The sequence below is a fragment of the Emys orbicularis genome, chromosome 15, assembly GCF_028017835.1.
Source record: "Emys orbicularis isolate rEmyOrb1 chromosome 15, rEmyOrb1.hap1, whole genome shotgun sequence".
NCBI classification, from domain to species: Eukaryota; Metazoa; Chordata; order Testudines; family Emydidae; genus Emys; species Emys orbicularis.
In genome coordinates this window covers 26,834,526-26,973,214 of record NC_088697.1, presented here as the reverse complement: position 1 = coordinate 26,973,214, position 138,689 = coordinate 26,834,526, and the positions used below count along the sequence as shown (strand labels likewise).

Genomic DNA, 138,689 nt, shown 5'->3' with positions numbered 1-138,689 from the left:
CTGCCCCAGCCTCATCCCCCTCCTGCCCTCTGAACCCCATGGTCCCAGCCCGGAGCACCCTCCTGCACCCCAAGCCCTCATTCCCAGCCCCAACCCAGAACCCACACGCCCAGCCAGAGCCCTCCCCCCCTGCACCCCAACCCCCTGCCCCAGCCCGGAGCCCCCTCCTGCACACTGAACTCCTCATTTCTGGACCCACCACAGAGCCCGCACCCCCTCCCACACCCCAGCCCCCAATTTCATGAGCATTCATGGCCCGCCATACAATTTCCATACCCAGATGTGGCCCTTGAGCCAAAAAGTTTGTCCACCCGGGTCTATGATATCCAGGTGGTCAGGTTAGAGTATCTAATGATCCCTTCTGGCTTTAAACTGTATAACACTATGAAATATCAGGTAGCTGATGGCAAGTTAGACCCTGCAGTGTGCCTGGAAGCTCAACTGTTTATTCACTGTCTGGGTGCCAAGGTGGACGAGGTAATATATTTTATTGGATCAACTTTGTGTGGCTTGAAAGCTTGTCTCTCTCTGCAACAGAAGTTGGTCCAATAAAAATATCTCACCCACCTTGTCTCTCTAATATCCTGGAACCAACATGGCTACAGCTACACTGGATATTTGCTGGGTAAAATTCATCCGCAGTGCAAATAGACAGCACAAGATTTTTGCATGTTTCAGAGAATTACCTGAAAAGCTCTCCCTTTTAGCTGTTAATGGTTAGCCAGGAAAGCAGGAAAAATCTTAAACAAAACAGTTAAAGTCCATTTTGTCCCATGATCATCTCAAGGTGAGCTCAGAAACCAACCAAAAATTAGCAGAAATGTGCTGGTATTTATTGATTTGGTTTTTTTTATTTTGAAATCTGATTTTGTTAAATCAAAAGTGAATCAAGTGATATCTGCGGGCTAGTGATATATTTAAATGCTTATAGTCTAGTGATGCCTATTTGAAAAGTAGCGTGAGAGTGCATTAGGCCTGGATAATGTACAGAAACCCACAAAATGATTCATGAAGCTCTTATGTGAAATCTGAGGTCATAGTGAATGGTTATTTAAATTAATGGTTTAGTGAGAAGCTGCTTTGAGCTGATCGGTTGGGGATAGCGGTGAGTGAAGTTGGATTTTAAAGTTATTAGATAAATATCTGAGAGCTGCCACTACTGTGCATTTATATTATAGTATCACATTTTAAAAGGCTCAATACTGCAAGGTGCTCAGAGCCCTCAAAATCTCCATGTATGTCTACACTGCATCTGACAGTGAGTCTCCCAGCCTGGGTCCACAGATCAGTGCTAGCTGGACTCATGCTAGCATGCTAAAAATAATTGTGTAGATGGTGCTCTGAACCGCCTCCTCCCAGCCCCAAAGTTATAGAACCCAGGCTCCAGCGTGAGCTGCATCATCTATACTGCTGTTTTTAGTGTGCTAGCACAAGCCCCACTACCACAAGTCAGTGGCGTTGGGCTGGGAGATTCATTCTCAGATGCAGAATAGACATGCCCACACGGATGTCGATGGAAGTGGAGGGCCTTCAGTATCAATCAGGATCGAGCCCCTCTGCTGCTCTGGAGCTCAAATTCGGATGATACGTCTAACAGGATTTTCACCTTTAACTCCCCTCGTAATCCCCAGCCGAAATGAAAGTTCTTCTCTCAACACTTATTAAAGCTCCACATCTATTTCTCATTATTAAATCATGAAATTGGCCAAAAATGTTTAAATTAAGTGAAAGGAAGAGAGATTTGTGAGAAAATTGAAGTCTCTCTGAGGAATTGAAGAATAATCCCCAAGGGTAAAGGAAGATGTGATTGTCAAACCAATAAGCAAATGGATATAAAAGCTACAAAAAAGAAGTAAAGAGCCACAGAAGTTTACATTTTTGCCAAACAACACTAAAAATGAATCATTTCAATATTTAGATGACAATTTGGAGGCAGCATCATCCAGTGGATATTAAACTCGTACTGGCTCTGCCACTGACTCCCTGTGTGACCTTGAGCAACTCACCTCACCTCTCTGTACCTCAGTTTCCCCATCTGTAAATTTGGGATAATGAGACTTACCAACTTTTCTGAAATGCGTTTGGATCCATAGATTTAAAGGTGTTAACTATTATTTTTATTGGCTGGGAATGTGGATAAGGCACCCAAATACTACTGAAAATCAATGGGGCTTGGGTGCCTCATTCCCATCGGTCCCAACCATTCTTATTAAGTGAAATTAAATACGGTACAGTAGAGTTGGGCATAAGCCATGGGATATGAATCTTGAGCCAAACTTTCTCTGGGTTTGGGGATGTTTGCATCCAGAGTACTGGTTCATCTTTAAAATGTGTCAGAATAATGAAATAAGGATTAAACTGGTCTTTCACCCAGCATGAATTTATTACTGATGAATGGTGCAGGACTAATGCCCTATTGAGTGAAGCCTACTTTCCATTCACAGAATAGCTATATTACAGGTAAACAGCAGTGCAACCTTCCCCCATATTTACCCACCAACAGGGTCCTCAACCATTAAAGGAAATGTGAAGAGGTGAATTTAGTTCCCATAACCTATTTGGTCCTTGAGTTCTCTGCTGAGACTGTCAGCGAAGGGGTGCACTTAGTGCCGGGTGTGGTTTTGTGATGTGGATACCTGTCTACTAGGGATTGGATTGAAACCCACCAAACTCTTTTCACATGGACCACGAGACAGCCAACAGATAAGCACTTTCAATCACTAACAGGTTGGGCTGAATTCAAACTGGCAGATAGAGGTGAAAGACTATATCCCATTAACAATTCTCCGAGTTATGTAGTCCCCATTAAAGCAGACTTGTATTTAGCCCAGGGAATGCATTGGTCATAATCTCACACTCACAGTCTTGACCCAGTAGAGGTCAACAAGGAAATCTATTATGTCCAGTTGAATCTGTAACTCTAGAATGCAGCAATTAAAATGAATTTGGTATTGAAATGCCATCTGATGGCACAAGTTATGAGCTAAGGTACATTCTTACTCTTTGTGTACTAGTGATTGAATAGCTTAGGTAACCTGTGCAAAAACCTGGGGGTTGTTAGAAGAAGACTGCATATTCTGAATGCATCTGGGTTCTTTATCTTACTAAAACAGATGAGGAGGTGGGAAGCAAAGCAAACAGAGTCAAAGCACTCTCAGGAATGTATAAAAGGAAGCAAATAAGCCATTCAGAGGAATGTAGAGAAGTGTTTCTTCTCTATTAAAGAGAAAACCAGCCCTGTGAAAGCTGTGTGTATATTTTGGAGTATTGATAGCAAGGCTTCTAACACTGCACATTGCCATGGTAACAAATCCACGGCTCTGACTTCATGGGTATGACACACACCTAAACTTCAGGGTGACACTGGGGATACAACTCAGACCATGTGAAAGCACAGGCCCATACTGACAGCAACCAGGGCCATAGCAACAAAGAACGTGGCCCCCTCCGAACATATGTCCGGGCGGGGCCCCTTACAATGCAGAAACTGGAATGAGGTATTTATTTTATACAATATACAGGGTTCATATTATGTATACATAGGCCTACAGTGTACATGTATTCCGTATTTACGCAAAGCGCTTCTTTCGAGCCTTGTTCTCCGCAAATTGGTTAATCAATGCGTCATAGTCCAGAGATCTGGCAATCTTGTTTTCGATTGAGATAACTGCAAGCGCAGAAAGCCTGTCATCTGTCATGGTTGAGCGCAGGATATTCTTGATCAGTTTCATTCTGCTGAAGCTCCTTTCAGCACCAGCGACAGTAACTGGTGTGGTCAGAAGAATTCTGATGCAAATGCAAAGATTCAGATATATCTCCTGAAGGCTGTTCTTGTATATGTACATTAAAAAATTGTTTGCCGTGACAAGTCCTCTCTCTTTCTCGATGACATAAATAAAACGATTCAATTCCATTATGAGTTCGTTGGCATCAATGTCTCCCATTTTTCTTTCAAAATTTTTGCTGTGATTCTCCAGTTCATTTTCTCTGTGACACTGCTTCAGGCTGTTAGCGTTGTACAGAAATCCAAACAACTTATACCACTCCACGAGTTGGTCAAATCGCGACGAAACAGAAGATATGGCCTGATCAGTGAGAACAAGAAAGAACTGCGATTTGAATTTTTCTTCGGCAGAAAGACGACTCGAATCATCAGCACATTCGTAATCAAACATTCTCTTCTTACGTCACACCCTGGTTTCTGGAAACACCTGCTCAATACCCATATGCTCTGCTATTTCACATGCATTTGTGACCACAGAGATATATCCTGTATTTCGATAGTCTTCCAAAAACTTCTTTGTAGCACCGACTTCTGCCTGCAGTACGTCAATTGACACATCTGGTGACTGAATTAATTTGCTGGTTTTATTGACGTGAAATAGTATATCGTACCACGTGTACACAGTCAGAACAAAAGGCCACTTAGTAACATGGTCTAAAAGCGCACCGGCTTCTGTTGCTGTATTGCCATCTTTCTTTTCGAGCGCATATTCTCGCAAAGATGACAAAGCATTGCACAATTCTTCAAGGTGATAACGCAATGGCTTCACAGCATCAATTCTCGACTCCCAACGAGTGTCCGATAACCCTTTAACAGATATTGGCATATGTTCTTGAAGTATATCCCAATGTGAAGGTGAAGAAGAAAAGATAACGTATATTCTGTTAATCAGACTGAAAAAGTCAACGGCATATTTCGATGACTTTGCCGCATCTGAGATCACAAGATTCCAAGTGTGAGCTCCACATGGTACATACAAGGCACGGTCATTTATTTCTAGCATGTGGGCTTGAACTCCTTTATTCTTTCCTCTCATATTTGCGCCGTTATCATAAGCTTGGCCTCTCATGTCAGCAATGTCTATTCCTAAGTTGTTTGCCTTTTCAAGAAACGCTTCCAATAAGCCCTCGCCAGTTGTATCATGAACATTAAGAAAACCAACAAACGCTTCACGAATATTGACACCATCTTCACCGTTGCATTCAACAAAGCGTAACACCACAGACATCTGTTCTTCATGTGACACGTCGGGAGTACAGTAATAACTGAATAATATTTTGCTTTTTTAAGCTGCACTATGTTGGCCTCTTGAATGTTACTGGCAACAAGTTGAATCAGCTCGTTTTGGATCTGTGGACTGAGGTACTGAACATGTGTCTCTGCCTTCTTAATCCTCTGTAAAAGTTCGCTGAGGACAGTATCATACTTTGCAAGCAATTCAAACAGTCCCAAAAAGTTGCCATTCGAAGGATTGCCAAGCTTTTCATTACTTCCTCGAAATGCCAAGTTTCTTTCGGACAAGAAAATAACTACATCAACCATGCGTTGGACAACATTTCTCCAGAAATCTCTTTCTTTCAGAAAAGCCTGCAATTCGAGTTGGTCATTAGATGTACGGTTTACTATGCCTGACCGAAGGTCAAACCATTTCACCATACAGTCTTGATGACCTTTGCCTGTTTCATGCTGCTGAAGTCTTTTTGACAGTGCTTTCCAAGCAGATGTTCCACGACGTAGCAGTATGTCGCCAGTGCCAAATAATTTACAACAAAAACAAAAAATGGCATCTTTCTGAACTGAGTACATTAACCATGAATGTCTTATTTTCTCGCCATTTGCCATGGTTCGATAGAAATGAGTACTTGTGAACCTCCGTCTTTCCTCGTTAAATGGAAATTCGTAACTTTCATTCTGCTGCGGTGGGCCACGTGCAACAATGTCACACGCTTGCCTGTCCGATATTATAGACGGCCAATCTCCTGGATCATCAGTCAGTGGTTCAGATTCAGATACTTCTTTCCCGGCAGCAGCTGGAATATCTGTCACAGTTTGTTTGGTAGAACAACTGGCTTCACCTTCGACCTCACTTGAAGCACTTCTGGATACTTCTGGATACGATTCGTCGCTGCTAGCGCTGTCCGTTTCATGTGCTGGACCTGTACGTTGGATTGCAGCGCAAAATACGTTGACAACTTTGGAATTTTCTCAAGTTCCTTCTCGGCATCTTTTGCTGCCTTTCGTTTACTAGCTCCGCTCTTATACGTTCTCTTAGACATCACAAAGCACGCTTCTGCGTTGGAAACGAATCGTTTCAAACGATAAAAAATTAAACAACTAAATTAATAACATTTATCCGCCGACCGCCATTATGAACGCAAATACACATTCTTTGAATGGGTCCAACTAAATTTCGAAACTGACCGACAGACAACTGATGTAGCCAATAGCATTATGATGTATCGTAATGACTTCACGGTTTTGTCAGTAAAACCGACATGGATTGTGCAATAGCGTCAATAAATGTCACTTACCTAGTTATACCTTACATTTTTTTTGCCACTTTTAGGGGCCCCCTTCCTTGCGGGGCCCCCTCCGGTCAGAGGGTACGGAGGGCACTCGCTACGCCTCTGACAGCAACTGTGGTAACTGACAGGACACTGACAGGATAGTAACCTTTTGTAACCCTGAATGAGGACAGGTGACTGGGACCAGGAAATCGATATACTTCTTACCAGCCTTTTTTTATTACAGTTGCAAACCGAATATTTTATTTTAAAAGCCTTCCTGCATGAATGAAGGCCCAGCAACGAGCAGAGGTGGGGAATCAGAGAAAGAGGCTGAACCAAAGGGTGGCAATAGGCAGGACCAGTTCTGAACTAGCTTAATGCAGCTCTTAACCTTGTAACAGGTACCTAGATGCTGTGTTGACAGCTACTGTTACAGCAGAGTGCTCTGAAAATGGTCAGGCTTGGGCTCGTTGTGATCTCTGCTGTGGAGTTTCACTGCTGTCCCAAGAGTTTTGCCCTCAGATCAATCAGTTGTATTATTACTTGTATTATACCAACAGCGTGGTATGTGCTTTAGATAGGTAGGACGACAAAGCTACTATCCCAAAGAGATCACAATAGATCTGATATAATTAGCAGGCCCCCATCACTGCAATGTCTAAATGCTGTGCATCTTTAATGTATTTGCCCTCACAATGACCCTGTGGAGAAGGGAAGTGGTATTATCCCCATTTCAATAATAGAGAAACAGGCACAGAGAAACTAAGTGACTTCCTCAAAGTCACACAGGAAGTCTGTGGTAGAGATGTGGGTTTCTCGCAGCCCAGGTTAGCGCTGTACACGCTAGACTGGCCTTCTTTCCATCCATCTAGATAGCATCCATAATGATACTATTGTGTTCAATTGTCTTGGTGGGCTATGGATGGGTGCCTCTTTGTAACAGTAATATTGTGCTGGTGATGCTGGAGAGGTGCAGAGCTGCTGATGCCTCGTGGAAAGATTTTGACCCATTTAATTTCACCATCCTTGATGTAACTCTACTGACAAATTTCCTCCACTGATGACTTGTAGCAGAGGTGAAATCCCTCATTTTAGACAGTTTCTATTTCTTATCGTCTAGTATCACTGAGGATGTTTGTGGGAAATCAGGAAGATTTGTTGCCAACAAGTTTATCCAGTGCTGCTGCTTTATCCTCTACGTGTCTTATCATACTCTCTTGTGACATCATGGCCAGTCACATGCAGAGAGGAGCCATGACCGAGGTATTAAGCAGCAGAAGCAGACAAACTTGTAAATGATGGCTGGGCTTTCCTGCAAGCCTCTGTAAGTATTAGGTGAAAGGTGGGGTGGAAAGGCAGTGCAGTATTTAAAACACCTTTATCCAAACTGCCTGTGGATTAGGTTTCAGATTTGTGGAACAAAAATCCACCCCTGTAGCTCTTGTTTCCCCTTTTATATAGTCCCTCGTTTGTATTTTTTTCTAAATTTGGAATACAATATCAGTGAGCTAGCAATAACTTTTTCTCCATAGAATACTTTTTTCTGTTTCCCTGGGGCAACAGCAGCAGTGTATTGTACGATTGTATTTACAGCAGGACATATCTGTATTGGTTACAGACGGGTGTGAGTGCACAATTTGGGTCTGGAGCTAATTGTCCCTCCAGCTTAAGGGGGTTCAGATCCCAGACTCTATTTTGGCCCTGTCTCTAGCATGTCCACAGAGCTTTTTCAAATAATTTTCCAAAGAAGGAGTGTGATGATGCAAAGCCACAGCCTCATGCTACTGTGTCCCGGCCTGACGAGGCAACATGAGTGTGGGCATTATGCCATGCTAATGGGATGCCCCCTGTCTGTTACCATGGTGTAGCGTGAGGATGTGATGTCAGTGTGAGGATTAGGGTTACCAACATTGTATTTCAAAAATAAAGGACTCCTTTCTTAGCACCCCTCCTCCAAATATCATCATCATCAATAACAACAGTAATAATGAATAATAAGCAGGACTCAGTCACCTACCTGCGCCAGGGGTATTTCTTGCTGTTTATTGCAGGGCTCAGCTTGTTGTACAGCGATGATGCAACACAGCAGCTTGGGTCACAGCTCCCTGTCATTCTATGATGTCACCCCCGTGGGACTGTGATGTCATGAAGTGTGACGTCACTGCAGCACTGTGATGCTGCCCCATTCACTGGGGGGGTCTGGGCCGGCGGGAGGGGGGCCGAGGATGCCCCAAATAGGACATCCGGGCCAGGCGAGCGCAATGCATGCCGGACTAGGCAGACTGGCTCCAGCTAGGCCCCGAAGCCTCACCGTCTCCATGGTAACCTCCCTTTTATCCCCCCTCCCCACCCGCACGTTGCTCACGTGACCCGCGCAGCTGGTGCTCACGTGATGTTTGGTTGCCGAGAAGCTGTTTCCGGGTCAGGTCTCAGTGCAGGACGCGGCGTCAGGGCGGGGGAAGAGCGGGGCCGGGTGAGAGCCGGGGCCGAGATTGGGAAGCCGGGGCCTGCGCGCCCCAACCCCCCCCGGGGGGGCGGCGGGGTGTGGGGGCCCCCAGTGTCCCGCAGGGCGCCCCATGGCGCGGGGGCTCTGAGTGGCCGAGCCGTCATGGCCCTCCTCGCAGCGGGCGGGGGCTGCGCTGCCCTGGCCCAGGGCACTGCGCCCCGGGTATCCCCTGGGCTGTGCCCAGGGCTCCTGAGAGGTGGGGGGGAAGGGCACTGGCTGCACAACCCTGCGGGAGAGGGGTCGCTGCCCCCCCCCCCCGCGGGTCCTCAGGCGGGCTGAGGGTGCTGTGGCCCTGATGGGCGCGGGGGGGATGCGGAGTGACTCTGGATCCGGTGATTCCTGACTCTGGCGAAGGCCGGGGCCGGGGGGCCTGGGCGGGTTGTGAGAGAAACAGGGAAGGCTTTTCTTCGGACCTTCTGTGAAACGCCTTTAATCCCTGGTTGCACCTTGAGAGTTCAAATATAAGCCAGTTTCATTTAGATGCATCTTTGGTTTTCTCCCCCCCCCCCCCCCCCCCACTGAGGCTGAGCACCACTAATCAAGTGCATGACTGTCCTAGATATTGGCTTATTTTCACTACATCATGGAGAAGAAAAAGTGATGCATGTGATTTAAAAAAAAAAAAAAAGGTATGAGGTTCAGTTAAACTCAGCTGTGTAATAACTTCTTACCGGTTTTGGCTGTACCTAATATGTGCTATAATAATCTGCACTTCTCCCACCTTAGAATCAGAAATGTGGGACAGGAAGGAACCTCGAAAGGTCATCTAGTTCATTTCCTGCACCCCCCTCGCTGAGGCAGGGTTAAGTATATCTGGACCATCCCTGACAGGTGTTTGTCTAACTAGTTCTTAAAACCCCCAAAAGGATATGAATTCCACCACCTCCCTTGGTAACCTGTTTCAGCAACAAGCTTTTTAATTATAAGAATAGTTCATCTTAATATCCAACCTACATCTCCCTTGCTGCAAACTAAGGTGACAACTTGTTCTAGCCTTGGTGGACACAGAGAAAAATTGATCACCATTCTCTTTATAATAACCTTTTATGTATTTGAAAACTCAGCCTTCAGTTAAACTAAACATGCCCATTTCTTTCAACTTTTCCTCATGGATCGTGTTTTCTAAACCTCTTATCACTTTTGTTGCTCTCTTCTGCACTCTCCCCAATTTGTCCACATCTTTCTTAAAGTGTAGTGCACCAAACTGGGACATGGTACTCCAGCTGGGGCCTCACCAGTGCTGAGTAGAGTGGATAGAACAGTTACCTGCTGTGTCTTATATATGATATTCTTGCTAATACATCCCAGAATGACATTTGCCTTTTTTTCCCACAACAGCATCACATTGTAGACTCTTACTCAATTTGTGATCCTATATAACCACCGGATCCTCTTCTGTAGTACTGCTGCCTAGCCAGTTATTTTCTATGCTATTTTATCTTTGTGCATTTGAGTTTTCCACCTGAAGTGCAGTACTTTGCACTTGTCATTCCTGAATATCATCTTATTGATTTCAGGCCAGTTCTCCAGTTTATCAAGATAAATTTGAATTTTAATCTTGTCTTTGAAAGTGCTTGCAAATCCTCCCACTTTGGTGTCATCTGCAAGCTTTATAACCATACTCTCCACTCCTTCATCCAAATTGCTAATGAAAGTATTGAATAGTGCCAGACAGGACAGATCTCTGAAGGGCCCCACTTAATATGACTTGCCAGTTGTACAGTGAACTATGATAGCTACTTGGTCTTTCAACCATTTATCACCCACCTTATAGTAATTTCATCTAGACCATTTTTCCCAAGGTTACTTCTGAGAATTTCATGTGGGACTGCACCAAGAACCTTACTGAAGTCCATATAATCACCTCTACTGCTTTCCCCCTATCCACTAGGCTGGTTACACAGGCAAAGAAGGAAATTACATTGGTTTGACATGATTTGTTCTTGACAAATCCAGTTGGCTATTATTATCATGTTTTTGTTCTCTAGGTTTGAACAACTTGCTTGTTGCTCCTTCCCTCCAAAGATTTCAGTATACTTTATAACATTTAACTAAAGAAACCTGTGTGCCTTAGATCACTGGAAATGAAAGCATAAAAGTCTAATATACATTTTGCTTCCCTTGGTTTGTCCTTTTTTTGTATTTCATTGGCTGGGATGAGACAGTTTCACTCTGGTTATTAGTCAGTTTCGCTTTCTGGGTCTCTTACACTTAGCATATAGTTATTGGTTGAGTTCACAACACTTTAGAGCAGGGGTAGGCAACCTATGGCACGCATGCCAAAGGCGGCATGGGAGCTGATTTTCAGTGGCACTCTCAGTGTCTGGGTCCAGGCCACTGGTCTGGGGGGCTCTGCATTTTAATTTAATTTTAAATGAAGCTTCTTAAACATTTAAAAAACCTTATTTACTTCACATACAACAATAGTTTAGTTATATATTATAGACTTATAGAAAGAGACCTTCTAAAAACGTTAAAATGTATTACTGACATGCGAAACCTTAAATTAGAGTGAATAAATGAAGTCTCAGCACACTACTTCTGAAAGTTTGCCGATCTCTGCTTTAGAGGAAGGTTTAAATCCAGAAAAACACTGTTCACTGACATTTTTAAAATATCATGGGTACCTTTTCAGAGTAGGTTTTGTAGTTATTTCCACATTAACACACACAAAAAAAAATCTGAATTTTGGATCTAAAACTAGATGTTCTTTTAATCAGGTGTGTAAAAATGCTCACAGTGCAAATTATCATGTCATGCCATTGTATGTGTGAGACATGCTTTGAAAATACCATATGTTGTCCTTGCATTTTCTGTGAACCCTTTATTATTAACCCTGACTATTTTGCCATATTGATGCTTACTTGCATGGTAGAACAGTGGTGCAGCTTTGGAAAATGCATCTAGAATGATTATGACTAGTGTTAACTGTTCAGGAATGGAATCGAATGGAATTGGGATTGGAATTGGGAAAGATGCATTTTGAATTGGGAAAGTTACTCAGACCCTAAGCTTGCTGTCCTCTGGAGACAAAATGGGTTTACTAAGCAAAAAATTCAGTATGAAATGTGTGTGAAATATTTCTGATGTTTTCTTTTCCAGTGTTGTATTGAGGTGACTTTCTCATGTGGAATTTACCAACCGATGTTAGCTCAGTGCATGAACAGAGGTGGAGTTGACTAAAAAGCAAAGTAAAGGAGAGAGCGCTTTATGGGTGAGTGAATTTCTTTTGTTTAAAAACTTAGAATTTTAAAAGGTCCAACACAGAAGGTCTGAATGCATGTTTGGAAGCAAATATCTGTCTCTTCTGAGTGACTGAGCTACAAGTGTATGTTAAGATCAGGGCATTTCAGCCCAAAGCCTTGATTGTTAGCAGGTATCATCCCTGCAGCATATTGTGCATTTCAACATGAAATGTATTTTTTGAGAGAGAGGGACCCTTCCTTGAGTGTTGCCATTCACAAACACTACACATTGTACCACTCAGATGAAGCTGCCTCGGGGGAAGGAGTGTGCGCCAAATGGGTGATCAGCCTTATGTGGCGAGAGTACTTAAAAAGAAAAAGTGGAGGAGGACAAAGTGGCAAACTCTTACACAAATGCCATGGGGGCTTTAATGTCCCCACAAATGGAATTGTAGCAAAAGATACTTTTATTCCCATTATATGTTGTGTTGTACTATGTACGAAAATCATTCCCAGAGAGTAGTTACCAGTGGTTCATAGTCCTGCTGGAAGGGCATAACGAGTGGGGTCCTGCAGGGATCAGTTCTGTTCAATATCTTCATCAATGGTTTAGATAATGGCATAGAGCAGAGGTAGGCAAACTACGGCCCGCGGGCCACAGCCCGTGGGACCATCCTGTCTGGCCCTTGAGCTCCTGGCCAGGAAAGCTAGCTCCCAGCCCCACCCCTGTCAGGGGGCGGGGGATGTGGTTAGGGGTTGGGGCAGTCAGGGGACAGGGAGCGGGGGTGGGGAGGATGGATGGGGGTGTGTCCCTCACGGGGGGCAGTTAGGGGCAGGGGGTTCCGGGAGGGGGCGGTCAGGGGACAAGGAGCAGGGGGGGTTGGATGGGTCAGAGGTTCAGAGGGGGGCAGTCAGGGATGGGAGGGGGCGGGGCCAGGCTGTTTGGGGAGACACAGCCTTCCCTTCCCTACCCGGCCCTCCATACAGTTTTGGAACCACGATGTGGCCCTCAGGCCAAAAAGTTTGCTCACCCCAGCATAGAGAGTACACTTATAAAGTTTGCGTATGATTCCAAGCTGTGAGGGGTTGCAAATGATTTGGAAGATAGGATTAAACTTCAAAATGATCTGGACAAACTGGAGAAATGGTCTGAAGTAAATAGGATGAAATTCAATAAGGACAAATGCAAAGTACTCCACTTAGGAAGGAACAATCAGTTGCACACATACAAAATGGGAAATGACTGCCTAGGAAGCAGTACTGTGGAAAGGGATCTGGGGGTCATAGTGGATCACAAGCTAAATATGAGTCAACAGTGTAATGCTGTTACAAAAAAAGCAAACATCATTCTGGGATGTATTAGTAGGAGTATTGTAAGCAAGACACGAGAAGTAATTCTTCCGCTCTACTCCGCGCTGATTAGGCCTCAACTGGAGTATTGTGTCCAATTCTGGGCACCACATTTCAGGAAAGATGTGAACAAATTGGGGAAAGTCCAGAGAAGAGCAACAAAAATGATTAAAGGTCTAGAAAACATGGCCTATGAGGGAAGATTGAAAAAATTGGGTTGTTTAGTCTGGAGAAGAGAAGACTGAGAGGGGATAGAACAGTTTTCAAGTATATAAAAGGTTGTTACAAGGAGGAGGGAGAAAAATTGTTCTTAACCTCTGAGAATAGGACAAGAAGCAATGGGCTTAAATTGCAGCAAGGGTGGTTTAGGTTGGACATTAGGAAAATCTTCCTAACTGTCAGAGTGGTTAAGCACTGGAATAAATTGCCTAGGGAAGTGGTGGAATCTCCATCATTGGCAATTTTTAAGAGCAGATTGGACAAATGCCTTTTAGGGATGGTCTAGATAATACTTAGTCCTACCTTGAGTGCAGGGGACTGGACTAGATGACCTCTCGAGGTCCATTCCAGTTCTATGATTCTGTAGCACAAGGCTTCTGAATCCCTACCGAGCATAACTTAACTTTTATAGAATGGTGGTGGTAGGTTTGGGTCGTCTCACTGTTAGAGTACCTCTATCACAAAGGAATTAAATATCAAACAGTTTGTGACCAGAGATTAATCATCCAAGGAAAAGCAAAGTCATGGTCTCCAAGCAGATCATTCACAGCAGAGGGGAAATCTATGCAGCAGATATTTTCCTTTCATAATCTGCCATTCATCTCCACCTATAGTGGAACTAAGGAAGAGTTAATTGCAGTGGGGATGGGACATAGACACAGTCTTCTGGTTAGGTAGAGGGAAGGCAGATTCTTGGAGCTGCCAGATTGATGAAGAGAAATGTACAAGCTTGAGTTGACCTTTCTGTCGGTAATAGAAAATAGTTAATTATTTATACCTTACTTGGAAAACTCAGACACCAGTGGCCCAATTTTGACCTCATTTATGCTTGTTCGACTGCATTTCAGGGAATTTAGGAGAATAATTTTAGGCAGCTTTTGTATGATAGGATTTCTTTTTGGGGGGAACTTTATAGCCCTGGTCCTGAAAACATCATAATAATACCTAGTCCTTATTGTTTTTCATTAATAGATCTCAAATTGCTTTAAAATGGAGTTCAGTATCATTTCTCCATTTTTTACAATTAGGGAAACTGAGGCACGGGAAGGTGAAGTGACTTGCCCAAGTTCTTCGAGAGGCAGAGCCAGGAATAGAACCCAGATCTCCTGAGTTCCCGTCCAGTGCTCTAAATGCTAGACCACAGTGTCTTGACGTGGTTTATCAGGTTGACTTTAGGCAGTGCCATATTCTTTGTTTGATTTGCCTTGTTTAGCAATCAAAACAGCTGGCTACTTGTTTTTTGGTTAAGTTTAGCCACAATGAAAACTTGCCGTTGCTCAGCTTGTTCCTCACCCTACATGCAGTTATGAGAAGCATTTGCAGACTCTTTGAAAGGATGAGACGGCAGTGTTTCTTTTAAAAAGACAAAGTCCTGAAACAAACAGGATGTCCTCAGAGACTTTAGAGAGGAAAATAATCCTTAGCACTTCTGTATTGTTCAACATCTTCAAAGCGCTAAGTCACTGTAGACCTGTGCCCTGGGCTGTTAAAATCACTAGTCTTTCTGGATTTCTCCTCATCCAAGATGCCTTGCAGGCTACATTTTAGGATGCGGAGGCTGTATTAAGACCTTATGCTGTGCAGTTCCCTTGACTTAATGAAACACAATTTCTTTTTATCATAAATATTATGAAATGTTCAGAGCCCTGGGTAAGAAATTAGGACAGATGAGCTAACTTCTATCTGGGGTACGTGTAGAATGCCAGTCACCATAGTATCTAGGCACTGAGTAACTGCCAGCCGACATTTGATACTATTCTGTAAAGGTCAGCAAACCACAATACACAAAGCCCTTTGATTTGGCATATAAAGAGCCTCTGCTTTGTAATTTCCATGTTACCTTGCTTCATGTGGTGCATAAATATCCCAGTGACATGCATCTTCGATATACCTTAGGGAGTTGCAAAATTGAACTAGCGAGATTTTTTTTTTTTATGGCTGGCCAAGCAATTTCTTCATGTGTTTGTGCTATTGATTCATGGCACAGTCTTAACATCCTAATCAAAAGCCTGTATCTTTCCATCCTTTCTCCATGCCTGGGTAGCAGTCTCAGTTTAACACCTTTGGAAATGGTCAGCTGAAAAAGGCTGACGTTCTTTTTCACGCTAAAACTTGCTGTGAATGAGGCACTGTTGTCTATGATGATGGGTGCCCTCGACATACCTAAAATAAATAGTTTGAGTTAGAGCCTGTACTCTATGGTTCTGGTCTAAGCTATGCCACAGTCCTGTGACTGTGAGCAAGTCACACACCTCTCTGCCTTAGCTTCCCCATCTGTAAAATGGAGATAACACTTACCTGCCTTACAAGAGCATTATGAGGATTCATTAATGTTTGTGAAGTACTCTGCAATCCTTGTGGGGGGAAAAGAGCTGTTTTGTCATGGGCATGATTGTATTAATCTCTTTGGAATTCTAACTACTGTGGTTTGTGGGCTTAAATAATAGCTATGCGTTGTTTCTCTGGGTGTGTAATAACTATCTTATGCGGACTAATGATTATAATATTTACATAGCGTCATTCATTCTGACACGTCCCAATGCATTTTAAGAACTGTATGCATGTGGCATCACTGAAATGCAGCCACTTCTGGGGTGGAGCATGTCAGCCAGGCAGACAGCATGCTGCATAACTTTGGGGTTGGGGATTTTAGCCAATGACCCCGAGACAGAGCTTTAAATTAAGTTCCATGGGATCGTAAATGTCCATACAGAGCAGGCAGGATTTTAATTTTTATGGTCTTGTTTAAAACATCCCTGCACAGTAAACTTCATGGAAGTCGGTGTTATCCCCTTTGAAGTGATGAAGGTCTGAGTTGACTCTGTCAGGATTCAAACTTGTTGATCCAGGGAATCTAGGAAGTGTTCACGGTTACTGATAAGATCAATTAGCAGCCCTTTTCTGCTGTGGGTCACTGTCTTGAGGAAGTGCCTGGTAGTATTTCAGGGTGCTTGTGCTTGGAAGAGTAAAATATATGGTGGTATACTCTGTTTACAGCCAAGCTGTCCTTAGCTTTTTAAAAAATTGTCCGTTACTTAAGGAAGTGTAGCATAAGATTCACTGCTGCCTTCTGGAGATGAGCTGATTAGCAGTGGATTGTGTATATTATCTGTTGTTTTCTGCATTAACTGTAGAATTCCAAGAAGGGAACATGGACCAGCCCAGCGGAAGGAGTTTCATGCAAGTTCTTTGTGAGAAATACAGCCCCGAGAACTTCCCATATCGTCGAGGTCCTGGAATGGGGGTGCATGTCCCAGCAACGCCACAGGGATCACCTATGAAAGGTAGGGTTCCTACTGGATCTGTGCATACAGGGGCTTGAGGGCAGGATCATTTCATCCCATAGCTCAGGGGTTCTCGACCTTTTTCTTTCTGAACCTCCCGCCCCATACCACATGCTATAAAAACTCCCCGGCCCAGCTGTACCATGACAACTGTTTTTCTGTATATAAAAGCCAGGGCCAGCATTAGGGAGAAGCAAGCAGGGCAGTTGCCTGGGGCCCCACACCAAAGGGGGCGTCGCAAAGCTAAGTTGCTCAGGCTTTGTCTTCAGTGCCAGGGGGTCGGTGCCCTGGGCTGCAGTCCCACGTGGCAGGGCTTCAGCTTCCTGCCCTGAGCTCTAGCGAGTCTAACGCTGGCCATGCTTGGCGGACCCCCCAGAAACCTGCTTACGGCCCCCCCCAGACTCCTGGTTGAGAACCAAGCTTTTACTCATCCAGGAGGAAAAATCCTACTGAATTACCAAACCAAATAATCACACTTGTGTTGCTGTATGGCTTGTATCACTATTGTATTGCTTCTCGGCTCTTTGAGCTCTGGTCAAGTGTTGTATACTGCAGTAGGGCCCATAGTCCCCGGGTAGGATTGGGACACGGTATAGACACATGCTGCTAGCCTGGCATTGTCCACAGCAGCAACTTGAAATTGAACAGGCTACCAGGATTGGATCAAAGGTGCTGGGGCAGGTTTCTAGGCATGAACCTGGGAGCCAAGAACTCTTGAGATGTAGTCCCAGCCCTGCCCATCCTCTCTGGCTTTGGGAATATTACTTCACCTCCATTTCCTCATCTGTGAAATGCGAATTCCTGCTCATTTCAATTGCCCAGAGGTTAATTAAAGCTCTTAATTACTGGCAGGAGGATAGTTGCTGAAAAATTAGTTTGACTCTCCCCACCCCACTCTACTGCCAGTTGGAAAGAATCGTGGCCCAAGGTTCTCCTGCCAATAAAGTAAAGCCCTGTACAGTGCTGAGATCCAGGGAGGAAAACTCTGCCCAGCTTGTCCCCATTTCAGTCATTCTTCAGTGGCTGCAGCAATGTGTATTTGGCACAGGTGTCTTAAACATTTTAAATTACTCTGGATTCCACCCAGCACAGCTGTTATGTATTTTCTGGGCCCAATCCAGTAACATGCAGAGTGCCTTCAGCTCTGATTTGAAGTCTATAGCAGTTAAGGGGGTTGAGCACATCACAGGTTTGGGCCCTTGGTCAAGCAGAATCACAATGACTTCAGTCTTTTATGCCATGTGAGGTTGCTTTCCTATTTACTTTGGGATGCCTGTTGGATGCAAACACTAGGTCTACTAAGAGACATTGCACCAACACCCTAAAGAAATGCCCCTTTCTCCTTGCCCAATATCCTAACTGCCTTGGGGCTGATCCAGAGATGCATGTCCTCTGGTATAGGCATTCTATTACCCCCCCCACACACACACACCTACCTACACACGCCTCCCAGGATCCATAAGATAAAAATCCCTATATCCAAAGTCTTTAGCTAGAACTGGGTCAACTTTACCACCTTTTATCTAATCTTTCCCCACACTCTGAGAGATTTGGATTTGGTTCAGTTTTTATTCAAACAACTTATGGTTTGGGATTTAGCAAACCAGAGCCACCACTTATTTGTTAACCTCTTGCCCATCTCTAGTTGAGACTATAGTTTAAATTCCCATCAGGTTGGTTTGTATCATAAGCAGCCCCAAAGGGGGGGAAAACGAGGAAATTCACTGGGCGAAAATGACAATAAGTGGGTTTGACAGAAGAGAACAAAAGTGAGAGAATTCAGTCAAGGACAGAATGTACCATATGTCACTCAAAGTTAACCTCAGTAGAGAATCACCTAATTTTCAGTGTGCCCTCTTTTATTTATATTATAGATATATAGATAGCTACAGAAGCTAACAAGAGGGTCCCTGTCCATATGTTCTAGGCACCCCTGACATAACTTAAAAATAGATTACAAATAATACCATAATTACAGCAGTATAATTTAATATAACTTCCCATCAATGAGCTAGGTAATGTCAAATCGCCTTCCAATAATCCCCTACTCTTACAGTTCTTCTCTTGTCCAATAACTGTCAAATACCAGGAGGGAGAAGGGGGTAGGGGAAAGAGATTTTTATGAAGATAATCTCTTATTTTGTGTGTATGATCAGTAGATCTCAAAGTGCTTTATCAGAGTGGGTAAGAAAAAAAGTACATTGCGTTTGACACTTGTAAGATATGGTACGTTTCATCCACATGCTGAATTTCCCTGTTGAAATAGCTTATTATTATAAACCAAACATTTTTAGAGAGAATTCTTGGCAGTGGAAATTGCACCATGAGAGGCAGCATAATGTAGTAGTCACAACACAGAACTGGAAGCCAGTTTCTATTTCTGGCTCTGCTTCTGACCTTTGTGTCTTAGGGCAAGTCACTCATGGCCTAATTTTTCTGAAGTGCTAGGAACCTACAATTACAATTAACTACAATAGGATGTTTGGGTAGTCATCACCTAAGAAAATGAGGCTGTGAACTTTTTTTATGTCTGTTGATAAAATAGGCATAACAGCTGCATCACAGTGAAGTTCTATTAAGCAAAAGGACTCTCTCAGGTCAAATTTAAGCCCAGGTTTAATTTTGTAATGTTATACAACAACCAAGCTTTTACAAAACCTAAGAGCAATACAAGTGCTACCTTGATTTTTTTTTTTTTTTTGTGTGTGTGTGTGTGTGTGTGTGTGTGTGTGTGTGTGTGTGTGTGTGTGTGTGTGTGTGTGTGTGTGTGTGTGTGTGTGTGTGTGTGTGTGTAAAAAATTCAGTGGAGGCAGTTTTTAAGGAAACCTTCTTTTGCTATATTTGCCACTGACATTTTGCAGCCTTGTGCTAAAAGTAAAATTGATTAGAAACTGACTATAAACTAAAATGGAACTGACCACTGTGTTTTCATTGAGATAGGTGAGAGAAAATGCAAACAGCATAAATAGTGAAATTACTTCACATTTAGTTATCTGTTTTAAAATGTATGATTTTAATCTGACTTGCTTGACAAATGTAAATCATTATACAACTACTAAATTATTGATTAATCCCTTCCTTTTGCTGGATTTCATACTTGTGTTTGTTCTTTGATGAGACTAAGGGATGATCTTCTATAGCTGGGGAAATATGAGACTGACGGGAAGGCATCTTGTTCCTCCCCCATTTCAGATCGCCTCAACCTTCCAAGTGTGTTGGTGTTGAACAGCTGTGGAATAACCTGTGCAGGAGAGGAGAATGAAATTGCTGCCTTCTGTGCTCATGTGTCTGAGCTGGATCTCTCTGACAACAAACTTGACAGCTGGCATGAGGTAAAGCGATCACGCCTGTGCCTTGCTAAATCGCAGCAATAACTGCTGCTATCACTGTATTTATAGTGCTAGATCTGAGATCTTCTCAGTCATTTCAAAGTAGTTAAATGTGTCCATTTTAGTGTTGTAGTTCACATTTGAAGATCATGTTTATTGCTCTGTAGCTGTCAAAGTAAATAAACTTGATCGCTATGCTACATTCAGGGTATGTCTACGTTAAAAACGCTACAGCGGCACAGCAGTAGTGTAGACACATACTACAGCAATAGGAGGGGTTCTTCTGTCGATATAGTAAATCCACCTCTCTGAGAGGCAGTAGCTAGGTTAACAGAAAAATTCTTCCATCGGCCTAGTGGTGTCTATGCTGGGGCTTAGGTCAGCATAATTACATCCCACAGGGCATGACGTTTTTCTGTAGCCCTGAGTGATGTAGTTAAATCAACCTGACTTCATAGCATAGACCAACCCTCAGGCATTTAACTCACTTTCCGTAGTAATTTCTGAACTCATCTTGCAGGTGAAAAATATACTTTCCTTCAGTGCAAAGCATTGGAACAATCATTCCATGCACCAAGAGGTTAATGAGCAATATAGATCATTAACAGAAGGAGTGCAATCAAAAGAGTTTGAGCAGGGGACTGGCAGCTGAGACTCCTGAGTCCTATTCCCAGTTCTGCCACTGATTCTGTATGATTTGGGAAAGTTAGAAATCTTCTCTGTGCTTCAGATTTCTCCTCTTCAAAACAGGATTAATAATGCTCGTCTACCTCCCAGGCGACTTGTGAAGTTTCATTAATTAATTAATTAATGCTTGTAAAGGGCTTCGAGGTGCTTGGATGAAATGCACTATATAAATGCAATATAGTAGTAGTAGAATAATTAGAGTACATTAAACTGTCTTGTGTCTTCCCCTGCTCATGCTCTGCTTTTATCCCACTGTTAATTACTGGAAATTGAGATGAAAAAGATGAACTGAAGCCTAACCTTATTTTAAAAAAAAATATTTTAAATTATTTCCTAATCACTAAACAAGAAGTGGATATAGTATTGATGTAAGTCTTCTGATCACAGAACAGATCTGCTAGGCCAGGGACAGCATAAGCTTTCCCGTGCTGCTTTTCGCTCAGCACTTATCTGGAGGGGCCCTTTCTGTGGGTTAAGATAGGAGTTCAGTTTCCAAGGGGCTTGTTCAGATTCTATGGCAACTGCCAACTTAAGAGTCCATTTGTGCTAGCTGTGATGATGATCTTGTGGTGGTGGCACGTGGTCACTAGGAACAGGAGTGAGAGCACCAGCAGCTCATTTTATGTTGGCCCCTGAAAGTCCACCAGTTGGTAACTTAGTTTCTATCAATCTGGTCTGTTTTAGTGCTTATTTGTGGTTGTGCTCATTTTAGTTGTGAAACATGTTCTAACAGCCTTAATCAGTTGAAAGGCATGTACATCCATTCACCACCTCCCCCAGATGGTGCTCCCTATACCTGTGTCTTCCCATTTATACAGCCTGCTCCTCTGCTACAGTTCCCCCAAGTCATTTGCATCACCCACTTCTTCACACCCAGTCACATGCCCCTTAATCTATTCTGCACCCTTGATACATATATCCTGGCTGTCCCCTTTTTCTAATCCTTCACCCTAACTCCAAGCTACGCACATACGCACCTGATACATGCCAATAGAATAGCTAGCCCCAAGCACTGTTACATGTATGTTTGGATTGAATTCATAACCTTTCAACTCCAGCACCACGTGCGTAAGAAAGCTGGTGCTTTCATAGATTAATGGAATCTAATAAGGAATCCATTGTGCATGTACAATGAAATTCTATCAGCCTTTTATTTTAGGCAAAATTGTGTGGTCTCTTCCTAGTGGGGAACAGTGGAAAAACTGAGCAACTGATCTGTGCAACAATCAGACACTCGAGGGACATGCTCTTGCTTCTCTCTGCCTAGAGAAGGGTCCAATAGCCTTCTAAGATGCTGGCTTCTGTGACTTGCTATTTCTTAGGCTGGTATTCAGGTGGACTTTCTGATCTCTCCCAAGGGATCTGCTTTCCCTTATCAAGCTGCCTTCAGAGTGTAATTAAATGAACTGTTGAGGTGAATGTGCAATTAGCCAATCAATTGAGATCAGTGAATAGTTTGAGTATGTATTACAGATAGCTATCTAAAAGCCTTATATTTTTTTTTTATCCATATAATTTCTTTGGCTCACAGTCCTGCTGGAGGATCCCTTTCTACAAGATGGAATATTATTGAATGAGGTCTGATTACCTCCTGATATGCTTCTTTCTCTTTTCTTTTTTTTTTTTTTTCTCCCCCACTAGGTCAGTAAAATTGTGTCAAATGTTCCTCACTTGGAGTTTCTAAACCTGAGTTCCAACCCTCTGAATTTGTCAGTTTTAGAGAGAACATGTGCTGGATCTTTCGCTGGTGTTCGCAAACTGGTGCTAAACAACAGCAAAGCTTCCTGGGAAACAGTCCATACAATACTGCAGGAATTACCAGAGTAAGCATGAGGCGCATGGTGTGAAAGGAGGAGTGCCCACTGCATGCAGACAAAGCTCATAACAGGAAAGGCTGCTGGGTGTGGGTGAGTGGGCTGAGCAGAGGAAGGGGATTTAGTTTCTTTGGGACTTGGAAGGGTTTAACTCTTGCCATTGGGCCAACTGAATGTTTTATTGCATTTCTAGATCTGAACTTGCCTAGAGCTTTGCATAGGTGCATACACACATTGAATACATCTAAATACTAGCATGAATTAATGGATTATGGCCTTCATGATTCAGCATGTGACACTCTTTTCCACTGAGCTACGACTGAATGAACGGCAATGCACCGTGCTAATGGCTTTTGGATGGGACATAAATCTGAGGTCCTGGTCAATTGTCATTAAAGATCTCATCACACTTTTCATGTGTTAATCTCAGGGTCCTGTCCAGTTTCCACCTTGGCAGTGGCATTCTGCCTTCCTGAAATGCCTTTGCAATTTCAATTGGATACCAGATTCCTCTTCATGCAAATTTGTAAAGAAATCTATTATTACAGTATTCTGCTTAACCAGTACACCCTTAATGGAGACAGCCACTTTGTTCCCAGGGAACCAATTTAGCCTACTGATAGCTAATAGTAATGATTGCTGCTTAAATGGGACAATGGTAGCATAAATTGTGTTTAATAGAGACATGTTCGGCCATTGCCAACGTAGTCTGAGAGAGATTTAATCAGATGTGAAATTCTAAGTTCCAGTCTTAATACAGAAAGGTGCTAAATATTAAAATAAAAAAAACCACTGAGCATTATTTTTATTCCCATTTCTTTATTCAGTACAATATTTCATTTTAAATATCTTCAGTCTGTTTCTTTTTTGTTGGCCTCTTTTTTTGGGATGCGAGGCTGCTTATCAGAGTCTTTTCCCAGTTAAAAGGATTCACCATTATTATTATTTTATTTTTGTCATGCCTTATTTAAAGCAGTTAGGTAGCATCGCTGTCATCTGATAAATGCACACTACCTTTCACCTTAAAAGTGGTCACATGAGTGGTGAATGACTTTTGGCCAGGAGCTGGGGTTTATAGTGTGGTAATAGTCTTTAATGTTCCTGGTGTTCATTTTAAATCTCTTGTACAACCTCCATGACTTTGGTGATGGGAACATCCATAAATACGTGAATGGGTTTTCAGCCTCCACTTGTGCAGTGATGAGCCCATCCACGCCCAAATTGGTGCAAGGTGCAAACATTGCTAAAAACCAGCATGCTTGGTCAAGCCCTTTAGCTAGTGGTGTTTTCACCTGCAACACCTATTAGTTGGCCTTGGGCCTTGGCCAATGGATTTTGTTGGGTATAAACTCTTAACATTTCTTTTTGTGCATGTGTTAACTATTTAAAGGTTACTTGTGAAACTATTCCAAGGAGTTGTCAGAACTTTTAGTGGGTACTGGCACCAGTGAAGTACATAGACACCATTTGTGAGCGTGCAGATTTGTGCAAGTGGAGGCCTGACTGAAAATATACAAAATATAATTTGAAGCGCTCTGACAGTCATCTAGCTGAAAGATGGTGTAGGAAGTCCTATCTACACTGAGGTTTCAGAGAGTGCTGGGGCCTTTCATGTTTAAGTAATTCTTGAAAACTGTGTGTACAGGGGCCTCTAGGTAAGACCGTTTACAATTTAACAAGAAGCCTTCAAGTAAGAGCATATTTCTTTCTGTGTGCAGCTTGGAGGAGCTCTTCCTGTGCCTTAACGACTATGAAACAGTGTCTTGTTCTCCAGTTTGCTGTCAGTCTCTCAAATTACTCCACATAACTGACAATAATCTTCAAGACTGGACTGAAATTCGAAAGCTCGGAATTATGTTTCCATCGCTGGACACGCTTGTCCTGGCCAACAATCACCTGACAACCATTGAAGAATCAAATGATTCTTTGGCAAGGCTGTTCCCTAACCTGCGATCCGTCAGCTTGCACAGATCAGGTGAGGTACTGAAAGCAGCATGTTCTTTATATTCCTTGTGTAAACGATAATGCCTGATCTAAACTTTTGGTTTGGGAGAGGGGAGGAGGAATATTCTCATTTTGGTGCAAATTGAAACCTGTGCTTTAACAGGGTGGGGAGAAGAATGTTATTTAGCTAGTGACATCCTACATCTTTGCTAGGAATGAGCAGTCTGCAATCAGTATTGCTTCCTGCTGGCTACTTGTGTGTTAAGCAGATCAGAGAAGGTGGAGAAAGCACAAGCTTGTACAGTAGAATATCCTTGTTAGACTCCTGGGTAGCGTATACTAGTGCCAGAGGCTACAGTCGTTTTCAGTCTTGTCTGCCCCAGCTTTTAAACGAAGTCTGAACGTTATTCAGAAGTGCAGCCCAAGCAGGACTGTAATAAAAGCTGCCTGGCTAGTGTGGTAGGTCACTAACTGGGCTAGAGAAAGGTCTAACACAAGTCATATTCCCTCTACACCCAAACCACGTTAGAACCCTATTACTCTATAACAAGAGAGATGTCCAAGCCGTGGAAGTTAGATCTGGATCTAAACTTTTCCAAAATGTGGATCCCGCTCCCAGTGCACACATCAGGAATGGGATCCACCTGGACAAAGCATCTTGAACAGCCATGGTTACTGTAAGTCGCTTTTCTTTCCTTGGTTTGGGTTAGGTAAGTAAATACCATTTAAAAAGTTAACCGTTTAAACGATTAAAAATTTGTTTAAACGGTTAATTGGCTGGGGCTAGGGCGGCTCCAGCTGGGCTGCACAGCACCAGCAGCTATGGCTGGCGCTTAACGGTTAAGGCAGTTAACTGGTAAGACTAATTCTTACCAGTTAACCTTTTTCATCCCTAGTTTGGGTCATGGCCCATCTCTAGCTATAACTGTTTGAGAATGGGTTTTAAACGCTGTCGTCAGGTCAGTGAAGATGGACCTTAGATGATTTCATCATCGTCCAGAGAGGAATTGATCTCAAAAGTGGGAATGTGGTGGAGCATACAAAAGAGCTTCCTGCAGTATTTTTTGTCAAGAGGATGCAACTTTTGCAGTTAAATAGCTGGGTGTGTTGTGCATCAACTTGACGATGACTGATGGATGGGCATCACGATGAACTCCCTCCTCGCTACATGTGACCCTGATTTAAGATGTAGGAATAACATTGAAGCCCCATTTCCTAATGGTTCTGATCTGAGAACACGCAAACAGATGCCACTCTGATAACTTGAGAAACATGTGAGGAGAAGATGATAAACAAGACCTCTGCCTACCCTTTTCTGTTGCTTTTGGCTTCTCCTGCCACTTCTGGCACTCTCGCTCTCTAAACAATGGTTCAGACTACAGTGTCGACCTGTTGCTGTCATTCAAACCCAGGTGCACAAGATTCACAACAGTTGAGCTACCATCCTGATGAGGACAAACCACTGATAGCCATAATGAAAAATACAGCTTTGCTGTGTACTCCAAAGGCTGGCAGGCATTCTGTGCTCTCCAGCCACCATGTTTTCAGGAAGAATAAATAAGAGTAGTTTGGAATGTCAGTGACTGAGGAGCCAGTTTGCATTCTGAGGGTAGGTTACGGTTTAATCAAGCTCTAGACCCAGTGTCCACTTACAGGCACACACATTTGTATGTGCATTACTGGAGCACACACAGGGGATCAAGTAGAGCAAAACCCATCACCTGTGTTTAGATGTTAGATTCTTTAACTGTATGTATGGAAGAGGCTGCGCCAGAAGCTTTGGCTGAGGCCTCCCTACGAATAAGCCCCAGAGACTTTTCTCATCCGAAAGCTGAGGCTGGAGAATCAACTGGCATAGCAGTGAACACACTTTGTACCTCCAAGCCCCAATGATAGGTAGCTATGGGACAGATCACAGGTGCTAAATGACATTCGACTTCCATCTTCCAGATGTGCATGCTTCATTAGCTGAATTTGGAAAACCTAGGAATAAAGTGCTGTGTAAAAAAAAATCTGTTCAATTACAGCTGTTTTCCTAGTGTTTGTTTGATCCTCTCATTCTCAAGAACTCTGCCATGAATTTCCTGGAGAGTTTTTGTTCCAGTTTGGCTGCCTGATAATTACCAGCAGTCATGGGCCCCTTTCCTCTCCCTAACTTATAAGAGTCAATACACAGACTCTAGTATAGATTCACCTAATGCATTATTGTAGTTGTTGGTTTATTATACAGAGCCATAGAGGGATTAAAGTAGGGGTGTCCAACCTGAGCCAGAGAAGGGGCCAGAATTTACCAGTGTACATTGCCAAAGAGCCACAGTAATACGTCAGCAGCCCCCCCATCAGCTCCCCCTCGCCCCACTCCCAGTGCCTCCCGCCCACCAGCAGTCCCACTAATCAACGCCTTCCCCTCCCTCCCTGCACCTCCCGATCAGCTGTTTCGTGGCGTGCAGGAGGCTCTGGGGGGGAGGAGTGAGGGCATGGCAGGCTCAGGGGAGGGAGTGGGAAGCGGTGGAGTGGGGGCAGAGCCAGGGGTTGAGCAGTGAGCACCCCCTGGCACATTGGAAAGTTGGCACCTGTAACTCCAGCCCTGGAGTCGGTGCCTATACAAGGAGCCGCATATTAACTTCTGAAGAGCTGCATGTGGCTCCGGAGCCACAGGTTGGCCACCCCTGGCTTAAAGTATTAATAAAACCCCTTTCACATGTATCAACATGCTATACAATGTAAGCACCAAGCGGTGCTTTACACCATTTAGTAAAACTGCAGCTAACTACAGGAAAATAAACCTTTTAAATCAGACTTGAAAAATGCTGAGTCATTGAGAGGACCATCCTGTGGGAGGCAGTTTTGCTCGGGTGGAACCAAGCGTTCAACCCCGTTGGATACTATGCAGCACATGGATGATCTGAGGAGCCCCCAGTTGAACAGGAAGTCCAATGAGGACATAACCGTGAATTAAATCACACGTGTTGGGGGGGGGGGAACTTGGGGTATGGAGAGTTCTTGAAAACTGATGATTTTAAATCCTCTCCACAGCGGCTGGACTTGCCAAAGTAACTATCTAAATAAAGGCATGACATGGAGTGAAAAGGTGTCAAATAGATGAAATGCACCACTGTATTTTGGATAGCTTGGGTAATTCGTTAGTTGAATTGAGATTGCTGTTTGAAAGAATGTCACCACGGTTCACTGGTGAAATAACAATTATGGCGGCTGCTGCAAGATCCCATATCTTTCAATTTTCTGGAGGATGAATAGTTGATAGTGATGTGGTCTTATTCACACCCTAATGTAAGTGAATTAAAGCATTAGACCATACACTTCTGGGTTTATTACTCATTCCTCTGCCTACATTAAATCATTTTGTTAAGCCTTGTTTCTGCATGTCCCAGTCTAATACCTGCAGTTCCTGCCCCCGCAACAGCTGTTGTCAGTTGATATTACTGAGGCTTTTGCATATTAAATATTGAAGAACTTGGTCCTGCTTAAACCTGCTTCTTGTCTTGCTGGCTGCTGTGGTTTAGCAGAGATCTCCAGTGATTTGAAGGTGATTGGTTTTCACAGGAGTTGTGATGGAACATCTCAATGTGGGATGATGGGAGTTCAACCAGGTTTTCTTCTCAGAGTGGACACCTCCAGCAGTATAAATAAGCTGTTCCCTTTTCAAATGCAATTGCCTCTGTTAGCTTTCTCCCAGGCACAGTAGCATTTTGACCTGCAAAGGCCAGGTTCTTGGCAATAGTTTAATTAGAGGATGAATATGACCCAGTCACCTATCAGTCATTCTCTACTATCCCCACCAGCTGAGTGATCCACAGGTAGAAGCGGGAAGGGTTTTGAGCCAGTATCACAAGATGTTACTTATATCCCAGTGCGTGTGGTATGCACGCATGGCTGAGTTCATTGCCCAGGGAATGTATTTTAATCGCAAGTTGACTTGCACAGGATATTACACTTGACATGGAAGAAGGGGACAAATATCTCTCTACAATATGCCCCGCTACACAAAGGAATTGCAATTCTGGTCTGAATGATCACTTACCTTCTGAGACTGCTGCAGTCCCTGGAACAACAGAAGTGTCTGACCTTTACTTGATTACGTGACTTGGGTTTGCTTAAATCAGACCTTTAATTTTTTAGAGATGCTGATTTCCTTTTATCTATTATAGTGAAAACCTCCCACCAATTTCTAGTAGAAGCGTGTAATACTTGGTACGTTAGACTTAACGGCTAGACCGTGCATGTAAGAAGTATCCTATGTAAGCATCTATCTTCTGCCACAGCAAAAGGAAGCAAAGATAAGCATCGGAGTTAATCTTGAACACACAATCAAATAGATTGTCACCTGATCCCCAGCTTTCCTCACAACTTTGCTTCAATTCTGAGAAACCAGTACAGATCTGCAGAAAGCTGGAATTGGGTGAAAATATTTTCATTAAAAGGCTGGATGGCTCATGGGAATAGGATACCTGCAGGTCACGAGTTCAAATCCAGACCTAGCTTGGTAGTCCCTGAAAATTACCATTTGATGGCTGCTTGGTGGTCCCTGAAGTGACACAAGTCTGGCTTCAGCAGTACTAACCAGAGTCCTTTTTATCAAAACAGCCATAACAAGTTATGCTAATTGTCATTCAGCAGAGATGCCAAGGACTGAATAGGCCATGGAGATTGAACTCCCCTCTGAGATTGTCCCTCCGGACTGATAGGACAGCATGGGTGAGCTAATGCTGCTCCTTCATGTGCATGAATAAGGGAATTCAGTCTCTAGCATTTCACCAGAAATGCACTGACTTGTCAAACACACTTAGATTGTCGTTCTCCTGTGTTGAGTCCATGAAATAGTGTTACGGTCAACTCGTATGCTAAATAACACAACGATAAATGGATGATAAAATGAACGAATTGGCTACACCTGTCTTGTGTGCCCTTTAGCTATATCTGGTATTCTTTGATATATTGTGTATATCCCCTGTGTGTTTAAACAACTCATTTCTTAAAGCAGGTCTGCATTGCTGGGAAGACATTGACAAACTAAACTCTTTCCCCAAGCTCGAGGAAGTGAGATTGCTAGGAATCCCTCTTCTGCAGTCCTACACCACCGAAGAGCGGAGGAAGCTGTTAATAGCCAGGTCTGGTGTTTCAGTTTACTCTGCTCAGTAAAACATACTACACAATCACATGATCTGAGATGATCAACTTCTGGGGGGGTGGGAAATGAGATGAAGAGTGTGTTGGGGCACTGCAGATTCATGTGGTATGGATGCACTTGATGATTACATGTTCTGCTCATTCCCTCTGGGGCACCTGGCATTGGCCACTGTCGGAGGACAGGATACTGGGCTAGATGGACCTTTGGTTTGACCCAGTATGGCCACTCTTATATAATGTTAGCTGCGGAAGGACTTGGAACTTCTGCAGAACTAGAAGGGAACATGGAAGTGGAAACAGTCTAAACAGAAGGCTCCCGTCATAACAGCCATGCGTTAGTCTGTCAGGAACTATGGGTACTGGTCCAAAGACTATTGACTTTAAAATGGGCCTTGAAGCAGGCCCTCAAAACAATTGGGCTATTTAGGATGATCTTAAACCTCTGAATAATATAGTCGTATTTGTCCATTAGAAATTCTAAATACTTGTTTCAATGGGTACAGAATCAGCATCACTGGCTATTTCCTAGTTAGACACTGGGGAAATATTTGTTGGATTGCTTTTCTATTTGTACAATAAATATTGCTTTCAGAATGTTTCCACATTTCCAATCTCTCGTGTTTTAAGTAGAACATTTAGTATGTGATAAAAGGGTAGCATCAAGGTCATGAGACCTGGGATTATGCCTCCTGGGGTCCCTCGTTTCCAGTGGGTGGGATATGTCGCTGTTCAGGAAGCTGGGTAAGATTCTTGGTTGGGTGTGCCCTAAAGGATTAAAATGTGTAGCTACCCCTTTTGGTGTGAGTGAGCTGAGTGCAATAATTATATATGCTGTACTATACAGCCATTATGTACTGTAGAATAGTACGTATTACTGTGTACCTGTTAGAGCTGGTAGGAAAACCCTAGGTAAATATCCATGGAATATTTTGGAGGAAACAAAGTTTTCAGTTTGTTTGGTTTTTATTTTTTGGAATTTTTTGTTTTTCGACAATCACCCCCTCATCTTCCCCCCCACTGGGGAAAAAGGTGGGAAAGGGAAATAGAAAATTGTGATTTTATTTATTTATTTATTTATTTATTTATTTATTTATAACTGATTTTTTTTTTTAAATTGTATGGAACATTTTTGAGTAAAATAAAACTTTTTTGCAAAAATTATTTAAAAAAAAAAAAAGGTTTCCACAAAAGTGTTGATCAGCTCTAATTAATACCTGCAGTACACTGACCCATATTAATATACTGTATTATTTTATTAAAAGGGAATGTATATCCTGATTAGACCACAAAATGAACCTTAATTGAAGGAACTGTTTCTCCATAGGATGTAGGAGGCAATGGCTTAAATTTTGAGAAGTAACTTACACTTTTGGGGGACCAATTTGAGATGCCTTAAAGGGGCCCTATTTTCAAAGGGTGGTTGGTAGGCTGCTTTCACGTGTCTCAAGTGAGCCACCCAAAAATCATTAGTCACTTTTGAAAATCTAATGCTTAATCCTGGGAGTCAGGACTCCTGGATTGCATTCCTGGCTCTAAGAACAGGAGTACTTGTGGCACCTTAGAGACTAACAAATTTATTTCAGCATAAGCTTTCGTGGGCTACAGCCCACTTCATCGGTTGCATAGAGTGGAACACACAGACAGAAGATATTTATACATACAGAGAACATGAAAAGGTGGAAGTACGCATACCAATTGTAAGAGGCCAATCAATTGAGATGAGCTAAAGTTTTTTCTTCTGCTGCTACTGATAGCTCATCTCAATTGACTGGCCTCTTACAATTGGTATGCGTACTTCCACTCTATGCATCTGAAGAAGTGGGCTGTAGCCCACGAAAGCTTATGCTGTAATAAATTGGTTAGTCTCTAAGGTGCCACAAGTACTCCTGTTCTTTTTGCAGATACAGACTAACACGGCTGCTACTTTGATTCCTGGCTCTGCCGCTGAGTCATGGTGCTTGGGTAAGCCACTTAAGTTCTCCATGCCTCAGTTTAACCATCAGTACAATGGGTATAGTAAGAATGTACTTATCTTTGAGGTAAGTAACGAATGTTTGTAAGGTGATTTGAAATCCTCTGATGGGCAGGCACTAGAGAAGTGCTAAATATTTATTATACATGCACAGAAATAAAAATGTAGTCAAATAATGCATAATTCTAATTACTGCCCGAGACACTGCATAGTACTTTGAGAGCGAGGTCTTGGGATCGAAGCTATGCGGCCCTGAGGATAAAATCACATTCTGCTGTTGGCTCTGGAGTCTTGCTGATCATCACAGCTAGATTTTCGTATCCTCATTAACAGTGTTCTTCGGTGTATTCATGCAGATTGCCGTCTATCATCAAGCTTAATGGGAGTGTCATTACCGATGGGGAGCGAGAGGACTCTGAGCGATTCTTCATTCGGTATTACCTGGACTTCCCGCCAGAGGAAGTCCCATTCAGGTACGAGCTTCGGAGCTGGAATTCAGAGAAAGCACAGTGCATAGGAAAGGAGAATGATGTTCATTAGACAGTTTGAAAGTGTTCAGCTGAAAGTGTGTCTTACAGCTGAGAAATGACACTGGAAATCAGGGCTGGGCCTTGTAACACCAAAAAATTCCTTGCCCTCCTACCATCCTTTCCTCCCTCGGTCCATATTCATTGATCATCTCCCCCACACTCCTACGTGGGGTGTGTCTGATAGCTTACTGATTCACTAGTGTGTCAGATCCAGCCTTAAGCTATCCCTTCCAAGAGCTGTTAGACAGTTCTGTCCATGATCCTCATTGCCTCTCCTAGGCAACCCCCACTGCCATCTCACTAATCCCCCTGCCTCCTGGAGTCTCTTGAAGCCCATACTAATACTTCTTTCTGGTGCCAAAACAAAATGGCTAATCCTCGTGCCATCTGGTGGGTAGAATGTACATAGGGATAAAAGCTTTCCCTCTTCTAAAAACTCTGATCACAAGTTTGTGTGTTTTTTTTGCCAAAAACAATATGCTCTGTTATCTGATGATTTCAGTAAACAAATGAACTTCGATAGCAGCTATGCGGTCAGTAGCCTTTGGTACCTACATGTGATTACTGCTTCTTAATGGAATGAGGAAGGCTCGATCAAGCATCAAGTCATTGCGCCTAGTACTTTGCATTTATTTAGCATTGTATCCAGAGACCCAGTGCATTTTACAAACTGTGAAGCCTCACAAACCCCTTTCCTGAGGTAAGGAAGTAGATGAGTAAACCGAGGTACAGAGAACTCAAGTGACACAATGGGTCACCCAGGGAGTCGGTTGCAGAGCTGAGAACAGAATCCAGGCGTCAGGACAGTCGGTCCCTTACTTAACTATGAGGCAAAACTGCCTCAAAACAGCTCTGCAGTTTTAACCTACCTATGCAATCACTACGTCAGAAGGCTCGATTCACAAATGACCCCAAGGGTGATTTGGGAGGGGCAGGAGATGGTACTAAAAGAACTAAACAGTTTCTTGCATGCAGCCTCTGAATGACTTCAGTGAAAGGGATCTCTGCTTAAATACTACAGTGATGGATGCCCTGTATATAATTAAATGATAAATTACTGAGAGAAGGAGAATTGGGTTTAGACTCAATTACACATCAAGCTTCTATGAAGATTGTAAGCTTTGCGGTAGGGATTGTGTCTTCCTATGTGTTTGTGCGCATCTAGCACAGTGGAACTGATTCTAATTGGGTCCTCTGGATGCTGTCACAGTCTGAAATAGTAATAATCATCTAACTCCTGTAAAGAGGATTTAGATTTAGGGTGAAAGCTTTACTGAGCAACTTGCTATCTCTCTACACTATCTGTGTAAGACTAACGGGAAGATGAAAGAAATGTGTGTCCCCTCCAGCTCCTGGCCTTTAAAGACCATTGCATCCATCTTCCTGATCAATGGGCTCTTTGTCTGAATGCCTTCATCCCTACAGCTTCTCTGAGAGACTTGTGCAGCCTTAAAGGCTGTTTTTCCACTCCAGAGAGCTTGTGCCCCTTTTCAGACCATGCTACAGATGGCTGAGGCGTCTCCAATGCTGAGTTCAGGTTTCACTTCCTGGACCATTGTACCCCCTATCCCCTCCCCCCCCCCACACCGGGTGTCCCTTGTTTCTGAAGTGAATTTTCTTACCTCTATCACCCCCACACACACCTCCAAGTCTGGCATCTGCTCTCAAACCTATCTTTAAAGTCTGTTCCTAGTTAGATCAAGAGCAAGTGTAGCTGATTAATTGGCAGGGATGCAGTCAGCATTGCTCATACAGGGATCCTGGCAATTCTGCCAAAAACAGCTGAGCTGGACATGTCTGTACATGAAAAGCTTGCAAACAGAAATGACTCTCTTGGCTAGAGAGGTGTATCCTATTATCTATAAAGAAAATAGTATTCTATCTCTTTAAATCAGCCTGGTTGCATTGTAAGTATTCACAGCCTACATGTTGCATGAATTGGAGAAGGAGTGAAATGTATAGCATAACTTTCCATCCTTCAGTGGCTTGTGTTTAAAACTAAGGCCCGCTTCTTGAGTGACACCTCTTGTCGGTGGATTTCTAATGAGTTACGTGCTTGTCTGGGCCACTGTTCATACATAGAACATCAAACGGTTTTAGCCAGGTTCACTTCTTCAGGATCTTCTTCTCTGGCAGTCAGTGTCTATCAGGCTGTGGAAGGTGATTATGTAAGTCTCAGAGGTGCCTATTACCTTGGTATCGAAGTACCAAATGAGTACTGTGTGTTTAGTCTTTATGGATTTGGGGGAATACAGTTGTTTTACTGCAGAATTTGATTATGGTACAAGAAACAGGCTGAGAGATTTTTCTGCCTTTCCCCAAGAGGGGAAATTGGGCTAATGTTTCACAACACACAGCATGTTTACAGTGTGTGTTTTCACTTCCCCTCATTCTCCTCCTCCACTGTACTGGTCCCCCTATTCATCCCCACTTTTCGCCTGCAGCCCTGTTGCAGCAGAAGCTCAGGTACACTCAGACCACCTGAGTCTGCTGCGCTCTCTGTTCGCTTTTCTGCAAATATTAGGGTTGCCAACCCTCCAGGATTGTCCTGGCGTCTCCAGGAATTAAAGATTAATCTTTAATGAAAGGTTACGTCCTGGGACGAAACCTCCAGGAATACGTCCGACCAAAATTGGAGAAGTGGGTTCTCTCTCTTACTCTGTCTCCTGCTGGAGGTATAAGGAAGTGCACTGGGGAAATCCTCATTCCTGGTGTCAAGGTGATTAATGCTAATTTAACTGTTTGTAAAATATGGGGAATATGTTTCCTCCTCTCCGAGCTAATGGTTTTCTAAATAGGCCTGATTGTATCTCCCTGTATATTGTGAGAACAGGGCAGTGGCCTGTATTTGGGCACTCCTCCCCATTGAAGGCTCGTTTTGCCTGAGATGATAGGGAAATCCTAGTGCGCTGTGGCCATTACCTCACGCTCTGTGCAGACAGAGGGCCTGCTGTTGTGAAGGAACATTCCTACATTTAACATGAGTCCCCGGGGGCTCCCATATTGCCAGGCTCCATCATCCCCTGACTGGGGCCATGACACAGCACTGATCACGTTAAGCTCTGAGTCAGATGGGAAACAAAAAGAGCTTTCTGTGCAGCCCACTGTGGAGAGACTCTGAAATGTTACCTCCTGTCCGCAGCTCTCTAGCTTTGTCATTTCAATTCCCTTGTACTTTGTGTTGAGTTTTTGCCACTTTCCCAGCCCGTCAGTAGAGATGCTACCTTTCTTTCCTGATGGGAGAGATACCAGCTGCGGCGGGGAGTAGAGAAGAGACTTGCCTCTTCCAGGGAACGTCTCTGTGTGGCTGGACCTTTTCAAGACAATTCTTGGGGCTTGTCTACGTGGGGAAATTGGCCGGCAGAACTGTAGCAGTACAGTTCTTGGTAGATGTAATCCTGGAATAAAAATTACCTTATTCTGGTATCATTTTTCACTTTTTATTCTGGGGAATGATACCAGCATAGCAACAGGGGTATAATTAGATGGCTGTAGTTCTACTGGTCAGTTTCCTCATGCGGATAAGCCTTTAGTTGTTTTCTCAACTCCATCGAACCCATGTGGCCACCAAGCCACTACTTCTCTCCGCACCCTCCTCCAGCCAGGGAAAGTTCTGTGATCCATCCTGCAGCTTGTTGGATTCAGAGAAAGTCTAACGTTGTATCAGATCAAAGTGGCCTTCTGATGGGTGTGCAGCACTTACTTTAAAGGGACCTGATTTTCAGGGTCTGAAGTACCTTAAAATTGAGGCAACTAAACTCATAGTTTTTGAAAATTTTGACCAAAGTACTTTGTATTATTATTATGATTATTTAGTATTATTTAATTCTGATACTTTTTAGTCATGTATTTGGGCAAGAGATGTAAGCTATTGTTAGAATAATTTCCAGTTATTGAATAACTTTTCTCAGTTTCCTTAACTGATTAAATGAATATTTTCAGAGCAGTTCACAGGTATTCCATACATATCTTGAGTTGCTGATAATGCCTTCTTCTAAAACACTATATTCTGCCTTCCACTCAGTCTAATATCTTTGCTCGTTTGCAGCTTTGGCCATAGTCTGAGACAAGGTTACTATAGTAGATGGCCCTTCTGCTTTTGTTCCTAGTATGGCAATTCGTGTCAAAACGTGTACCTCTTCCCAAGCATTGTATGGAAAATAAGAGTACAAACATCCCGGTCTAGATTCATCCTTTGTGGAAGTCCATTTATGTCTATTGATTTCATCTGGAATGAATATTGCCCCATGTAGTTAGTGAGTTATAATGAGTACCTCCCTTAAATCTCCAAGATTTAGTGGCAAATGTGAAACCAGGTATTTGGTGCATTTTTTGCTGTTCATGCAAATTATTGAATTCTTAAACCGTGTTCTTCATGCAACAGAGGATTGTCTTCTCTAGAGATTTCACCTCAAGTTAATTGATTAGCTCTTAACTTGATTGCAGATTAACTGGCGAATGCCATGTGGTCTAGTTGTTAAAATGAGATGCAGGGTGACTTGTAGTTAAAATGCCTGGGTTCTCTTTTTGGCTCTTGCTGAATCACTGTGTGTCTTGGCCAAATCTCTCGACCCCTCTGAGTCTCAGTTTACCAATCTCTAAAATGGTTACAATGCTTAACTCACAGGTATTAATTAAGCCTTGCAACTTATTTGCAGAGACCCCCTTGGAGATCTGTAGGTGGAAGATATCAGTATTATAGTTACAGAGCGCAAGTAATTTGTGAGCAGTGTGACAATTGTATGAGCAGTTATGACGTAGCTTTCTGTTTCTTACTTTCTAGGTATCATGAGCTAGTAACAAAATACGGAAAGCTGGAACCCTTAGCAGTAGTGGATCTTCGGCCCCGGAGCAGCGCGAAGGTTGAAGTTCACTTCAATGATAAGGTGGAGGAAATATCCATCCGTCTAGATCAGACGGTGGCAGAATTAAAGAAACAATTAAAAACTGTAGTGCATTTGTCAACAAGCAACATGTTGCTCTACTACTTTGACCATGAAGCTCCCTTTGGTCCCGAGGAGATGAAATACAACTCACGGGCATTACATTCTTATGGCATTCAGGATGGAGACAAATTTTTTGTGGAGCCCAAATCTAAATAACCTCTTCTGGCTTTGTGCATTCACACCAACACACACACACACACACACACACACACACACACGAGTTAAAGACTTTTTGCAGGGTTTTTAGGTTGGTTGTTGGGTTGAGGTTTGGTTTGGTTTGGTTTTGTTTTTATACCAGTTGACTTCTTAGCCCAGGTAGTGTGCCCAAATCTGCAAGAGACATGCCACCATCTGATGCGAGTGAACTTAAGAGGAGATAACTGACTTCTGTGTGTGTGTGTGTGTGTGTTTCAGGATGTCTGATACCTTGATGTTCTCGTTACTCTTCCGGTATACTTGTGAATTTAGCATGAATGGTCAGCTCTTCAAGCTAAGAGGGGTATTACGGTCCATCAGTAAGGGAGTCAGAGCTCAGTGCAGAATTTGGTCAGTACTTCTGTTAGATTAAAGATTTGACTCAGCACTTGTCCACCCAGTTATTTGACTCTGGCTATAAATAGCTGAATTGCTGTTTATCCAGCCAAGTGATGTCTCTAAATTTTTGTTGTTGTTGAGGTTAGTGAAAGGATTTTAAGCAGTATTCAGCCTGATTTAGAACTCAGGTATTCAGAGCATCCTAAACTACACTTCGTTTGCAAGAGTAAATAAAATGGGAGTGAGAAAATGTACAAATATAAAATAATCTCTTACTCCCAAAACTCACTATCTAGAGATCTCGTGCAAACTGTTCAACTTCACTAGACTTCTGGCATTGTGTGTAGTCGATTGACACGTCTGATGTTACTAAAGGTTGGAATTAACAGTATTTTGGCCAAATAGGTTTATATGCTAATTTGCAGAAAACTCTGGCTGTTCTTGGATGGGTTTTGTGTCAACTGGGAATCCAAATTAACAGCACAACAGTATGCTGAACAGCATAGTGGAGTTGCTTTGAATGTCCTTTCCCTATTGCCTGCAAGATCCACTAATAAGCACTTACCCTTTGGCCAGTTTGTGTTGAGAGTAGAAAGGACTTTGTCAGGAGAATGATTTTAGTCTATTCCTTAGTATAAAGTCCTATTTCTTACTCTTGCTCCAGGAACCTATCCTAATCTAGCACTTTTCCCCCTACCATTTGAATGTGGACCCTCTGTTTAAGATAGGTATCAGTTTTGCTTACATCAGTTTGTAGAAGGTGAGTAGATGAGAAACCACTCGCATTTATCATAAAGCAGATGTTCATGATCCAGATTCACTCCCCCGTGTCCTCCACCAAACTCTCCGTGGGCATAGTGTGCTGATTTTAAATAGGCCCTTTTTTTTCCTTTAGAGCTGGGTCACTTTCTTATGATCCTGCTGTGAAATCCTCAGCCCTTTTCTGTATCTCTTGTAAATCACACAGCTGTTTCCCTTCACAGTGCCCTCCCTTGTTCCTCTGTCACCTTGACAAGTTGAAGACTTTACACAGACTTAAGCAACTACATTTTTTAAAAATGTTTTTCAAGCAGTGGAGTCAGGGCTCTAGTTACGTATGAACTTCTGACCTTAGTTCTTTAACATCCTCTCCCTTCCCGTGCACTTTCTTTCTTGTGATGCTTTTGTCTGAGTTACTGAACTCCTTTATATTCTTGGAGTTGTGTATTCTCTTCATATTTTACCTGGATTGTCCAGGGAGGAATATAATCTCATACTCTTCAGATTCAGTATCTAGGAACTATTCAGCTGAGAGTGGTTCCACATCTAGGGTAAACGTAGAAATAAGAGGATTCGAGAGAGGTTAATTATTTGTGCCTGGTCTTCTGTTGTAAGAATTGATCTCCTGGGAACATCAAGAAGAGCAATATAAAACAGACCAAGGCTTGCATGTATAACATGGAATCCACATGACCTGACTTGATCCAATAAGAATAAAGAACCATGAAATGGTGACAGTGTAATATGAAGTTTTACTTTTAAGGACTCTTGTTGCAGAATGTGCTTTATAAGCTGTAGCATAACGGAGGATGTATTTGCTGCCCATTTGGGCAGAAAATGCATTTGCTGCCCTGCAATGGAACGCCAAGCCAACACATGTATGATATATACATACGTACACATAGAGGAAGTTGTGTTTAATAAGATATTTTATTATAAAACAAAGTTTTATGAAGATATGGTTGTTTAATATTAGAAGCTTATTTCTCCTGTTGACCTACTGTATGAGTATGTTGCCCATCAGTCATAAGCTTGTGCAGGTTATGTGACTGATGCAGATGTAAAGGAATATCTGATCTAATTCTATAGAACGGTAATCACCTGTCTTGGGTATATTTATGGCATTGTAACTGGTATTAACGAAACACTGTAATTATTGACCAACTGTTTTAGCACAATTAAATATCTTGGTTTTAGAGAAGGAAATAAAGTCAATTAAAGCATTTGATGGGATCTTACCAAAGGCCAAGTATGTGCTTGTAAGTTTGTTTGCCTGTGGAAAAGTTTTGATTATATCCAGAAACAAAATTGGTGCTGTCGCCATGTTGGCTCTGAACAACAGTTAAATGTTATTTTTATGATGTACCTGGTAGGAATGGGAAAACTGAGTAGAAAAACAAGGGTTTTTAATGAACAAGGATAACGCCCTCTTCACAGCTATCTGAGATTTAGCACTATCGTATAAACCAGATCAATGATCCACCCAGGTTTGCGAAAGCCACAGCACAGACACTGCAGTTTCTCCACTCTAGGGAACAGGCTGTCTCTAGCCAGTATTATAGAACCATTCACAATCTGTCCAACCGGCAGAATATGCATTTTGTAGAAAAACTTCAGTAGACTTCAGCTGTGTAAGAAAAAAGGCCATGCCAAAAAAGGGAATGTTTTACACATCCAGATGCTCAGCCCTGGAATGTGGGGGGGCGGGAATTGCACAAAATTCAAAATGCTCAAAATTGGATCATCTTCCAATTATATTGCCCATTGGAAATTGGGTCCTATTTTTGCACAATATTCCCATTTAAAGTCGGGCTGCTTTTGAGCAATTTCATAGAATTTTGGAAGCCTAAAATTGTAAGGGAATAAAATTGCAGAAATTTTCACCTAATTCTAGTTAATGCCTAATAGTCCAGAATGCCAAAATGCTCTGTATTTGTAGACATTCCCAGTTCAATATATGGTCCAGAGTTGTGTTTATTTAAAAAAAAAAAAAAAAATAACCAACCTTAATAGCTACTGCTCCTCCTGTGTCCTTTAACCAAGTGCTATTCTTGCCAGCTATTGTTTTGTTATTGATGTTACTTCATACACATAAGCCTCCCCTGGGTACTTTACATAGAGTGGATTTTCTAACTACCTAGTTTACAGGGAACTAGGTGAGAATTACAAATCAGAACATTACACAGCTTTGTATAATGAGGTTAAATGCTGTGACATTTTGCTTTCTGATTTGTCTCTCTTGATTATCCACGATGTGACCAGATGGTACAGCTAGACTGCTTAAAACAGCAAATTTATGGGATGTACAGTTGTAACAAAGGATGCGTCCATGTGTGTATGTTAGAAACTGCTGTTAACCCTCATGGTAGTTAAGTATGTACTCTGGGTGGACAGTTAAGCCTAGTATACAGCACGATCTTGGGAAACCACTAACAAATGTAATCATAGGCCTGGTCTACACTTAAAAATTAGATTGACCTAGCTACATTGCTCAGGGCTGTGAACAATTTCCCACCCTGAGTGCCTTTTTGCCTAACCGCCAGTGTAGATGCAGCTGGGTCGACAGACAAGTTCTTCCGTCAACCTAACACGGCCTCTCGGGTGTCTTAACTACATTGATGGAAAAACCCCTTCCTTCAACGTATGTAGTATAGACATACCCATAGTCTTTGCTCTACAGTGTGACCGGTTTCTTTGCCTGCAGTCGATTGGACCCTAAAGATTCCAAGCATAGATCCCAAGTACAAAATTGTTCCTCCATCAGTTGCCATTTATGCTTGTAAATTACATGCTTTTAGTTTTGTCCATGTACAGATTTGAAAATGCAAAGCATCCCAGAAGCTGTAGTGTGTATTCTCAGCACACGCGCCATCATAATTTGACTGTTGTGTTTTTTTGTAGATGTTCAAGCAGACTCCCTCTCCATTATATGGGGGAGGTAGTCAGCCATTTCTCAACCTTCTGCCTCACTGATTTGTCTCCTGAAAAACAAAAGAATTTCCAGTAACTTCCTTTTTTGAATATAATTTAAACGTGAAGGTCTATTCTTTGCACTGTTTATAAATCTGTGTAATCTTTAGCAAGAAAAAATATGCTCCAAGCCTCCCTTTTCTCCTGTGTTCTGGTTTCTCTCCTGGGTACTGGAGTCAGGGGGAATATGCTTCCTGCTCCAAAATCTGCTTTTGGTTCAATGGCAGAGTTTGCTGAGGAACTCACATCAATTAGGTAATTGGTTTGATCATTTATCTTATCTGAACTTTTGCGCACACAAAAAAAGTGTCCAGGGGGTTTCTTGACCACTTTCTCATTTGTTTCTAATAGCAAAACTTCTGCACCCCTACCCCATGCATACTTTCCCCTCTGCCTTTGGGACAGTTAGAACATCAATTCCTTGGTGCAATAAATATCTGTTAAGGCAGCTTGTGTCTCGAAAAGCTAATGCACATTGTCTTGCTCCTGAAAGATTCCTATTGTTGAGACTGGTTGAAAGTGATTTTGAAGTGTCAGTGCTCAGTGTTCCCATGCCATTATCTTAAGCATAGGTATAAAGTCAGCAGGAGTCCACAGTTTAGCATTGGATTTTGAAAAGCTTTTAGTGTTGACCTAATTCTGCTCCCATTAAAGTCAATGGTAACGCTCCCATAGACGTCAGTGAGAGCAGAGTTGGGCCAATGCGAAGTGCTTTGGAAAAACTACCCTTAAGCTCTTCATCCCTTTTTCCTCCCTGCCTCCACCAAGCTCCAAGCACCTATGCAAAATAATTTATTACTTTAATATAAAACCTGATCCCATATAGCTAGGTTAACTTAAACGCTAGTGATAATACCTTTAATACAATTGTGGATATCACAGTAATAGGTACTATAGTGGTGGCTTAATAGAGCACTTTCTATTTGAGGATTCTTACTGTGCTTTACAAATTCTCAAAGCTTCTGTACTTATTTCTCCACTGAACAACATTGCCTTAGGGTGTTACGGTTGTGGCACAAGTGGGAATAAAGCCCATGAGCCGTGAGTCAGCCCCTTCCTCAACCACTCACCACACTGCCATTCAAGTTAAATGAGTTTTATCCGCAGAGAGAGAAGCACTAAAATTAAGGTCAGGTTATTGGATTTCATATTTTTTTTGGCTATTTGTAAATAGCTTGGAGCTAATACTTTAAATAAAAATGGTACATGAAATTGATTTTAAAAGTATGCAGTTGTTTCTTTGGCTTCTGACTTGATTTGGAACATCACGCTGTTTGCGTTTGCGTTGATGGAACCCGTGGAGGTGAAGAAAGACTTAACCCCATAGTGTTTCTTTAACATGTAACGCAACAGCCGGAGATTCACGTGGGCTAACCAGTGTTATGGCAGATAAACACCCAGTCTAATGTTCTGGCTGTTAACAGTCTTTCTCAAGGACGTATTGGTTTGCCTGCTGACCTTGAATTGTTCCATTGTTTCAGACAAAGCAACTTCCTCCCGTGCTACGTCCGACAAGAACTTCTCGTGTAGAATGTGACGGCTCATACCATATACAGGTTGTTTGGGTTTTTTTCTTTTCTAAAGTGGATGCCAGTCTTTCAGAGACAGGCCCAAGACCCACCAACTCATTTTAGTCACTGGGGAGCAGTGGGGACTAGGCCATAGAGCACTGGACTGGGACTCCGGAGACTTGGGGTTCTATTCCTGGCTCCTCCTCTGGTTTGCTAGATGGCCTTGGGCAAGTCACTTTGCCTCCCTGTGCCTTAGTTTCCCCATCTGTAAAATTGGAGTAAATCACCTTTTTAAGTGCTTTGAGATCTGCAGATACAAATGGCATAAAAGAGCTAAATTTTATTACTACACGTGCTACCAACGATCAGCTAACAACTTTAGATCAAGGCTGACCTATCCCTAGGTGTCCACAAGTGACCTAGAGGTTAAGGTTTAATCATCACCAGTTCCCATGCATCTCCCAAGTCCCCTTTGTGTATTGTGGTCAACATGCAGCACACTGTATCTCACCTGTACTGAAGAATCTGAGCATATTAAATCACATAATCCAGATTATTCTATGGTTTAACATGCCTTCCCTAGGAGTGATGAAAAATTACTCTCATTGTCTGTCTTCCTTGTAAAGAGTACTTGACTAAATTCTTATGTCTGGTACCAAAATTAGTAAATCGTCCTCTCCAGCGTTGGCAGCCAGATTGAGGGTATGTCTATACCGCAATCGTGGGGGGTGATTGCAGCTCAAGTAGACGTACCCGAACTAGCATTAAGCAAGCTAGTTTGGGTACCAGAGCAATGAAGCCGTAGCAACATGGATTTTGGGGCTGCTATACAAGCCCACCTGGGAAATCACTCCGGTAGCCATCCTGCGCTGGAGCCCACTCTGCCATAACTTCACTGTTGCATTTTCAGAGCTGGCTAGATTCAAGCTAGCTCCGGTATATCGATATGCGTTGTGACCACAGCCCATGACTGCAGTGTAGACATACCCTTTAGGTCCACACCAACCTTTGGGAAGAAACCCCCATACAGCAACCTGAAGTGTCTACCACTATTCAAAGGGAGTGATAGAGATAAATAGGATAATGGGATGAAATTTAAAGGGAAAATTTCATCTGAATAGTAGCAAATGTTCCCTGACAGGGAGATCTATTCTCCTTCAGAGTAGTCTCCCGCAGCCCCATTGTATGACATTTACAATTAGAATAGATTGCGCACTCTTCACAGTGGGGAGGGAGCAATCCTGCACGGGCAAAGCTGAAGGAAACGATCTGCTGGGTATTTTTCATTCTTGAATTTCTCTGAGTCCTGGATCTAAGTCTAGGTTTAATTGTCAGGCAGATTTGAAATCGAATCAGGAACCTCTCATGAAACACAGAAAAAGTTAAAGCTCCCGGTAGAGGAATGATTACAGGTGCAGGCAGCAATTGTAAGGTTGATTTAGTTGGGGATTGGTCGTGCTTTGAGCAGGGGGTTGGATTAGATGACCTCCTGAGGTCCCTTCCAACCCTGATATTCTATGATTCTATGAAGGTAGCAGGGCTGGGCCAGGCCAACAGTCCTGCATTAAGCAATAAAGGGAGGTATAATAGGGAGATGGGTGCTATCTTCCCTGGAGGAAATTACTATCTGGAAAAATCCGCTTTCCACCAGACTCCAACATCAGCTTCAGAAAACCTTACTTGGGGAAATTATTTGACCCAGTTCCCATCTATGTGGTTATTTTGACCTTCACTTTCTTGAGTTAGGACAAGCCTCTGGAAATTCTAGCCCACCTTTTTTGAATGATTTGCTTGTCTTGAGCCTCAGTGGGGAAAGTAAAATATTGTTACTTATTTGGTTAGCCATAATGTGCTCAGCACTGTATAATGCAGAACAAAACGATAGGCCCAGACCCAAAAGAAAAAGCAAAATCTGGAAGCTAGAAAGTTCAGTCCAAATTGTCAGGCAAGCTGTAAAATCAAAGCAGCTCTAGTCATCATAGAACTTCGTGAGTCGGACAGAAGCTGAATTTTAAACATAAAATAATCACAGGAGAAAAGGATACGTTCAGATTTTCGGTATTCATCATAAAGCAGCACACAGGAGTACAAGCCCAGTTTATTTTCCCTTTGCAGGTAATCTGTGAAGAGCCTTCTGAAGAGAGAGAGAGGTTTGTTTTGTTTTGTTTTTGCCTTTGGAATGAATCCAAATGCACTGAATGGCTGGTAGTATTAGAAGAATCTAGCCCTAGATTCCCCCTTGAGGGCTTTCTTCCCTTCAATAGACCGGGAATCAGGTTCACAAGTAGGGGGTTTGTCTCGGTAACCTGCTGTAAGGCCCAGACCCTGCAAACCTTTCTTCCCGTGTTTGGCTTTACACACCAGTAGCCCCATAAAATCAATGGGGCTATGCACAAGCATGAAATTAAGCGCATGGGGAAGTATTTGTGGAACAGAAACCTAAATCTTCCTTTAAAAAAAATAAAACAAAAATTTCCCCTTTTACTTCTCCTACTCAGCCAGCTTGTTTGCTTTATTGGCCCCAATCCTGCACTACACTTACACATGTGCTGATTTTTTTTTATTTTTATTTTTTTACTACTACTTAGTCCCATTGATTTCAACTGGGGACAAGGATCAGGGTCTTTGATTATAAGCAGTTTGGGCCAGAGACCTTCACTTATGGTGCACATACTGCACCTAGCACGATGAAGTGCTGAAATACTTGGTTTCTAGATGCTGCTGCAATGTAAATATTAACAAATTTTTGCCAAAATCCTTTGATTTTAAAACCAGCTCAATCCCACTCCCTCTTAGGGGTGGTGGGATCAGAGTAGAAATAAAATCTGAAGAAGATTTGGAAAAAACTTTTCTTTAAATAGTTTTTATTTTCCTCTCTGCCAAAGCTGAACTAAGCTGATTTATGAAAACTCAAACAAGACTTTGATGGAAAATTAACTTCATGGACATTTGAAGGGCTCTGACTTTGTTTAGTGTTTTAATCTCTATGCTGTTTAATGCTAATTCTGTAACACTATATAGAAGCTTTTTTTCCACTTGCACAAAGGAGGAAGGGGCTTGTTTCTTTTGTGGTTTTTTTTTTTTTTTTCTTTCTTCCCCAGTGAAAAGTGATTCTGATCAGAACAGCCACAAATCCAGCTCCAATTTACTGACATTTCCATCTAACTCTACCTGAAGGATTAGTTTTTTTTCTGCCACAAAGAAACCTCTCCACTTTTACAGCCCAGAATCTGATCTGTAGATTAATTTACCATTAATTAATAGAGCAAAAAGTTTTGATTGCAACTCAACACTATTCTGGCCCTAAAACAACACAGAGAAAAACTGAATTTTCAATTGAAAGAGCAAAAGGGATTGAGACATCATTTCAGACATCAGCAATAATTGGTAAAAGAGCACTGAAATGTATTCTTCATTGACATAAGTTTCCCCGCCCCGGTTTATCAAGATTCAATTTAAAATTTCGGACTTAATTTCTTCCCTTCTCTGCAAAACAGGTTGGTATTTTTTTTATACTTTAAAAAAAATTGCTTTTTTTTTTTTGGAACAAATTAAGCATTGTTTCTTTTATTTTCTGTCATGGTTCCCCAGAGGTACATCTTCTAGGTTTTAATGTAATACATTTATATTCTCCACTAGTCATTGTGTGTGTTCTCAATTAATGAATCCACAGCGACTTAGATTTAAGATCTATATAAAATTCTAGCATGATACTTGCTTCTTTTCTACAGTAAGGAATACAGCGGAACCCTTTCATAGTTAAATTAATTTTTCTCACCCCAGAACAACTTTGCTGTAAGCAAGATTATTTTTTCAATCTAATTGCAATTGACACGTTGAGAAGCATTGGAGAAGTGTGGAACTGTCATTCGACTTGATTATACATGGTGTTTCACTATTTCAAACATCATTATAATTGGATTCAAGTGTAAGTAATATGTAGATATATAGACAATGTATCTAGCTATATGCCTACGTTATATATGTTACATCTATATATATATTTAGAAATAGACATAGCTATATATGTGTACTCCTTCATTATATAAATAGGTGTGTAGATGTATTTAGTTATATAGAGATGTAATGTCTATAATGTTGGAGTATAGACATAGATGTAATATAATGCATGAATAGATATATATTTAATATAGAAGTGTGATTATTATGTCTCTGTATAAATAGATCACTATATAATTTATACTTGAATCTGATCATACATATTTCATACACCCACAGTGTGTATTGTGTATACACTGTAGCTTTATATAAGTGGTATATAAAAAACCTTTCCCTCTGTTTAATGAATAGAAATGATAAAGTAATGAAATCAAAGCAGCTACTGTAGTCATACTTCCTCTTTGATTAATAATGTAAAACAAATTATAGTAGGCATAAAAGAAATTAAAATACCACATAAAATTTCTCTTTAATTTGCCCAGATACATTTCCCCATTTCTGTATATAGTTGATTTCTGTATAGCAAGGAAGTTGTCAAGCTGTGTACATGTTTGTGCTTCCTTCACACCAATCAAAAATATTAAGTGATCATTGTATTACCACCCAGTACAAAAGATTAGTTAAACCAACATTTGAAGTCTTCTGACTATATGAACACACTACCGTTTATAATTCGCTCTCATTTTCTTACAATGACAAGCTATTCATCTTAAAGCCTGCAGTAATATCCTCACATGAAGCAGATCAGCAAAGACTTGTGTTGGATTAATAAGGGGATTGAATACACATTGGGAGCTGGGTGCTATTCATTAATTCCAACATACTGGTTCATTTCTGATTTCTGAAATCATGTTGTACATATACCCTGAGAATACCTGGAGGGCAAGTTGTTTTATCATCAGTGATTTCATTATACTACCTAACTAGCTCGTCATTTTTGGTCTAGTTCATGGGTAAGGACCTACATTTCCCAATTTTCTGCATCTCTGGAGCAATCACACAATTACAAGGCACCATTAGCCTGAGATTTGCTTAGCAGATCTGGTTTTGGATTGATGATTAGTTGCTCTTTTTTCCCCCCTCCTTTAGGATGAATTATCCGTCACTCATTAGAACCTGGGTGGCCTTTGTGTTCATGATTGTACGGCAGCAAGGTTAGTATTTCTGACTTTTGGTCCTCGGATACTGATACTCTACATTTACAATAGGAAAGTGCTTGCCTCAGAAATTTGCTACATGCGAACTTCATGTGCCTAGAAAACCTTGCAAAATTCTGCTCAGACACTTGTCTGAGAGCAAATACAATAGCAGGGTAATTTATTTTTAAATCATAATACCGAAGGGCAAACAAGTAGATTTTTGTGCCTTGGCTGGTAAATATGCATGATAATTTTTTGCAAGGCTGACATTTATTCACAGCGAGGGACAGATCCTCAACTCCTATAAATGGTCGTAGTTCCACTGAAATCAATGGAGCTAGGCCAATTTAAATCTTGCCCTTTCTGTTTCAAATATAAAGAGTTTCTACACGTTTCTGAGCTCTTCATGCACAATTCAGGAGTTTGGGAGGATATCACAATTGTCATGAAAGCAGGACGTTAAAACATTCCTAGAGTTTAGATAGTTCACCTGCCAGAATAACTTATGTAGAATGAAAGGCGGGTGGGTAGAAAGAGTCTGCAGAGATGTCAAGCTACCACAGAACTGTGTGCTCATTTACTTTTATTAGAGCTCTGGCTCGGTTTGTGGAGTCATCCATATTCCAAGTCTTAGGTGTATCCTCATTGATATTCCCTGTGGTTTATATAGCTTGAGGAAACATTTATTAAGATAATTCACTCTACAAAACTTCCATCCATGTTTTTTTTTTTTTTTCTTGTGTGGTTTTGTAAAAGGCACAGGAAAATCTCTAGAAGATTTCTTGTTGCTTTCTTTTTTTTAATTTAAACTTGATTTCAAGAGGGTCAGGAACAGTGGAATGGGACCAGTCTTGGGAGATGGGTTTGTTTTTGTTTTTGTAATACTAATGCTAACTCAGCATATTTGTATTACATGACTGATTTAATTTCTTTGGGGGAGATATCCTGGTCTTGTGGTTAAGATTTAGATCTATGTGGCTTGAGATCTTGGTACTGATGCCTGCTGTTTCACTTGTGTGGCTACGGGCAAATAACTTAACCACTGTGTTTCAGTTTCCCCACCTGCAAAATAAGGATAATATCTGCCTGCAGCTCAGGGCATTAAGGCTAGATTCCTTTGCTGGCCAAGTCTGTTGGAATATTTGGATAGGAGAGGCTATACATGCGGAGTTAGACTCCAAGGCTAGTGCTTAAAAAGTGATTGCTTAAAAGGTTGTGCTGAGTATCACACTTTTTTTAAAAAAATCTATAATTTATAGCTGTGCCCTCAGATGTAATAGCCTGCTGGATACATAACAGCTGTGAAATGACTTATTTTACTACCTGGCAACAGGATATTTGTGATAGCCCTTACAAAATATGTATATAAGTGTAGTCGTGCATTCAGGACTCTGTCACACACCACTTAAAACTCTCTCCAGCATCGAAACTAATATATATATATATATATATATATATATATATATATATATATATATATATATATATATATATATATATATATATATACACACACACTTTAAAAAAAAAAAAAAAGCCCATTTTTTGACTTTCAGTTCAGGTATTTTTCTTTTGAGCTAGAAAGCTGTATCGGTTAGAAGCTTCATAAAAGGGTCGGCTTCCCATTGTCCCTATTATAAACCAGATTCTAGCGAAGGGCATCTTAAATGTTACAACAACCAAACGGCTTATACTTGCACGGAATGGGAAGAAAACCCACTGTATCTTTAAAACCCAGGCTCAGAGCAATCACCCTTCAGCTAGCAGCCTCTGAAATTGCAGGTTAGGACCTAGAAGATAAAAGAATGTTCTGAATCAACTTAAACAGAGATGGAATTGTTTTGAGTCTAGCTCCTCGGGTCAGCATTGATTGAATATAATGAGGACAGTGCATTTCTTTTCTAGCTAAGGAAAAGTGTGCTCCCTCTGTGGTAGATAACCTCATAGGGCTAAATAAATGGAGAATTATATTATAACAGATGTCTGCGAGTGGCACAGGATTGGCTGTATAGCTCTTTCTATAGAGGCCTAATCCGCTATTGTATACCTAGCAATTAGAGCAGGTGGAAAATAGGGTTTTATTCCCTGTGGAAAAATTCACTGAGCATGCTTAGTTTTTGTCAAAATTTTCAGTGGAAAAATTCAACTTTTTTGACAAAAATCTTTGGCTGAAAACCGTTTTTTAATTTTTTCTGTCAAAAGATGTAAGGGAAAAGAAGATACTTTCTGTGCAGTGTTTAATTTAGTGGAAAACCTGATTTCGATGGGAAATTTTTGATTAAACCATCCTAGCAATAGCATCTCAGGCTTTCCCCTAGTATCCTCTCAGAAGTTAAACAAGGCCAGGCCTGGTTGTTATGTGAATGGAAGAGCTCAAAGAAAAAGGCAGAGTGCTACAGGAAGGGGTGATAAATCCATCTATCTTAGGTATGTATCCCCATTATTGTGATATCAGAGCTCCTCACAATCTTTCATGTATTTATCCTTACACACCTCTGTGAGGCTGGGCAGTGCTGTTAACCCCATCTTATACGTGAGAAATTGAGGCCTAGAGAGGCTAAATAACTTGGCCAAGATCACAAAGGAAGTCTGGGGAGAAGCAGAGAATTAACCCTGGGTCTCCTGAGTCGCAGGCTAGCATCCTAACCACTGGACCATTCTCCCTCTTCTTTATTGTTCTTCCCTCTGAGATAGTACTGAACTAATGCCCCAGCCATTGTGTTAGGAGACACTGTCCTGCTGAAGATGCTGAATAAGATGTAAAACAGAGGCTTTGACCATTTGGGATCATGAAGGATCCTGTAGCTTTTTATACAACAGAAGTGACATCAAATCTTATGCCTGGCCAAATTACAGTTTGGGTAGCGATGTTCCACCAATACAAAATCCCTCCAGCAGCTTCAGTTGTAGAGACTATTCTTTTTACCCCCTGTTCTAAACTCTTGCATAGCAGTGGAGCATATTATTAACCAGCTGCCATTCTCCACCCCAGAGGTGGCTGCATTTCAGTAGTGGGTGAAGTACAAAGTAGGTAAAGAGCATCAGGAGATGTGATGCTGTGGGCCTGATCCTGTACCATTGCAGTCAGTGGGAACAGGACCAGTCCTTATATCATTATAATAACAATACTGTCCTCTTCCAGCTCAGTCCATGGAGATTCTGTATCCATTCTGGCAGAATGATACGAAAACCCCCAAAGTAGATGATGGAAGCTCCTCTGAGATTAAGCTGTCCATCCCGTTCATCTTCTTTGGAGTCCCATACAGGAGCATTTATGTAAGTGGAGGGAGCAGCTCTGTAGCAGACACTGCTTTTTCATTCATTTCCCCCTCATTAGCAGCTGCATTTGAAGCACGCTCTCCCGGTGTTCAGGACATGGAAGATTTATTGGTACCTACCTGACAAGTTCTTAGATTTCATGAACTGATAGGTTTTATGATGAAAAAAGTCAAAGGTGTATTTAATGGGCTAATGTTCACGGGGAAGGAATATAAAAGGCAATAAATTACCTTTGCAGGTGATTAAATGCCAAAGCTAAGGCCTTGACACCATAAGCATTATTCCAGTCGCATGACAAGAAACAAGAATATACAGAGGTGCCGGGGGAAAAACAATTCCTTCCACCCTATGGTGGGTGCCTGAGAAAGTTCTGGGCTGGTGCTGCTGCTTCCCATTGGCATCACAGGAAGCCAATAATAAATAATCTCTGTTTTTATTTCAAGTGGCCTTTGCCTATTCCCACTTGTAGTAGAACCACTTGCTGCCATTGTCTGGTGCCCAGCATGGGAGACACCAATGTCCCCAGTGTAGTCCTGAAGGCTTGGCACTGCCAGGTTTATGCTTAACATGACAGATATTGAGCTCCCTGGAAGTGTTTGGGTCAAACGAGTCCAGTCCCGAGGACTCTGCAGAACTGCTTGCTAAGGACTTGATTAACCTGAACGCATCCGGTGACCTGGTGCCAGTTACGTCGGGCACAAAATCGCCCTGGTAAACAATTCTCCTATGGTCTGGATACGCAGAGGCTCATCTCAAAGAACTGTTGCAGCTGAGTAACCTTCACAGTTAGATCTATGTGGGGTTGTACCCTCTGCGGTTCCTGATCTCTGTCTTCCTAGCCCCAGCTTAAGATCTTTCATAGAGCAGGCCTTGCTCACTACAGCGATGAGAGACATATAAGTACCTAGATGGATAGGCCTATTTACATCCCATAATTGCAAAAACCAGCCTTCACCAAAAATGCCATCAGCACAGGTATAATTTTAAGATGACAGTTCTCGGCTTGCAGCCAAGGCTTTGGTTTGCTTAAATCAAACCGTTCTCCTCTTTTTCTAGGTCAACAACAATGGCGTGATTTCTTTCAATGTACTGGTCAGCCAGTTCACCCCAGAGCCTTTCCCCCTTGCAGATGGCCGGGCCTTTATTGCTCCATTTTGGGCAGACGTCCACAATGGAATCCGAGGAGAAATCTACTACAGGGAGAGCACAGACCCCGCCCTACTGAAGAAAGTCTCCAAAGACATCAGGAAGTACTTCAAAAACCTGCCCTCTTTCTCAGCCCTCTGGCTCTTTGTCGTCACCTGGGAGGAGGTCACCTTCTACGGAGGCAGCAGCACGACCCCTGTAAGGGCAAACGTTTCAATCTCTTGGCTTGTGTGATGATTTTGGAAGGGTGTTGTTTTCTGTAGCAGGAATGGCGGAGGTCAGGCCTACACGCCAGAGACTCCAGCGCAGTGATGTCGGTCAGAGTTTGAAGGGGTGTGATCCTGACCAACAGAGCAGTGCCATCAGAAACCCCTAATGGAGGTGCAGTTATACTGTATAATGTTTACCAGGATAGCTCTTTCTCTTGGCGGGAGTGGTTTTGCTACACTGATAAAAAAACCTATGTCCACACCAGGCATGCTACGCTGGGGTAGTATACAGGCATTCCTACACTGGTAAAGCACTCCTGTTCTAGACGTGGCCTAAGTTAAAGGGGGGATGGATGAGATAGGACTCAGAAGACCTGGGCTCAATTCCCAGCTCTGCCACTGTCGTCCTGGGTGACCTTGATCAAGTCACTTAATCTCTGGTCCTCAGGGCCCCATCGGTAAAATGAGGATGATAATCCTTCCTTTCTCCCACCCTTAGTCTGTCTTGTCTAGTTATATTGTGAACTCATCAAAGGAAAGATTGATTGTCTCTTATCATGTGTTTGTACAGCAGCTAGCTCAGTGGGGCTCCAGGCTCGTTTGAGGACTTTATTCATATTAGAGTAATGGCTAATTATTAATATTACATATTGATTAGATATGAGAGCGGAGTCTATTTTCTTATCCATGCCTTGCTGTGTGGCCTTGATCATGTCCCTTCAGCTTCTCTGTACCTCAGTTTCCCCATCTGTAAAATGGAGATCAGGCTTATCTGCTTTGCAAGGTGCTTTAGAGGTTGGATTCTGCACACTTTATAAAGAAGGGCCAAATATTTATTAACTGAACACTGATTCAGGGCTTTCTCTTTAAATAGGGAAAGGAGAAATTTGTTCCCTTTGAGGGTGAGTGAAACTCTGAGGTTGCAAACCTTTAATCCCCTGTCCTTTATTTTTTCCAAAGTATGATTCAGTTTAAAGACAAGTTTTTCTAGTGGTAGATGTGGGGTATTTGAAAACTGCATTGGAATTGTTGGCTGTCACTTTAATTTGTAAGTGGTTTCCTGAACTTGCTTGCAGGCTAGGGAGCTCTGTAGGGAAGCCTGCAATTGGAGTCAGTCAGCAGGCAGACAGCTTAGAGCAAGGTAGGGTAAATTGTGGTTCACTGTATAAGGGAGCAGCCTGCTTTGTCTCTTTCTGGTTTTGGGTTCTTGTGTGTTAGGGTTCTGGAGTTTAAGAAATAAAATAGCATTACCCTGCAACCTTCCAGGCACAGTATATATGTTTTTATCTTTGTGCGTGTGTGCCATGAACATAACAGTAGGGAAGCCTGTGTTCTGTATAGAATCACCTCCCAACAGCTGCCCTGGCACAAACAAAAGCCCTGGACAGCATCTTGAATGTGAGTGTTTGTGTCAGATGAACCTACAGATGTTTTTATTACAGTAGTGTCCCCGTAGTGCCAGGCACTGTACAGGCATTTAGTATAGGCCCTGCCCCAAAGAATGTACAGCCTTATATCCTGATTCTGAGATGTGATCTGCATGGGTGGGCTCCCTTTGACTTCAGTGGGGCTCTGAGTGGTAGGAGAAGTCTGTGTGCATGGAGAGTGTTGCAGGATCAGGGTTTAGGGTTGTAAATTCTTTGGTGCTAGGGACTATCTTTTACTCAATGACTGTACAGCACCTAGCACAGTGGAGTCTAGGGTAAGTAAAAGACAAAGTACAACGGGTGTGCGTGTGTGAAAGAAACAAATGGCTTGTGAGGGCAGGAAGGATGGGGGACTTTAGCTTTTCATTCTTACTTTTTCTCCCACTCACTACTCCATTGTCCATCTTATTTTTCCCCTCACTGGATTTTGTATCTCTCTCTCCTTGCTCCTCCCCCACCCACGTCCACTCTGAGTTAAATGTGAGCCCAATAATTTTTCAGCTAGAATCAAACGTCCAAGGCCCCATTGGCTTCAAACTTAGGCAAAGCAAGTTCTCTTCTCCCTAACGGGCTCCAGAAGTGAAGCTGCTTCTTAAGAAAACTCTCATATCCAGGAAGTCGCAATAAATTAAACTTTGGCTGAAATCCGTTCTCTTAAAAACCTGCGACTGGGAACAGAAAATGGGGACCTTTTGCAGGGTACAAACAACCTTATGGGTTTTTATTGTGGCTGTGGCTGGATTTATTTCTATGCCATGTTAATCTGAGCGGGCAGTCAGGACATTTCAGGAGTATGAGTTGAACAGCTGCTTTGAAATCCCAAATAGATGTAGGAAATCAAAAAGATTATTGACAGCATTATCACAATGACGATCAGTGCAGTAAAAGATTTATCATAATTGGTCATAAAGCCCTGCCAATGATTTGGCTGGATTAGCTGCTCTTTAATTCCATAAACACAAAGGAGTCTGATCTCTTAGGAAGTCAGCTATGACAAAGAGCCCTGTTCCTTTCCATTTGTTAGGGTTGTTTGAAATTTAATGCATTTTTCCAATCTCATTGGCACACAGTTTCAAAGTGTTTTGAGCCAGAAGCAGTACTGAGATCCCTGTATTGCTGGGAAAATTGCACACAATGCAGTTTATTTTGGTATATAGCATCCTTCCTGTACAATATCAGAGAATTCTTTTGATTTACATATAAAATAGAATATGCAACTTTTGAAGGTGAAATTCACCCCAATGCAGAAAACCTGTGCAAAACCTCCGTAATGCCTGCTTTGAAGAGTGACTCAGTAAAAATGGCATCAGGGATTAGAGACAGGCCAAAATTTTCAGCTGAAAACTTTTTCAGCCAAAAATGCAGATTTGGAGACACTGAAACGCTTTGAGAATTTGTCTTGATTTTGCTAAATTATTTTGGTCAACACCTGTCTTCCACACACTCCCCCACCCCCCGCCAATTGATTTGTTTCCTTTCAACATTTTCTAAATGAAACATTTTGATTTTGTGGTTCAAAATGATGTTTTGTTTTGAAATTTCATTTCATTTTGTTAAAAAAATAGTTGTTAAATATTGCAGTCAAAACAAAACATTTTGTTCCCTTTCAATGCACTGTTTTGTTCAAGCCAAAAATGATTTTTTCCCCCACTTTTTGATTCATGAAGATTTTTGAAAAATCGTGGTTTCGGATTGAACGGATATAAAAAATGGAGGGGAGGGGGGCGGCTGGAGGGAATTTTTCAGGATTGCCAGTGAATCGAAAAATCAGTTTTTTTCACCCAGCTTCATCTGGAATTCCATGGTTATTGTGACTCTGGATCAAATATGCTCTGTTGACAAGAGGTTTCTCCTGCCAGTTCGTGCTGCAAACTCTTCAGTTCTGAGATTCAAATGGGAACTTTCTGTCTGAGTGCATCATTTCCGATGATAATGGTTCTGCTGGCCACATTGGATCTCAGTGACGCCTGTGCGCCCTCATCTTCGGCGGGTTTGCACACGTTTAACTGACTGGAACTTAGTTTGATTACTTAGTACTTGGTCCTGCTAGTGAAGGCAGGGGGCTGGACTCGATGACCTTTCAAGGTCCCTTCCAGTTCTAGGAGATAGGATATCTCCATTAATAAAAAAAAATTTTAGTAATAGCATGGCAGTGCCTGGTGGTCTCGGCCAAAATCAGGGCCCCACGTGCTAGGCGCTGTACATACCCATAGTAAGAGCCAGCCTCTGCATCAGAGTTTATAATCTATATAGACAGGACAGACGAGGGGTGGGAGAAAGGAAGGATTGTTAATCTCCCCCTTGGCAGAAGCGGGAAGTTCTGCAGTGATTTGCTGAAGGTCACATAGGGAGTCTGCGACATCGCTGGGAATTGGATCCAGATCGTTTGAGTCACAGGCTGCAGGAGCAGCCTTCCTTATCTGTGTAGAATGTATGAAATGAATGGGGCCCAGCCCACGCTCTCTTAGCTCTGCTAGCTGTGCAGGGGTGGACTCCTGCAGTCCGCAGAGCCCCGTTGACATGAGTAGAGCTCCACACAGGTGCACCCTTCCCCCTCCCTGATCAGCTGTCAAGGTCAGAGCTTCATTTTTGTCTCTAAAGCCAGCAGATCTGGCTCTGAATTCTCACAGGGAGCCAAGCCTGAATCACAGAAATGTAGAGCTTGAACAGACTTCGAAGGGTCATCTAGTTCAGCCCCCCTGCAGGCAGGAGCGGCGCCAGGGTTTTTGCCGCCCTAGGTGGCAACGCTCCTCCTCAGAGCATTCGGCGGCGAGGGTCCTTCTGCTCCGCATCTTTGGGGCGCTTCGGCGGCGGGTCCCGGAGTGAGTGAAGGACCCGCCGCCGAAGCGCCCCGAAGACCCAGAGCGGAAGGACCCCCCGCCGCCAAATTGCCGCTGAGGACGGCAAAATGCCGCCCCCCAAATCCTGCCGCCCTAGGCAACTGCCTAGGTTCGCCTAGTGGAAGCGCCGGCCCTGCCTGCAGGACCAAGTAAACCTACATCACCCCTGACCAGTGTTTGTCTAACCTGTTCTTAAAATGAGGGGGATTCCACAACCTCCCTAGGGAACCTGAACCAGTGCTTAACTATCCTTATAGGTAGAATTTTTTTCCTATCTATCTAACCTAAATCTCCCTTGCTGCAGATTATGCCGATTACGTCTTGTCCTACTTCCAGTGGACATGGAGAACAATTGATCCCCCTTCAAAGCAGCCCTTGTGATATTTGAAGATTGTTATCAGGGTCCCCTCCCCCCCTCCCTCCTTCAGTCTTCTTTTCTCAAGACTCAACAGGCCCATCTTCCTTAGCCTTTCCTCATAGGTCAGGTTTTCTAAAGCTTTGATGGTTTTTGTTGCTCTCCTCTGGATTCCCTCCAATTTGTCGACATCTGTCTTAAAGGGTGACACCCACAAGAAGAGACAGTACTCCAGCAGAGGCCTCACCAAGGCCAAGTAGACTGTGACAATGACCTCTCACGAATCATTGACATCAATTGGAACATTAACATTTACTTCCCTGGAGGCACAATTGGACCCAGTGGGAGTAAACTGGTTGGGTAAAAAGGTGCTATTTTTATGTAAACCCTTTTAAGGCAGACCTACACCTTAAGGGCCTGATCTAGTGTCCTCTGGTGTCAATGGGATCTTTTCATTGACTTCAGTGGGCTTTGGATCATGCCTGATCATGATTCACTGGGGTGAATATCACTTTTATGGAGCTGGCTGCACTTAGTGGAAAATCACATCCTGAGAGGAAGATTTTTCCCCCCCATCATGTTCTGCATTCCTACAGGCACTGCAGGCTATAGATTTCATACCTTTTAAGTTTCATACCTTGCAGTATTGGATATTGAGTTGGCAAAGACCAGGAAATATACTGGCTGGGTTAAAAAAAATTGACTGTCAGTATATAAAAAAAAAATCAGTAAAAATGTCAGTTTAAGTTAGAAAAGTATTTCTTTCCCACTCTGGAGTGGGTTTTCAGATTTATTGGGCATGCTTTATCCCTGATCTAACACCATTAAAGACAGTAGCTCAACCGTCTCCATCACGTCAAACACAAAGTGCTTGTCTTCAGCGCCGTTCCAGGCATATCCCCACTCCTACCTGTCATCTCTCATTCACTATCGAAATGTCGACTCCCACTGCCGATTGGCCAATGGTGCCAGCCTCCGTCACCCACTTGTTAAATTTTCACGCAGTCTCCCATGCTGCCCCTCCCGGCTGGGAGGAGCTGCTCATTCACATCTGCAAAGCTACCTCATTATCCTTCTTCAAACTCTCCGTTGTTGTGATGCCTACAACTCTCTTGACAGTGGTTAGGCCATTGGTGTTCTGATACCACAGCCTATCGTGCTGACCAATTCTGTCTCACTGTTTCCTTGTACTCCCCCATCGGTCTGTCTGCAGCCATCTGTTGCCTATTGTCTTATAATTAGACTGCAAACTCTTTGGGGCAGAGACCATCTTTGGGTTCTCTCCTTGTACACCGCCTAGCACAGTGGGGTCCTGCTCTATTACTGGGGCTGCTGGAAGCTACCACCACACTAATAATAATAATAATTAATTAATCATGGAACAGAATGAATTTGGGCCTCTGGCTTCTTTTTAAAATGATGGTCAAAACAATGGATTCACTTTAAACAAAAATTAAAAATGGCATGAATTGACCATCAGAAGTCTATACAAAACCAATATCACTTTGACATGGCCCATTTTACAGTGAACCAGATCCTCTGCTAGTGTAAATTGGCATAGCTACCTAGATTTCAGTGGAGCTCTATCAGCTCACATCTGTTGAGGCTCTGGTTCTGGATGACTCAGTATGTTTTCATCAGTCATCTGGACTTTTTAACCTTACATGATAATACGGTGCACTACTTTAGCCACTTTTCATGCAAAGATCTCAAACCACTTTTCCAGACCTTGATTAATTAGACACACAATATCCCTGTAAAATAAGTGAGGGAACGTACGTGGTCAATTTCACCCACCACTGAAATGCAGCCACTCTTGGGAGGGAAGCATGACTATTAATTAGCATAGAGTGACCAAAATAGAATGGTTTAGGACAGGAAGTGAAGGATACCATATCCAATTGGAAATGCAGGTGGAATTTAGATGGGTAAGGTTGAATTACTTCAGGTGGAATTTGCCAGTATACTCTTATAGGCAGATCCTTCAACTGGATTCCCAGGGATGCAAGATTAGCTCATGTGGACCCAGGTAGGACAGGGCTTTATGGACAATGCTCTGGGATTCTATGGTCAAGAGCTCATTTTATGGCCTCTTTAGAAGATGACAAAGTACCTCCTCCTAGCATGGGGTGCTGGCTTGTTGCTGAATGAATTTATCTGAAATATAGATAGTTAAAAATTGAAGAATCGTTTAAAAACAATGTGAATGTTGTCAATACATTTTTGCAGATTGGTCTGGGATTCCTGCAGCTTGGGAAAGCAAGATGTCCTTGGGTACAATACACTGTTTACTGTTATAGACGCCATTGTTAATATTATTATAGCATCTGAATGGGGAAAGTAACCCAATAAGATAACACTGTGATGAATAAAGCTGAGATAGAATAACGCTAAGATAACAGGTTGCAGCAATCCAAGCCCTGCTGATTGCTTTCTCAGTGCTTGTTCTCATGCTGCCATCTATCGGTGCTAAAATAGATCACAGATTTAATCTGTCTCCCATGGTGTCCCAGATGGAATTATGCTCTGGAAAGCTATGGATGCAGTTAATTGAATCAGCTGTTGGGTGGCATCCTATACCATGCTTAGCTTTTGCTGTTTAATTATCAATCTTCCCTATTGCATTTCATATGGGATTGATGCAGAAGAAGCGAGCACAGAAAAATGGTGCAAAAGCTGCGGGTGGGTGATCTCACTTTGTGAATATGCCTGTCTCTGTTTTAAACAGGTGAACACCTTTCAAGCTCTCCTGATTTCAGATGGGGTGTCCACGTTTGCTATGTTTAATTATGAAGAAATCATGTGGACCACTGGAACAGCAAGTGGGGGAGATCCTTTAACCGGACTCGGTGGAGTGATGGCCCAGGTAAGGCTCTTACTGTGCATCTTCACTGTCATCTTTGTTTATGCTCTAACCTCCAACCTGTCCTTGTTCTGACAGTGTCAGCAGAGAAATATGATCTAGTGAAGACGTGACCCGCCTTAACGCAGCATGGCTTTTGTCCTCCTTTAGTGGCTAGACCAGGTCGTTTAGCTTAAACAGTCAAGGTTCCTGCTTGATGATCCATTCGGGGTCTGTAGACCATTTGGTTCACAGGGCACTTGCTGGTGAACGGAGGAGACCTGGCTGGTCACATGGTGCTGGTTTTCTTTCTTCTTCCCAGACTGAAGGGGGAATAGGAGAGATATGAAATAACCAGCAGAAGGAAACTGTGTGTTTTAATCCTGTTGATAAAAGCTAAACACCTAACATTGTAAAGGTAGCTAAAAATACGTGAAATTGAGAGCTGGCTGAAAAGTACCAATTTTTTTTAATTAAAAAAAAACTCTCATCCATTCATCTCCATCCTTCCACTCGCACTCCGTTTTCCTTTCCCTTTTCTCTCCTTCCTTCCTTCCAAAAATTGTTTGGCTTTTCATTGAAAATCCAAAAGAAAAAGAAAGTTTTGTTTTGTTTCTGAAAATTGAAAACAACAGGATTTTTACCGAAAATATTTGTTTTTGAAAAAGCAAAACAAAAAATAATTTTCAATTTGTTTGTCAAAAACAAGCAGACAAAGAAAACAACCACAAACGAAAGATTTCCTTTTGGCCAAATAGCCTTTTTTGTATTTAAAATATGGTAATAATAATAAAAAAAGTTTAGGTTAAAAAAAAAAATTAATCAGTACCAATTAGTTTCCCAGTTTCTATGTAGAGTTGCTGTAGCTGCCATCGGGATCTTATGGTGATCACAGTGGAGAGGGGAGGTGAACACAAGATAATCAACTGCAAAATGTACAGAAAAATCGGTTATTAACATCAGCGATGGCAAGAAATATGAGACAGAACAGACTTAAGGGAAGGATGATCTCTGTGTTTTCAGATGAATTTTGCTTTTTCTGTGTTCCAGGCAGGATTCAACGGTGGAAACAGCACCAATTATTTTAGCATTCCTGGTTCCAGAACCCCAGAGATAATCAATATCGAAGATACAACCAATGTTAATGTCCCTGGACGCTGGGTGTTCAAAATAGATGGGAGAGAAATTGACCCAGCCAATGGCTGCAGCCTGAGAGGTAAAAATTGCTTCTTTCATGTCTTTGAAGTTTACCATATAACACAAGACGATCCAGTTTGAAAGTTAATGACAGAATATGCTGCTGCTGTTGCTTTGCTATTATATTGCCCGTATTCTTTGCAACGTGTGTAAAGGCAGATTGTAAACACTCTGGGATAGAGGCTGCCTCTTTGGAAGGCAGAATGGCCTTGTGGTGAGAGTGTGGGAGTGAGAGTCAGAAGACTTCGCTTCTAGTTCTGAGTCACTGTAGGACCCTGCGCAAGTCACTACATTTTCTAATGATGGTCACCTGATGCCAGGGATGAAATCCAGACCCTGTTGTGGTCAATGGAAGTTTTGCCAGTAAGGCCAAGACTTCATCCCTGGGTAGCAAACCCTTAGTGGTGTAGATTGGGTAAACCACTATAAACTGCAATTTGCACTGGGGCAGCTTAGTCTGGTTTCAAGCAGGGCTAGTGCAAATAGCGGCTTTCCCTGTCTCCACTAGAGGTTTGCACTGCGGCAGCTAAACCAGTGGCTGCGTTTGGCACTGGTGATTGTAATTAGGACAATTTGCTAGTGTGGAGAAGGCCTAACTTCACAGCATTTTAAAAGGGGCGAATGGGCCCATAAAGAGCTGTGAGTCTGTTCTTTTGCCTCGCATATGGCTGTGTAACTCATTAATGTCAATGGGAAGCTATAATATACGCTGGCCTTGTTCCCGTCCTTCTGTGATTTTAGTATCTGACTGTAATTAAAAGCCTACATTTCCCCCACCTCAAAGTTATAAACCTGTGAAACTAGGGGTTTAAATTCTCAGTAAGGATTGAGATCCCTGTACTTTTGGCATTGCAGATAAGCTAGAGAAACAACAGCAAAAGAGACTCTCCTGGCTGGCCTGATGGAAATGCCATCGGTGTAAAAAGACAATACTCTGATTTCCTTTCCCTTGCTTCTGAATTATGAATTGCTGCTTTTGTGCATAGGATAAATTCAATGGCCCTGCACAACCTGCTGGGTATGTCTGTGTGCCACTGACCGTGCATAGGTATAAAGTGATAGACGCGCTCATTGTGATACCAGGGGGACTTGGCGGCATAGAGATTATTGCATTATGATTTTACAAAGAAAACTGTCTCGAGTGTCTCCTTCGCTCCTGAAATCTTTCTAACAAGAGAGAATTTTCACTCACTGCTGGAAGCCTGAAATGTCAAGGATTGAAAATGTATATTGGTCTGAGATCTGCAGTTGGTTTATATGCAGCCCTCGACAAGTGCTGATATAGCTCTGCTAGTCCAAAGGGCCTGTGTAGCCCCTAAAAAAGTTCAAGGTCTGATGTACAGCAGGGATGATGGCCCTAGCCTCTGTTTGCCGGAAGCTGGGAATGGGCGACAGGGGATGGATCATGTTGATGATTACTTGTTCTCTCCATTCCATCTGGGGCACCTGGCATTGGCCACTGTTGGAAGACAGGATACTGGGCTAGATGGACCTTTGGTCTGATGCAGTATGGCCGTTCTTATGTTATAAACTTGACCCACCAATGCTCAGAATGAAGGCTGAAATTTTCAAAGGGACTTAGGCCCACAGTTCCGTCTTCAGGTTAATTAAAGCAGTGCATCTAAATCCCTTAGATGAATATGGAAATCACAGCTGACAGCTCAATGCCATTTGTAAGAGAAGAATCTCAGATTTTCAGTGGTAGGAAGTGGGTCTGAGCAGGTTTGTTTTGCCTAATTTGGAACCCACTCGAATATCGTGGGCTTGGAAGGTTGGCTCCAAAGCAAGCATAATTGGGGTCTCATTATGTTTAGAAGAGATTTTTCTGTGGAAAGAAAAGGAACAGAGAGCGTGAGAGAGAGGAAAATCCAGGGGAGAGATGAGCAGAGGGTGGGCAGAGTGAAAAACAAATAGAGAGAGGATGTGAAGAGGGAGCAGATGGAGGAGAGAGAGACTCTAAAGGGGAAAAAAAAGACACTTGCTTTTGCCAGTCTAAATTCTTAGATCTTCCTCCGTCCTTTCAGGTCTCCATTCAGCTAGAAAAACATGCAATAGACTTCACAATACAGTGTAGTTACACTGCTTTTATGCTGTTTGATAATTAATCATTGCTAATTCATATAACCCAAGGCCAACTATATTATGGAATTACTTATTAATATGCCTTTGGTTTTATAGTTAGTATATGTATTTTTTTAGAATTCAGGTACATTGACGATGTTGTGTTTGTTCCATAATTACTCTGTCACCTTCCAGTTGTGTGTAATTAGTAACTACAGCTATCAAAAGGGTTAATTACAGTGTAATTACAGAATAATTACAGTGGATTCACTGTCACTATTATAAAGAGTAACCAAAACAGGTTGACTTAATATATTGCAATATATTAAGCACAAATGACTTCAAATTCCAGGGAGAAAAGGTTCATGAACCCAGACTAGTTCTGTACACTCCCCTCTCCCCAAAATAGTCTGAGCAGTTCTCAAAACTAGAAAATCTACCTGATTTTGCCCATCAATAACAGAGGTCATGATTCACCGAAGCACATGCTTAATGTTAAGCATATGAGTAGCACCACTGACTTCAATGGGACTTCTCACCTGCTTAAAGTTAAGCGCGTGTTTCCAATGCTTTGCTGAATTGGGTTGTGACGTGTTATAATGCTAGAGGGCGGTGTGATATGGGAAGTTACATCACATGGGATGCCCTGTTAGAAATGTATTGAGCTGGTGGTCCTGCTTTCAAGGCCAGTAAACTTTCCCAGTGTTGGACCCGGATCGGAAAGAACAAATGACTTGGAACGCTTGATTGTTCTTCTAAGTCGTGTCACGGGTCCTCTGTTCTGACAAGTAACGCAATGTGGGGTTCTTTTAGGGCAGTTTCTCCATCCAGGCGAGATATTCTGGGACAACACCAACTGCTCCACCAAGTGTCGTTGCCTGGACTTTAACAATGAGATCTTCTGCCAGGAGATGGCTTGCGGCCCCTACGAAGTGTGTGAGCCGAAGGACAAGTTCTACCAATGCGTGCCGGTGGAGAGCAGCACCTGCGTGGTGTTCGGAGACCCACACTACCACACCTTCGATGGCTTCCTCTTTCACTTCCAGGGTTCCTGCGCCTACCTCCTCACCCGGCAGTGCTGGCCAGAATCTAACCTACCCTTCTTCAGCGTGGAGGCCAAGAATGAGAACCGAGGTGGCTCCTCTGTCTCCTGGTTGAAGGATATCTCGGTGGAGGTTTATTCTCACAAGATTGTTATCCCCAAAGGGAGCTTTGGGAAAGTTAAGGTAAGAGCCCCAGCAAAGAAGGAAAACTCCTTGGGTCAGATCCTCAGCTGGTGCAAAGCGGTGTAGCTCTGTTGAAGTCAGTGGGTCTATGATGATTTGCACCAGCTCAGGATCTGGACCAGTGTCTTTGTCTGGAATCCAAGCCTTGTAGGACTCCTTGGGAAGGTGGGGGGGGGGGCGCGGGGAGGAGGGAAGTGTTAGTGTAGGTAGTGCTGAAAACTGGAAAGGCCCAAACCCGGCCCTTAAAATCCAACCCCTTCTCCAAAGGTTGTTGGGGCTGGATTGCAATCACTGGTTCCCAATTCACCATCTTGCTCAGATTCCAACATTGCAAGGGGCCCATTTTCCAGGATCCAGTTCAGCGGCTGAAGTGGAAATCTGGCAGAACCCCCCCCGCCCCCCGGGCTCCTAACGAGGTGGAAACCCTGCTGTTTTCCCTGATGTTACTTTTCTGCTTTGCTCCTGCAGGTGGATGATTTGGTGATGTCCTTACCCCTCTCCTTGGAACTGGGGGCGATAAAAATCTACCAGAGCGGTTTGTCAACCGCAGTGGAGACTGATTTTGGCGTCTTGGTGACCTATGATGGGCAACACTATGCCTCCATCTCTGTCCCGGGCACCTACATCAACGCCACCTGTGGGCTGTGTGGGAACTATAACAAGGATCCTCAGGACGATACCCTTCGCTCGGACGGGAGGCTGGCGGCGTCAGTGCTGGACCTGGGGGAGAGCTGGCGAGTGTACCATCCGGAGTGGAAATGCTCCCCAGGCTGCTTAGACAACTGCAGCTTCTGCGACGCTGCCATGGAGTCTCTCTACTTCACCCCCGAGTACTGCGGCTTCATCAACAAGACCGGCGGCCCCTTGTGGGAATGTGGCGCCATTGTGGACCCCATGGCCTTCGTCCACAGCTGCGTGTATGACCTGTGCAGCATCCGGGACAACGGCACCGGCCTCTGCCAGGCGATCCAGGCTTACGCCTTGGTGTGCCAAGCCCTGGGGATTCCAGTGGGAGACTGGCGAACCCAGACAGGATGTGGTAAGGCTGCCCTGAGGCGGCGGGAGGTGGTTTCGGGGGCCCACAACAGACTCCCATTGAAGTGAAAACCCTGCATGAGATAAGCCCGGAGACGAGCCGGCAGGGACTTGATTGAGGCAGCCAGAGTTACAGTGAAAGCCGAGCAGTCCCTCCTTTCAATTCTGAAATGCAACACGAGAAGGACAAGGGGACGCCTAGTAACTAAAGGGCAGTTAGAGTGTTGAACAAATAGCAGGAAATTCGAGCGCCCTATGGAACTCAATGCTGGTGTGCCAGGTATTGTGGCTGGATTCAAGACAGGGCTGGCTCATTCAATGGCCATTGCCATCAGCTGAGATGCTAAATCTAAATCTCTCCACCTGCTTTCTCTCTTGCGCCACTTTTGTGGAGAGGGAACTCAGCTGATTTCTGCAGGATTACTCCTGATTTATACCGGCGTGAGTGAGAGGAGACTGGGGCCGCGCGTCCCATAGTGCAGGGTGTAAGCTGACCCCCTCTGCGAGGTGTCAGGAAAGGACTTTTCCTTGTGTGTGTGGTGCTGTCTGACTCTCTGAGTGCAATGGGGGAGGGGGGAGAGCACCTCAGCACAAGAGGGCGATTTAGAGACAAAGGGGGTGTAATGGAGGCCGTTCGCCTACCTCCCTCTGAACCATCAGCCACCTCCAGGAGACAGGATGCTAAATCTGACGCACCCAGGGTGTAGTGGTGACACCTGTGTCCCAGTTCAGAATGGCAGAAGTGGAATAGTTGCCTCTTTCCAGGCTACCATCCGCCACCAGTGTAACTGGTTAAAGCAAATGGCTAAATTACCTCTGCCGGCCAGCGTACGTAGCGGTGTCAACCCCAGAGCAGAAAGGGGATAATGATACTTATTAATAATGGCAATCTAATCGCATCTCTCTACCTAGGGAGTCATGCCGTGCTCACTGCTGTGGCATGGGAGTGCTGAATGATAAGACAGACAAGATGGGCAAGGTCATATCGTTTTGGGGGCCAACTTCTGTTGCTGAAAGAGGCAAGCTTTCGAGCTACACAGCGCTCTTGTTCAGCCTCGACGCTCAAGAGCTTGTCTCTTTCACCTACACAAGTTGGTCCAATCAAGTTATGACCTCACCCACCTGGTCTCTCTAACAATCTGGGACCAACACGGCTACAACACTGCAAACGATACTCCCTTATGATAAATTAGAAAGCAATAAGGGGTTGATAATAACAAGAGAGAAATCCATATAGTATGTCAGCGGTAATATTGAATACTAATGTCTCTTTTTCTATTTATCATCACCATACTTACTATCTGTCTGTTGATCATTGCCATACATAGATAGGTAGACAGACAGACACATTATCTCACTTGATCATTATGGCATATGACTGCCTAATAATAATAATCCAAAGAGTAATAAGAGAATAGTAATAAGTCATAAAATCACATAACAGTCAGGGTTAGGAGGGAATCTAAATTAATATAACTACCACCACCTGAATGGCGTCTGGGTCTATGAAATTCTCTGGGAGATTTTATATCTCAGCCCATGGTTCTATGCCTGATTTCCTTTAATCTCTTTCCGTTCTCTCCCCTCTCTGATTTCTTGATTCCGCCTCCTCCCCCCCTTCATCTCTTATTCTTACAAGTTTCGCAAGTAGAAAATTCGAGGGGGAGCACAGATGAGGAGCTGTGTTGGGAACTGTGGGAGAGAAACCCACAATGCTGTGCGATTGCGATGGGACGGGGAATGCTGTGGGTGTGAACCGGAAAAAGGACAGTTAGTATGGGTGCTGAGAGGGCCCCATTCTGATCTCTCAGGTGTGTAAATTAGGAGCACTTTCTCTGAAATCAGGGTTAAGTGACAGCAGCAATTTCGGGCCAGATCCTCACTTGGTGTAAAATGGTCCATACGTTTCGGTGCAGCTCTGCTGATTTAAAGCAGCAGAGGATCTGGCCCATAGTTGAAAACAGTTCGGCCCCGAATAACACGAGTAGCCTTGTAACAGCCTCTCCTCTACCTTCCCTCTCCTAGCTACAGCTGTCCAGTGCCCAGAATTCAGCCACTACTCAGTTTGCACCAACAGCTGCCCAGCCACGTGTTCGGATCTAACAGCCCCGCTGGCCTGCAGCTCCCCTTGCACCGAGGGCTGTGAATGCAACGAAGGCCACGTCCTGAGCACGGACCAGTGCGTCCCCATCCACAAGTGCGGCTGCGATGTCGACGGCAGGTACTATGCCGTAGGGGAGTCTTTCTGGGCCGCCGCAGACTGCACAGTGCAGTGCCGGTGCGAGGACGGTGCAGAGATCAGCTGCTTGAATGCCAGCTGCCGGGAAGGAGAGGTGTGCGCGGTAGAGAACGGCTACCGGGGCTGTTACCCCAAGCGAGAGAGCTTGTGCTTGGTGAGCCAAAACCAGGTGCTGCAGTCCTTTGATGGGGTGGCGTTCATGTTCCCCCCGGAGCATTCCTACACCCTGCTCAAAACCTGCTCGGAGAGACCACACTTCCTGGAGGTTGACATCAGCAAAAAGAAACCCGAATCCAGGCCTAACTGGCTCCGACCCCTGAGGATCCAGGTAGCTGGCCAGGAGGTCAAAGTTGGAGGTTCCAGTGCATCTGAAATCAAGGTAAGAATCCTATCAAGGGACAGTCTTCAATCGGGGGAAGGGAGTGGGGAGTCTCTCTCTGCTGCTCACAGAGAGCGAGAGCATATTGTGCTTCCATGGCACGTTGCAGCTGAGAATCGCCGAACTCTTTACACATGTGCCTCAACAAAATCTTGTGATTTGTCACCACCTCCACTGCGGGGGGTAACCGTGAGTGCTGCGGTGCCCCCATCCCCTGGAGGTTTGGTAGCATGCCGGACGTACCAGAGACAAGCTCTGTAGGCGTTCCAAGCACAAGGCCCTTTAGGCTGTAGCCATTGGTTAGGTGCCCACACAAACTCCCAGGGTCTGAGGAATACCAAAGGGCTGCTTTGCTGGGGCCACTAGAAATAAACGTTGCCGTTACCCTAGGCAGAATGGCTTGACGATACAAGCGGTGAACCCACTGTTCCTCTCCCTAAGAGAGAGATGGTAATTATTCCCATTTTACAGAGGGGTAAACTGAGGCAGAGTGGCACAGCTGGGATTAGAGTCCAGCAGCCCCGACTCTTCTCACTAGACAACACTGCCAACTCCAAAACATGCTGGTGGACATTTAGGTTGGGATTTTCAAAAAAGCTGCCCCCAAATCCCATCCTTAACATTCGTCATCTCCAAAGACCCTGAGGGTTATGTCTATGCTGCAAGAAAACTCCGTGGCTGGACTGTATCAGCTCACTCAGGCTGTGCGGCTATAAAATTGCCGTGTAGATGTTTGGGCTCAAGATGGAGCCCAGGCTCTGAGACCTCAGGAGTGGGGAGGGTTCTAGAGCCCAGGCTCTAGCCCAACCTTGAACATCTACACTGTAATTCTACAGCCGCTCAGCCTGAGCCCCAGTCAGCTGACGCAGGCTAGCTGCGGGTGTATTATTTGCACCTGATTGTTTTCTCCTTCTAACTGAGAGAGGTGAAGCAGGGTGGGGGTGGAGGGGATAGAGGCTGAGCAAAGAAAACAGACATCCCGGAATGAGACAGAGCATGGAAGATGAAGGATTTAATTTGTAGATCCAGACGCTGCTTGGGAAAGCTGGTGCTGGGAGCGACTGGCCCATGGAGACTCTGAACGGATGCCAAGACAAAAGGGACGTAGGTGGAAATCAATGTACAATGCCTGTACGGCAAGTCTGTGGGTTTTATTAAAATACCATTTCCTGCAGTGCCCGGGGTTACAGTGAAGTTATAGTCAACAAAGCAGCTATTGAAAGCAAGGAGCCTTCTTGCTGAACGGTTTTGCTCCCTGTGAGGCTTTGAGGCTTTGCTTGCTTTATTGTCACCAGTGAGCTTTTGCTCGTCTTAGCCCTGCTGAGTCAGGACAGCCACAGGAGAGAAGCGAAGATGCTCTTCTGGCTCGTGCATCGTTAACTAAAGTCCCCGTTGCAATTCTCAGCGAAGCTCTGCTTGCTGAATGTTTGTTAGTGGTGAAGGATGATGCAAGAGCCCAGCTTGATTGGTCAAATCCCCGTTTGAGTCTGTATTGCTGGCGGTTAGATAAATCACTGATTTCTAGAGTGAGCAACGTTGATCAGGACACACGGACAGAAAAAAATCTAAAATCCACTACAGTGTTACTTACAAATAGTCCTTGCAACCTGGTTTTAAGCCAGAGCTGCTTACAAATGAATGTGCCCTAGGCACATGGGGTGTCAAGCTGACAGCGATCCTTATTTATTCAGACCCAGATTAGTCAGTTTTACCAGCCACCAATGCCAGCATGGAAAGGGTGTCGCTGTCATACATGAAGCTATGTGATACTCTTCTGCCATGCTTGCAGTTACACAGTTTTACCACTGCTTCGCAACATACTGGGTAGTGTGCACGTGCACTACTGCCCTCTACTGGTGGCAATCAGAACTGCTGAGCTGTGTGTCATAGGCTCCATACCGCTAATGGGGATTTTCCTATAGCTTAAGTATAAGAGACCTGTGCTCTTTCTTGAAGGAGAATTTTGGTTCTATCTCAGATTATTTATGTGTATTGTGGTAGCACGTAGGAGCCTCAGCCATGGACCAGGACCCCATTGTGCTAGGCACTGTACAAACACGGAACAAAAAGACAGTTGCTATCCCCAAAGAGTTTATAATCCAGATGTCGCTATGAAGTTCCAGATGAGCTCTGTGTGCAGTGTAATGGCAGCCGTGCGGTTCCTAGATGACCCCGGGCTTGTTATAAAACAGTCGCAACTCCCATTCAACCTGCTCAGCTTACAATGGGCCCTCCCTTACCTTCCTCTTTCTTCCGCTAACTCTTCCATTCTGATCTCACGAGGGCGATGGAAAATGTAGCATAGATCAGTGGTTCTCACACTGTGGTATTTGTCCTGCTGGTGGCTCGTGGGCTGTTTTCAAGCAGCATGCAGGCTTGGTTTGAAATACAGAATCAGAATGAGAATCCATTATAGACTCATAGGACTGGAAGGGACCTCGAGAGGTCATCTAGTCCTGTCCCCTGCACCCATGGCAGGACTAAGTCTTACCTAGGCCATCCCCGACAGGTGTTTGTCTAACCTGCTCTTAAAATAACTTAGCACCAGTTTAAATGCTCGTTGTCCACGCTGTATTTGATGCAGATGACGATGTGATGCAGAGCAATAGCACGGTCTGCTGCTAGCTGCGGGAGTAGGACACAAGGCGCTCTACTTTCAGTGGTCACCTCCATAGCGGCGAGCATTTCACATCCACCACATGCTTTCATTTGCAGGTGAATGGTTATGAAGTGGAGCTGCCATTTTTCCTCCCCTCCGGCCAGTTGGAAATTTACCGGAGCAAAAATGGCACAGTGATTGAGTCCGAAGGGCTTGTGAGTATCCAGTACTCCAACCTGGGCATGCTGCAGATACACCTCTCGACCGTCTACTTCAACTGCACTGCCGGACTGTGCGGCTTCTTTAACGGGAACAGCAGCGACGAGTTCTGCTTCCCCAACGGCAAGTGCACGGACAACCTGGTGGTTTTCCTGCAGAGCTGGACCACCTTCGACGAGATCTGCAACGGGGAGTGCGGGGACCTGCTCAAGGCCTGCAACAACGACTCAGAGCTGCTCAAGTACTACCGGAGCCGCTCCAAGTGTGGGATCATCAACGACCCCACCAACAGCTCCTTCCTGGACTGCCACGGCGTGGTCAATGCGTCGGCCTACTACAGAACGTGCCTCTTCCGCCTGTGCCAGAGCAGGGGCAATCAGTCGGAGCTCTGCGACTCGGTGGCTCGTTACGCTAGCGCCTGTAAGAACGCGGAGGTGGAGGTCGGCCAGTGGAGGAGCTTCAACTTTTGCCGTAAGTTGGGGAAAAGTCTTTGATTGACTTTGGGTGGGGTGAACTACTACTTCTTCAGAGGACAAGTATGTTCATTTTTTCCCCCGCCTCCCTTTCCATCCTTCTTTCCCCTCCACCCCCAGATCCTTTCCCTCAAAGCTGCACCTCCAGCCTGCGCATCTAAGGACTATCGACTAAAACGTTTTAGTGGTCCCATGTGCTATGCAGGAGGTCAGACTAGATGATCTTCTGGCCTTAAAATCAAGGAATCTATTCAACATTTTTGGAGCGGGGGAAATGGCTTTTTGACCAAACCAAACATTTTCATGGAAAATTGTGAGCTTTTTTGGTCAGGAACCATCTTTTGTTCTGTGTTTATACATGCCTTGCACAGTGGGGTCCTGGTGTAGGACTAGAATAAATAATAATCATTCATAATTAATCGTATCTATTATTTTCCTCTATTTAGGTTTTTATAAGGTTGCCCATCACTGTGGTGTCTGGGTGCAACATAGATTCATAGGGTAAAAATCTGGCCCTGTTGAGTTCAATGGAGCCAGAATTTCACCTATACATTTTAAGTTCAGAAGGGAACATTGTGATCATCTTATTTGATATCCTGCAGAGCACAGGCCAGAGAATTTCACTCCGTAATCCCTGCATCTAGCCTAGTCTGACCTCACTGAACAGAACTTGATGCTCTGATTCACAAAAATCTCTGTAAATGAAGGATTGGTGGTGGGTTTTTGCTATTTCGCCAGCTTCAGTCAATACAGGTTGGTTGTAACAATAGCCAATGATGCAAGAAGAAGTAGTCTCTTACCTAGCTATTTTAAGCCATGCGTTGGGGTCAACAAAAAGGAAATAGTAGGAGAGTTTCTTAACTTGTTTACCAGGTCCTTGTTCAGATGAGCACCTGCTTCAGCCCCAGTAGCATTGTAGCAAAGTACAGTCTTGTGTTGCAGAAAGAAAACATTTGTACTTGTCGGGAAGAACTGGCAAGTAAATGGGCAGCTTGTACAAATTAAGAAGGTAATCTTGTTTGGGCACAAAGACACAAAGCTTTTGCTTTTTGTGCTCAGGCTATTTTTTTAAGCACTTCCTTTCCCTTGCAGAAAGAGGTCTCCCAATTAAGTAATTTCATGATGGCATTTCAGGAACATCAGGAGTTGTATTACACTGTGTCTGAGTGTTCCAGAATTGCAGATGGATTCTAACAATAGTGTAAGCCATCATCAGAGAGTAATTTGAATGTCATGTTTTTTTGCTGTTGCTGTCAGCTTGCCATCGATGTTGTAACATTCATAAATCAAAAGCACATGTAAAAATCCCACACCGCAGAAGTACATAACAGGCAATGAACCAGCCTTCATCTCTCAAACTGAGGGCTTATGGGAGTCTGTGGAAGAGAGAGGGAAGGAGAGACCCCGTGGTCTAGTGGACAGGGCCCTCAGAGTCAGGAGACCTGAGCTTCTATTCCCGGCTCTGACACTGACCTGCTTTGTCACCTTGGACAAGTCACTGTCTCACCCCGTGCCTCAGTTTCCCCCCTACCTTTGTCCAGCTTGCCTGTTTAGACTGTAAATTATTCAAGCCAGGGACCATCCTGTATTGATACTGTAATGCAAATATCCAAGGGGTAGCCGTGTTAGTCTGGATCTGTAAAAGCAGCAAAGAGTCCTGTGGCACCTTATAGACTAACAGACGTATAGGACCATGAGCTTTTGTCCTGAAGTTTTTTTGCTGCAGGATGGCTACCTTTTGCAGCAAAAAAACTTCAGGACCAGACTTCAAAGAGAAACTGCTGAGCTTCAGTTCATCTGCAAATTTGACACCATCAGCTCAGGATTAAACAGAGACTGTGAATGGCTAGCCAACTACAAAAACAGTTTCTCCTCCCTTGGTGTTCACACCTCAACTGCTAGAAGAGGGCCTCATCCTCCCGGATTGAACTAACCTCGTTACCTCTAGCCTGACTCACTCTTGCTTGCATATTTATACCTGCCTCTGGAAATTTCCACTACATGCATCCAAAGAAGTGGGTATTCACCCACGAAAGCTCATGCTCCTATACGTCTGTTAGTCTATAAGGTGCCACAGGACTCTTTGCTGCTTGCAATGCAAATATTAGTGGTGATGATAGGAGAGAAGCAGGATGCGGACAATGAATCCAGAAAAGTCGACCATCTGCCGTTTAGAATGGACTGTCGGCGAGCTGATGTTTCTGCACAATTAATACAATAATAACATAAGAATCCCTGGCTCTTATATAGCACATTTCATCAGTAGATCTCCTAGCGCTACAGATTGCAAAGGAGGGCCAAATCAAAAGACGGATGGGCAAACTGAGGCACAGAGAGGGAAAGTGACTTAGCCAAGGTCAGTGGCAGAGTTGGGAATAGAACCCAGGACTCCCGAGTCCCAGTCTAGTGCTCTATCCACTGCCTCCCAATAGAACATAGTGGTCTCGTCATGCTGTTGAGGACACGTCACAGAGAGTCCGTGGTGGTTATTGATACGGATCACTGATATGACTCTGCAAATGGGCAGTTGTTACAGGTTTGTGCAGCAACCGTGCACATTTGCAGAGTCATATCAGTGATCTGTATCAATAACAACCACAGACTATCTGTGACAAGTAGCACCTGTTCCCTGGCACAAAGAACTTGCAGAGTAAGGGACTGTAATCCAGCAAGGTGCTGAGCCCAGTGGGGCTTGAGGAATGCTCAGCATCTCCCAGGATGTGGTCCTGAGATCCAGGAGATGAGACGTGGAAGAATAAATAAACGGGAAGGTGCAGAGAAGAAGATGGGAAGGATTCCTAAAGGAGGAGGAGAGATGGAGCAGATACGCAGAGGGGAGGTTGATCCAGGTGTAGGGGGATGCATTGGTCAAGGGTATGAAGCTGAGAGTGGGTGAAAATGATGAAGGGAGCAGTAAGGCAAGAGAACCAGGAGATGCAGAGGAAACAGGAGCCTAGAGGTGGAGGCCTGGGGCGAGGAATTCTTGAAGGCAAGAGCAAAGAGCCTGAGTGCCATGTGCTGGTGTGTATGTGGCAGCAGGGAGGGGACAGGAAGGGATTCATGGAGGAGGGCAATGCTGGGGGAGGAAGGTGAGTCTCAGACACAGTTGGAGCTGTGAGCTGAAGGCAAAAGAAAGGAGTTAAGGTGTGATTCACATGGTGAACTAGGTCAGCGTCTCTGATGGAGGCAAGTGTTTCAGACAGATGGGGCAGTCAAAGGGAAAAGGACAAGGACAAGACCAGAAAGATGGAGGGGGAGAAGCTATGAGGGAGATCAGGGGGAGAAAATCCAGAGATTATCAAAAGAGCAAGAGGGCCAGACTGAACTGGATCCTGAGACGAGACGGAGAGGAAACCTCTGCAGGAGGGTATGAATAGGAAACCAGATATGGTGGCAAGTTGGGGAGGGAGAAATCAGAGGAGATGGGAGGTATGTACAGTTGTTTTCTTTTACAGTAGCTTGTGTGGCACTGTCCCCAATACCACAACTTGCTCTTTGTCTCGCTGATCCCACATCCTCCTTCTCTCTGACCTGAATCTCCATTGCCGGTGACGGTGGAGCCTTTCTCCCCAATAAGCCATTGACGTTGTGTGTGTTTCATTGCCTCCAGCTCTCCAGTGCCCTGAAAATAGCCACTTCGAGGAGTGCATGACCTGCACCGAGACCTGCGAAACCCTGGTCATCGGCCCCGTCTGCGTGGACACCTGCATGGAGGGCTGTCAGTGCGACGAGGGCTTTGCTTTCCAAGGGTCCCAGTGTGTCCCCAGGAGCGAGTGTGGCTGTAATTTTGAGGGACATCAGCTCTTCACCAATCAGACCTTCTGGATGGACATCGACTGCCAGTTCTTCTGCTACTGCAATGGGTCTGACAACAGCGTGCACTGCGAGAACATCTCCTGCAAGGACGACGAGTACTGCCTGGAGGAGAACGGCCTCTACTACTGCCAGCCCCGCACAGATGCCTCCTGCATCGTCTCCGGCTATGGCCATTACTTGACCTTTGATGGATTCTCGTTTGACTTCCAGAGCAGCTGCCCACTGGTCCTTTGCACAACGATCTCCAGGCAGCGGGTGGAGAGGTCGGATACTTTCCCCGGATTCACCGTCACGGCCAAGAACGAGGACCGGGACCCGTCCCTGGCCTTGTGGGTGAAGCAAGTTGAGGTGGACGTCTTCAATTACAACATAGTCATCCACCGGGCCTACAAATACACGGTGCTGGTGAGTCGGCTGGTCACAACATGACCCAGAGTGTAGAGGGGTGGAGGGAGAGGCCGCAGCCTGGGGTTGTGGGACTCAGTTGAGCACAGTACACACTGCCAGCTAATCGGGGACAGGGCAGGAGTTGATGCTATTGGAAAGTGGTGAAGTTTTGGTAGATCCTGACCCATGGTCTTGTGCACCCTTGTCTGTTGTAGCTCGAGTCCTGAACACATTCTGTCTCCAGAATGCCTTATGGTTCCTATCTGAGCATTTTCTGCTGCTCCACATCTCTCATTTCATAAAGCTGCCATTGACTTGACTTTCTTAAGGGGCCTTCTGTTTTCCCCTGTGCTGCCTCCATCATTTTATAGAGATCGACAGTGACATTTGCTTTCTGGAAGGATAAAGCCCCAGCAAGCTGCATTGGAGGGTCCAAGCCTGCCTGTGCATATGAAACTCTTGTGGGAACTCCGCAGGGGAGCTGCATGAGGAGGACTTGCAGGATAACTGGGTAACCATATCAAGGCAGGAAAGGGATTGGATTTCTGAGTTCTCTTAGGAGCTGCAAGCAAAGCGGGTGAGGTTCTAACTGACTTCCAAGGTCTGATTGTTTTCGGAGCAGAACCTGGCAGCCGGTATCTAAACAAGCTGCGGCGTGGTGTTAGAGGTGGTACCTTTAAGGGCTGAACGTCCCAGATAGTGAGTCTGGGTGGGTGTTATGGAGCTCTTGTTATGCATAGCTACCTGGAACTGGACTCTGAATAAAACAGAGCTCTTGCAAAGAGCAGAAGCACTGAGTGATCACTGAACACCGCGTAGGGCATGATGCAGCCTCCTTGGGCAGCATGGAGCGCTTCTTAGCAGGAGGAAGCTCCCTGTGATGAGCTGATATTCCACTGGCGCTCGTCTGGCTGTCCATGCTGTCAGTTCCTGGAGATGCACTGTTGGGGGCTGTGAAGCAAAAGTCTGTGGAATCTGGAACCTGGTGTCCCAATAGAACCTATTTCCAGGAAGAGCCAAAGCAAAATACTGAGTCCAAACATGCCCAGGCTTTGGGGAAGTTCAGATTGAGATCCAAATCTGGGTCAGAACTTCACAGCTCTGGGCCCATTTCTAATTATTGTCACTTTGGTGGCCTCTCTGCCAAGTGGTAGCAGATGTCTGGGACCTGCAGATCGGTTTCTTGTGAGAGAAGAAATCAGTGATGTAGATTCTGGGTATTTTCTTAAGACATGTCTATGAAGACGTACCTGAGATAGTTTTAATATGGCTACATTGGGTACCAGCACAGTGAAGTCGCAGCAGCAACTGCTTCAGCATGAGCTACCTACCCGAGTAATTACCTAGGGTCCCAGGCAGTCTTGTACTACTACGGCTTCACTGCTCAGGCACTCGAGGTAACTAGATTAAAGCTAGCTCAGGTACATCTACTCGAGCTGCAGTCACACCCTGCTATTGCAGTACAGACGTACCCATTGGGTAGCTTGTTTCTTTGTACTGTCTACACCAGTCCTGGAACAGAGGTGCTCACAAACAGCACACAGTATGGAAAAGAGAACCCCAATCTGGAAAAAGCTGGGAGCCAGATCTAGCCCAACTCCTGCCCAATGCCGCATCCTCCAGTGCTTCATCCAGGCTGTTGTTGTTGTTATTATTATGGTAATCATCACTTTCTTCTTCTAAGAGCTGCATCACAGTCACAGCTTGCACAACAGAGCATCTCCCATGAGGTGCATATCCTAAAACAAATGACATCCCTTGATCCTACCTTCAAGTCCTTGCAGATTAATAATTACCCATCCGCTTCTGTGTCCTTGCAGATTAACAATGAACGTCTCTACCTGCCCTTGAAGCTGGGCCAAGGGAAGGTGAACATCTTTGCCTTTGGCTTCCACATCGTGGTGGAGACCGACTTTGGGCTGAAGGTGGTGTATGACTGGAAGACCTTCCTCTCCGTCACCGTCCCGCGAAGCCTCCAGAACAACACCTATGGCCTCTGCGGCCGCTACAACGGCAATCCTGGTGATGAACTGGAGACCTCCAACGGGCTGGTGGCCTCCAACATCAATGACTTCGGCCAGAGCTGGGTGAAGCGGGACACCTTTTGCCAGGTGGGCTGTGGTGACAGGTGCCCCACTTGCAGTAAGGTGGAAGGGTTCTGGAAACCCCAGCAGCTGTGCAGCCTAATTCCCAGCAAAAGCAGCGTCTTCGCCAAGTGCCATAGCAAAGTCAACCCCGGCTTCTTCTACAAGAACTGCCTGTTTGATACCTGCATTGACGGAGGAGCTGTCCAAACCGCCTGCAGCTGGCTGCAGAATTACGCCAGCACCTGCCAAACCCAGGGAATAGCCATCACCGGCTGGAGGAACTTCACCTCGTGCTGTGAGCAGAACCTTTTCCTTCTACCTTTGCCCCTGTAAATTACTTGGATGATCGTCTGCTTTCGGACCACGTCCTCCGCTGGTGTCGCTCCACCGACTTCAATAGCAATTGCAGCAAAGGGTCTGTCTTTGTGTGTGCAAAACCTAAAGCGTCCCTCGCCAAAGAGAGGGGGACAATAGGAGGAGAAAATGGCAATGCAGAGTAGAGGGAGCTAGATTCAAATCCAGTCCAGTGGCTGTCACTGGTGCCATCTGATGGCTCTTCTGGGTGACCGGCATGAGATGAATTTAGTGGCCTTGGCCCAGTTCCTAGTGGGCAAGTGTCTGCACCACAAAACCACCACTGCTACTGGTGCTAATTGGCCACCTGGCTGGCCACCTTGGCGACAGGCGCTGGATGGGCTATGGAGACTGAGCTAATTCTCAGTGGTCCCTGCAGAGCAGTGCCCTTACCCGTGCATAATTAGAGGAACTCGGTCTCCCAGACTGTCAGCCTGGCATTTTCCACTAGCACCCCAAGTCTGGTGACCAGGCGAGGGAATCGGAGTTCAGGTCCCAGACAAGCAGCGTAGGTAATCTCCGTAGCAGCTACATGGAGCTGCACTGCATAGTTCTGAGGGGCAGCAGCATTGTAGACACCTCTATGGAGGGATGAGCCTCGTGAGACAGTGTTGCCCAGTGGATAGGGCACAGAACTGGGAGCCAGGACACCTGAGTTCTGTTTCCAGCTCTGTCACTGACCTGCTGTGGGACCTTGGGCAGGTCATTGAACCTCCTTGTGTAGAACAGGAACTAGGGTAGCCTAGTGTTGCGGAATGTCCTGAGATGCATGGCCGGAAAGCACTATGCAAACGTTATTGTTCTTGATGAGTATGATTGCCGTGATGTCTGGCTTTCGTGGGGGGAGGTGGTGAATATGGGGGCGAGGAATCCTTGACACTCCGGGGATTTCTAAGGAGAAGAACCAAGGTTAGGCCCCATAATAATGACAAAACCAAAAATAATGGATTAAAAATGATACCGATGATAAGAGACAGGGAAGAAAAATAGCTCAACAGATAACTCAGCATGAAAGAGATGTGTACCAGAGTCACGGGAGATTATCGCTCGTGTCAACAGATTCATAAAGGAAATGGAGCTGCAGGAGGATGAATTATGGGGCAGTTACTAAATCTGAAGGTTTCCTAAGCACTTAGCAGGAAACAAGTTTGTCTCCGGGTATTTCTCCAGGCTTGTTCAAAAACCCTGGGCCTGGGAGGTGTAACGGTCAGGAGGGATATTGTTTGTATTGTATGCAAATCTACTCCGGTGCTAGGATTGGTGGCATGCCATGGTTGATGCTAGGAGGTTTCTAGCTTGGTCTCCCCAATCTGGATGAGAACAGGGATTTTATTTCTCTGAGAACTGAGTTAGCCGTGTGGTGCTACAATCCACCCGCTCAGCAGAGGAGCCGTGCGAGAGCCCAGGCACGGGCCGGCTCCCGAGCCAGCTGAAAGCATAACACATCTTTCAACCGTGTTCTGTGTGGGCGTGCGCTGTGCCAGCAGCCTGTTGTGTGATCACCACATTACAAAGCCTGCAGATGGGCCTTGTAGCGTGGTTTAACAACAGGGATCTCACACACAGGGCGTGTGCACTTCAAGGTGAGCTGCAGGGGCTCAGCTCCATTTGGAAACCAGTCCCCCCCAGGTTAGAACTGTCTAACCGGCTAAGCACAGTGATTCCAATGCATTGGGGGCAGGGCTTGAGATCCTGTCCATGTTATAAAGACAGCTGTCAGGGAACCCGTTTACAACACGGTTGCACCCCAACAAAATCAGAGCATGGCTCTAGTGGCAAAGGAACCTGGCTGAGTTTTAATGTCGTCTCTGGACCCTGCTAAAATCTTGGCTAGTCAAGTGCTTCAGCACAGCCTGGGGGTGTGTTTAGGTTCTCCTCTGCCCTGCCCAATGGATCTATGGAGTAAGTATGGCTTGGGACTCAGATGGGGGTTCAATTCCTGGCTCTGCCTCAGACTCTCTGTGTGACCCTGGGCACATCTCTTACTCTCTGTGTGCCTCAGTTTCACCAGTGTAAAAAGGGGATGATACTGTCCTCAGGAGTGCTGTGAGGATAAATACATTAATGATTGTGAGGTGCTCAGATACCATCTCAAGGGAGGGGGTGGTAAGTGCCTGTATACATAGGTGGTGCTTTTATTGCACCAGGGGCACAAGTGTGTTGTAGCTGGCTCCCTCTATACAGCTGTACTTGTAATGTAGAAGTAGCACACTGGCACAGTGTGTCATGTTCCCCTCTCTAGTGGTTGGGCCAATTGATAACAGCCTACTACTGCTGCTTGCTAATGGAGCTACTCCTTTAGCTCAAGTGGTAGAAGATCTATGCTGAAAGTCCTCGGTTTAAACCCTGTAGACAACCCACAAAGAGCATAACTGAATAGTCAGGAGCCACATAGTTTAGAGCACCTTGCACCTCGTAGCAAATCCAGGGAGGGGAAGGGTTAACTCCAAAGTTCAAAAGAGAGCAGCTATTCTTCATTTGTTAAATAAGAATTTGATTAGTTATATAGGAGGGGAAGATTATGTGTTTGTTCTAATGATGCTGCCTGCTATTGTCAATAAGATTACAATGCATTGTTCAATTAAACTCCCTCATAAATGGAGCTGCAAACCTCTGCGGCAGACAGACCATCCGGCAAATCAGACAAAAAGTAATTTTCATCACTAACAAGATTTAAAATTAAATTTGGTTTATTCTTCTTTCTAGTCGCAAAGTCATGACTTAAAACGTAATGCTCCCGAGTCAGAGGGACTTGCTCCTGGGGGCTGGAGCTAGGTACCGCGTGAGCCTGGGCTGGCTTTATCGGTGAACTGAACAGAGCAGAAGGGGTGATGCATAGCTGGGAACACTAGAGGGAGCTGAGGGAATAGGTGAAGGGAGAGAAGTAGTGTAGTCTAGTGATAAGGTGCTGGACTGGCCCTCAGGAGCCCTGGGTTCTAGTCCAGGTTCTGGGCTGTTGTGTGAGTTTGGGCTAGTCACCTTGCCTCTCTGGCCATCTGTTTCCCCTCCTCCTCTTCTGTCTTATATTTTAAGATTGTAAGGCCTTCAGGGCAGGGACTGGTTCATAGCGTATGTATCGTGCTTTGCCCAATGGAGCCCTGATCTTGGTGGTGGCTTCTGGGCACCACTAGAGTCCAGAGAAGCATAGAGAAGGAGGAGGAGGAGAAGAAGGTGGTGCATTAAGTGAGGGTGCTTTGCTGGCTGCTCGCTTGCTTGGCTGAGAATACAATGGTGTAGTAGTTCTGCTAACGGTCTTCAGTCATAGCCAGCAACAACCTTATGCATCTTTCTTGGGCAAAGACCACTGGCCATTCAAGATGGATTCTGTGCTGTGCACAGATGGGGGCTAAGGATGGGAGGCCAACCATACCCATTCTGAGATTTGAACTTGGCCCTCTAGAGGTGAAAGACTAAGGCACAGGCCGACCACACCTCCCCAACCCCAAACCCAGCAGTGAAGCCTTAGGGGATTTCGTGTTAAAATGGAAATGTTTTAAGTGTGGCTCACAATAACCCAGGACCATGCCGATCATCTTACATTAATGCAACAGCTTCCATCCCAAATGAACTAGCTAATCTAATATCGGGATGATTTCGCCCAGCAGTAAAATGCAGCCTTTTCTGGGGTGGAATATAAATTGCAGCTTAACAGAGCAGAGCAGCACAATCCCTTGGTTTTAGCAAGTGAGGATGAACCACTGTATCCAAACTCAATGCCTGAGGAATTTAGACAAAATTGGCTCAGGGCACTGGGGTACCAGTCACTGATATTCTAAAAAATACCAAGATCTTAAATGACTAGCTGTCTGGGTACTCTTCCTTGCCTAGATCAACTTCCTCCTCTGTGCCTCAATTTACCCAGCAGTAACTTTGGGATAAATGTGCCTTACCTGGTGGGATGAACCGTAATCACTGCCTGCAAGGTGCTTTGCGATCTTTGGATGTGCCCATTGGCCGACCTCTGAGGCTTGCTCCTCTTTAGCACTTGGAGTTGGGGGGGCTGGATAGCTGAGGGAATCTGTGTATCAGCCTTTCACCTCTGCAAACCTGGACTGTAGCTTTTCCTCCCCATCAAGGGGCATGCGAATACCTGCCATTTCACCGTATAGCTTAGTATTAACACTACTAGAGTTAAGCTTACTGGACTGTGCCATTGTGGGGTAGGGGTGGGGGGGCTGTTAATTCACGGGTTGACTACCCGTTTTCTCCTGCCCGCTAAGCCCTGTCCCTTGCATTCCAGCTGTCAGCTGTCCCCCCAACAGTCACTACGAGAGCTGTGTGACTGTGTGCCAGCCCCGCTGTGCTGCCATCCGGCTGAAAAGCGACTGTAACCATTACTGCGTGGAAGGGTGCCAGTGTGACCCTGGTTACGTCCTGAACGGCAAGAGCTGCATCCTTCCCCACAACTGCGGCTGCTACTTAGATGGCAAATATTATGAGGTAGGATCGTCCCCTTCTTCCCTCGTCTTCCACCTTCCCTCTTTTCTTTCCTCCTTTTTCTGTCCGTCCGGGTGTGTGCTGAGTTGTTTTTTCCCCCCCCACTGATGTAGCTACATAAGGTTAGATGTGCTGCACTGGTGTAAAAAAAGTGAATTGTATCCGTGGGGCGTACCCCTGTGCAAATCACTTTTTACACTAGTGCCGTGCATCCACACTGGGGGTTCATACCCACGCAGCTACTCTGTGCCCGTGCAGAAACAACCCACAGCCAGCTTTCCATTTACCCTACACCTTGCCTCGTAACAATAGACGTGTGAACATGCCGGTGCAGGCTTCAGGATGGGCTAGCAACCGTAGCGTACGCCAGCCAGAGAGCCTGGGTATGGACGTTGCTTGCTAGCCTGTGTTAAAGCCTGTGCTACCTTGTTTCCACTATTATTGATACCAATGCTAGCTAGGTTAAAGCCACAGTGTGGATGCAGTCACATCTTCACTTGTAGTGTAGGTATGCCCCAAATCTCTTCTGAAAGCGGCCTAAGGCACTGAGGCTACCAGACCCTGTAGTTCTAAAAAGTACCAAGATCTTAAATGACCAGATGTCTGGGTTCTCTTCTGAAAACATTACCCTCGGCCAGACCAATGTTCCCTCTAAATTTTCTGTTCTGTGTGGGCTGCAGACTCCACTAAGCACTCCATTTTTGTCCTTGGGCAAGCTCACACTTTTTTTTTTTTTTTTGGGTCTCACACTATATGGCATTCAAAAGTGTCAGGTGTTTGTAAAGTGATGTGTCAGTAATGGATATACACACAGTCACACACGCACGCGTAGCAGTGGGTTGAGAACCTACCAACTCTCCAGAGTTTTGGAAAACAAAGTTAGAAAACCAGGAAAGCAAGAGCCATGCCTTTTTCCCCCATGAGACCTACACACACCCTCCCAGGAACCTCAGCCCTTGAGGGGGAGCCCCCACCAGCCCCTCCCAGGAGCTCCTCCCACCCTGCTCCTTATACCCCCGCTGGCTCGAGGCTTCTTTGGGAGAAGGGATTTTAGGGTCTTTCCCTCTCTGTCCCTCAGCCAGCCCTGCTCTCACCTCTGACTCCGGGGTCTCCAGGAAGGAGTTGCTGTTGCAGCCCAGAGCAGGCAGGAGTGCATGAACTGAGATGGTGGCACAGGTTCTCCCTCCCCCCGTTCCTCCCACTGGACAGGGCTGCCAGGGGCTCGTTTCAGCCCTGGCAGCCTGCGAGCGGCAGGGATCGGCATCTCCACAGCTGGCTCCGTGAACCCTGGAATGGGACTGTGAAGAGCCTCTCCCCCCACCCACCTAAATGGTGCCTCTGCCCCTCCCCAGTCCACGCTCCTTACTCTTCCCTGATGGCTCAAGGCTTCCTATGGCACCTAGAGTTGCTGCCCTGGATTCCCGCAGGAAGGCCTGGCAGACTGAGCAGGACCTCTGCTGGGGTCTCCAAAGCCCCTGCCTCTTTCACTCTTCTCCTTACCTCTCCGCCCTGCTGGTCTCCGGTGCCAAGCAGAGCAGCTGCGGGTTATGGCAGGTTGAAGGCCTGGGTGCTGCCTGAGCGCCCGGCCACACGAGAGGTGCGGTAGCTACCAGATTGCTGTGCGGCTGCACCGGCGCGCAGCTTAAAGGGACCGTTGGGTCTGATGCCACTTCACGCCATGCTGCAGAAGTTAAGGGAAGTCAGTGTAATTTCCACTCACTTCAAGACCCCTTTATTGCTGCTATCGTGGTGTAAAGGGGCCACAATGCGAATGAGAATCAGTCCCACTGTGCCTATAAGTCCTGCTTTCCCCTCCTTTGTTTCTGGATAGGCGCCTTGTGTTTTTCCTATGCGTCCGCTGCTCTTAGCTAACAGCTTCTGGGAAGATGGCTGTATTGCATCTAAATGAGGGTGTCTTCAAGGAGCTCTCCTCATCTATATTCCGCCAAGCAGCAAAAAAACCCAACAACAACAAAAATTGTAAACTTTGAGGTGCGCACAGTGCAGATTATGCAGTTTTTCTTCCCTGAGCTGCCAATTGGATACTAAATGGTCCCTAAATAAGAACAAAACAGAGATGGAGAATGGAAACACTCTCCATTTGCTATGGTTTCTTCTGCCCCTTGTTGCCTTCTAATTGGATAGGCCTCCAATAAACTTTGGATGTAAAGATGGGAATTCTATTCTGCTCTCTGCTACTGGCTCTGTGGGACAGTGAAATCTTCCTGGAGGATAATTTGTGGGTCCATTTAACAGAGTTTCTCTCCTCTGTTAGCTGCACCGCTGTGAAGCAGGAATGCAGAGTATGTTTCCCTGCCGTTATCTGGAAACCGATACCAGCATAATTAATAACCTTAATGTATTTAGCCATATAGTTCGTCAGGTTATGTAATATTCATCAGCTTAATCCTTGTAATGGAACGACAAATTCTTAATAATGAGACTGAAACTTAGTCTAGCTTGCAGTAAAAATACAACACAATGAAACTTTAATTCGCCTAGCAGCATTTGCATGAATCAGTGGGGCTGACTTCTCCCTTCTGTACACCCATACAACGCCACTGGCTTCAGTGGATTTACTCCTAATTCTACCGGGTGTAAGTGAGAGGAGGGAATCAGGCTCCCCAAATCTCATAATGGATTTTACAGGGTTAAAACCATAAAGAGCAAAGGAAAGAGAAGAATCAAGAGGGAGGCGAGAGATGTGGAATGCAAAAGATGAAGTGGAGAGATCGGAGAAGGCTGTTCTAGATTGCTGGAACTGCAGAGAAGGCTCTCGTGCCAATAGTCGAGGGTTTACTGTCGTTCGATAGCAGGATGAAACAGTTCATTGACCGAAAACCTTTGGTGTTCTCATTGTAGATGCAAAAAAAAACTTTTTTGTTCTGTGTTTGTGCAGCGCCTAGCACAAAGGAGTCGTGATTCTTGACTGGGCCTTCTAGACACTACAGTAATACAAATAACAATAATAAAGTGGTGGTATTAGTGCTCTTGAAAATTAATGCTGCCATGCCTAGCAGAACCTTTGTGGCATAGGCAGGGTTCAGCTGCTGTCCTGCTACTAATCCACACTGCTTTTCAGTAGCTTATAAGTCGTTGTTGTTGTTGTTGTTATTTTAGGCTTAAATTGGGCACAGAAGTTGGTTAGCATCTCTCAAAATGCTCGGACCCAAATACTGGGCACGGAAAGCCCTCAGATGAGGGATACACAGTACTCGGAGGAGAGCTCAAATGTTGTGGGATTCCTTCCATTAATGTCAATAACTTTGTCTATCACCTCATTTCCACGATTCGGCATTTCTGCTGGAAATAATTTTCAACAGTAAGAGTTTGAGAGCCCCCCATTTACATGGAACATGCATAACTTGGGGACTAAAATGAGGGACATTTGAGATGGGTGGACATTAGCCCCAGAGTAATTTTTTTTCCCCATTGAAAATGTCAGATCAGTGAAGCTATATGTGTATGTTGTTATCTGTATGCAGTGTTGTTGTAGCCGTGTCAGTCCCAGGATATGAGAGAGACAAGGTGGCTGAGTTAATATCTTTTATTGGACCACCTTCTGTTGATGAGATAGAGAAGCTTTCAAGCTAACACCGAGCTCTGTGTAAGCTTGAAAGCTTCTCTCTCTCTCACCAAGAGAAGATGGTCCAATAAAAGATATTACCTCACCCACCTAGTTAGGGACTTATTTAGTAGTATAGAGAAGAAATGTTCAATGAGCTGAGGGAAGGGGGAACCAGGAGTCAGGACTCCTGAGTTCTATTCCTCACTGCCCCTAACTTACTGAGTTTGATGATCAGGGATCGACTGGCTCAGGGGTGTCAGATGAGCGTGTATATGCTGATCTGCGTGTCTAGAGCTGGAGCGGACTCAACTGTTCAAGGCCAGGTCTAGAAACTTCTAACAGCATAGTACTGTTGGTTAGGGGCATGATTCCCCCTGCCCCCTGAAATTTTTATACCAGCAAAAACCCTAGTGTAGACACAGCTAAACTGGTAAAGCACGTTGGTGCCTGCAGAAACTCCACTACCTCCACGAGGGGGATTCACACTATAACTGTACCAGTCGACATTATCTGCTGTAGACTAGAGTGTAGTTACAGAGCCCATGTTTGAAAACGGGATTCTTCAGTCCTGGCTTTTCAAAAGTGTCACAATTCAGTCTCAATTCTTACCTTTCTAAATGCTGTGACAAAGTTCCTCCTCTATGTTGGTGGGTCCTGCGCTTATTGGCGGATTTTCTTGCCTCAGAGATTCACCATGTGGGTTGGGGAACAGCCCAGAGACCTTCTCCTCTGGGAGAACCCACAGTCCAGGTCAATTGGGAGGTTTGGGGGGAACCCGGGCCCGCCCTCTACTCCGGGTTCCAGCCCAGGGCCCTGTGGACTGCAGCTGTCTATAGTGCCTCCTGTAACAGCTGCATGACAGCTACAACTCCCTGGGCTACTTCCCCATGGCCTCCTCCAAACACCTTCCTCCTGGTGTCTGATAACGCTTGTGCTCCTCAGTCCTCCAGCAGCACACCCTCTCCCTCTCCCTCTCAGCTCCTTGTGCCTCTTACTCCCAGCTCCTCACACTCTCACCACAAACTGAAGTGAGCTCCTTTTAAAACCCAGGTGTCCTAATTAGCCCGCCTGCCTTAACTGGTTCTAGCAGGTTCCTGATTACTCTAGTGCAGCCCCTGCTCTGGTCACTCAGGGAACAGAAAACTACTCATCCAGTGACCAGTATATTTGCCCTCTACCAGACTCCTGTACCCCACTGGTCTGGGTCTGTGACAATGCTTACTATCAGCCAATTTTGCATGCACTTTTTGCAAGCTTATCTGCAATAGATTCCATCCTCTGCATGCATGGGTGATGGAATTTAGCCCAAGGCAATAGTCCACATCTACAGATGATCATGCCCAAAAGTACGTGCGTGTGGGTGAAAGTTGTGGGCTCCTGGGAGGAATCCACCCTTTGAAAATCTGTCTCTAGAGTAGATTTAACGCGTCTCTCGTTAAAGCAAAAAACACGGCACGTCTGTTGTGCTCACATCATCCCAATGCAGGATGCTTCTCGAAAAGGCTGGCTTGTTTACTAGTTGTCTTCATCCGTACTCCCATGGGGGGGCTGTTTTTCTCCTTCGAAAACTGCGGTGCCTACATTCATATCAGAAGCAAAGCAAGCCCGTACGTCCAATTGTTCTATGAATCTGATACAGGGGCTGAAGTCAATTTGTGTTCTGCTGGAACAGTACGAAAAGTTGGTCAACAGGATATTTATAGCCCTGCGAGCTTGAGTGAAAGAGGGGAAGGTTGCTGTGGAAACGGCAACTTCAAATTTCCTCACTTTTGCAGCTTCCAAAGGTTTCAGTGCAGTTGGATTCTTTTTATCTGTTGGTCACCCTTTTGTCTATTGAATGTTGCTGCATAGCGTCCAATTCTGCAGCTGGGATTTTTCAAAGGGCTGGCTGATTTTATGATGATTAATCACTGTTTTGTGCTTCTGCAAAAGGCTAATTAAATTTCAGGCTTTAGGGCATAAACTGAACCTCCTAGGGCTCTGCAAAGACTCTTGGCCCTGTGTACAATACTGTGCTATTGGCATTATAGGGTTGTTGTTTTTTCACCTTGCTCTGAAGGATCAGGTATTGGCCACTTCTCGAGGTGGGATATTGGACTGGATAGATCAATGATCTGATCTGAGATTACCACATTACTGCTAGCATGTACGTGCTACCACTGCCCTCTACTGGTTGAAGTGTTGCCAGTTCTATCCCACAGTTCAGATTAGCTGAGCCTGAGCTGTCCAAATTGACATGCTGCCACTTAAACCTCCAGAGGAGATGGCAGCAGAGAGCTCCTCCAACCAGAATTCAACCGCTCTGGGTCTGACAGTTGCATTGTTGACCTACAGTGCAATCTGTGGCCACATCTCAGCTCTGCTACAGACTCCCCGGGTGATCATGGGCAAGTCATTTATCTCTCCGGGCCTCAGCTACCCGGGTGCAAAGTGGGGATAATAATCCTTTCTTCCTCCCACCCTTTGTCAGTCCTACCTGTTTAGACTGTCAGCTCTTCGGGGCGTTGTCCCTTACTGTGTGTATGTACAGCACCTAGCACAATCCTGCATCTTGGCAGGGGGTTAGACTAGATGACCCTGGCGGTCCCTTCTAACCCTATGGGTCTATGATTCTATAACGGGGCCCTGATCGCAGCTGGACCCTCTGGGCATTACCATATACTACTGCTAATCAGGCCTATCTCCTTCCACAAAGTTTGGTCAGGACAGTGGGTGGGCAACTGTGCTGAGAGAGTCTACAATTTTACATGAGCCCAGAGGCTCTGGTGATGGGCTCCCGAGCTGAGCCTTACGGTTGAGCACAGTAGATTTATCCACCCCCCACCACCTCCCCAGTAAAATGGCTTTTCCCTTCGCTTCATTCTTCAGCCCAAGCAGCTGTTCTGGAACAGCGACTGCACCCGGCGCTGCCGTTGCTTCCGCCGCAACCTGATCCAGTGCGACCCGCGGCAGTGCAAGTCAGACGAGGAGTGCGCCCTCCGCAACGGCGTCCGCGGCTGCTTCAGCACCAAGAGCTCCTACTGCCTGGCGGCGGGCGGCGGGGTCTTCCGCACCTTCGACGGTGCCTTCCTCCACTTCCCGGCCAACTGCGCCTTCGTCCTCTCCACCATCTGCCAGAAGCTCCCCGACTTCTCCTTCCAGCTGATCATCAACTTCGACAAGTGGTCGTCGCCCAACCTCACCGTCATCTCCCCGGTGTATTTCTACATCAACGAGGAGCAGATTCTCATCAGCGACCGGAACACCATCAAGGTAAAGCGCCGGTCGTGGGTTTCCTCTGCTCTGCCCTGAAACTCTTAGGGGCCTAGCCACTCCCCAGGGCTGGGCTACAGCTCACTGGCACAGGGAGGAGGGAAAGTATCTGGCAGGGCTGGGTTGGGATTCTCCAAAGTGGAAAAGCCAATTGCCACCCCCTCCCCGCATTAGGAACATCCCCGTCACCCCCTGGCTACACTGTCTCTGTTAGGGTGTTGTACTCAGCCCATCACCGTAGTATCTGAGCACCGGGTAACCAGCTGGCAACAGCAAAGGCTCTAGGGAAGTTCATGGCGCCTCTGGCTCATCTCCCTTTTTAGGTTCTAGGAAGCTCTGCTTGGGGGAGGAGAAGGCGGTGGCTGGGAATGTTGTTCTCCTTAGGGCAGAAGGGAGGTAAATCAAAGGGGAAGGTTTTTGCAGCGCTTCCTCGCTGGATCTGCCGCCTGTGAAGCTGTCATGAGTGATGGGTTTGAACACGGAGTTTGGCTATGGTTACTGATTATTTGAACTGTGGGAGCCCCGCGGGCCCAGGATCCCACTGTGGGCTAGGTGCCGAACAGACAGATGGTCTCTGTCTCAAAAAGCTGACGATCTCTGTCGAGCTGAGCTGAGTGGGTGTTGGTCCTGCTTTGAGCAGGGGCTTGGACTAGATGACCTCCTGAGGTCCCTTCCAACCCTAATATTCTATGATTCCCCGTGTGACGGGCTGGCACAATCTAATGCAAATCCCAGGCACTTCTCCCTCCTAGAATGCTAGAAGACTCCAAAAGGGACGGGAGTAGGCAGAATCCTGGCCTTGCCCCGCCTCCATTACGGAGCTGGCTGCTGGCAGGGAGGGAGAGGGGCAGCATGAAGGGATGTTCCCCATGCTGCCCACTGCGGGGACCTGTGTCTATCAGGTTCAGTCTGTCCCTTGGCGCGGAGTGTTGAGAGGTGAGTGGCTTCAGCATTATCTCCTCCCCTTGAGTAGGTGAACGGCACCCAGGTGACCATCCCCTTCGTCACCGGGCTGGCGACCAAAATCTACAGCATGGAGGGCTTCCTGGTGATCGACACCAGCCCGGATATCCAGATCCTCTACAACGGCTTCAACATCATCAAAATCAGCATCAGCGAGCGGCTGCAGAACAAAGTGTGTGGCCTGTGCGGCAACTTCAACGGGGACCGGACCGACGATTACGTCACCCTGAGGGGGAAGCCGGTCGTCAGCAGCGTGGTGCTGGCCCAGAGCTGGAAAACCAATGGCATGCAGAAGAGGTGAGCCTGGGGCCTCGTGTGTAGCCGCGCCCGAGGTTCCTCTTGAAGTCAGTGAGTGTTCGGCCCTTGACATCAGTGGGCGCCCATGTTGTGTATCGGGAACCCATCCACAGCTTGCTGCAGGGGAACAAGCCCAGGAGGAAAAGCGCTGTAGTATTTAATAGGGAACAATAATCTGGAGTGGTGTGAACTCTGCCGTGGAATTTAATAGCGAACTCTATCTCCCTATAGAATCCTATAGGAGGGCTCAAATCACCTACAGAAATGAGATCATTTGCTCTTCATTTCTCTTGGTTTGTAGAGTAATTTCTAGAGAACCCTGCTGGTTTCACCCTCATTAGTGGTGTTCATTTGCCTTGCCATAGCACCTGAGAGCCAGACCCCATTGTGCGAGGTGCTGTACAAATATATGACAAAAAGACAATTCCTAAACCCTATAGGATCATTTACACTAAGGCCATATCACACCACTCTGGTTGTGCAAAGGGGCCTTAACGTGGGGGTAAATTACATATACGCCCACTTTAGGTCTCCGTTACACTGCCAAAATGGGGTAAAGGAGCCTTGGTGTAAATAGAGATAAGGCTTATTGGCCCTTACCTACTTGGACGACAGCTTTGAACATATGTCCTGGGCCCTATCCTGCACTCCTAGTGGTGCACTCTAGTCGGCACGTCAACTTCTATACATGGCCCAGAACACTACACTGAGTAGGTGTGGGTTATACACTCCCCCTGGCTGGGGAAGCTTGCCCTAAGCTGCAGAGATCTCCCTAGCTCAAATCCCTGTGCGGGCCGCCACTTACTTTGCTGCCCCTCTGGAGTGGGTCATTAGTGGTGGGGATTGAACCTGAGATCTCTACTTCTCAGAGCATGTGCCGCAACTACTTGAGCTAAAAGACGCTGCTCTGTTAGCCATGGCTGAACAGGCTCATCGACCTCTCGGTCTCCCTGATAATGTTAGAGGGGGACAGAGGGCATGGGTTACACACGCAAAACTTCTACAGAAGTTAGCGGGAGTTTTAGGTGTGCCAGGAGCAGGCCAGATTTTCAAAGGTTCCCTCTGCCCAACTAATCTGCACCTGCCAAAGTTCTGCCTGTGGTACTTGCACATATGGTTCATGGCAGGCATAGAGTCTACCATTTAGATGGTGATAGCTACGTACCTGATTGTAGGTGCAAGTCAGAGAGTTAGCTGTGGAAGCAGGAGGAATTAAGCCTGGGATTTTCTAAATAGCCTAAGGGAGTTAGGCACTCCAATGCTGCTAAACTTCAATAGGATTTGGGTACCCTTAGATTCCTTTGAAACTCCTAGCCGAAGAGGGCAAGATGGGAAAAATACCTAAGTCAGTCAATGGTGCTTGGGTTCCTAGATCGCTTAAGCACATTTGCAAATCCCACCCACCAGGAATTATGGATGCAAGCACTGAAGGTGCAAATCGTGCACACGGAAAGAGAGGCTGGCCCTTTAAAAACCTGGCCTCAGATGTGAAGAGATGCTTACCAAAAATTAGGGAGGAATCTAATCTTCAAAAGGGCCAGCCCAAGAACTATGGCCCACTTGGATCTCTGGCGGACATGGGATTTAAGTGGCTCATAGCCCTTGTACTGGCCTTCTGCACAGGGGTGAATTTCACCCTGAATTCATGAGCGTCTCGTAATGAGAGGGGAAAAGAACTAGGAAATACATGGGAGGGGACAGTGGGGTAATAATGAGGAAAGAACAAGGTGACCTGAGCGGTCTATTTGTCTGTCGCTTCACCTCAGGAGAGGATTTAGGGACTGGTTGTTTCACACGATTCCAGGCTGATGTCTTTCATTTAATCCCTCGCTCCCAGCTGTAACGAGCTCCAGTACTCCCAGTACGCCGCCGCCTGCGACAACGTGCAAATCCAGAAGCTGCAAAGTGACGGCTATTGCCTCAAGCTGACGGACATGAAAGGCTTCTTCCAGCCCTGCTATGGGCTGCTGGATCCACTGCCCTTCTACGAGTCATGCTTCCTCGACGGCTGCTACAACCACAAGAAGTTCCAGCTCTGCGGCTCTCTCGCCGCCTACGGGGAGGCCTGCCGCTCCTTCGGGATCCTCAGCACCGAGTGGATAGAGAAGGAAAATTGCTGTAAGAGAGCTATTCTAACCCCGTTCTGTTCCCTGGCCTGTACCGCCTATCGCTTAGGAGCACCATCCTCTGTATCCGCCCGGACTGCAGGCTCAGTCAGCGCGAGACTAATGCAGAGAGATGGGAGCCAGAGCAATTAGCGATAGGTCCCCTAGATCGTTTGGAACTCGGCTACCTTAGAGGCGACCTCCATCCCTATGTGCTATCGTGGCTGCTGAGTCAGCGGAGGCACTTCTGTGGTAGCTCGCCCTCGACTGAGGTGTGGAGACAAGTATTGTTGGTCAAAAAAATTTCATCTAAACTGTTTTTTGTTTTTTTTCACAGAAAACTGAGTTTTGGACAAACTTGATATTTTTCACAAAGCGTGCAGGCTTTCTGTGGAGAATTTTGATGTTTTATTGAAAAACCGAACACCTGAAAACCAAAATCTTTTTATTCAGATATCCTGCTGCGGTGGCCTCATGGGAGCAGTAGCTTGGTTTCTTCATGTCCCCTTTCTCCTCTGTGGGCTGGGCTCCCCAGCTAGACTACATCTCCCATGATGCACCATGACCAGGACTCCTGTGATGCAACCTTTCACCAACATGAGGGGGAGACCATGGTGCATCATGGGAGATGTAGTCTGACCAGGGAACCTGGCCTATAAAGGAGAAAGGGAGCATGAGGTACCTGAACTACAACTTCCATGAGGCACATAGGTAACATTTTGGAATACAAATATTTTGGTTTTCAAGTTTTTGCTGAAAAGTGGAAATTTTCGGGGGTGGGGGAATTTCATTCTCTAACCAGCTCTAAAGACAAGACACTGTCTCTGGAGGCTCCTCAATTAAGCAACATGCTCCCCCTAGTAGTCCACCCCGACTGGATCATGCTCACCTCCAAAGCATACTGGCTGTGGCAAGCATTTGCCTAACCTAGGGCTAAGGACATTGGAGATGTTCTCCCGCTGGTGTTTTATGGGTAGGTGGTGAATGATCCAAACAGTCCGGGCTGATGCTTTGTTTGTAAAGTACCCAGAAACGCAGGCTGAATAAATTGTTTATTAATATTGGTCCATGCTGTGGGAACTTTCTCAGTGGGAGTCTGATGCCAGTCCAGTCCTCGCCTGAGTAAGGACTTTGAGGACAGTATTGTTAACCTCAAGTACTCATAAAATCACAATTCCAGCCCCAAGAAACCATGAGATTGGCTTAATAATCATGAGATTTTTAAAAAATATATTCATTCATTTAAAAATAATACGGGAGTACCTTAGCCTTCTCGTTCCTGAGCCTTTAGGTCAGAATCATTTCATGCTTTCAAGCTTTTCTCTGCAACCAGGAGAGCTAGAAACTTACTTTTTTTAAAAGGGAAAGCTGATATTCTCATATATTCACATGACTCCAGGAGCTGGGGCTTTAAAAAACCCATCAAATAGCATGAGATAAAATTGCTGGAGTTACCAACACTGCAGGGGTTTAGTGGGGTAATAAAGAATTGTCTGGGTATTGGTCCGAAAATAAAGTTGTTGTCTTCGTCTGCCTTTTCCTTTTTAGCAGGAGTGGTTGAAGATCCCTGTGTGGGGGCCGACTGTCCCAACAGAAGCTGTGAGCTTGACAACGGAGGGGAGTTGTGCGGTTGTATCGAACCTCCACCCTATGGAAACAGTGAGTGATCCCACATGCATCCACTCCGTGTTTCAGGAAGCTAATTGCAACATTGGCTCTGGTGTTTTTAACTAAGTTAAAAATCGGCCTTACGTATTTATATGGGACACAGATAAGCCAACTCTTTCAGCAACCACTTCCCACTCAGACCCACACAAAGTTCCAACCTCAAATCCAGTGGAGCTACAGTACACTAGGGAGGAAAGGTGTTTGTGGTTAAAGCACCAGGACTTGGTTGTCAATGCTCCTTAGTTCTATTCATGTCCCTGCCACTGACTTGCATTGTGACCCTGGGCAAGTCACTTCCCTATGCTTCAGTTTCCCAATCTGTAAAATAGGGCTAATGATACCTGCTTCAAGTGGGTGTTGTGAGCCTAAAGTCACTAATGTTTGGAAAGCGTTATGAGATCTTCAAATGGAATGTGCTGTAGAAGAGCAAGGTGGTGTTGGGTTGATTTGTAATTCCCAACATGTCAGATCGCATCTAAAATCTGGTCCCATTGGTAAAAATTGAGATTTTTGTGTGTGTGATTTGTATTGATTTTCATAAAGAAACAGACAATGAAAAGTACAAAAAGGTAAATGACTTTACAGCTCGTACATGTTTCCAAATATTGCATGCTTCATGCAATTTCCAATAAAATTATGGAATGATGCAATTTTACAACTTGTCAAAGTTGCAAGACCGGACAATACAAAACCAGACAATACTACATAGACACAACACGTTAGTGTGTGGGATAACATACCTTGTACCAAAACCAGAAATTCACTAGTAGCCATAGACAAATCACACAGCTTGTCTATGCTGAAAGATGACTCCTGCCTGGAGCAGACTTTCATGCAATCAAGGAAGTACAGGGGCAAATTCTCAGTAGATGTAAACTGGCATAATTCTTTTGATTTTGGTGACACTATGCAGATCTACACCACATGAGGATTCAGTCCTAGACATTGCAAACTGGTATTAATTCAGCTTGTCTTTCCATCAAGGGCCAATGAAGGAGCGTTTCCAAAGGCATATTTTCTGCTATTTCAGTCAGCCTTGTTTTCAACTTTCTGGGAGCCCCAGGGCCTCACTTAATTTTCCATACAAATGTGCATACATTTTTAAAAATCAAAAATCAATTTTGCCCAGTCCTCTCCTCCTCAATCAATGGATATAAATTGCTTGTCGTCTAAGTTCACTGGCAACGAAAACCTGCTCAGCTTTGTTCTTCACCTTGCAGTTATGGGGAATGGGGAGCAGCCGTCCCATTAACAGGGTTCAGAGGCATTGGATTTTGCAAGCTACTTTTGACCCTTCTTCTGAACTGTGCGTGCATTCCCCTCCCCAGCTCGAGTGACATAATGGCACAGACTGTGCAAAACGTGCTCAGTCTAAGGTAGGCGAGAACACGACAAATGCAAACTTAAAACTGGCTAATATAGGAAAGGGATTAGGTGAGAAAAGAACCCCAGCCCTCAGTACAAACCAGCCTCCCCTGAGGGAAGAGACACAGAAACAGATGTGTCAAGGGGTGGCTAATGCCCCCCCGGATCTGCTCATAGATACATCCCTACAGAAAATCACCACTTCCCAAAAACCGCCTAGGCCAGCACAGAGGGTCTGAGCTGTGTCTTATCAATCCCCCATGCAAATAACCTTTACGAAAGCATTGTCCAAAGCTCTTCCAAATGAAGTCACTTTGCCCATCCCTTAGTCCTTCCATCTGAGGATCTGAAAGCACTCTCCAGACATTGAATTAATTCCCCACCCTGGGAGGTAGGGAAATGCTACCCCCATGTTAGAGATGGGGAAACTGAGGCACAGAGTAGTTAAGTGACATTGTCAAGGTCACCCAGTAAATCTTCGGCAGAGTCGAGAAAAGAACCCAGATGTCCTGAAGTCTCAGACCCGTTTTGTTGTCACAACTCCAAGAGCAAAGAAGAATCAAGACAGCTTAAGCTGCAGGACAGGATCAAGACGCCAAGAACTTTTAGGAAACCTTAGCGACTTTTCTCACAGTGTCATCATCAGACCGGCTGGCGCGACGATGCAGAAGAGTAGCCAGCACATAGGCACGTCGGTAGGGACTACTACCCATGTAGCATGCGTAAGAGGTGGCATACGGGGTGCAGTCACAGCAGCTTCGCACCACCAGAGCTGGTAATATATGCAAATGCACACTCCTAAGCACCAAGCATATCCATCTTAATGAAGTTACAGTTAATCTGCCTTGCTCTATTTTGCACAAATAATGGAACTCTGAAGGCAGCACAAATAACATTCAGTTAACAAAATAAATAATAAGACTCCAGAAAAGACTTGGAGATTAGGAGAGTATGGTCTGGTGGTTATAGCCGGTGCCCGGGGAGTCAGGACTTCTAGTCTTCAGACTCAGCGCGTGACTTTGGGCAAGTCCTTTCCCTGCTCTGTGCCGAAGTTTCCTCATTTGTATAACAAGGGTAAGGATACTTAGATAGTGAACTCTTTGGGGTGGTCGTTTTGTTATGTCTGTCCAGTGCCGAGTGCAGCGTGCTCCTGGTCCATGAGTAGGGCTCCTAGGAGCTATCACAATACGAATCGTAACAACAACTGACATTTATGTACCAGCTTTCATCCCGTATCAGCCGCCCTGATACGTTGGCCAAGGGGGAGGCAGTTCCACGTGCACCAGTGAAATGCAGCCACCTCTGGGTGGAAGGTGGCAGCCGATCAGCTCATTGTATAGTGTCCAGGGAGAGGACTTTAGGCCAAGAACATCCCACCAAAAGCCCCACTACTGTTAGAAAACCTCTCCTGTGATCATTAACATCCACACCACAGCTCAGATTTTGAGGCCTAGAAGCATCATGGAAGTCAGTCTAACTCCCTTGGGGAGATGAAGGGCCGAATCAGTGCTGCCAGGATTTCAACCTCTGGCTCCAGAGAATAGAATCTAAACTATCCTATGGCTACATTGCCAGTAAACCTGGTGCTTAGACCACTAAGACATCCCCTTCGGCTCTGTCACTCTTGCCTTTGTGACAGGCCTCCCACCTAGGATGACCAGACGTCCCGATTTTATAGGGACAGTCCCGATATTCGAGGCTTTGTCTTACATAGGCACTTATTAACTCCCCCCCCATCCCGATTTTTCACACTTGCTGTCTAGTCGCCCAACTCCCCACCCACTATCTGTAAGTGAGATACTATCTACCTCTGAATTCCGAGGCTTGTCGTTTGAGTGATTCATTGATGCAGTATGGATGGGAGAGCCCACTGCGTAATCCTGGCTGGCCACTTTCAAGACAGCGGCTCACACGGCCGCTGCAAGTGCTTCAGGCCAGGACTGAATGCCAGCCTCCCTGTCAGTGGGTGCAATCTGCAGCCACAAAATGAACTGCAGGTGCAAATCTGAGCACTTGAATTTCTGGCTAATCCATCTTGCACCTGCAACTCAACGGTGGGTGCAAATTGAGCCTATAAAAGGGAGTTCACCCTTCTGAACAATTAACCGCTTCTATCCTCATCTCATCTAACAGCTGTGGGTACTGTGGTTCATTTCATTGTTCAGTTTATGCTAGGGATGGGCCTGACTTGTAGGGGCCAGTTTAGTACATTATAGAATCATAGAAGATTAAGGTTGGAAGAGACCTCAGGAGGTCATCTAGTCCAACCCCCTGCTCAAAGCAGGACCAACTCCAACTAAATCATCCCAGGCAGGGCTTTGTCAAGCCGGGCCTTAAAAACTTCTAAGGATGGAGATTCCACCACCTCCCTAGGGAACCCATTCCAGTGCTTCACCAGTGCAATAGTTTTTCCTAATATCCAACCTAGACCTCCCCCACTGCAACTTGAGACCATTGCTCCTTGATCTGTCATCTGCCATCACTGAGAACAGCCAAGCTCCATCCTCTTTGAAACCCCCCTCAGATAGTTGAAGGCTGCTATCAAATCCCCCTTCACTCTTCTCTTCTGCAGACTAAACAATCCCAGTTCCCTCAGCCTCTCCTCATATGTCATGTGCCCCAGACCCCTAATCATCTTCGTTGCCCTCCGCTGAACTCTCTCCAATTTCTCCACATCCTTTCTGTAGTGGGGGGCCAGAGTCACGAGTTTAGATCCAGATCTGGATCTGACTTTTCCAAAGTCAGTGGGGTAGGTGGGACTGTCAGACCTGGTGCTCTGGTTCAGATCCATCCCTATTCTATACATCCCTCATTGGTTCCAGCTTTCCCGATGCTACAATAACCGGCAGTTCTGTAATCTCTAATGCTGATGTGCCCAGAACATCCCCTCCTGATTGGCCAGCTCAATGCCGACTCTCAGTTGTTAGCGTCCTTTAAAACTGCCTGCGTTGCTCCTAGACACGCATGACATCATCGATGCAGAGGTGACCTGCAAAGCGGCCCAGATGGAAGTGTCCATCTCCAAGTGCAAGCTCTTCCAGCTGGGCTTTGAGAGAGAAGGCGTGCGCGTGAATGACCGCCACTGCCCCGGCATCGAAGGAGAAGACTTCATCTCCTTCCAGATCAACAACACCAAGGGGAACTGCGGAAACATTGTGCAGGTGAGAGAGGAGTGGGGGAGGCGGCTCATGTTTAATGGTGCATGGTTACCACGTAGATGCTGCTGGGGTGATATGTGGAAACACATGCCTTGGAACAGAACCAAACAGCAAAGAAAGGAGAGAGAGAAACATGCATTCATTTTGGTGTCAAGTTTATTATTTGAGCTCAAATGTCACGATGGTCGAATGCTTCAGTGCTTCGTTAAATTACATTAGGGGATGATCACATACACACTCTTCACAGTGTGGGTTCTTTCTGTCTGTCTTTGTGTTCTAATAGGCAGCTCCAAACACATTTGTGTGCATGGCAGAAGGTATAAGGTGTTAGCGCTTGTGTACTGTCCAAATTCCAGACTGGGTGCTTAAATTTTGCCTACTTAAAATTTCCCTGGATATTTCACTGGGACGTGGTATTCGTGAGGGCTGTTAAATAGATGACGTGTTCTGCCCCAGAGGTGGATGCATTTCAGTGGTGCATGTAGTGTGTATATGTTACGTTGGGATCTTTTATGCTGAATGGTGCTGTTATAAATGTACACATTTAGAGTCTTTTTTTTAGTCTAGCAGATAGATGCAAGCTAATTTATTATTGTTATTTATAATCTATTATTGCAATGTCCAAAAGCTCCAGTCAGGGATCAAGGCCCCACTGTGCCAGGTGCTGCACAAATATAAAACAAAAAGCCATCCTTGCCCCCAAACAGTTCACAATCTGTTTGGAAATTATTGTTTACGTAATGACTTTAATGTGCTGCTTTCAGAGCTGTGAACTGAAATCGTGATGGCTGTGTTAACACCTAAAAAGAATAATATTTGTTTCTTTTTCTCCTGCACAGTCCAACGGCACTCATATCATGTACAAAAACACTGTGTGGATTGAAAGTGCAAACAACACTGGAAACATAATCACCCGGGACCGAACCATCAATGTGGAATTCTCGTGCGCGTATGAGCTTGATATCAAAATTTCTCTGGATTCGGTAGTGAGGCCAATGCTTAGGTAAGGCCAGCCTGTGTGTGCTTTAGATTTTCCTGTTTGTGTGTGTGAATTTAATGCTGGTCTGAGAGCCTGGAGGCTAAAGTCTCCTCTATTTAACCTGGAAAGGAAGCTAGCTTAATTCAGACTAGAAATTTTAACAGTGAGGGTAACTAACTACAACACCCCACAAGGGATGTGGTGGATTCTTCATCACTTAATGTCTTTAAATCAAGAATGGAAGGATTTTTGTTTTGGTTTTTTTTTTGTAAAAAATGTGCTCTAGCTCAACCATAAGATATGGGCATGATTCAGGAATTACTGGGTGAAATTCCTTTGCTTCTGTTATGAAGGAGGTCAAACTAGATGATCATAATGGTCTGTAAATTATGAATCCACAGTACAAGGACAGTATGGGCCGTGGAGGGCTAGCTTCGCTCATGCTGCCCCACCAATGTGTCTCACCCTTGATCTGTAGGGGGCACTTTTAGGGAATTTGCATGGCCCATTCAGCCTTTGGCCTCTGTTATAAGCTGCCAGTCGATGATAATTATGGTGGCAGTTGTGGGATTGAGAAAATCAAACTGGGGTCACATCAGCCACCAAACGTCCATTGGATGGTAACTTTCAGTTTTGCAGTATTCAAACTATCAACCTAGATATGAAAAGCTCCATCTCCTGGTCCCTGTCCCTTAGACCCTATCCATTCCCCTCCCCCTTTGTACAGGATGAGCTTTCTGTTGCTTTCTCATGAGCTTTATTTCTCTCCTTTAGTGTGATTAACCTGACAGTCCCAACACAAGAAGGCAGTTTCACAACCAAGATGGCATTGTACAAAAACTCATCTTATAAGCACCCCTACCGGCAGGGTGAAGTGGTTCTAACCACCCGGGACGTGCTTTATGTCGGGGTCTTCGTTGTCGGGGCAGATTCCACCCACCTGATTCTAACGCTGAACAAATGTTATGCAACCCCTTCTCGGGACAGCAATGACAAACTCAGATACTTCATCATTGAAGGAGGGTCAGTGACATCTGGCAAGATTTTTCTCTCTGTTTTGCTTTTCTTTGGGGATCTAAAAATCATTGGCTGGTGCAAAGCACCAGATGATCTGAACCTATGAACATTACAGGAGGGTTATTTCTTCCTCTGATGCATACACTAAAGTCTGCTGTTCAATACCAAAATAGAAAGACCATTGATTTGTACCTCTGTGGCTATTCCTAACATCCTAAGGGAAAGGCCAGAGGTGCTCAAGTGTCATGCTGAAGAGCACAGTTTAAGAACCTAGAAGAAGGCTGCAGTTGGACGTCTAGCACTGCCTCTGGTGATGGAGAACTTGGACTCCATGCTATCCCCTAGACAGGCAGATGTTTGCAGATATCAGTATACCTGGTTAAATGTTGGCCCATTTGTGGATTATTATTGGGAGAAATTCTAACAGTTTTAATATGTTACCACCTGCATTTGGAGTTGATAACTAAAGCTTTGCACTTAGATAGCACTTTTCATCCAGGAGTGATTAGGTGTTTTGCAAGGCGGCATTACCCTCATACGGCAGATGCAGAAATTGGTGCACAAAAGAGAAGGGCTTAAATGTTTAAGAGTGTCCACTAATTTGGATGCCCAACACAAGACATCCAGGAGGGCCTGATTTTCAGATAGTTTTGAGCTCACCCAGCTGCTATTGAACTTACGGGAGCCTGTGAGTTCTACCCCTCTGAAAATCAAGCCCCAAGTGTTGCAGATTGGGCATGCAGAGCCAGTGGACACTTCTATGCCACCAGGATAGTGGCAAGGTTGGGAACAGAACACATTGTACATCTGCTTCCACCCCTGAATCCTTGTATGACGTGGGCGAGTTGGGTAACCCCGAAGTGCTTCTGGAATGTCGCGGGGCGTAATTAATTACTGGTGGAAAGGCTCTGGGATCCTTGGATGGCAGGAGCTGTAGAAATTCAAAGTTTATTAGCAATCAGAATAGCTTGGCATTACCTCAGTTTACTTACATCACTGCAGCGAACGGTAAAGGGGAAATGTTTTTTTTAATAAGGCGTGGACTCGAGCTGCCAAATTGGGGCTCGGATTCTGAACATTCCAGAGTTGAGGGTTCATAAGGGGGAGTTCAAGCTCCTCTCCCGCAAAGTTCAAGTAACATCTAGAGAAAAGGATCATTTAGTTTCCCTGTAGACATAACCCACAAGCACTGGGGATCTGTAGAATTTTTTAGAAGCTCGCAACTGTTCCTGGACCCAGCTGAGACTCTGTATTTTCCTCCTAGTTGCCAAAATATTAAGGATAACACCATTGGGATTGAGGAGAACGGGGTATCCCTGACCTGTCGCTTCCACGTCACCGTCTTCAAGTTCATCGGGGATTACGACGAGGTTCATCTCCACTGCGCCGTCTCCCTCTGTGACTCGGAACAATACTCCTGCAAAATAGTACGTGTGCGTGGCCTTAGCGTGCTTTGTGGGCCGCGGTGGTGGTCCATGCTGGAATCATTTCCCCAAGGCCACTGTGTGGCAGGAGAACAGTTTCCTGGGGGCTACTGCTGGGCATTGCTCCAAAGGGAGCAATGCCCACCCAATAGATCAACATAACATTCCTCTCCTCACTCCCCCGTCCTCCCAGAGCCTGGCACGTGGTTTGCCCCTGTGCAATTAGGCGACATGGAATCCCACCCAGCAGAACAAGTTCAGGTCCATTGTATCAGAGAAGGGCCAGAATTTTCCTTTAATGATGGTAATCCAACACCGCTGAAGCCTCAACGGGAGCTGTGCAATAGCTCTCAATGGGAACAGGGCCAAATCTAGGGTTTGAGATCAGAGACTAGCGCACCGTAAGCACAAAGCCTTGCAGTAATCGCCCCTTGCGTTTTCATTTGTTCAGAACTGCCCCCAGAATTCCAGGATGGCGGCTGAGTATACCAAAGAGCCCAAGGAGCAGATCATCTCGGTAGGGCCCATCCGGAGAAAGCGTAAGTGTGCACAGCTAAGAATGCGGAGGAAAATATTCCCTCCTGTATAAACTATTCTGAACCTTTGATTATTAAATGGACACGCTCAAGAGAAACAGGTCCTTCCCTTGTGTTAATAACCCCATCTGAATTTATTACAATAGGAAGCATCCCATTTTAATGGTTCAGTTTTCACTATTTGTTTTTACTTTTTTTACATGTACATTTTACGTAGCAGGGCACTAAAACTCAGCTGGTCAGTTTCACTTTCTGGTTCTTCTGAGCTAGCAACTCTTTTTAGTTCTGTGCATCGCTTCGTAGGGGAGAGAGATTCCCCCATGGAGCCACTTTCTCCCCCAAAACCCCACACTGTGTGTCTGCCCATCCATCCTTCCCCTTCTCTTTATCCTATGTATGTCTAAGGCATCTCTTACCCTGGACCCAACTTCTCAAAAGCATCCACCAGCTCTAGGCATCTCAGTCCTTGGGTGCCCAAGTAGTGAGGGAGTCTCATTATTAGAAATGCTGAGCACCCACTGCTGTGATTTCTAGGGCAGTGGTTCTTAACCTGTGTGGTCCACAGCCCCTTGGGGTCCGCAGACTATGTCTAAGATTTCCTAAGGGGTCAGCAAATGGAAAAAGGTTGAGAACAACTCTTCTAGGGAATGGCTTCCTCCTCAGTTTTCCTTTTCATCCTAACTACCCTTTCCACCACACCTTCCTTCTCCTCCTACTCCTCTTCCTCGACTTCTTCTCTCCACTTCCCCACCATCCTGCCCAGCAGGAGGTTCATCTTTCCTCCTTCTCCCCAACCCACACCCCTGTGTGCTGATCTGGAGGAAGAATTGCTAGACGGGACTTTACCCAGCCCATGGCCAACCGAGATTGCATTGATCAGTGCACTTGGGGTTGGTGATTTTGCCATGGGCTTAAGTGGGAGCAGGCTCTCCGGTCCAAAATTAAGTGCAGGGCTGTCCAAAGAATTGGCGTGGGTGGGTCTGAATCAAAGCCCCCCTACCCTTCAGTGGCAGGTTGAATGGCACCCTAGAGCTGGATGTAAATGCAACAGGGGTGGATGCTTTAATCAAGGAAATGCTTTTGGGGTCATTTCTAGCTATTAAGCTTTGTAATGCTCTTTTCCGTATAACTGCGTGCTGCTCTCTCCTGAGCCCCCGATCTCTCCTGTTCCAGGGTTAGACTGGTGCGAGGATAACGGCGGCTGCGAGCAGATCTGCACGAGCAGGGTCGACGGGCCCCTGTGCAGCTGTGTTACTGGGACGTTGCAAGAAGATGGCAAGAGCTGCAGAGGTGACTATCTGAAGGGCTGCCTTAGGGAGGCAGGGAATGGGCCTGGGTAAATGGAACAGACGAGCAGCGTGATGCAGATGGGAAAAGGGATTCTTCCTTGCAAACCCCCCTTTAAATCTGTATGGAAAGACAATAGAAAAATAGTCCTGTCCCCAAGACACAAAGCTAAAAACTAGATCCAGATCCAGGGTTTAGGCCCCTCTCTACCATTAACCACCAGCAAAATTGAGAGAGAGAGTGGTGAGGAATGGGACTGAAGGGAACTGCTGTAAAAAGAAATGGACTTTGGAGCCCAGTGAAATAAATACGTGTGTTTCAGAAGCACTGAATATTAAAGGAATTAAAGAGGGAGGGAGCATTGTCATCTAGCAGCGAGAGCAGGGAGAGGGGGATTGGGAAGTCACAGCTCCTGGATTCGACGCTGATTCCTGGGAAAGCCATTCCTCCTCGAACATCAGCTAGATTGGGGTGCTTCCATTTCTGGGTACCCAACTGGGAGATACCTTGGGACCTGATTTTAGCACACCTCCGAGGTGCTGAGCACACACATCTTGTTGAGGTCAGTGGGAGCTGCTGGTGCTCAGAACCTCTGAAAATCAACTTCTTGGAATCTCAAATTCACTTGAGCGGGCACTTCTGAAAACGCAGGGCTTTCATCCTTCTGTGCATTGCTTTCCCCATTTACAACAACAACACCTTCATCACTAGGGGGCTTGTGCAGGACCAGGAGATCCTTGGACGAAGGATGCTAGTAAATTGCAAGGCGATACTATTACTATGACACACCCCTGATCGGCAGATTCGTGCTGTCACAGTGTAGAATTTTGTCCTTTTGAGACTCTCACGTTTTGATCTCTAAATGATACCGCCTTTGCTTATTTGGAACTGTGCCTTTTTGATTTTCAAAACTGTTCTCTGTCTTTCTCTCTAGCTTCCAGCTCTTCCGTTGGACCTCAAGCCTGGCTCATTCTTCTCATCGTAACCCAGCTGTCACTATGGCATTTTATCTATAAATCAGACCCGACCTCGTAATCAATTCAAGGCGTCTATTTAAAGTACTGTAATTTACTTACTCTGAATCCCTGTAGGATAAACGCATGTGCCCCTAACTCACAACCTGTACCACAAACAACAACAAATGCTTTTAACTATCACAACGCTGAAGTCGGTTGCCTGGTACACCAATTTAAATGACGTTACAAGCTACTTTAATACAATGGGAGGTAACAGCAGCCAAAATTTCAGGTATGGAGCCACAGGAGAAAACACTTAACCAAGATCTTTCCCCTTTTCTTAACTCTCTCTACTGCCTTCTTCTCATATTCACTTGTGGCACCTCTTCGACACCCAACGCTCCCTGGCCTCTCTGCTCATAGTATTCCCTCGTGCTGTGCAGTGTTTCCCTTGACTTCAGTGGGCTTTGGATCAGGCCCTAAGCTCCAGCTAAGTTTCTCTCCTGACTGCTCCCTCTAGCTTTGCCTGTGCTAGAGAAATTTACTGGTGTAAGAACCCGTTTAGCCCTTAGGGCACTTTGCACCCCACAGCTCTATTTCAATGGGGGTGCAAGAACGGGTTGGAGCAGGCTAGGCTTTCAGCAGGCTAAAAAGCAGATTGGTCTAAACCGGTTTGGTGCCACTGTCTAAACAGACACGCTAAGAGGGTTCAACTAGTCCACAAGGCGTTTTGATCTCTCCCAAAACCCACTGCTTCTGGGAGCAGTGCTGAGAATGGCGGGAGGCGAGGAAATGGTTTAGAACACCACTAGTGTGGCTGCAGGGCCGGGGGGGTACCCGAAAAGGTCACCGCTTTCATTTCCTTCGGTAGCTCCCACGTGTCCCCTAGACATCAGTCTTCTTACCCTTCAAATTCCTTCTCAGCCCCTCTTGCAACTCCATTTGAGACCCACGTTGCTCCTCTGGTTCTAAGTGTGTTAATGATCCCGCATAACTCCAGTGCTGCCTGTTCATTCTCTTCAGTCCTGTCTTTAGATCATAAGTTGGTCACAGCAGGAACATTTTCTGCTCCTAACCATGTGGTTTTTTTTATTTTTACTTACTAGCAAACACCCTGTCTGTCTATGACACAGTATCAATAACAAATGTAATTGATCAGAGTCAAGCACCCATAACAACACGGCTCAGCTTGTACCCCTGTCGTTCTCTCAATTGCAAAACAGCCATTAAATTCCATTGTAGCAATGTGCCTATTGAGAGGAGTGAATTGCCTCTGATGCAATTTAGTGCTGAGATGATTGAAAGGTTTGACACGCTCGGAAATCTTAAATTTTTTAGCCCAAGCTGCTGTTTCTTTCCTCTAACGGTATCCGCACGCTGTCTGCAAATGACAATCGCTTTGTACCCAAAAAACAGCTTTTAACCACTGGATTTTTTTCTTGTTCGCATCTCAGCGAACCTTCCCCCCCACACGCACCCTTTTTTTTTATTATATGAATCAGCCAAGTAATTTAAACATGTTTTATTCTTAAATAAACATTGTGTTCAAATATTCTCCTTTCCTGGGTGCACTGAATGCTCATTCGTATTTAAAGCTGGGGCCCGACGGTCACATGAACTTCATAGACGAAGATAGGGCTGATTCTTTTTTCCAAGTCAGAGAACATCAAGCTGGAAATAAGATGCATGATTTTAAACACAGAAGGTAATTAACCATTAGAACAGATTGCCAAGGAATGTGGTACATTTTCCATCACTTGTGGTCTTTAAATTAAGACTCTCACTGTCTTTCTGAAAGATGTGCACTAATTCTACTACTGGGCTTAATGCAGGAATCGCTGGGTGAGGGTCTCTGGCCTGGGTGATGCACAAGTCAGACTAGATAATCACAATGGTCCGTGCTGGCCTTGGAATCTATCCCCCTAATGTGCTTTCATAAATGTTCTGTCCTCTGTAAAGCTCAGAAGTTGCTGAGGGCCCTTTTGCATCTCTTAACATGCGTGAATAGGCTTTCCTTCCTTCCTTCCGTCTTGTTTTAAATGAGATACCCACCAGCTGTGAAGAAGGCTGAAATCAACTCCATTCTCAGTAACTCTCCTAAGGTTCTGGCACTGGCTACCTTATGCTCTGAAGGAGGAAGCCTGGTCTAGTGGTGAAAGCAGGTTTGTGTTCAATTTTTGACCTTCTGCTGAATTGCAGCGTGACCTTAGTCCACTTAATCTCTCTGTGCCTCAGTTGCCTCCGGTGGCAAAATGGGGATTGCCAATGCTTTAAGATTGCAGGGAAGGCAGCAGCTAAGTTGTATTCAGTGGCGGTGAGAGGGAAAAGTGGTGTTACACCCCCTTCAAGTCCTCCCCCAGTTCATGACTTGGCACAATGTAGAGAAACCTCAGGGCTGCTCTAAATTGCACTGGCTATTTTCAGCCCTCTATGGGACCATTCTGCTACCTGAGGATTGCAGCAGTGTTCTGTCTATGATCCTAAACCAGGGAGTTACTTAAGCCAGCATTCTGCCTGCTTAATGCTGCCAGAGTTGTGCAAAGCAAGCAGAACGGGGGGGGGGGGGGGGAGGGAGAGGTGTCAAGATCTGGCTCAATATGTTTTTACTGCAGCGGCGTCATGGAGGGAACGATAAGTGCCTTGTAGGAAGAAGATTTCCAGTGTAGCGCTCCCAAGCCAAATTGATTTTAGGAAACGCAAACACCTAAATCATTCAAGGGAGATCATGGAGTAGCACCTCTGTCTTCCTCTTTGCAATACTATGTCACCTAGGGAAACACAGGCAACTTGTATTATATGCCAGAACCTATTTTCCCAACATGTTAGCTTATCCTCCCAGATTTGTCATCTCAGTGAAGTGTGGAAAGGCACATAACAGCAGGATGGAATTGTCATGTAATATTTAGCGATCCTTCTTTCACTGCATGTGAATTCCTCTTATGCAATCTCATAAGGGAGCCAGCAGTTGCTGGGCTCTGACTAATATGGCTCTTTTCTAGCAATGATGGTTTAATTTTGCATGCTGAAGTCTGTCTGATGCATAAAACAGCAGCATAATAAAAGGACCAAACCTGCTTTGTACTGACAAAAGCAAGGAAAGAAAACAACCCTCGTTCTTGAAGTATTTGGCTGATGCAGCTACTTGCACTGTGCATTTTAGAGGATATACTTCCCTTAGATAGTGCACTAAGACATTATACCCAAGTGACCGTGGTAAAAATGCCTGTGTCTAATGTGTACTAGCTCAGCATGGACAAAGCCTTAGCGCTTGTCTACATTTGAAAGTTGATTTGGATTAAGGTAGGATGTAAATTCCAAATGCAATAGCTGTTCCTGAATAACTGCAGGTGTAGACAAGCTCAAAGAGAAGCTGAATACCCCCTGCCTCTCCCCTTTCATTCCCAAGTGGCTGATGGCCTGGACTTCAAATCCTTTTAACCTTAAACCACACTGCTATTGGTAAAGAGCAGAAGCATTTAACTCCCTCCTCTCCAAAGAGATGTGAGCCTGGCAACCTAGCTGCAATGTGTTGTTTCTTTGCTAACACCCCTCTGACAGATAGTCCAAAATGCTCCCCTGGGTAGCTTGGAGCAGGGTCAGTGGACCTTCCCCAGGGGAATGCAAACTGATTTTGTATTAGCTGACCTGTGCAGTCCAGTCACCTAGTGTAAACAGAGTGGAATCTTTAACAGCAAGAACCCAAGTACCCTCCCTGTCTTGTTCCACTGAGCTTAACAAAAGGGGGAGGGATGGGTGGCTGTTGGTGTCTTGGAAGAGACTTGTGCTGCACCCTAGGAGCAGAGAACTCCATCCCCACAGCCCAGACAGGACTGCACTGCAGGATTGCTTAGTCCTGACCTCCTGCTGCTGCCTGCCGTAGTCTTTGCACATTAGGTGGCAGCTCCCAAGGGGGGTTCTGTGACCCACCCCATCACAGTGGCGTAGTCGAGCAGGATCTGTGCACAGCCGATTGCTTTAAGATACTGGTAGTGACCCATCCACCACAGGAGGGGAATGCCACTCCATGGAGTGGGGAAGGAGTCCAGCCCTGAGCTCATCTGGTTGCTTCTTGACTAATCAGGTAGTTAAGAGGGTATTGGAAAGGGACCAGCAGAGCATGCTTGGCTTCAGCCCCAGCCTGACTGGCTGCAGCAGGGCCTGACAAGCCGTTCTGGGAAGGCACAGAAGAGCCGCAAGCAGAGGCCAAAAAAATCAAGGCTCAGGGAGGGCACAAGCCTAAGCCCGCCACCAGCTGTGTCTCGGGGGACTATCCCAAGGGAGGGCTAAGTGCATGGGTCCTAGCTAGGGCCAGGGGGGAGGGAAGGAGAGGAACAGTCACAATAAGCCTGAGGGCAGGAGGTTATTGTGGCAGGGATTGGGGGGGGAAGAACAGGAAGGGGAAAGGGTCTGAATTTGGCCTGGTGGTGGTTGAAGTGACCTAGCTGGGCAAAGGGGAGGGGGCCTGGGCAACAGCAGGTAGAGAGGGTGTATCAGGGTTCCTGCCCCACTCTAAAGGTATAGATGTAGGGACCTGCATGAAAGACCCCCCGAAGCTTATTTCTAGCAGCTTAGGTTAAAAGCTTCCTCAAGTCACAAATCCTTCCTTGTCCTTGGAGGAGGAGTACTGCTGCCACCACCACCAAGTGAGTAGACAAAGATTCAGGAAAAGGACCACTTGGAGTTCCTGTTCCCCCAAAATATTCCCCTCCAAGCCTTTCCTGGGGAGGCTTGAGACTAATACACCAACCAAATAGCTAACCAAGGTGAGCACAGACCAGACCCTTGGGTTTTCAGAACACTAAAAACCCAATCAGATTCTTAAACAGAACTTTATAAGAAAGAAAAAATAGAAGCACCTCTAAAATCAGGATGGAAGGTGATTTTTACAGGGCAGTTAGATTCAAAACAGAGGATTCCCTGTAGGCAAAACTTTAAAGTTACAAAAACACAGGGATAAACCTTCATCTAAGCACAGGGAAAATTCACAAGCTAAAACAAAACAGATACTCTAATGCATTTCCTTGCTATTTCTGTACTTTTTAGATGCATCATTCAGTAGGAGCTGGATTAGTTGTTTGGTCTTGGGCTCCCGAGAGACCACACAGCACAAAGCAAAAACCTTCCCCCACAGATTTGAAAGCATCTTCTCCCCTTATTGGTCAGGTGCCAACCAGGTTATCTGAGTTTCTTAACCCTTTACAGGTAGAGGGATTTTAGGCTACCCTTAGCTGTATGTTTATGACAGGGTGTCTGCCTAATACCAGGCCCAAGACCAGCAGCATAGCAGCTCTCCTAACAGGCCTGGCCAGCACACACCGCCAAGAGCCCAGACAAGCAGCAATTCAAGGGACACTAGCACCAGCTTGCCCTGAAGCCAAGCATCTGCCACACGCAGGTACTGTTACCCTGGGACTAAGGGGCCAGTAGGGGAGGGTGCTATACTGGACAGACAGGCATTATGCTCCTTTTGGTTGGGGGCCAGGATGCGTTGTGGTGGACAATGTACTATTGCCGGGGTTAACTGCTGACTTCCCCTAGTGAAAGTCAAATGACCACTGCAATTCTAGCCTGGTCCTATCTTGCATGTGGTTTGTTATTTCAGGGAAGGGGGAAAAATCATCCTTGCCTCCCTCCAGAAGGGGGAGGGAGTGGGTTGGACCTGGCCAGGAGATGAGCAAGTTCCTCTGTTCCCAAGCAGGTGGGAGGGAACTCTATGGCAACACAGCTGCTCCACCTGGGAGCCTCTAGCACATGGTCTACACCTAGCAAGGGATGTGTTGGTGAAAGGTGGAGTCAGCTGTGACACTAGCAGTGCTGGAGAGGCCTGTGGAGTGGACAGCCACAGAGCCACCTGGGAACTGGTGTAAGTTTTTAAGTCTCATGAAATGTTGCCAATGAGATGCTCCTCCAGTGTTTTCAATGTATTTAGTTCTAACCCTTGTCAAAAGGGCTGTATGGGGATGGTTTGAGGGTTAGGAGACAGGAGTGTTGGGAAGAGTGTAGTCTGGACATCAGGGGCAGGGTTCCTGATAGCTGATTGAAACAGGATCAGGTCCCACCTCACCCCTTTCCTGCTGTTGCAGGAAAAGCTCCCTGCCCTCTTGAGAAGTGTTCCCCCTATGATGAACAGAGTGGGATCTGCTGTTTGGGGAGATGGGGGCTGGAAAGGGCATGGATGCCTAAAATGGAGGTGAGGGAAACAGCAGTAAGGGAAGGGGTTGTAAAGGGAATGCAGCTGGGATGGAATTGGGTGTCTTACAGAGGGGGTGGAAGGTGAGAGGAGAGTTTGGAAGGGGGCATGCTGCCTCTCCTGTAGGGGAAGAGATCCCTGTTAGTGCCCATTAAGTCTTAACTTATTGTGAGGATCTGTCTACACTAGTACATTGCAGATACCAAAGCAAGGTCCAGTGTGGCCATGCATGTTTATAGCAAACAGCTGATGGTCTAATTTCAGTGGTTTGGTTAAGTACAGGTGGCCTATGATCTACAGGAGGCCAGACCAGATGAGCTGGTGGTCTCTTCTGGTCTTTATCTCTATGGCTATGTGTTCCCATGAGAATGGAACCAGGCCAAGTATTGCAACCCACAGGAAACTAGACCATTATGACCCACAGGTAGAGAATAGGAGAAACTGAGGTGCACCTGTGCCAAGGTCCCCACATGGGCAGGGAAGTGTGGAAGTGAGATATACCCTGGTAATTCTGGACAAGGACCTGCTCACATCCTGCAGAAAGTGAAACTGCCCCCCAGGTCACTGACAGTTTGACCTGGGGAAAGTTTGTTCCTGACCCCACATGTAGCAATCAGTTAGACTTTGAGCAAGAACCAGCCAGCCTAACACCTGAGAGAATGCTTGGTGCTACCTCACAGCCCTGGCCCTCCCCCTCGATGGCCCTAATGCCTCAGAGGAAGAGGAGAGAAAAAACAATGTACTGGTGGAGTGGGGGGGATTGGAATATCCCCTCCTTGCCCCTGCTGATGGCCCCCTGAAACCCAAATCCTAAGTTTTAGGAACAGGAGACATACATGTGTTGAGCCCTGCCCCCATCACTCCAAGCAGTTCCTTCATCTAATTGCATCCATAAATATGCCCATCTGTCTCAATTCTCTTTAAGTTGTTTGCCCCCACATCTCCTGTTGGGAGGCTGTTCCAGAACCTCACCCCTCCCATGGTTAAACCTTCTAACTTCCAGCCTGAATTGGTTCATGGCCTGTTGATATCCATTTGTTAAGGCAGGTGCATTTACTGTTTAGTTCTGCAAAAAGCAGCCTGTAAGAAATTCACCCAGCTACCTGAACGCCTCTTTCATATTCCAGTAGATCTTCCATGTCTTCCTCTGCCAGTTTATTTAGTTCTGTCAAGATAACATCTAAAGCCTGAAACACACAAGAGAAATCCCAGACTTAATATGAAAGAAACATGGAGGTTGGGAGCTGATCTGGAAGAAAAAGGGAGCTTAATGCTTTCTTTAAACCAAGATATTTTAGTAAGATGCTAAACAAAGGAGACCTGACATGCTGAAAAGATGGATCTAATTTTCAGAGATATGACTCAAACTACAGCTTTTGTTTCAGATTTTAACAGAAGAATTGTGTCTCTCTGGAGTAATCCAAGACAAAAGTAATATCCCTTCAGATTTGAGGGAGTGAAGGTAGTCTTGAGAAATAAAAACCGGTAGGCACAGAATCTACAGATGAAGGATTTTAGGGTCTATTGTTCCTTTAATGTGGCAATAAATTTAAAATTGCTACCTATATTGCCATCTAGTGGCTGTTTCAGATACAATAGATGTATATTGACAACTTTTTTCATCCTAAAGAACCCTGAATTCATCCTGAAATTATGTGCAGCCCTTGGGCCTTAAAATTCCACCTGATCTACAGAGTGAACTCTACAAAATAATGCTGTGTTCCTGTCAAGCAAAGGTACCACCTTCTTGTGTGCCAGGTGGCATTTTAAGGACTTACCCTGGAAACCATGAAAATGCCATCACTTAGCACCTGGGATGGAGCAGTGATGTTATGCAGGACATCTGGGCAATGAGATGGACTGTGGGATCTTTAATGCCTGTGCAGAGAAAATGGGATCCGGGGTGATTGGCCTCACTTACAAAAACTCTCCCGCACAGCTAGCTGTGTGGTACTCCGTATAGCTGCCTCTGAAGGATAAAGGGCTGAATTGCAGAGTGATGTAACCTTCTGGAGCAGGACAAGAGTATACTACATGGGGAGGAGACACCGAGCACTCTAAGGGTTAAAAGGCATTCTGAATATTAGTGGTGGTCTATCTTAATATGGGGGAGAGCAGGCTGGGATTAGCAGAAAACAAGACCACCAAGTATTGCTCTGTATAATCCCTTGCTGTTACATTTGCCCCTTCATCCTTAATTGCCCTCCCATCTACCCTGGTAGTACATGGTGGGTTCCCCCCCCCCTTTCCTTGCTGTACAGGGAGAGCTACAAGATGCAACAATTGTTGATGTCTAAGAATTTGAGGTTACTTACCACCTCGGTAAAAGCTTTTCGATGGAAATCTCCCAGCGGAACATTTTCAGAGGTAGTTCGCTGCTGCTCCTGAATGCTAAAGAACTGCCTGATGAGAATATCAAACATCCAACCTGGGAGGAGAAAAGAGGATTCAGGTAAGATGTTTGAGCAGCAATGTGGAGGACCCACATCTTGGAAAAATCAGCAGCTGTTACTCTAGTTGTGTACACAAACAACATTTCCAATCCTCCTCTTAAGGGCCTGGTTCTGCATGCCTCTCGCATAAGGTATAGGAAAGCAACCAGCACAGTGGTTCTGCTGATGTTAATGACATGTGAGATAGGTACATTGACTAATAGGCTCAAACAATACACTGCAGTCATAATCCAGACAAGTTAGGCCCCTGAAACCTCCCACAAACCAAAGTGGACGATTGGGCCATGGTATCATTAATCATTTTCTATTACTGCAGTGCTTAAGAGCCCTAGTCTTGGACCAGGTTGTACTAGGCATTGTACAAACAGCAGAAAGATGAGGCCTGCCCTGAGAAGCTTATAGTCTTGCACTCACATTGTTCACATGAGCAGATTAAGTAGTGCCTTTCCTCTGAGCACCCTACAAACAATTGTGTGTCAAACACCCTGTGGTTAGAAGACTAACCTACAGAGATAGTGCCAGTTTTTGAAAAAGCCCTCTACCCTATGGAGCATTTCTGGTTTAATGATCATAAGCCATGCCTGTGTGGCTCCTGCACTGTAGCCATGCATGTTGTTTGGGCCTGATCTTGTGGCTGTTAGCCTAGCTCCTATACTGATGCCGAGCCCATCAACTGGAAGATCTTTGAGGCACATTTTACCTACTATACTGCACCCACTTGGGTGCTAGTGCAAAATGAAAGTAGTGTTATGGATACAGGTGATGTGATCTGCCCAAGTTGACTGAGCCAGTGACCAGAGCAAGGAATAGAACCAGGTGTCCTGTTTACTTCCTCTAGCCACTAATGTACACACCCTCCCGGTTTCTTTTCAGTGATGTTCTTCCAAAGACTAGTAAATGGGAAGTTCAGACCAAAGGATTACATGGAAGTGACAGCGGAGAGAAGTGCCCCTGCAGTTTTAAGTTATAGGAGTTATGTAGTGGTTAGAGCTGGGGGGATTACAATATTCCCCCCCAACTCTGCTACTGACCTGCTGTGTGACCTTGGCCAAGTCACTTAACCCTACTGCAAGTTATTTGTTAATCAGGCACCCTGCCATCCAGGTATATTAAAGGGTCAGGCCCAGAGCTGCTATCTGATACTATTAGCTCATAGATCGCACCTGTTGTCTGTAGATCTCAATGTATGGGGGAAAACTGAGGCAGTGCCCTATCCACTAGGTCATGCTGCCTCCCTTGAGGAGGTAACAATACTTGCCCACTTCATAGAGGTGTTGCAAGGCTAGCAGTCTTCAAACTGCATGTTGGAGGCTCACATTGAAGGTGTTAAATAAGCACCATGTAGGATGGTTTAAGAAGGTGCAGAAATTGCTCCTTAGCTGCTCAATACTCACTGTCTAAAACCACACTGGAGTACTCCTTCCCCCAAAATCCAGGGGGATACGTACTAGTCATTCCGATCAAGTGCTCCAGAAGAAAGCGGTCAATAAGTTGTTTGCTAGCAAATGCTGTAATCTGTGAAAGAAGAGACACCTTAATTACTTTTCCAAAGGAACAGTTTTGTGGCAGCTGTTCATAACCTTTCTTGCTGCTCCTGGAGACAACTGCCCATTCTGCCTGCTGTGCTCACATGCATGTAAACAGAAAAGGCTACAGAGCACTGACTTGGCCTAAAAGGGCTGCCCAGAGCTTGTTTGAAATTGCTTGCAAAAGCATCAGGCTCCCTGGATTATTTAACACCTTTTGAGTTCAGCCACTGAGCACGGTGGCAAGCAGGCAACACCCTCCTAATGCCATGCATGCAGTGGTCCCAATTCTGGGACTGATCCCTGGGGGAAGCTGTAGCAGCCTTGGGACCACTTTTATGGACAAAATTCCAATATGACTTCCCCCCGGTCAAAATGTTTCAGGGAGACACTGATTTTTGAGGAGGTTGCATCAGAAACCTACCTTGTTTCCTCCTTGGTAGAGAGACTGGAAACCGAGAGACCAGGCTTGTGACTCCTTGCCAGCCTGCCCGGTGAGCTGATGGGGAGTCCGGGGAGTCAGCTTGCCATCTGGACTGCTTTGGAGTCAGGACCTCAGGGCTTCCAGGGCCCACTGCTCCAGGGCAGCCTGCCTAGTAGATTCAATTGCCCTGGAGCCAGGGTTCCATTCTTTTCATGGAGGATGTTCAAATTTAGGGTTTGTTCCAATTTCAGAACAAACCCCAATGATCAAAACATTGAACTCCTCCATGAAACAGAACTGCCTCTCCTCCCAGCTGCATGTAGCACTGAGAAGCTAACAGGAGTGCAGACATGCCCCACCCAGACAGCCCCCTTGCCCCTGGAGACACCAGCTAAGCAGGGCCCTGGAGAAGGCTTGGCAAAAGGATCCACTACAACTGCTCTGTGCCACTGAGGGGAGGGGGGCAGGCTGCCCCACAGTAGGGGAATTTTCCACCAGCAGGTTAAACCATATCACTGGATGCCACAAAGCTCTCCTGTTTGCTAGAAATGTGAGCAGCCCTGGTGTAATTCTGAGTCCCTAGCTCAGACATGGACAATACAGCTAATCAGCTGGGGGCCCAATCATAACTAAAGCTGAGTCAGCTGTGGGAGGGGCCGGGCAAAGTATCAGCCCAGCACCAAAGGCCCAGAGTCATTTACTTACTGAATGCAGAGGGGGCAGTAATGATTGCAGCCTGGATTGAAACCCAGGCTAAAACAGAAGTTATGGGCTTTGTGTGGAAGTGAGCAGGGGAGGTCTGCTAGCCCCGATACAGGAAGAGACCATGACCCTTCTGGCCTTTAACATCTACAACTCCACCACCAGAGCAAATGTTTGCATGATCCCTGAAGTGAGAACCATGCTCAGCAGTTTGTCTTATAGTCACTAAAGGCAACTGGAGCATACAGATTTGTTCAACTATTGGCAATTTCCTCTCTAAAGGGCAAGCGGAGCAGGGAGCACCAAAGGTAAGCAGCTCATTGCTTGGGAGGCAGAGGATCACTTTAACCCTTACAAAAATATCAAGCCCATTCCCAGGTGGCTCACCCTCTGGAATCCTGGTGTATTTGAGGGCTTCGAAGTTGTGCTGTAGAAGAGGGCTCTAGTCTGGGAGTGGAGCTGGTTCTGGCCTGGAGGAGACAGGGCAGTTCAAGAGAGTTCACTGGAGGAAGTCTCATGTTCTTCCTCTCCTGCTGCAGAAAACCCAATTCCCAGCTCTGCTACAGACTCCACCACGTCATCTCTCCAGGCCTTAGTTCCTCATCTGTAAAAATGGGGGTAGCAGCCTGTCCTGTCTCCACCCTTTGTCTGGTGGATTCAAACTGCAATATCTTCAAGGCAGGGACTGTTTGTACAGTGCTGAGTATAACCGGCCCAGAATCTCAGCTGAGGCCTCTAAGCACCCAGTATCTACAAGGAAATAGCACCTCAGGGAGGCAGGTGGGGGCCAGCAGAGGAGAGATGTGGGAAGAAGAAGGGAACTGGCAAGGAGAAGGGACATGAGGCTGATAAGCAGGTCAAACTGCTGCCTAGCACACAGCTATTGTCAGGCTAGAACCAGGATGCCTGCACTTGCTGTTCTAAGGGCTAATTCGGTAAAGAGACTGCGTCTCTGCAGAAAAACTCCCCCCTGCTCACGCTTTGTCTTAAAGCTGCAATTCCAATTAATATTAATTGTCAAACTAATACAATTCCCTGTAATCTCTTGGAGAGCAATGAGGGGTGTTTGTTCCACTCTACTTGCTGCGCCAAGCAAGCCCATCTCCTCACTGCTTAGAAATGTGGCTCACTGGCATGGCCCATCATTCAGCCCGGGCTCTGTCCTTCAAGCTCTAATTACCTGGAAAGAGCCATTCCTATTACTAAGTGTAATGCAGACAGCCATCTACATGCATTTGCATATCAGAGAGGGCTGTGTAAGTTTCCTCTTTCTGCCTGTGTAATCTCCCCAAACAAGCTTCCTGTATGCTGTAAGGTGTCTGTATTCAGATACACACTATCCAGGACAATATGCACTAGGGTTCCTGCCATAGGAAATGGTGTAATGTATACCTTGCCATCCCTGATCAGCGTATCAAATCCTGTTTCTACCTTAGTGCCCAGCCAAAGAGCTTTTCATGTTGTGCTTTCCCACCTCCTCGCTAGCGAGGTGGTTTTTATTTCTAAGGGTGGCATCTGGGTTCTGGGTAACTGGCAGTAAAGTCACTTTTTGCTGGTCTCTGCCCCCACAGGAAGTGAAGGAATCAATAGGAAACACCACTTGCTGCCCACTATTGCTTTGCTGAGGACGCTTGTATGTCTTATTACTAATCATGTTTATTGAGATTAGTGCGTCAGGACCAACTAAGCTCCAAGCCCCATTGTGCTAGGCACTGTACGAACACAGTAGTAGAGGATCCCTGTGCCGGACAGCTTCCAATCTAAACAGATGAGAGACAGGGCAGGGGAAAAGGGGGATAATGCACAGCCAGTGACCTATGTAACAGTGCAAATGTCATGTTAGTGCCATGGTTTTTCAGGGGGCAAGGATGGGGTTAGTTCAGAGGTGATGAGTGAAGAGGAAAGTGTGAAGGCAGAGGAGATGTGGTGCAGAATGGGACAAGGCAGGGGAGAACAGGAGGGTTGAGTTGCCCATGATAAACAATCAAGTCTTTGATCTGTAACATCTTTGCTAGTATAGATATACAGACCCTGGCTCACATTCATCCCCATGGAAGCCAGTGTAGTTTTACCAGGGGTGTATTTGGTCCAGGAGACTTTTCATTGGCATCTAGCAAGATCCAACACAGGTTTGTGGGAAGAGACTTGCACTGTGCAGCCAGATGGATAAATGGCTCATAATGGTGTTAAAAACTGAACTTTTACTTCCTGTCCTCCCCTTCCCTCTGGGACAAGCCCTATTACCCAACAGTGGACAAGAGTAATGAGGCCATTGAGGCTGTAATGGTCAATCTAAAGTGTAACATGACAGGACAATGCATGATCTCACTTGCATGAGATAAAACATGATCATGACTTAACACAAAACAGGGCCACAAGTCAGGTGGTCTCCTTTCTATTCCTAGCCCTGCCATTGCCTCCATGTGTGGCCCTAGGGCAAATCACAATTTGTGCCTCAGTTTCTCCAATTGTCTGTCTTGTCCACTGAAGTTGCAAACTCTTCAGGGTGCTCCCTTGCTATGTGTCTGAACAGTGGGTATCTAGCTTGGTTAGGCATTTGGGGGACTTGGGGGAAAATCAGGCCATTTATTTGGGAGCTTAACTTCAGGCCCCAGGTTTGAAAATGTTGGGGTGTGAGCATGTTCTCTATTACATCTAACAAAACCTATATTCAAGACTTAGTTATTCCAATAACTTAATGAAGCCAGACTGGGATGATGCCTCTTAACGATCATGGTCTGGTACTCTTAGTTTCAGATTTATGCACTCTTGATTATAAAGTTAGTTTGACTGTCCATTTAAAAATCTCTTCCTACTGAACTGTTCTGGATGTACTGTACACTGAACTTGGCTTTTCAATTGTACCAGATGGTGACTGGCTGTCAGGACTAATGGCCCATGCAGGTTTCCCACCAGGACACTGGAATTAATTTCTTACGTGGAATAACCCATGCTGTCACATGCTTCAACAGTACCTGGCTTTGCTGCAGCTTTATCATCTTGGCATCGTAGTCACGGAGGACTGATTGAGCTAAGGCTTTAGCATCCTCCTTGATGACATGTGAAATGACCTCTTGGAGAATAGCCTCATATTCCATCTCTTGGAGAGCCTCTCTGAGCTGAGCCGACAGAAGAAAACATTCTATTTACATCTGAAGTGATTAGACAGCACTTTTGCTTGGTAGGCTATGATAACTATGGGACAAAATATCCAGTCCAGCTGGTTACTGACCAGAAGTCACTAATGGCTGGTCAGTGGCCTCGGTGACCCAAGCCATTGGTTCCAAGTCCAGTTAGGAATGGCCAGAAGTCTATGTGGCATGACCTGGCAGGCTCATGCAAGAAGTTAAGGACCAAATGGGCCCCTCTCAGCATTAGAGGTGTTACCCCCAAGGGAGGCCTGAGACATTAGTGAGGAACTTTGCCTTGCCACTGGCAGTTATAGCTGTTCTTTAGATACTTGGAAGGCTTCATGCTCCAGGGCTGTCAGTCCAGCATCCTCCACCAGCTCCAAAATCAAAACCTGGTGTTTGTGCATGTGTGTGTATTTTTTTAATATATATAAGATGCATTTTACTCACAAATGTAGACAAGACCATCTGAACCACCTCGGTTACTATTCCGTCCATGCTGTCAGAAATGGCAGCCCTGGTTAAGTAGTCTTCAACAAAATCCTTCATGGCACTTCTGAAGACCTCCGCCAACAGATCTCTGAGAACTTCTGCAAAGAGCTCATCCAGTAACAAGTTGGGAAGATGCTTCAGAGCAGACGAGGACTCCCTTAAATGATGCCTAGTACGAGAGTGAAAAAACAAAGTTCTATCTTTCTGAACACACTGAGTTGACTGGTCATTGTTCAAAGGGGTGTTTGTATTCTCTTCAAACTGCTGCCACAGGCAGGAATGTCTAGGGGACGGAGAGCCAAGGTCTTTGGGTTCTGTTCCTGGCTTATGTGCCCATAATGCCTGAGGAACCCCCACCCCTCCCCTTGGGTAGTTCTGTCTCCTTATCCTCAATCTTTGGCCTCTCTGCTGAGACTTGGTAATGAGGGTGTCAATCAGTGCACACTGCTAAGGGCTTTTGTGAAATGGAGTGCGCCCACTAGATACAGGACTGAGACCTACCAAACTCCTCATGCCAAAGCCACTGAATATTCAGCTGGTAACTTTCAGTCCCTGCTGAGCTAGATTGGAGCCAGTGACATTCATGAAAGTCAGTATGCCCAGAGCTGCCTTCCTCATTGCTGTGTTTCTACATGCCCTGATCCTGGAAGGAAACAAATGCTGCCTCCAAAAAAAACAAAACAAAAAGAGGGCTGCAGTGCAAATACAATTCATGGAGGGATGCTGGGTTTCTGTGCACCATGCAGCACTGCCCATTTGCACATCCTCTTAGCTCCAGCCTTTTGAAACCACAGTGGGGAAGGAAATTTTATGCTCAAGTCGATAATACCCAGCTCTTATCCATAGTTCTCAAAGTGCTTTACAAAAGGTCAGTATTATCCCTATTTTTTTTTACAGGTGGGGAAACTGAGGCACATAGAAGTAGTGACTTGCCCATGGTTCCCAAGCAGGCCAATGGCAGAGATAGGAATAGAACCCAGGGCTCCCGAGTCCTAGACTAGCACCTTACCCTCTAGGTGAGGGTCTATAGTTTTCACCCCAACAAAAATCTCTAGAAACAAGTCAGTTAGTTTATTGGCCAAAGAAAACAGCCTTTCCTGCAATCTAGACTGTTCAGATTGCAAACTGTTCTTGAAAATTACAGGATCAATGATCTTTTGGCGTGAATACCCACTCATTAATTCTCAAAGCAAACAAGGAATGATTTTCATTACTCACTGGGATTTTTCTCCCTGTGATGATTTCCCATTGCTGGACTTCAGTGGCTGCTGCCTCTGATCCTATCAAATAGAAGAGCCAGATATGTCAGGTGTATTTCTGCATGCACAGAAACCCCCCGCATGGCCAAAATAGGAAATGTTTAAAGACGCCTCTTCTCTTGATGAAAAGCTGTGATCTAATGAACAGAGTTAATCACTGCAGAACCCCTTGTTCGCTATAATCCCAGTCACCAAAATAGCTGTGGAATCCACAATGGACCTGAGAAATCAAAGCCACCTCCTACAGCCAGCCACAAGGTAAAACAAATCACAGCCAGACCCACATGACAAACCGATCCTAGAATCGGATGTCTTATGACAGGTTTCTGCATTGCAAAAGCCCCACCCAGATATTCAACCCTGTTGGATACAACAAGGAATGAGCAAGAGGCATGGACGTCATGCACCTTGATAAACTCTATGAAGGTCTCCAGGAGCACATCCGGCACGAGCTCCTCCAACAGAAGCTGGGAGATAAAGGAGTCAACCAAGTTCCAGGCAAGCTGTGTGAGGTCCGAGGAATAGTGGCACTGGGCTACATGTTCCTAGAAGGCAGAGGAAAAGGTTGCAGGAGAAAAAGTATTCAGGGTACTGACTAGTTAACTGAATGAAAACCAAGACCCAGATCCACCTCTGCCAATACCTTAGGGGAGGAAATCTCCCTGGATATTCCATGTCTTCCCTGCACTTACATGTGGGGTTCCCCCAGGAAAGACCATTCCTTTACCCCCACCCTGTCCCTGCTAGGCTCTGTGAAGTGTTAGGACCCTGAGCCTTTCCTGCTCCTGGACAATGCAGCCCCATTGAAACCACACTGCATGTACTCCTGAACTAGCTGCTGGCTCAGCAACCCCCTTCACTGAGGGAGGGGGGCTCAGACAGAGCAAGGTTTTGTGCAAGAGGCAACAGCTAGGTTCTGTGCTTTTGCCCCCATTTCCTGTGGAAGCAGAAGGGGAAGGATGTGTCAGCCTGCAGCCCCCTTCCAGCCCCTCCTTGTGCATGGATCTCACTTAATGGAGGGTTCCGTGTAGCATTGGGGCATTCCCCCTCAAATCTGACATCAGGTAGCAGGACTGCCCAGGAAAGCCATGGGAGCGAGCGGCAAGATGTCCTGGAAAGGGAGCAGGTATCTAGCCACTTCCCTTACTAGAACCTCTCCCTCTCAGCTCATTTCTAACTGTGCAGAGCGGCTTCTGAACTGAATGCCTGGGATCAGTGTGGGGAGCTCCTGTACTGAAAGCCAATTACCTGGCAGTGGAAAATGTAAATGTATCCACTAGAGAGAGCTATTTTTCAATCTGCCTAGAGCATCTCATTCCAGACAGCAGCTCAGTCTTCAATATGCTATTTCCATTATAAACCTATTTTCAAGGTAACTGAGGCTTTTTAATTTACTCTAGGCTGAAGCTCAAAATTGCAGGCTTGTCAGCTGATAGAACACAGATCACTTATCACAGCAAAGGATGTGTCAACTTTCCCAGTGTCTGTCAACAAATCCTGACATGTAAATTAGGATTTCTCCTCAACACCATGCTTAAAAACATGTCACTTTCAAATGACATCCATGCCAGTGTCTCCATTGCTGACTAATGCAGGTCTTGGCTGGCACTAGTATTTGGTAACCCCCCACAAAGGTTGCCACAAACACTTTATAATCCTGGATAGAGAGGGGGCTGGAAGCTCTAATGTCACAACAAGTCCACAATCTGATAACTTCAAGGTTGTCTTTACGCCAGGCATCATGGCCACGTGGATAGTATTAGGGCAAGAACTCTGATCTCTTCCAAAAAGCATAGTCCCCCAGTCACTGAGCTAAGGAAACTGTTAGCTATTGGTAGTACAGGGCATATGACAGCTGAACAGTTCTGAGTGCATGAAGTAGAAGGTAGTAGTGTACATGCCCATGCCAGCTCAATCATATTGTTATGGGGTTGATGGAGAGATTATTGGGTGAGGTTGTCTGACCTATGCAGGAATCAAGCTAGATGAGTGATTGCGGAGCTTCAAATCTATAATGTAACACAGCAGGTCCTCATGCTAGTTAAGTAGCCGCCAAACGGGATAAAAGTAAGGTATAGTGACATTACTGGGGGTTAACGATACCAGCCATGTGACTCAAAAGGTAAGTCTGTATTTAATGTGATGGGGATAGACTGTTTTGGTTTGATTTTCAAACCTGCTGTGCTCCCTCTAATACTTTTCTGATCCAGTTTTAATACCACCTAGGTGCTACGTAGCACTTTTCATGCTTAGATCTCAAAGTGCTTTACAAAGCAGTAAGTATCATCCCCATTTTACAGATAGGGAAACAGAGGTACAGAGCAGGTAGGTGACTTGCCCAAGGTCACCCAGCAGGCCTGTGGCAGAGCTGGGACTAGAAGAGAAACACTATAATGAACCCTTATCTCAGACAGTCTGGCCCTTTTGCCAGTTTTAGAGATCAGAGGAGAAGGATTCGTTATAAGGTTGTGTTTAGGCTGCACACAACAAAAACTCAGTAAAAAATGGGGATGAAATAATGTTTAGAATGCTTCCAATTTTAAGAAGCAATGTTTCCATTCAGCCTTGTCAGTTTCACCTTCTGGTTTTGTTGAAGGAACCAGTTTTAATGGTGCAAATGGAGGGATGTGCAAAAAAGCCAGCCTCAAATCAGGGAGAGAAATCAAGAAGTTTTATAGTTAAGTTTGGGCCAGGGTGTGCAAATTCTGGAATTACATATACAGTTAACTTGGCACAAAGCTTTTCACTTGCATGTGTGTTTATGTTCTGGCTCTTGGAAACAGAGTCATTAACAGTTATTAGCAAACAATGGGCTCATCTAACAAGGAGCTAAACCACTTGTGTAGCTACACTTGGGCAAACTCCTACTGTAGACATGCTGTACCAGTGCAAGGCATGACTTATGCTAGTACAAGTATGTCACACCTTTGGAATCTGATAAAAGCTTGGGCTGAAGCTGGTGCTGAAAGCAGGAAAAATACTAACACTGCCTTCCAAGACAGGTACTGAAGAGGATTATTAAATTTAGGACCAGATTTTTAAAGGTATTTAGACACGGAGGGAGATTTTCCAAAATGGCTAGGCACCTAACTTACTAAAAATCAATGGGCGTTGTATGCTTTTGAAAGCCTCACTAGGTTGCTTATCTTCATCTGTAGGCACCTAAATACAGTAACTCCTCACTTAAAGTTGTCCCGGTTAACATTGTTCATTGCTGATCAATTAGGGAACATGCTTGTTTAAAGTTGTGCAATGCTCCCTTCTAATGTTGTTTGGCAGCTGCCTGCTTTGTCCACTGCTTGCAGGAAGAGCAGCCTGTTGCAGCTAGCTGGTGGGGCTTGGAACCAGGGTGGACCAGCAGCCCCCCTATCAGCTCCCCACTCCCCTAAGTTCCCTGTGCAGCAGCTGCCCAGCAGGTTACCAATTGCAGCTGTCCCTCCCCCACTGCCATGTGCTGCTCCTGCCCTCTGCCTTGGAGCTGCTCCCCGAGACTCCTGCTTGCTGTGCAGGGGGAGGGAAGCAAGAGGGGGCTACTGTCAGAGTGTCCCCCTCTCCCCTGCACCCCACTTACCCCATCTTCCATAGAGCAGAGGGGACACACAACAGGGCTCAGGACAGGAAGCTTGCTGTCAGGAGCAGCTGTGGTCTCAGCAAGCTGATCTAATTAACAAGGCAGTGTACTTAAAGGGGAAATGCACCTCACACACAGTGAGTCTGTCTGCCATGCTCTCTCCCCTCCCTCCATTCCTGCTGCCTTGTAGACTGAGAGTTAACCCTTGAGGGCTCAGCCCATTGCTAGTTCATCATTTAGCAGTAAGGCATTCCCTGGGAAATATCCCACCCTCTGACTCCTCCACCTCAACCAAGCTTCACAATCATCACTGTGTACCAGTATTAAATTGTTTGTTTAAAAAACTTAGACTGTGTGTATACAATATAATCTAGTCTTGTCTGGTGAAAGATTCCCTGGAACCCAACCCCCTCATTTACATTAATCCTTATGGGGAAATTGGATTCACTTAACATCATTTTGCTTGAAGCTGCATTTTTCAGGATCATAACTACAACATTAAGTGAGGAGTTACTGTACCTTTCAACATCTGGCTAGTAGTGCCTGTCTGTTTCTAGTCAATTTCACCTGGGCTAGGTTACTTTTGATTTATGCCACCTCCCACTCCACTCTTTCAGTAGGTGAGTGGAGGGTCTTTGATTGAGGATACTGGGGAGGCAGTCAGTGATTGATAGGCAGGAGAGTGCTTTATTGTTCTGACAGAGCAGGAAGAGTAGGTGCTCTTTTTCTGTCTACTGTGGGGCACCAGGGAGGAGACAAAACAAAGAATATTGGCCCCATTGTGTTCAACTTCCTTTCCTTAGAAGGGCTGATTGTTCAAAGCTCATGGCCCATTTAAGATGAGGGTGCAAGATCTAGCAGGCCAGTGCTGTAGCTGTTTATGCTACTTTAGCTCCTGTCTATTCCCCACCTTAAAGACAGAGGCCTGACTGAAGAGATTCTCAGAGGGACTCTGAATAAGGAAGTGGGACAGACCACCTTCTGTTTCAAGGCATGTGCTCCTAATCACAATTCCCCAGTAAAGAGTACTACAGCTGGAGCACCACTTCTACCAACAAAACAGCAATTACCAACTGGTGGCCAGAGCTCTGAAGGAACCTGCCCCCATAGGGAGCGATTCGGATCATAAGCTGCTTGGTCTGAAAGATGGAACACATGAAGTAGAAAGGTACAACAAAGTGAATCACAGTTCTTAGCCAGTTCCCCTTACCTCATAGGGGCAGCTTGGGCCATGGGTGTCTTCACACTGCATGGTACTGCTTCCCCAAATTTCTTCTTGCCTGTTGAGTATTTCAAAAAAAGTGTTTTTGTATTCTATTCTCCACTGTATTCTTCCCTCTACATAGGATGCTGCTGTCTGGGGTGGGGCACTGGAGGAAGGAAATAAAGTAAAAACCTTTCCTCCTTACTGTCTAACCTAGTCTGGTTCCCCACCCCCCTCCAAATAAGGTTACAAGACCCTGCAGAAGACTGGAGCACCTTCAATACCCCAATGGGAGAGAGCCCGCTCATCTGAACCTCATGCAGCTACAATTGACTGTACAAGGGATGATTTTCTTTATTCAACTTCCTGGGAGGAAGTGACAATCCAAGCTCATACTGCAGATCAGGGCAGGGATGGATTTTCAAAGGCACAAAGCAGAGTAAGATTTCTAACTGCCCTTTGTGCCTTCGGAAAACAGGTGGCTGTTATGGGCTGCTCTAGGAGCACTAACTTTTTTTGGTAATTTTAAATCATTTATCTTTGGGTCTGTGTGGCAGTGTCAGCACACCCCATCTCCTGGCAGGGTGGATAGTTGGGGTGCTGACAGCACACAGTTACAGGTCTGCCAGACTGTCTTGGGCATCACCGTGATGAGGTCCAATGGTCAGAGTCCCTACCACAGCCCTCAGGTGCAGGGCAACATGGCCTAGCAGCTAGATCCAGGGGCCAATACCAGATCAGGTAGCAGCCAGGGTAGGGGGACCCAGACCCACCTGACTCCACTGGGTCCCAACCCAGTGCCCTAACAATGGCACAGTAGTCTACCACTAGGTCAGTAGATAATCCAACCTCAACATGCTAACATTAGATGGGTGGGAGACACCACTCACTCACCCTCCCTGGGTCGCTTCCTACCAGGCTCCTGAAGCTGCAGTCCACAGGAATCTCCAGGCTCCTCAGCACAACCCTAGGACTTGAATAGCAACAGGTCTCTGGTCTAGGTCTCAGGCTCTCCAACTGCTACACTATAACCTCCACCAGACATCCTTCCCCCTTGGCAGTCAGACCAGATTGAGCTGAGCTGCTCTCCTTTTATACTAGCACAGCATTTGGAGCATGCCCAGCATGGTCTGAGGGGCGGGGCTTCCTCTGCCTATAGTGGGGGATTAACCCTTTCCTGCCTAGTACAGGGTATGCACACCCCGTCACAGCCTGTAACCTGCAAAGATCAAAATCCAGCCAACAATCAGAGGCCTGGATGCAGTGAGATGGGACAGCAATACTTCAGTTTCATAATCCAGACAGTACAAATAGCTGTTGAAATCAGAAATACTATTAAAGATATGATCCCTCCATTACAGCACCTAGCTTTAGGTAACTATTAGTATGGATACAGATGGGAAGACTTTGAGGGGGGGCTATGGTGCAATTCTCTAATCAAAAGCTCTGAGGGAGGGCTGAAGTGCTTGGTACTAATGGATAACTGAGTATTGAGGAAAGTGGGTGGATGCTGTATTTTATGAGAATTGAACAGATATGAGCTAACTGGAGGGTCTGGATGGCGGTCCATAAAGGGAGACTGGTGGGGTGATATCCCTCTTTTTGACTGATGTGTAAAGGCATCAAAACTGCCTAAGCTAGCCACTGGGAGATGCTGAGAAGAGGGGTAGTGCTAACCGCTGACCCTTTTAGGCAGTTTGGGACTTAGATCTACTTGCAATCTGCAGCCAGGAATCCCTCCTGGAGTAAGCTGACTTAGGTGCATGAACCATGTTGTGTGAGATTGATATATACCTGCCTAAGACCCCAAAAACAGATGTGAGCAGTAGGCGGCGGCACGGGCCTTCTGTGTAGCTTTTAGTGCAATGCTGAGGGTCCTCATCTGTGCTGTGGGGCTGCAAATCCCCCCTGTGCCTGTGCTAAGAAGAGATGTGGACAGGGGGCAAATGCAGGCCTGGTGAGTATTCCCTGCTTTTTCGGGTACTGCCCTGGGAGGGCGGCTACCCTCTTGCCTGTGGAAGCTGTTCCACTTTAATTAAAGGGTTGCTCGAGCCGAAGCTGCCCGGCTTCCCTCTGTAGGCTGATGGCTAGACTGCCTGCTTGGGGTGGGGGGAGATGTGAGTTCAAATCTCTCCTGGTGCGCGTGCGCTCGTCTTTCTGGGGTAGCGTCGGGGTTGCCTACCTTCTTGCCTTTCCAAGCTGTTTCACTTTAATTAAATGGTATTTGGGCCTCACTCTGCCACCGTACCCTCTGTAGGCTGATGGTCAAGCTACGTACCTGGGGTGCCAGAAATGTGGGTTTGAATCTCGTCTGGGGCGCGTTCCCCTGACCTTTCCCTAATTGCGAGGGGCTGGTCTGCCTCTTTCTTGCCTGTTGAAGCTGTTCCACTTTAGTTAAATGTGCTCTGGGCCAGCCTCGCCGCTACCCTCACTCTCTAGTCCAGTGGTTAGGATACTCGCCTGGGTTGTGGGAGATCCTGGTTCAAATCCCCCAGCTGCTTGTTCGGCAGGGATTTGCACAGGGATTTCCTGCCTCCTAGGCGACCGTCCTTTAGGGTGGGCCATCCTTGTCCGAACCCCCTCTCTTTCTCAAGAGGCCATTGTCTTCTTGGGACGGAGAGGGGATTCGGACAGGGATCGCTCACCAGTGACTCTCCCCAGGAGGTGGCGGCCCCCAGTTCACACCCCTCAAAAGAGCAGGGGAGTGCCCTGGGGTCTGCCACAACCTGGGCGTGTATCCTGATCACGGTGGACAAGAGTGAGAGGGGGGTTTTACTGCTCAGCAGCAAAGCCTCTTTAATTAAAAGAGCAAGAGGCCCTGTGACAGGCCTCTTGCTCAGCTAGGAGGGGTCTCCTCTCACACACCACAGGCACACCTGTCCCGCAGAGCGGGGAGTTGAACCAGGGTCACTCACAATCCGAGCGAGCACCCTAACCCCCGTACCGTAGAGGGACTTGAGAGCTTACCTTGCCCCGGTTAATAAATAGTTAAAGTGGAACGCTTGAGCGGTAAGAGATTGAGACGCCCATCCCGTCTCAGGGAAGGGATTTGAACCAGCACCTCGTTGCTGCTTGGGTAAGTAGCCAGACCACAGGACTACAGCAGGACTCACGCACAGCGCCTGGCCGAATTCTCATGTAATGGTTACTGAATGTGTCCTACCTTCAACAGAAAGCACTGAGGGAGACCCCACAGCCCACTACCCAGGCACTTAAGCCATTCGGTTGAGAGGTAGGCCATCAACCTTCAAATCCCTTCTCAGGGAGCATAAAGGGGATTTGAACCCACTCTGTCCCCTTCTAGGAGGGAAGCATCCAAACCACTGGACCACAGAGGGACTCACGGTGGAGGTGTGGCCCAGTGACTGCTTAATTACCTAATGACATTGGCCCACCTTCAATAGGAAACACTAAGGGAGCCAGCACATTGGAATACCTCCTAGCCCAGCACTTAGAGCATTCACTTGCCAGGTAAGAGATCAAGGTTCAAATCCCGTCTCAGCCAGCATAAAGGGGAGTTGAACCCCAGCCTCCCACAGGCTGGGCACACACCCCAACCACTAGACCACACTGGGCTACTTGGCTGTGCTTTGGCCCACAGAAAATGTAATGAAAGTGCAGCAGCTTCACCAGAAAAGAGCAAGGGAGCCCCAGGGGCAGAATACTGCCTAGCCCAGCACTTAGGCCATTCACTTGCCAGGTAAGAGATCACGGTTCAAATCCCGTCTCAGCCAGCATAAAGGGGAGTTGAACCCCAGCCTCCCACAGGCTGGGTACGCACCCCAACCACTAGACCACACAGGGCTGCTTGCTAAGCTTGCGACCCAATGAATATGTAACGAAAGTGGAACAACTGCAGCAGAAAAATTGGACACGGCCACTGCCAGGCCCCAACGAGAACCCCTCTTAGTCCAGCAGCTGCATGTTCATTCACCTTGGAGGCAGCTCTTCAAGTCCCTTCTCAGCAAGCTGAGGAAGGAGTTGAACCTGCATCATCCACATGCTAGGTAAGTACCCAAGCCACTGGACTAGAGAGGGGTTCGTGGAGCGGGCCTGGCCAGTTACTACTGAATGAACGTGGCACAGGCTCGACAAGCTACAACGAGCGAGCCTCCTCAGGCCGTCCTTTACTTCAGTATCGGGGCTCACGCTTGAGAGAATGCAGAGCCCTCCTCAACTCCCTGCTCATCAGGCGGGGAGAAGGAAATTGACCCAGCGTCTTCCCCTCCCAACCTCTGCTTGCCGGCCACGGCCAGGAACCCCTCAGGTGACTTAGGTGCCTAACCCACTTCGTGTGAGATGGTTAGGGACCTGCCGAACGCCCCGCAAAACAGCCCAGGGAGAAGGAGGCAGAGGCCTCCCGTGTAACTTTTAACCTAGTGGTTAGGGGCCTCGCCTGTGATGGGGGTCGAGGGCTGCTTCAGGTTCAGCTGGGAAAGGAGACAGTTAAGGTTGGCTCTGATAGAGATCTAGACAATCATGACTTGGGTGTAGAACGTGACTCAGGACGTGTTATTCACCCCTTCACGCAACGCAAGAACCAGGGGTCACCCGCTGGCATTAGTAGGCGGCAGGTTTAACCCAAACCAAAGGCAGTACGTCGCCCCGCAAGGCACAGTCAGCCCGTGGAACCCGTCGCCAATTGACGTGGGGCAGGCCAAAACTGTAAGTGAGTTCGAAAAAAGCATGAGAAAGTGCGTGGTGAATGGGTCCATCAGTGGCCGTTAGCCAAGACCGTCAGAGACGCAGCCCCGCGCTCGGGGCGTCCTTAGCCCGCTGACTGCCGGCTGCTGGGAGGGGCCGACGGGACGGATCGCTTGATAATTGGCCTCTTCTGTTCGTTGCCTTTGAAGCAGGTGGCGTTGGGCGCTGTGGGAAGACAGGACAGTGGGCTGGCTGGGCCATTGGTCTGATGCAATCTGCCCGTTCCCGTTCTTAACTCTCCCCTCCGCCTGATGAGCGCGAGGGATTTGCAAAGGGCTCACCTACCGCCCGGCTGAGTGCCCTAATCATTGGGTCCTGGGCTACAGTGATGGGAGCACCCTCAGTTGAAGCTGTTACACTTTAATTAAAGGCCCCTGGGCCCAGTTAGAGGCTGTGGCTCCCTCTCTGATCCCGTGGTTAGGCTTCCCAGAGGACCTATGAGGATGGCGCGTTCAAATCCCCTTTCTCCCTGGTGGGCAGGGGGGGGTTTGAAGAGGGCTGTCCTACAGCCTGTCTATGTTCTGTGGTTCCGCGGCTCTAGCGATGGGGGTCTCGTGATCCCTTCCTCTTGCTCGTGAAGCTGTTCAACTTTAATGAACTATTATTTGGGTCAGAAAGCCCAGCACCTTCTTGTGTAGTTCAGTGAGTAGGCTACGGGGCTGGCTTGTGGCTGCTGTGGGTTCAAATCCTCTCTTTGCCTGTTGCAAGGGCCTCTGAAAAGATATCACCAGTAGTTCTGGGGTGGACAGGCCCCTTGCTTTTTGCCCGTAGAAGGTGTTCCACGTTAATTAACTATTGTTTGGGCAAAGCCATAGCCGTCATTCCTTCCCTGGTCCAGGGGTTGGGCTGTGCGTGTGGGATGCGTGTGCTGTGGGTTCAATTCCCCCTGCTAATGCTAAAAAGGCCTTGAGGTCGGTCCCTAATGCAGGCCTGGTGAGTATTCCCTGCTTTTTCGGGTACTGCCCTGGGAGGGCGGCTACCCTCTTGCCTGTGGAAGCTGTTCCACTTTAATTAAAGGGTTGCTCGAGCCGAAGCTGCCCGGCTTCCCTCTGTAGGCTGATGGCTAGACTGCCTGCTTGGGGTGGGGGGAGATGTGAGTTCAAATCTCTCCTGGTGCGCGTGCGCTCGTCTTTCTGGGGTAGCGTCGGGGTTGCCTACCTTCTTGCCTTTCCAAGCTGTTTCACTTTAATTAAATGGTATTTGGGCCTCACTCTGCCACCGTACCCTCTGTAGGCTGATGGTCAAGCTACGTACCTGGGGTGCCAGAAATGTGGGTTTGAATCTCGTCTGGGGCGCGTTCCCCTGACCTTTCCCTAATTGCGAGGGGCTGGTCTGCCTCTTTCTTGCCTGTTGAAGCTGTTCCACTTTAGTTAAATGTGCTCTGGGCCAGCCTCGCCGCTACCCTCACTCTCTAGTCCAGTGGTTAGGATACTCGCCTGGGTTGTGGGAGATCCTGGTTCAAATCCCCCAGCTGCTTGTTCGGCAGGGATTTGCACAGGGATTTCCTGCCTCCTAGGCGACCGTCCTTTAGGGTGGGCCATCCTTGTCCGAACCCCCTCTCTTTCTCAAGAGGCCATTGTCTTCTTGGGACGGAGAGGGGATTCGGACAGGGATCGCTCACCAGTGACTCTCCCCAGGAGGTGGCGGCCCCCAGTTCACACCCCTCAAAAGAGCAGGGGAGTGCCCTGGGGTCTGCCACAACCTGGGCGTGTATCCTGATCACGGTGGACAAGAGTGAGAGGGGGGTTTTACTGCTCAGCAGCAAAGCCTCTTTAATTAAAAGAGCAAGAGGCCCTGTGACAGGCCTCTTGCTCAGCTAGGAGCGGTCTCCTCTCACACACCACAGGCACACCTGTCCCGCAGAGCGGGGAGTTGAACCAGGGTCACTCACAATCCGAGCGAGCACCCTAACCCCCGTACCGTAGAGGGACTTGAGAGCTTACCTTGCCCCGGTTAATAAATAGTTAAAGTGGAACGCTTGAGCGGTAAGAGATTGAGACCCCCATCCCGTCTCAGGGAAGGGATTTGAACCAGCACCTCGTTGCTGCTTGGGTAAGTAGCCAGACCACAGGACTACAGCAGGACTCACGCACAGCGCCTGGCCGAATTCTCATGTAATGGTTACTGAATGTGTCCTACCTTCAACAGAAAGCACTGAGGGAGACCCCACAGCCCACTACCCAGGCACTTAAGCCATTCGGTTGAGAGGTAGGCCATCAACCTTCAAATCCCTTCTCAGGGAGCATAAAGGGGATTTGAACCCACTCTGTCCCCTTCTAGGAGGGAAGCATCCAAACCACTGGACCACAGAGGGACTCACGGTGGAGGTGTGGCCCAGTGACTGCTTAATTACCTAATGACATTGGCCCACCTTCAATAGGAAACACTAAGGGAGCCAGCACATTGGAATACCTCCTAGCCCAGCACTTAGAGCATTCACTTGCCAGGTAAGAGATCAAGGTTCAAATCCCGTCTCAGCCAGCATAAAGGGGAGTTGAACCCCAGCCTCCCACAGGCTGGGCACACACCCCAACCACTAGACCACACTGGGCTACTTGGCTGTGCTTTGGCCCACAGAAAATGTAATGAAAGTGCAGCAGCTTCACCAGAAAAGAGCAAGGGAGCCCCAGGGGCAGAATACTGCCTAGCCCAGCACTTAGGCCATTCACTTGCCAGGTAAGAGATCACGGTTCAAATCCCGTCTCAGCCAGCATAAAGGGGAGTTGAACCCCAGCCTCCCACAGGCTGGGTACGCACCCCAACCACTAGACCACACAGGGCTGCTTGCTAAGCTTGCGACCCAATGAATATGTAACGAAAGTGGAACAACTGCAGCAGAAAAATTGGACACGGCCACTGCCAGGCCCCAACGAGAACCCCTCTTAGTCCAGCAGCTGCATGTTCATTCACCTTGGAGGCAGCTCTTCAAGTCCCTTCTCAGCAAGCTGAGGAAGGAGTTGAACCTGCATCATCCACATGCTAGGTAAGTACCCAAGCCACTGGACTAGAGAGGGGTTCGTGGAGCGGGCCTGGCCAGTTACTACTGAATGAACGTGGCACAGGCTCGACAAGCTACAACGAGCGAGCCTCCTCAGGCCGTCCTTTACTTCAGTATCGGGGCTCACGCTTGAGAGAATGCAGAGCCCTCCTCAACTCCCTGCTCATCAGGCGGGGAGAAGGAAATTGACCCAGCGTCTTCCCCTCCCAACCTCTGCTTGCCGGCCACGGCCAGGAACCCCTCAGGTGACTTAGGTGCCTAACCCACTTCGTGTGAGATGGTTAGGGACCTGCCGAACGCCCCGCAAAACAGCCCAGGGAGAAGGAGGCAGAGGCCTCCCGTGTAACTTTTAACCTAGTGGTTAGGGGCCTCGCCTGTGATGGGGGTCGAGGGCTGCTTCAGGTTCAGCTGGGAAAGGAGACAGTTAAGGTTGGCTCTGATAGAGATCTAGACAATCATGACTTGGGTGTAGAACGTGACTCAGGACGTGTTATTCACCCCTTCACGCAACGCAAGAACCAGGGGTCACCCGCTGGCATTAGTAGGCGGCAGGTTTAACCCAAACCAAAGGCAGTACGTCGCCCCGCAAGGCACAGTCAGCCCGTGGAACCCGTCGCCAATTGACGTGGGGCAGGCCAAAACTGTAAGTGAGTTCGAAAAAAGCATGAGAAAGTGCGTGGTGAATGGGTCCATCAGTGGCCGTTAGCCAAGACCGTCAGAGACGCAGCCCCGCGCTCGGGGCGTCCTTAGCCCGCTGACTGCCGGCTGCTGGGAGGGGCCGACGGGACGGATCGCTTGATAATTGGCCTCTTCTGTTCGTTGCCTTTGAAGCAGGTGGCGTTGGGCGCTGTGGGAAGACAGGACAGTGGGCTGGCTGGGCCATTGGTCTGATGCAATCTGCCCGTTCCCGTTCTTAACTCTCCCCTCCGCCTGATGAGCGCGAGGGATTTGCAAAGGGCTCACCTACCGCCCGGCTGAGTGCCCTAATCATTGGGTCCTGGGCTACAGTGATGGGAGCACCCTCAGTTGAAGCTGTTACACTTTAATTAAAGGCCCCTGGGCCCAGTTAGAGGCTGTGGCTCCCTCTCTGATCCCGTGGTTAGGCTTCCCAGAGGACCTATGAGGATGGCGCGTTCAAATCCCCTTTCTCCCTGGTGGGCAGGGGGGGGTTTGAAGAGGGCTGTCCTACAGCCTGTCTATGTTCTGTGGTTCCGCGGCTCTAGCGATGGGGGTCTCGTGATCCCTTCCTCTTGCTCGTGAAGCTGTTCAACTTTAATGAACTATTATTTGGGTCAGAAAGCCCAGCACCTTCTTGTGTAGTTCAGTGAGTAGGCTACGGGGCTGGCTTGTGGCTGCTGTGGGTTCAAATCCTCTCTTTGCCTGTTGCAAGGGCCTCTGAAAAGATATCACCAGTAGTTCTGGGGTGGACAGGCCCCTTGCTTTTTGCCCGTAGAAGGTGTTCCACGTTAATTAACTATTGTTTGGGCAAAGCCATAGCCGTCATTCCTTCCCTGGTCCAGGGGTTGGGCTGTGCGTGTGGGATGCGTGTGCTGTGGGTTCAATTCCCCCTGCTAATGCTAAAAAGGCCTTGAGGTCGGTCCCTAATGCAGGCCTGGTGAGTATTCCCTGCTTTTTCGGGTACTGCCCTGGGAGGGCGGCTACCCTCTTGCCTGTGGAAGCTGTTCCACTTTAATTAAAGGGTTGCTCGAGCCGAAGCTGCCCGGCTTCCCTCTGTAGGCTGATGGCTAGACTGCCTGCTTGGGGTGGGGGGAGATGTGAGTTCAAATCTCTCCTGGTGCGCGTGCGCTCGTCTTTCTGGGGTAGCGTCGGGGTTGCCTACCTTCTTGCCTTTCCAAGCTGTTTCACTTTAATTAAATGGTATTTGGGCCTCACTCTGCCACCGTACCCTCTGTAGGCTGATGGTCAAGCTACGTACCTGGGGTGCCAGAAATGTGGGTTTGAATCTCGTCTGGGGCGCGTTCCCCTGACCTTTCCCTAATTGCGAGGGGCTGGTCTGCCTCTTTCTTGCCTGTTGAAGCTGTTCCACTTTAGTTAAATGTGCTCTGGGCCAGCCTCGCCGCTACCCTCACTCTCTAGTCCAGTGGTTAGGATACTCGCCTGGGTTGTGGGAGATCCTGGTTCAAATCCCCCAGCTGCTTGTTCGGCAGGGATTTGCACAGGGATTTCCTGCCTCCTAGGCGACCGTCCTTTAGGGTGGGCCATCCTTGTCCGAACCCCCTCTCTTTCTCAAGAGGCCATTGTCTTCTTGGGACGGAGAGGGGATTCGGACAGGGATCGCTCACCAGTGACTCTCCCCAGGAGGTGGCGGCCCCCAGTTCACACCCCTCAAAAGAGCAGGGGAGTGCCCTGGGGTCTGCCACAACCTGGGCGTGTATCCTGATCACGGTGGACAAGAGTGAGAGGGGGGTTTTACTGCTCAGCAGCAAAGCCTCTTTAATTAAAAGAGCAAGAGGCCCTGTGACAGGCCTCTTGCTCAGCTAGGAGGGGTCTCCTCTCACACACCACAGGCACACCTGTCCCGCAGAGCGGGGAGTTGAACCAGGGTCACTCACAATCCGAGCGAGCACCCTAACCCCCGTACCGTAGAGGGACTTGAGAGCTTACCTTGCCCCGGTTAATAAATAGTTAAAGTGGAACGCTTGAGCGGTAAGAGATTGAGACGCCCATCCCGTCTCAGGGAAGGGATTTGAACCAGCACCTCGTTGCTGCTTGGGTAAGTAGCCAGACCACAGGACTACAGCAGGACTCACGCACAGCGCCTGGCCGAATTCTCATGTAATGGTTACTGAATGTGTCCTACCTTCAACAGAAAGCACTGAGGGAGACCCCACAGCCCACTACCCAGGCACTTAAGCCATTCGGTTGAGAGGTAGGCCATCAACCTTCAAATCCCTTCTCAGGGAGCATAAAGGGGATTTGAACCCACTCTGTCCCCTTCTAGGAGGGAAGCATCCAAACCACTGGACCACAGAGGGACTCACGGTGGAGGTGTGGCCCAGTGACTGCTTAATTACCTAATGACATTGGCCCACCTTCAATAGGAAACACTAAGGGAGCCAGCACATTGGAATACCTCCTAGCCCAGCACTTAGAGCATTCACTTGCCAGGTAAGAGATCAAGGTTCAAATCCCGTCTCAGCCAGCATAAAGGGGAGTTGAACCCCAGCCTCCCACAGGCTGGGCACACACCCCAACCACTAGACCACACTGGGCTACTTGGCTGTGCTTTGGCCCACAGAAAATGTAATGAAAGTGCAGCAGCTTCACCAGAAAAGAGCAAGGGAGCCCCAGGGGCAGAATACTGCCTAGCCCAGCACTTAGGCCATTCACTTGCCAGGTAAGAGATCACGGTTCAAATCCCGTCTCAGCCAGCATAAAGGGGAGTTGAACCCCAGCCTCCCACAGGCTGGGTACGCACCCCAACCACTAGACCACACAGGGCTGCTTGCTAAGCTTGCGACCCAATGAATATGTAACGAAAGTGGAACAACTGCAGCAGAAAAATTGGACACGGCCACTGCCAGGCCCCAACGAGAACCCCTCTTAGTCCAGCAGCTGCATGTTCATTCACCTTGGAGGCAGCTCTTCAAGTCCCTTCTCAGCAAGCTGAGGAAGGAGTTGAACCTGCATCATCCACATGCTAGGTAAGTACCCAAGCCACTGGACTAGAGAGGGGTTCGTGGAGCGGGCCTGGCCAGTTACTACTGAATGAACGTGGCACAGGCTCGACAAGCTACAACGAGCGAGCCTCCTCAGGCCGTCCTTTACTTCAGTATCGGGGCTCACGCTTGAGAGAATGCAGAGCCCTCCTCAACTCCCTGCTCATCAGGCGGGGAGAAGGAAATTGACCCAGCGTCTTCCCCTCCCAACCTCTGCTTGCCGGCCACGGCCAGGAACCCCTCAGGTGACTTAGGTGCCTAACCCACTTCGTGTGAGATGGTTAGGGACCTGCCGAACGCCCCGCAAAACAGCCCAGGGAGAAGGAGGCAGAGGCCTCCCGTGTAACTTTTAACCTAGTGGTTAGGGGCCTCGCCTGTGATGGGGGTCGAGGGCTGCTTCAGGTTCAGCTGGGAAAGGAGACAGTTAAGGTTGGCTCTGATAGAGATCTAGACAATCATGACTTGGGTGTAGAACGTGACTCAGGACGTGTTATTCACCCCTTCACGCAACGCAAGAACCAGGGGTCACCCGCTGGCATTAGTAGGCGGCAGGTTTAACCCAAACCAAAGGCAGTACGTCGCCCCGCAAGGCACAGTCAGCCCGTGGAACCCGTCGCCAATTGACGTGGGGCAGGCCAAAACTGTAAGTGAGTTCGAAAAAAGCATGAGAAAGTGCGTGGTGAATGGGTCCATCAGTGGCCGTTAGCCAAGACCGTCAGAGACGCAGCCCCGCGCTCGGGGCGTCCTTAGCCCGCTGACTGCCGGCTGCTGGGAGGGGCCGACGGGACGGATCGCTTGATAATTGGCCTCTTCTGTTCGTTGCCTTTGAAGCAGGTGGCGTTGGGCGCTGTGGGAAGACAGGACAGTGGGCTGGCTGGGCCATTGGTCTGATGCAATCTGCCCGTTCCCGTTCTTAACTCTCCCCTCCGCCTGATGAGCGCGAGGGATTTGCAAAGGGGCTCACCTACCGCCCGGCTGAGTGCCCTAATCATTGGGTCCTGGGCTACAGTGATGGGAGCACCCTCAGTTGAAGCTGTTACACTTTAATTAAAGGCCCCTGGGCCCAGTTAGAGGCTGTGGCTCCCTCTCTGATCC

At 46.1% G+C, this 138,689-nt stretch overlaps 2 protein-coding genes across 2 annotated transcripts; both read left to right on the top strand.

The window, feature by feature from the left end:
- Window positions 1–16,687: 16,687 nt before the first annotated feature.
- Window positions 16,688–37,361, top strand: TBCEL (tubulin folding cofactor E like). The gene is made up of 7 exons (XM_065417115.1): window positions 16,688–16,835; window positions 20,028–20,167; window positions 22,493–22,674; window positions 24,384–24,640; window positions 29,612–29,738; window positions 32,086–32,202; window positions 37,043–37,361. Exons 1-7 carry the CDS (start codon window positions 16,703–16,705, stop codon window positions 37,359–37,361), a joined length of 1,275 nt encoding a protein of 424 aa, XP_065273187.1. The 5' UTR covers window positions 16,688–16,702.
- A 10,668-nt stretch (window positions 37,362–48,029) lies between these two features.
- On the top strand, window positions 48,030–105,339 carry TECTA (tectorin alpha). Its single transcript, XM_065417114.1, is given in 23 exon segments — window positions 48,030–48,093; window positions 51,221–51,354; window positions 52,414–52,701; window positions 60,063–60,200; window positions 61,227–61,392; window positions 64,248–64,660; window positions 65,129–65,699; window positions 67,721–68,313; window positions 71,029–71,602; window positions 75,215–75,825; window positions 77,628–78,189; window positions 82,489–82,688; window positions 89,122–89,505; window positions 90,479–90,765; window positions 92,570–92,883; window positions 94,419–94,529; window positions 98,862–99,064; window positions 99,901–100,064; window positions 100,815–101,063; window positions 102,322–102,484; window positions 102,933–103,020; window positions 104,191–104,307; window positions 105,239–105,339. Coding segments are annotated over 23 exon segments (6,495 nt in total).
- The last annotated feature ends 33,350 nt before the right edge of the window (window positions 105,340–138,689 follow it).

Coding starts and splice junctions, on each gene's coding strand:
- TBCEL (XM_065417115.1), top strand. CDS start 16,703: ATGGACCAGCCCAGCGGAAGGAGTTTCATGCAAGTTCTTTGTGAGAAA. Junction 29,739..32,085: donor AGGAAGCTGTTAATAGCCAG/GTCTGGTGTTTC, acceptor GTATTCATGCAG/ATTGCCGTCTATCATCAAGC. Junction 32,203..37,042: donor CCAGAGGAAGTCCCATTCAG/GTACGAGCTTCG, acceptor CTTACTTTCTAG/GTATCATGAGCTAGTAACAA.